The sequence below is a fragment of the Gossypium arboreum genome, chromosome 13 (assembly GCF_025698485.1).
Source record: "Gossypium arboreum isolate Shixiya-1 chromosome 13, ASM2569848v2, whole genome shotgun sequence".
Lineage (NCBI taxonomy): Eukaryota > Viridiplantae > Streptophyta > Magnoliopsida > Malvales > Malvaceae > Gossypium > Gossypium arboreum.
In genome coordinates, this window is record NC_069082.1 from 111,357,333 (window position 1) to 111,463,923 (window position 106,591).

The 106,591-nt window shown below is 35.6% G+C and overlaps 1 long non-coding RNA gene and 2 other non-coding genes across 3 annotated transcripts; 1 reads left to right on the forward strand and 2 right to left on the reverse strand.

Annotated features, from left to right (window-relative positions):
• Nucleotides 1-38,699: 38,699 nt before the first annotated feature.
• Nucleotides 38,700-85,431, reverse strand: LOC128286645 (uncharacterized). Its single transcript, XR_008277263.1, has 3 exons — nucleotides 85,313-85,431; nucleotides 46,885-46,926; nucleotides 38,700-38,899 (listed from the first exon to the last, which is right to left on the reverse strand). It is a non-coding gene; the product is annotated as an uncharacterized LOC128286645 (long non-coding RNA).
• LOC128287048 (small nucleolar RNA R71) lies at nucleotides 57,048-57,153 on the forward strand. The gene has a single exon (XR_008277748.1). It is a non-coding gene; the product is annotated as a small nucleolar RNA R71 (small nucleolar RNA).
• Nucleotides 85,432-92,244: 6,813 nt separating the features above from the next.
• Nucleotides 92,245-92,351, reverse strand: LOC128287225 (small nucleolar RNA R71). Its single transcript, XR_008277920.1, has one exon. It is a non-coding gene; the product is annotated as a small nucleolar RNA R71 (small nucleolar RNA).
• Nucleotides 92,352-106,591: the final 14,240 nt, after the last annotated feature.

Consider the following 106,591-nt stretch of genomic DNA (forward strand, 5'->3'; position numbering starts at 1 on the left):
AGGAATTCAACCTGATTAAGCAACGGACAAGAAAATAGCGAAAAAAATTGAGAAATTGAACACACAAATTTAACGTGGAAAAACCCCTCCAAAGAGGATAAAAAATTACGGGCAAAGATAATTTTACTATAATGGCAAAAGAACGAAGAGTACAAAAGATGAAGATAAAAACTAAACCCCGAAAACTCGAAAACAAAGAACTCACAAAACATAAACACAAAATTCTCTAAATGTATTATGAGTTCTAATCTCTAATGGGTATATTTTTCTAAGGTTGTAAAAGAGTCTACTTATAGGCTAAATTCAGAGGTCAAATAATAATAAAATAATCTAAACTAATTAGTGTTTGATTGAAACAAGTAAACAGAGTTTAATTGAAAGATTATTTTTCAAATTTGACCGAAAATGGGAGTTATATTTAACAGCCTGGATATGATGCAGCAAACAAAAGGGAACTTTCTCCCTTCTGTGCCAATTTACCGGACCAATATTATCCTAAAAAAACCAACATATGTATATAGCTGCAATGAAACTAATTCCAAAGTGCTGTAGTATACATTAATTCATACCTCAGAATCAAAAGCAAAGGGTTTCAATGTATGGAAAAATAGCAAGTATGTTTTCCCATCCAACATAACAGTAGCCTATATTTAAATAAGTCAGGTTACGAAATTTCAGAATCAACCCGGGAATAAATACGATAGCCTGCACATAGGAATTTATGTATAGAGTTAGTTGCTTAGTAACTTCTTTTACAAGAAAATGAAATCCATAGGAAGGATTTTTGTACCCCTCTGTAACAACTGGTTAAATGTAGTGACTTAACATGAATGATTCCTCTCATCAAATCAATTGCAGGAGTAGTGTCTTTACAGTAGTTGGAAGAAACGTCGACTCCAATATGAATACGGGCTTCTGAAAGAGAGTTTAAGTTTTATCAAAATGGGCTTTGTTGCCGCAAAATACAAGTATTCAAAATAGACCAGATTAGGGGTGTTAATCTCCAGCTGCTAAGCATAACCACGGTTCATAATATCACTTATGGAACAAGCAATTCTTCTAGTGAATTGTAGCTTGAAAGTAGCCTTCGAATGGATTCTTTATCTGTGAATTTCAGTAAACTAAGATGGGGAACTTTGAGATTCGGCAGACACAGTTTGTGGGAACAGTGAGGTCGAAACTTACGAAAAAGGATAATCTCAATGCGATCAATGTTTTACAAGTAATAACCCTAAACTGTTAAAGCCATAAAACATTTCGTTTTTAATTTTTTTTTAATTCTCAAAAAATAAACACCGTTTTCGAGCGGAGCCAAAAGGTAGCTCAGTTTCCATTCCCAAAACTGTTAAGAAAGTCTTTTCTTTCAGTTCATGTCCGAGATGAATGCATGTTACTGATATTCCCTTATTGTAATATCATTTATATTATTATATCTTATTATTTATATATTATAATATCATAGTATTATTATATACTTTTTTTAAAGCCTCAACTTTAAACTTAGTAAAAGTGATTTCACTGAAATATAATTTAAAAAAATTACTTTTATTAAAAGCATTTTTAATAATTTGATATACATATGGAAAGAGATGATGGTTTTCCTTTTGTTTATGTTACTTTTAACTATTTAAAATTAGTAAAGTTGTAATTTTATTATTTTATTTAAATTAATAAATACTATATTTAGTATAAACTTATTATTAAACATAAAAGTTAATAACGTAATTTCCAATTAAGTTTACATAGTATTTTAAAATTCTTATTAAAGTAAATTATTGATAAAAATGTTATACAAGATAGCATTAAATCACAACCACCTAATATAATTTGTCTTCTTTACAATAGTCACCCACATAACAACATTTTGTTATAATAATTAAGTTTCTAGAAAATAAATTTTTATGTTTATTTTAACCCTTTATAACAAATTTTCACTTGTAACATCAATATTCCTAGTTATGAAGTACGCTATAAATTTATTCTCTATAACAACATATGGTCTAAAATTTTAAGTAAAATTATAACTATTTCATATAAGCAAGTTATTAATTATTATTTATTAAATGAAAATTATCTTAATTAAAATTAATCTTAAATGAGTGAATTTAAAGATATTAATTCAATAAACTATTAAATTCCTAATTAAATATTTTACTATGAATTTGAAACATCATAAACTTATAAATTGATTACTTGAATTAAGTAACTTATGATAAATTAATTAATTAAATTTAATAACTCAAATTGATTAATTAAACTTGTTAGACTTATGAACTTTATAATTAATCATGTGAAAATGTAAAATCAAATATGCATAAAAATGGTAATGTATGCACTTGTTATACGCTTTTAATTTTATTCTTTTTTGTACAATAATTTTGTTGATTTGATTCTCACTTTCTTTTCTTTTAAAACATAATTCTTACTTTCTTTATTTTATGAAAATTCACAATATGAATTTTATGGTAGATTTATAACAATTATCTCTTTAAAACAACATTTTGTTATAGTGCATAACAACTCTCTATAACAGCCAAAATTTGAACACACAAATAGGGTTGTTATATTGAGAGTTGACTATAGTTAATTTCACAATTATAATTATAATAGTTGTGTAAGCTATTAATAAAAATAAATAAATTTTGTAATAAATATCAAGTTTATTGTATAATTTTAGTTATACTTCTATGTTTTGAAATTATTTTCGTAATTTACAATTTAAATTTTGTGATAAATCTATAGTAATAATTATTATATTATTTTAATATAAAAGTACGAGTTTAGAAAAACTTTTGAATTGAAATATTTTTTCATCGTGTTACTAAATTGACATTTAAAAATATTTATAATATAATAAAAAGATGATAATTACACATTTAAAAATAATTATAATATAATAAAAGTTGTGATAATTATAATTATCATTTAATTTACCATTATTAGTTAAAAATAATTATAATTTAAAATTGAAATTATTACAAAAGTTGACTTTTATTTCTTTTAAAAGAGTTGTGCTAGTTTTATTTATGTAAAATAGAGCTAATAATTGAATAGAACTATAAACATCTTAATATCACTTAATTAGTATTAGAGTTATATACCAATTAAATTTAACTTTAGTTTTATAAATAGAATTCAATAGTTAGATAATAAGAATTAAAGTAATAGTTCTTCGATATTGTTAGCAATAATAAATTTGATTTATATAAAAAATGAAGCATTAAAGTAATAGTTCGTCGAAGAAGCGATCTTAATTCATATTCAGACAACAATGGCACTCGAGAGAGATAAATATTAATTTTTTTTGTGAAAAAACTTAACTAAAAAAATCTCTATGCCTACAAATTAGCTACCCTACCATTCCAATAATTTCCTAAAAAAGTCCTATGATCTGAGTTATTCCTCCTAAATGAATCTCAGCTATGTGCTATGCAATATTGTTCAGCCCAACTTATTGATATCTTAATGATTTCCAAAAAATTCCAAGCTAAGCCTTGGAAAACAGAAAGATTCCTGCTTTTCCATATACGCTAGACTAGAAACCTAAAAAGGTAGGCCGGAGGGCCCCATTACCCCTCATCCAACCCGTATCACTTAAGTTTGTTTTAATACAATCTAAGAGATTTTCGAAGAAAAACTGAGGTTAGCAATTTCATGGTACAAAAAACTTCCACATTCTCAATACCCGAAAAGTCCCTGATAACATGCAAAATATCTTCAACTCCATGGGAATAGACCAGGCACGATGGGTTTTGCGCGATTCCCCTTCTAACACATTTTTGATTGGTAAGCAATCTCTATTTGCAAACAAGCCATAAGAAAAAAACGAATTTGTTGTGGTCCTTGATTCTTCCAAACAATTGTCCACCGATCATCTCATTCATTTCATGTGTCTTTTCTAATCATATGATAAGTGCTTTTTACCGAAAATCCGTCGTTAGCTATATGAGTCCAAAAAATTTTGTCTGGACCTGGTGAAGGGTGTGGGGGAGGAATGCTCACAATTATTTTAACAACTTCTTTAGGTAGTCGCTCTCTAAAGGCCTATAAATTCCAAGCTCCATCATCTCTAACCATATCTGTTAGAAGACAATTCATGGTTGGACGGTCAATAAGAGAAGCCAACGTTTTTAATGGTCCTACTTTTGGAATCTAGAAATCTTCCCAACAACGGATTGAGGAACCTTCACCAACAGACCATCATCAATTCCCTCTTAGCATGGGCCAAACTTTTGCAATCCCTCTCCAGATAGCTGAGCTACTTCCTTTTTCAATGCTTTTAGGAATCCTTTCACTCATACTATATTTTGTGTGCATCACCCTAACCCATTAAGCTTTCTCCTTATTGACAAGATTAAATCCTAATTTTAGCAAAAAAAGAGGCATTCTTATATTCTAAATGGCGAATGCCTAGGCCACCAAACTTACAAGGCTGACACACATAATCCCAATTATCTAGTATCATATTTCGTTTACTTGCAGTACCTCCCTAGATGAATTGTCCAGCCAAGCGCTCAATCTCCTCGCATACCCCTTTTTGGTACCCGTATGGACTGCATAAAGTAATTTGGAATAGCGAGGAGGACTGATTGTGCTAAAGTGAATCTCCTTGCCATAGAGAGTTGTTTTGCATCCCAATTACACAACTTAACTTAGACCTTCTCAACTACAAAACCCAAGGTTGCGTTAGTGACTTTTTTATGAAAAAGAAGAATTCCTAAATACGTTATCAACTTTTGGACCTTTTGAAAGCCTAGTAATCCGCTTAATTGGTTGCTTAGATTTTCAACAAATCCTCGAGAGTAGAAAATATTGGTTTTTTGTGCATTGACTCGGTGGCCCGAGATGATACAAAAATGATCTAGAATGTTTTTTATTAGGGAGCCATGCTTTATATCTGCTCTGGAGAAAATTACTAAGTCATCAGCAAAGAAAAGGTGTGACAAAGTTGGTCCTATCCGTGCAAGCTTGATAGGAATCCATTCACCAGAACTCTCGGCTATTTTGATGCTATGGCTTAACCATTCCGTACATAAGAAAAAAAAGTAAGGTGACAGTGGGAATCCTTGATGTACTCCTTTTGCAGGTCAAAATTTTGATGTAGGCACTCCATTCCAAAAAACCTGCATAGTGGAAGTTGAAATGGTCGACATAATCGCTTTATGTAAAAAGTTTGATATCCTGGCTGCTTGCATAGATTTATTAATGAAATCCTACTGAATTCTATCATAAGCTTTCTCCAAATCATTTTTAATGGCCATCCATTTTTTACTTTTTCCTCACATAGAGTGAATAACTTCTTGAGCAATTAGAATATTATCAGAGATACTTTGGCCAGCGATGAACCCATCTTGTTCCTGTGCAATAATTTTAGAGAAAAGAGCTTTAAATCTGTTAGCTATTACTTTTATGACCTACTTATAAAGCACAAAGCACAAGCTAATAGGTCGAAATTGTGACATTTCTTCTGGTTAAGTAATCTTTGGAATAAGAACAATAAGTGTATTGTTTAATTCATGGTCAATGGGTTTTCCTTTAAACACTTTTTTCGCCCATTCGCAAATTGTCCCCCTGATGTTATCCCATTGATTTTGAAAAAAATAGTGCATAAAACCTATCACTTCCGGGGGCTTTAAGCGGGGCCATATCAAAGATAGCTTTTTTAATTTCTTCATTTGAGACATCCTTTCCTAGAAAGTCAATGTCACTTTGCTCCATTCGAAGGAAAGAACTAGGTGGTTATTCTTTCATTTCACACAACTGCTCTCCATATATTGTTGAAAATAAGATACTGCTTCCGATTGAATCTTGTCTAGTTCGTATAGCCAGTCGCCATTTCTATTACGTATGTCGTTAATACGATTGATTCTCCTTCTATGTAGTGTCCGGTTATGAAAAAATTTTGTGTTTCTGTCTCCGAACTTGAACCAATCACATCTTGACTTTTGTTTCTAAAGTAACTCTTCATGATAAGCACTTCTTCTAGCACTTTTCTAATACCCATTTCCCTTGTAGTTATTCTAGCTGAGTTTGACCTTCCATTTCACTTTGAACTCGATTTAGGGGTTGTAAAGTTTTTGCTTACGCTCCTCAATGTGACCATACACCTTTTTGTTCCACTCTTTAAGGCCTATGGTAAGTTTCCCCAAGGTGTCAGACATGCTTCCGCCATAATTCCACAGATCTTTTACGATAGTTGAAAAATTTGGATGTTGGGACCATGTGGTCAGAAAGCAAAAGGGGCGTCCTTTTTGTTACTAGCATTTCGAAAAAGCTTGGAGCCAAACAGTGTTCCCTATTACACGGTCCAATCTCTCAAAAGTCCCTCATATTTGCCAAGTAAATGGTGGCCCTCTGGATAAGAAAGAAATTAGGATGATTTTGAAGCGCTTATTCGAAAACTATGATGCAAGACTTGAAATTTTTACTCCAAGATTGAGTGGATTTTCATTCTTTTTTTTTTTGGTAGTGGTATCCATCTTTATTCTTTCCAAAAGAATAATTGGATGGTTGTGTGATGTTGTTTAACCTTGCTTGAGGTGGGGTTGTGTTAAAGTGGTGACGTGCCATCCAAGGAGTATAGACGGTGCTTACGTGGGTGGTCGTAAAATTTCTAGCCTGAATTAGGCCCTGCCAGATGGGAAAGGTCATCGATTCTTAAAAAAGGTTGTGTCACTTTTTTTTTTCATTTTTTTAATCTTTTCGCTTAATTTTTTTTATCGTCGAATGCATGTTTTTGTACGTCTTTCATGTAAAATCTTGTATGGCCATACATGATACAGCATTTATGGTAAATTTTTTCTTTGACTTTTTTACGTTAATAATAACTTATTTTTGACAAGTCTAGTTAGTTTTACATTAAGTGTTGAGTTTCGCACTTTGGTGTCTCTTGATTTTGGTCTTTTTAGGTTTTAGTTTTTTCTGTTGTTTATAGAAGTTAGGTTCCTTGAAAGTTAGTTGATATCTTATTTTCTATATCATTTTTTCGTTGTGGCGCCTGTGCTTCTTTCTCCTTGTTAGTGACTCGATCTTCCTTTGGAGTTTTCTTGGTGAGTTTTCAGGTTCATTAGATTTTCTTGGCTTCTGTGGTACTAGTTTCTTATTTTCTTCCTACTTTCCTATCGATTGGTTACTTTTATTTGGATCTCTGTGTGTTTTTCTGTGATTCTCTATAGTGCAGGTGTTGGAACGGTTGGCAGCCTCTCTTGGGGTTTGCTCAGGTTTCACCTGGTGGTCTTGTGAGAGTGTCTTGTGGTTTTATCGGTGTTTTTGATTCTTTCCAGTCAAAGTAATAGCGGAAGAATTGAAAGATCTTCTTAAAAAGCTGTCTGTCTCTAAAGAAGAATCAAAGTGTGTGTTTAGCTCTAGTAGATTCTCATCTACTTCAAAGGGTTACGAGGCTTAGGCGATTGGCAATGTTATGTCGAATGAAAAAATCAATAAAGAATTAATGTATAGGGTTTTACGGTCAGTGTGGTATACAAAAGAAGAGGTGAATTTTTTGGAACTAAAGGAAAAAGTCATTTTGGTAAAATTCGGGGAGGTGGATGATAGGCCAAGAATATTAAACCTTTCTCCATGGCTTTTCGATCAAAATCTATTTTCACTAACTCTGTATGTGAAGGACAAAGAGATAGAAGTGTATACTTTCAACCTTTCACCCTTCTGGGTGAGAATATACAACATTCTATTTGATCAAATGGATAGACAAACAACGCTAGAAGTAGGAGAAGCAATTGGTGAGGTGATGGAAGGTAAGAATAGATATACTAAAGCCCCTAAGAAAAGTGGTCTATTTTGTGGGAAAAGAAGATGATGAAATTGTTTGTGCCATAAAATATGAATGACTCCCGGCTTTTTACTGCAAATGTGGTATCATATGGCACAAAACACAAAAGTGTATGACAGAAGGAGGCCAAAAGGAGCTTGAAAAAGCTGAACTCCAGTATGGAAACTAGTTAAGGGTGCAAATGGGAAATACAACCCAAGGAAAATGAAATTGGAGGAATGGTGTAGAGTTCTTAGAAGGGGGGGAATGAAGTAATAGTGCGACGCAAGTAAATAAAAAAGAAAAAATAGAAGAAGCAAATGAAGTGATGAGAGGATTCGAAAAAGAAAAAAACTAAAGTGGGAGATGATGAATCTGAGTCGAGCTCTCATACTAAAAAAAGGCAAGTTCGGGAGATACGTGATGGGGGAGGAAAGAACCGAACGAAAAGAAAAAAAGCAAGAGGTGGAAATGGGAGCATCGTTGAAGATAGCCCAATTCGACTAGTGCGCAGAAAACTAATGGATGGTACCTGACCTCACCAGCCACCGCCAAGAGCAATGAAGCTCCTATTTTGAAATTATTATGGGATTGGAAACCCTGTGACAGTTCGAGAGTTGAAGCAACTTCTTGTTGCAAATGATCCCGATGTTATTTTTTTATGTGAAACAAAAGTGCAAAATAACAAGTTTTCTTGTATTTGAAATAAATGCAGGATGGATGGATGTATGGTTGTCAGTGCTAGAGGAAAAAGTGGCGGTCTTGCGATAATGTGGAAGGAGGGCACACATGTTGAACTAAAAAATTACTTTAAAAATCATATTGATTCTTTGATTCATATGGATAATGGCCATCCCGTTAGATTCACAGGGTTCTATGGGAATGTCGACTCTAACAATAGAAGAAGCTCATTAGACATGTTGAAAAGGGTGGGAAGCACAGTCAAGGAAACTTGGATTATCGAAAGAGACTTTAGTGTAATTCTTAACGACTCGAAAAAAGAGGGCGGTCCTAGGAAACCTAGAGCTTTGTTGGATGAGTTCCGTGATTTTGTTGATGAGCTCTCCTTATTTGACTTAAAGACGGATAAGGGTTGGCATACTTGGGTCAACAACCGTGAAATAAATGCCATGGTTAAAGAAAGACTCGATCGTTTTATGATATCGGTTACTGAGGTGGCAAATTTTCCTTTCATCGAAATAAAAGAAATCCGTCCGTCAAGCTCGGATCATGATGCAATTTGTCTTAACACCATTGGTCGTAAGCCGAAAGAGGGAGCTAGGGATCAAAGACATAGTTTTAGATATGATATTTGTTGTTCAAAGGAGAAAGATGCCAATGAGATTGTTAAGAAGGCGTGGAATGACAACACAATGAACATTTTGGACAAAATGGAGTTGGTCGGCTATAACCTTGGTCCTTGGCAGTACGATCAATTCTATAAGATGAAAACCAAATGGTGGTCCTAAAGTAAAAATTTAATAACAATATTGATGGTTCGAGTAGTAAGTACGATGGGAACAAATTAAAAGACATGAATGAGATCGAAGCTCGGGCATCTTTTGGACAAAGAGGAGAAGTATTGGGCGCAAAGATCAATGATCTAGTGGCTAAAAGAAGGTGATAGAAACACAAGGTTTTTTCATGTTAAGAAGGTGATAGAAACACAAGGTTTTTTCATGTTAGAGCAACTGGTAGAAAAAAAAAACAGTATTGATAGGCTCAAAGATATTCATGGATGCTGGAAGGAAAACACGAAGGACATTTGTGCAGCGGCCAGGGAGTATTTTCAAAATTTATTTGTTTCATCATTATCTTCTAATACCCAGCTGAATGTTGAATATATTGATAATTGTATATCAGGGGAAATGAACCAGAATTTGACCAAGGAGTTCACAGACAAGGAAATAGTGGAAGCTTTCAACCAAATGGACCCTAGAAAAGCTCTTGGAATTGATGGTCTTTCAAGAAGTCTTTTTAAAGATAACTGGGACGTGGTAGGAGCGGATGTTTTAAAATTATACCATGATGTCCTCCGTGGGAATAGAACTGTGAATTGTATAAATGAGACTATTATTTTCTTAATCCCTAAAATTAATAAACCTGCTGACATGACTCATTTTAGGCCTATTAGCCTTTGCAGGGTTTTGTATAAAATTATTGCCAAAGTTTTAGCTAATAGGTTAAAGGTTACCCTTTCGAAGTGCATTAGCAAAATCAAAGTGTGTTTGTACCCGGGAAAATGATTCACGAAAAATTCTGATTGTGCACGAGCTGGTTTACTACTTACAAAGTGCAAAGAATGATCCTAATAAGGGCTTCGTTATCAAGCTCGATATGAGCAAGGCGTACGACCCCGTCGAGTGGAACTTTATTGTGGAAGTTGTGTGAAGAATGGGTTATGCGGACATTTGGGTGAACAAAATCATGAATTGTGTTCGTTCTGTTCGTGATGTTGTACAGTACAATTCCACCCTTTTAGAGACTATTATTCCGGAAAAGGGCCTTAGGCAATGGATCCTCTCTCTCCTTATCTTTTTTTACTTGCATGGAAGCCTTATCAAAATTGTTAATTCAAGCTCAAAATAATAATGTGATTATAGGAATTCGGGATAGCATAAACGATCCTAGAATAAATCACCTCTTTTTGGCTGATGACGCTCTACTGTTTATTTGTAATAAGGAAAAAGATGTTGAGGAAATTGTGAAAATGTTGACAAATTTTTCAAAAGAGTCAGGCTAGAATATTAACAAAGATAAGCCTATGATTATGTTTAGTCCGAAAACCCCTTGGCAGAATAGGCACCTTTTTTGTAATACGCTTGGTATGCGTATGGTTGATAAGTTTGATAGTTATCTAGGGCTTTCTTTACCTATCAGAAAGAAAAAGTTAGATGTCTTTACTAATATTATATATCGTTGTTCTTGCAGGATAAATAGTTGGTCGAAATGGCTCCTCTCATATGGTGGAAAAGAGATTTTCATTAAAGCTATAATTCAATTTATCCCAACGTATGTGTTCTCGGTGTTCCTCACACATAAAGGTATCATCGATGATCTCCACTCGAAAATAAGTCATACTTGGTGGACTAGTAATGAGAAGATGCGGGGTTAGGCCATGATGAATTGGGAGAGAATGTGTTGCCCCAAGAGAATGAGGGGGGATGGGTTTTAGGGACATAAAGTTGTTTAACTTGGCTCTACTTGGTAGGCAAGTCTGGAGGTTGATGCTATTCAAGGATATGTTATGTTTTAGAGTCTTAAATGCTAAGTACTTTCTGGAGGGGGATATTTTGTGTTCTAAATCCTGTGATAAGCCTTTGTACACGTGGACTAGTATAGCCAAGGCAATTGAGTTTTTCAAAGAGGGGTTTGTATGGCTCGTGGAGGATAGCAATACAATTGATATTTGTAGGGATTAGTGGGGTTTTGAAGGCCTCATTGGAGATACTGTTTAGAGGGATAAATTGCATGTTAATGAGAGGAAAGTGAGGGACTTATGAGACCCTAATCGTAAGACTTAGAAAGAGGATAGGATTATCGAGTTATATGAAAGCATGTTGGGGATCAAATGTGTAATATTCCTATTCATCATACTAGCATTAAAGATGGTAGAATTTGGTTTTAAAATATGCATGGGGTTTACACGTCGAAGTCAGCTTACTCTTGGTCCTTACTTAAGAGGATTGGTTTTGGCCTTCATAGGATTTTCTGGAAAATAATTTGGAAATTAAACATGCTTCCAAAGATTAAAGTTTTTAGTTGGAGACTGGGCCACGACCACCTACTTGCTTATGACAACATTGCTCGTATCAGGCAAAATTTTTCCAATATCTGTCCCAAATGTAAAAACAGTGTAGAGACGATCATCCATGTAATGAAAGATTACCCTGTGTCTCGTGAGATCCTTACTCTTGGTGGCTTAAATAACAGATTGATGGAAGGGATTTATGATCGCTATATCGATTGGTTAGAAGATTTCCTTCGCGTGTTGGATGCCAAAGTCGCTGCTGACTTCTTCACCCTCCTTTGGAATATTTGGAACCATAGAAATAATTTGGTCTTCAATTGAAAGGGGGATGTTGCTAGAAAGGTTTGGGAAAAGGAAAAAACCTTCAGTGAAGACTTCAGATTTTACAACATTGCGGAGCCCCTGTTATCCCTCAAACTTTGGAAAATAAAAATTGGATGAAACCACCGATTGGCTACATAAAAATTAATTTTGATGCGGCTATCTCAAACGTTGGTATGGGGTATGGTGTTTTTGTCAGAGACTTGGATGGTTTTGTTATTGGGGGTTGTTATAGTTTTAAAGACAAATAGCTGGAAGCTAAGTGGGCTAAAATGGAAGCTTTTGTAGAGAGCATGTAGCTGGCAACAAACTTGAATATGCCAAACATCATCTTCGAATCGGATAATGCAAATTTGGTTAATAAAGTAAACAAGAGAAATAAAGATTTGACTATCCTCAGCCGGTACGCTAAAGAGGTGTGTATGGACTTAATAGATTTGAGTTTGTCCAAATGAAATGGGCTAATCGTAATTTGGCTATTGAAAAGATATGTAATTTGCTTTTTAAGATGGATTATCCTTTGGAAATCCATAACATTGTAATTCATGATGCTTTTAATTGAGTTTTTTTGGCCCTTTAGGTTGTTTTTATAAAAAAAAAAATTGGTGGCCCTCTAAACCCTAGATCATGTAAGTCATTTGTTTTAACAAATTTACCAAAATGAGGGCATCGTCTTCCTACAGAACTTCCTCTTTTTGTATCTTCTTCAAAAAGGATAGCATTGAAGTTCCCAATAGCCATCTAAGGTATCGAGGATATAAGGATAGTTTCTTTAAAAGCGTCTCACAGTAATTTTCGTATGGTTCTATTTGGGTTGCCATAGAAAAAAGTAATAAAAATAACCTGAGTAGGAAGCCTAATAGTGACCTGTGTTAGAATGAATTGAGGGTGATTTTGAACAATCTTGAGTTGAACTGAATATTTCCAACCTATCCAAATTCCACTAGAAAATCCCCTTGCCTTAACTTGATGTGAATATTGAATTCCCAATTTTGCAATTATCCTGTCTGTTTTCTCACCACTAACTTTTGTCTAAAAAAGACTAATGACATCGGGCTTATGACTTATATTGTGCTATCTGAAAACTCGAGGAAACTTTGTGTAAGCACACCCCTAACAGTTCCAAGAAAACACTGAAAATTTGAAATTTATTAGTAATATATATATTATTTTAAAAAACTACGAAACACCTCTGGGTTTACCATCGCGTATCTCGTTCTTCTGTAATTTCACTCCCTTATTCGGGGGTTTTAGTTAATAGTCATTGTTGAAATTGGGACTATAATAAATCTACAATGTTATTCATCGAGTCTGTCAAAGGGATTTTCTGGGAAGAGTTTTTGAAAGGGCTACCTTTTCCCTTAAAAGTTTTGTTCAATTTTTTATTCTTCCTAACCCCATGCTGCTTAATCCCTTTGATGTGAATTCCCCCTTGATCGGCGCAAAATTCGATGGTTTTGAGGTTGTCTCCAGCCATATTCCGCACGGTACCAGAGAGAAGTTTTTTTAAACATTGCTACGGTGTGTTTTCCTGGGTCTAGTATTCCCTCTGTTGGGATCCCTGACACAACTTGTAGACCTTTCGGTCCTGGACGCAAATCGGGCTAGGAAGTGCTGCTTGGTAGTGTTCCTTTGAAACCTTCTATGTTCTTTTCCTCGTCTTCTTATTTTTTAGTGATCTCTGATCTTCATGGAAGCTCCATCATGGTAGTGCCTTCTAATTCCTCTACCCTCGACTCTACCGGATCGGGAAAGGGTTGCACGTGCCTCGGGCTCTCGTTGTCATGCATTAGGTTTGAGACCCCCCTTTCCTTAACCCTAGTTGCTAACTCATTTGGGCTCTCGTACCCCAAGTTGGTTCTTCTCAACCTAGATCCACTTGCCACTTCCAGGCCAATTGCATCTTTGTCTATTTTAAATTTGGATGGGCTGTCCTTCCAAGGCCTTTATCTGTTCACAGCTTATTCCTTTATTCAAGCTTATAGGTTTCCGTTCCTTTATGAACTGTCATTCTTTACCTGGCCCAATTCCTTACTTGGGTGGCTCATCCCTTTCGTTTCAATGTATATTACTAGGCCTATTTTACCCGTATTGAGCCCTGGCTTGCTCTTTTATTTTTGGTCACCCTTAACCTCTACTAGGGTTTCTAATGCTTGGAAGCACGAGACCCCTGTTGTTCCTGGAACTTCGCCACCATTTCTTTACAATGGTCACATCGAACGTCTGCCCTTTCTTTCAACTAACATCCATGGGCCATAATTGCTAGCATTATTTACCGTTTCATCTAAATGTGCCGTTATGTTATTTGTTCGCTCATCTTTACCATTCGCAACCCTGGCCTCTATCGCTTTTTGTTCATCTATCTTATTAGGGCACAACTCTTTTATATGACCATAATGTCCACACAAAAAACACATCGTAGGTAGGTACTCGTACTCAACTCTCTGAATAACCTCATTGATCGAGACCTGAGAGATCAACACCTTCTCTAGATTCACATACACTGCCATTTGTGCAAATCTGCTCCTAGCCTAGTATCTGTATTAAGATCTAACTTTGCCACCTTCCCTACCATTCCCCCTATTTCCCATAGGATTTTCCTCTTATACATGTGCCCTGGAAAACTTGGGAGTCTAATCCAAGCAATGACCAAGCTCGGGTATGGCTGGGACGTGTTGAAATCAATGAAAAAGGTTGCACCGTAAGGTATTGCCTATACAAAATCCAGGGTCCTCGGTACAAAACCTTCTCAAATTCCTCTAAGATTTGAAATTTGGCTAAAAAGTATTCGTTTTCAATATCCATTAATCGGAACGATAGGGACAGTTTCCATAATGAGCAATCTTTTTTATATATCACAGGGTATCCAATGTTCTTCCCCAATAATTTGATTACCACTGTGTGAGCCATATCTTTAATAAGGATTTGGTTCACTCGTTCAGAGAAATTGATTGATGGAATACCATTAACCGTTAATTTTACGATATCGGCTTCCGATAACTCAAGGTCCTTTTCACCATAGAAATTATCTACACCTTACGCCAGAACACCCACCCTAAGATCAGTACTCATTAGACAGTCTTTCCATGATCGAGGCCTTGTTGTAGTCGGTGTAGAAGTCATCTCCACTTAGAGTCTTCATTGATCTCCCTAAATCAGACTTTCTTTGATGATCGATTAACGACTTCTCCCTCGTCATAGTTCTCACGTTCTCCTGTTTCCCTCATCATGATTTTTTCAATCTAATCTATTTAAAATTTGAGAATTATTTTAAGGGTAAATTACACCAACAGTAACCCAAATTTGAGGTAGCTAACAAAATAGTCACCTAGGTTTCATTTTAGTCACTCAACTTTTGAAAAGTTACAAAACAATCCATTTTGTCGTTTTTCGTCACAGACGTCGGCAGGTGACGACATCCTTGGTGTCAAAAAACTGTCCAGATAGGAAGTTACTCTCACTTTAACAGCCCTACCAACACCATTTTAGGGTTAGAGGAAAAGAAAAATAAGAAGAAGAAGAGGAAGAGGAGGCGAAGAAGAAGAAAGAGGAGAGGAATAATAGAGATGCCTGAAGTGATTCTGGTGTGCTATTGTGGAAACCCAACCAAATTAAACACGTCTTGGCCTAATGGAAACCCAGGTAGGAGGTTTTTTGGGTGTAAGAAATTTGGCAGTGGATTTCGAAAACCATGTCGGTTTTTCAGCTAGTTTGATCCACTATTGATGCTCCGTTCACGAATTGTGCTGTTGGGACTGCTGAAAAAAGTGAGGACATTGGAGGTTGCAAGGAGGAGGGAGAGAAGAACTTGGTTTTTGGTGCTTGTATTTGTAACTGTTTTCTTGTTTTTCAAACCTTAAAAATCAGCTTATGTTGTTATTGTTAGCATTGAAAACCAACTTATGTTTTGTAATATTGTTGCTGGTATGTTGTTGCTTATGTTGGTATACATGGTTGTTGGTATATTATTTCTTAACATATGTTATACATGGCTGCTGGTATACATGGCTAACTAACTCATGTTGTTGTTTACAAACACTTGAAACAATTGAAATATGATACTTTTGTTGATTACAAATTGTTTTTGTAATATTTTTGTTGCTTACAATAGTTAGAAAGAATGTTTAATCTTCATTTCATTTGTATTTCTAAATACTTATATATCGTAAAAAGATAACAGATAGAAAAAAAAACATATGTATTTCTCAATTCTCACACATTTGTTTTTTCAATACTCATATGTTAGAAGAGAAGAAATAACACAAATAGCATGGATCAATGCTCATATATTAAGGCCAAAACGCCAAACTATTTACAAAAGGAATGGGGGGCAAAATATTGCCAAATTTTCCTACAATTCAACACAACTGAACAGATATGAATTGTCGGGAAATTTATAAAAAAATTCAGTGATTATATGCCTAAGTTTATCAACAGTAGCAATCATAGGCAAATTTACAAAAAAATTATCGGCCTAAGTTAATAAATAAGTAGCAGGCAAATTTGCACATTTTCAAAAAGTTAACAAAAGAAGGTATGTTCACATCATCATCAATGGTCTATCATGGATGACTCTTGAGTAGGAGGCATCCGTCTAACAGTGGTTGGTTTTTTCTTGAATGGGACCTTTTCTCTTAGGGCAGCTTGTTGATGAGTTGGGGCAGTATGTAACTGAGTTGGGGTAGCCTGTTGAGTTGGGGTACCCTCTTGCTGATTTAGAGTAGCCTGTTGCTGAGTTGAGACACCAACTTTATGTCTTTTAACCTACAAGAACAAGAGACATCTGAAAAAAAAATTCATAAACAGAAGTATACTATAACTTAGCTTAAGGCAAATGACTTACTGGAATGTTTCGACCAACTTCTCCTTTTCAACTCCTCTTATTGTGGCCTATTCTTTTGCATTTATTGCACCTCATGTCTACCCCTCTCTTGCTCAATATTTCTGTTGTTTGTGGTTCATCAGGTTCTTTCCTTCTCACCTTAGTAGGTCTGCCAGGTAGCCATCTTAGTGTAGGAGGCAGAATTGGCAACATGTTTGACAAAGTGACCTATTATTTAGGACCCCTTACTAGACTTATAAAGTTGGAGTAAATTTGAAGCTGGGTTTGCTCGGAGTACTAGATTTGTACATAGGTCTCTGGGAACTCATCTTTTAGATGAATGACAACCAATGCATGCATACAAGGGATGCTAGTAAGATCCCAATTCTTGCAGGAGCAGGAATTCTCAACTAAGTCCACCACATGCTAGCTACCTAAACCACATTCAACCTGATACTTGTCCCTACTAGCATGTGATGGAACACACCTCAAAAATAGTCAGCATGCTTGGTTAAAACATAATCACTAAAACAACATTGTGAACAACCCCACTAACAATGATACATACAGATCCCTAAAAAAACAGTCACTACATGCATATTATAAAAAAATACTCACTGCATGCATATTAAAAGATAGGCAACACACCAATAATCAGTGCATGCATATTAAAAAACATTCACTAAAATAGCATGTGACCAGCAACATGAAGTCAAAATAAAGGCATCAGAAAGATTAAAAATGGTAACTTTACCTCAATGAATCTTTTATATTTACATCCATCTTTTTCTTGATCTTTGGACACAACATTCATTTCCATTTGTCAGCTTCTTCTTTCTTCTTGACAATAAGGAACATATTCTTGGTCCTTATGGTATCTATCATGGTTAGAATAGGTTTCCCTCTTGCTTCTAGTATCATCTGTCAATAAACAACATAAATGATTAGTAAATTGCTAATGATTAGTAAGAAACATAAAACATAGGGGTTTACCTTATTAAATGATTCAAAAATATTATTCACCAACATGTCAGAATGGCTCCTAATTGAGAAGTAAGACCTTGACTAGTGAGTAGGGTACTTTTCCTTCAACCAATCATAAGGATGCTGATTGTTTTTCTTTAGTTCATCCATGACATCCTCAAAATCCCTTGTAGTGCTTGCTCTGGTAGCTATCCAAAGCAAATCTTTCAATTCCTTTGATCGAAAACCAGCATTCTTGAAATTGGCATGTAGGTATCTAACACAGTGTCTTGTTTCTGCATTGGGAAAAAACATACTTATTGCTTTTAAAAGTTCTTGCAATTAGAAAAAAATAGTTTAATTCTTTGACAAACCCTAAATAGAAACAACATAAAAAAATAAATAAATGAAGTTTTATCTTTTGTTTGTCAGACATGAAACATATCTGGTATGAGCTCACAATTTCCAAGTCTATTGCAAGCAACTCCAAGAACTAAAGCTATGATGCTTGGTTTTCACTTTTGACAGCAGCATATGCAAGAGGATAGATGCCATTATTTGCATCTATCCCAACAGCTGTAAGCAAGTAGCCACTATAGTAGCCCTTCAACACACATCCATCTAAACCTACTATCTTTCTACAACCAGCCCTATAGCCATCTTTGCATGCTTGTGGACAGACATACATCCTTTGAAACAACCTGTTATCCTAACAACATATTTTTGTTGTTCCCTCATTTTGGGTCCTAACCTTCAACAAATACTCATAAATCTTCTCATATTGAGCCTTATGAGCTCCTTCAATTAATTCCAATGCCCTAAGTTTAGCCCTCATACATTTGGTTAGAGAGACTATGCAACACAAATATCTTTTAACATCTTATTGTAATGATTTAAGGAATAATCAGGATTAGCAATGAATTTTTCTTTATATTGTTCACCTATCCAAGCTGAGGTTACATTCTTATTTTTATATACTTTAGAACAATTATGTTAGGGTTTAGTCTAGAAGCCCATATAAACCAAGAACATTTTTCACTACAGTCTGTCTTTAACCTTTTTAAATCATTTTTGGGAAACTTAATAAAATAACTATTCAACCTACCATACTGCTTGGCAACTTCTTTTAGACTATCTTTAGACTTAAATAACATTCCAACCTTAAGTCTAGGGTTAATCATATCATTCTCTAGGTTGAACTCAAGCCAATTTTGGCCATCTAAGTTAGATTCGTGTGCACTATCTAACCTCCCAGAATCATCACTATTACACAGTTTATCTACTTCTATACCATCCATGTTTAAACCATTTAAATTAACTCCTATCCTATTAGACACATCACTTTCAGATGCATCACTACCAGACACATCAGTATTAGACATGTCTTCTTCATTCTCATTAAAATTGTTATCAATTAAACCTGCCAAACAAAGTACTCATCAATAAAAGTAGACAACATAGGCAAACACTTTAACCATTTCTATCAGGCAATAACCAATACAAAATACCCAATAATTTAATACAAAGACAACCATTTCGGTCATGCACATGGTAGATGTAACACCCCAATTTTCGCGAATTCTGTGAATGTTAGCGTAGGTTTAATTATGTTAGTGGGCCTCTAGAAGGCCCAAGCTTAAGATAGAACCCGGTAATTTTAGTTAATTTTTGTTCCATAAGAAAAAGGGAGTGAAATTATGAAATAGGACCTATGTGAAAATGTTTGAAAATGCTATCGGCTAATTTGTAGTGGCCAAATAAATAGTAGTGCAAAATAGGAGGATTTGCATGTCAAATTCCCCACTTTTAATGTAGTGGCCGACCAAGGTGATAGATAGTTGATAATGTATGCATTTTAGCATTTTAATAGTTAATGGATGATGGGCATTAGCATTTTAATAGTTAATGGATGATGGGCATGGTAAGCATTATGGGCATATTTTTATTGGAATTATGGCATGAGTATGGCACAAATATTAGTATATCATTTATGTGTCATAAAATGTTGAGTGATAAGAATAACAAAAGGAAGTAAAGGAAGGTTTTTGTTCATTCTTTGTTCTTCATAGCCGAATTTGAGAGAGAGCAAATAGGGGAGGAAACCCTTGAATATTCGGTCACTAGGAAGGGGAAAAATTGAAGGTAAGTTCTTGGTACTTTGCTTCTATCTTGATGTTCATGAGTTCTTCTTGATTCTATCCTAACTCATGAAGCATATTTTGGTTTTTGGTTGTTGTTTCATGTTCTTTTGATGAAAAATGGAAGATAGGTGAAGTTGAGCCAAACAAATGAGCATGCATGTGCCTTAGATGCTAAGGGGAAAAATTGGCTAACATGTTGTGCTTTAAAATGATGAAATGGAGATTATACTTAAGTAAAATCATAGATATGTGATGATTTATTGGTGATATACATGTTTAAATAACAAGCATGCAAGTTAGGTGTGAAAGAGTGATTTGGTAATAAATCTGCTTGGGACAACAGCAGTAATGTGACTTTCGAAAATCACCATAAATTGTGGGATATGAATTAGAAGCTGAATAAATTATGTAATTAAAGCTTAATGAGTCTAGTTTCAAATGAAATAAACGAGAACATATTTTGAATTCTGTACAACAAGAAATTTGATTCGTAATGAAGAGTGGTCAGATTAGTCAAGCAGTGAAATATGGGAAACTTTGAGAAAAATATGGTATTGATTGGCTAAACCAAAAATTCTGAAAATTTTATGGATAGAAGATATATAAGTCTATTTTCAGGGAAAATTAACGGCACTTGATTTGGAGTTTCTTAGCTCCAGTTATAAATGATTTAGTGACTATTGCTCAGGAAGACAGCTTGCAGTGAAATTATGATTATGTGGTAAACATTGACAAAAATTTGTTAATGAGTTGCTTATTGATTTCTTATAAGCTTACTATGACCTGTAGGTGTGGTAGGCCGAATATTGTAAGGGGTTAATACGTAGTTTGTATTTGAATAGTTAGATTAACGTATTAGTAATCCAATTGTAGGCGGTTTCGTGTGTGGATCTCGTCAGCATATCATCACAAACAGGTGTGTAACTAACGCCCTCTTTCTTAGTCTAGATCGGCAAAAGTCGAAAAGCCGAAATGCTGAAAACCGGTATTTTGTAGATTTGCGAGTGTGCGAATGCTCGTGAGGTAAATCAATTAATTTTTTGGTAAGCTGCAATGTTTGGACTGCAAAGTGCATGATTTACGTGCCCTCGATATTTTTGGACTTAATGGGCCAAAATTGGAATGATGGGCTAATCTGCCCAATTCGGTAAGAACCCTCAGTAGTGATTCGTTAGTACGTGAAAGGTAGGAATATGCATGAAAAACCCTAAAATAGATAAATTACTGAAATACCTTTAAAAGTGGAAAATTTATAGTTTTACCCCTAGGAGATAAATTACCAAATACCCCAGGGTTAAATTGACCTAAATGCATGTTTGACTATTGTTATTTATCGCATGCCATGTTGTTATTATCGATGCATGGACTGGGATATTGACGGAGGAAGTCTTGAAAGTGGCCTATCCACGTCTTGGAGGTTTTGCCTCAATTTATCGTTAATGAGCGCAAAGCAAGGTGCAAGAATGTGGAGTGTTGAATTTGGGTGGGTTGAGCTATTCCCACATGGAGTGTATGGTGGTACGGGTGGAGTGTAGTGGTTAGTGGGTTGAGTAGTCTCCCCAAATGGGCTTGCATATGTTTACTGATGTTGCATGTATTTTGAAATGGGCCTATGGGCCATCATTATCTGAATAAGGGCTAAGGCCCAATTTATTATAATCTGAAAAGGGCTCGCCCAAGACCACTGCATTACTGAATGGGCTTAGGCCCAATGGGCTTGAGCTGACTTGGGCTTTGAATGGGTTTTCCTTACACACTGAGTTTCCCCAAGCTTACCCCTTCTTTAACCTTGTAGGTGAGCCTTGATGTGGGTGACTTGGAGCCGGAGGGGATTCAGAGTGGCCATGGTGAATACTTTTGGGTTTGAAAAAAAAAGACTGGTTTTCTTAAGTTATTTTTAATTACTATTTAATTTTTGGGTTGTAATAAGGCCATTTTAACTTTATTTTCTTATTTGATTTTTCTGAGATTATATTATTAAAAACAACTTTATATTGATGGATACTAATTCAAATGGGCTAGACTTAGGGCGTGATTTCAAAACGATACTTGTTTTGTTTAAATAACACGACGTCACGAATATTCGATTTACCAAAGAAATTTCAACTTGTTATAACCAAGTGTGGCAATGGATGTGGACATGTTTAGGATTGGATCCAATCGGAGAGCTTGGTACTTAAGCAGCCTTCATGGCTCACCTCCTCTGTTATGGATACCTACCTGGTGCCCAGCTTCCATTCACTTTAATCTATAATGAAATTATCTTTTAAAACACTAAGTAAGTTTTTTCTGGATCAACAATATAAAATGTTTTGAACGCTTCGATGTGGCATGTCGGATCCGGTCATAACGTCTGGGCCGGGTTTGGGGTGCTACAGTAGACAACAACCAATACAAAAATAATTTAATACAAACACAACCATTTTTGTCATGCACATGGCCAGGGGCGTAGCCAGGGGGGCTGGCATGGGCCCCGGCCCCCCCTAAAATAGAAAATTACATTTTAGACCCTTAAAATTTTTAAAAAATTTTAAATTAGTAAAGGTAAAATTGTATTTTAGCCCCCCTAAAATTATAAAAATTCAATTTAATCCTTTAAAAATTATAAAAATATAAACTATAAAAAATTAAAATTTCATCCGGCCCCCCCCAAAAATTTTCTGGCGCTCCTGCACATGGCAGACAATAACAGATAATAACTAGTACAATAAAGAAGGTAAATAACAAATTTTCATTTTGCCACATACAATATAGCTGCTTGGATAAAAACAATGGCAGATATACACAATAAATATCAGTTTGATAATGCATCCATACAATGGCAGATACAAACAATAAACATCATGCACATGGCATACAATACACATTGTATGTCAAACAAATCGAAATAACCCTAAATCAAAATCCAAATTGAAATCAAAATCAAAATCAAAATTAAAATCTAAACTGAGATCGAAATTGAAATCAAAATCAAAATCAAAATCAATGAGTGTTTCAAAATTGAAATCAAAATCGAAATCAAAATTAAAATCAAAATCAAAATCAAAATCAAAATCAAAATTGAAATCGAAATAACCCTAAATAACCCTAAATCAAAATAACAACATTGAAATCTAAAAAATTTAAAACTAAATGCAACAACTTACCTGTTAAAGTGGATGTAACAATACTGGTAGCTTCTCTTCTATTGCCCATTGTTGTTAAGAATCAAAAACACTAAATGATTTCTGCTTTCGTCTTCTTTTCTCCCCAAAAAAATAGACCAATTGTACCCTAAACCCTTATACCCTGTTAATCGATTATTGAATCGATTTCTAACCCTAAACCCTTTTTAATCAATTTTTAAATCAGTTTCAACCCTAAAAAAACCCCAAATCACAATCAAAATTTCCCCAAATCGATTTTCCTTCCCCCCCCCCCCAAATCCCCTTAATCCTAATTTGTTTCTAACCCTAAAACGTTTAGTTCTTAACCCTTCAATTTTTCCCTAAACCCGCCCCAACCCAAAACCCATCAGCCGCTTCACCAACGTGGCAAGTTAACTTGCCACATCAGCAGGTTAACTTGCCATGTCAGTGGTCCCGTTAACACCCTAACTGTAACTATTAATTAGTTACTACTTTATCACTTTTTTATAATGTTAGTGACTGTTTTGTAACTTTTAAAAAGTTGAGTGACTGAAATGAAACATAGGTGACTTTTTTGTCAGCTACGCTAAAGTTGGGTGACTGTTGGTGTAATTTACCCTTATTTTAATTGATGATGGGGTAATATAATATAATGATGTTAATTTTTATTTTTTTGTAAGTTGCATATATTATGCAAAGCAAACAATCTCTTTTTTTGAAAAAAATATAGGATTGGGATTTAAAATATGAAAAAACATACACCAGAAACCAACAAGGGCCCAAAACAGTCATCAGCCCAAATAAAAAACATTTTGAAAAATTGTAAAACACAGATAAAGAAATAAAACCAATACTAAAGCCAACCCATTTCCTGGGGAATCCTACCCATCCCATCTTTTTTCATCATTGCAGGTATCGACGGTTTCATTTCCCATTCAACACTTTCTCTTCGCATCTCTTTCACATTAACATTTCCATAGAAAAACAATCTTAATTTTTTTTTGTTTATCCATTATTTATTTGGTAGAGGTGAAAAACGTTTTCTGGATTTAGTTTGAAAAGAAATTAAAATTAAAATAAATATTTTTAATCATTATAATTAGATGTGATCATTAATATAGTGTAATTTTTTTGTATTCACTTTTTAGTTTTATGTAATAGTTTAATTTTTAATTTCATAATTTTAAAACGTTATTTTATTCTCTTAATTATTTTTTCAAAACTAATTGATCTTTTAGTATAAATTAGAAAATATATTACATAATAAATTAAAATCATGACATTAGAAGTTAGTGTATATAAAAGCATGAGTTTAAAAAACTTTTGAACTAATGAGAATACCCTTGATTGTTAATTATATTACAAAATTGACATTACAATAGTAATTTATTAGTATTATTATGTGGTAAAAATAGAAATAATATTAATTAATATGATAGTATTTTAATGTAAAATTAATTAATTTGGTCATATTTTTCAAATTTCTACTTAAAAAATTAATATATTATTAATTAATAAAATAATAAATCTAAAAAATCATTTAATATAATTGGATAAATTAAATGTGGTGCCCCAAACCCCGTCGAGATGGTCCGACCCGAATTTCGAACGTCACATTAGCTACCAAAGTGACTCTTCATTAAAACCACCACAAAGCACTCAAAACACGCCTCACACAATTATTCATGGAATATTTCGTAACCTAACGTCATGCTTCTGTTGTGCTACTCTGATTATCAAGTCATCGGCATAATTCGTAAATTGAATTTTTAACAAGCAAATATTCTAAAAGCTTCAATTAAACATTTATACAGGTGATAGGTTATTTAAAAGGTTATATTTGAAAGGATTTTAGAAACCATTTTATTTTAAAAATGATTAAATCTAAATCGGAATATAGTAAAATTTTGGAAAACACCTTTTCATAAGGTTGAAAATAGTATACTAAAGTAGTATGTATAAATCTTGTTTAGGAATATTCATTAAAATATCATGCATCTCTTCATAAAATCATCATCATTTAATTAGTTCACAACCCACCTACTATTTACGTAATTTGTCCAATTTTTATATTTCATGCATACTAAACTCATGATTAATTTCCAAATTAGACATAAAACATATAAGACTTACCTTAATAACTAATGACTCTTCAACTCACACTTACAAGTTAGTCAAGCAATTACTCATACCATTCATCAAGCATTCATAATCTACCATTCAATCATCTATCTGAAGTAGAAATAAAAGTTCCAAATCAAACCAATTAAAGAGTCCACAATGTCCAATTACAAACCATTAACAGTTCAAAGTCTAAAACCCTCTAGATTAGTCCCATATTTCCTTCCTTATTAAGTTGGAAACACATCAAACATACTCAAGGTAAATTGCCTTACTTTGGATCACTTGGTAGATAACTTCTCCTCCTCGTTTCAACTATATCCTTGCATTGTTAAACATAAAAAAGTGTGGACTTTTTCAAGCTCAGTGAGTACTTAAAGATTGCCACAAGTAGCCATAATATCCAAAGTTAAAAGAAATCATATTATCACAATTAATCATGGTAAGCAATCAAGTATAACTCATAGAGTTCTCATTGATATGTTGGCACAATGTGATCGTGAAGCATATATACAAAATATATTATATTGGATAACTGAATTTCCAAATACGACCAATATAATGTGTAGCATAAAACTATCACCCACCAAACAAAACCAATCATAGCCTCCAGACACAACCAATTTACCCTCAAAAGTCAACCAAACATACCCTCAAAACATAACCAAATATACCCTCCAACACAACCAAATATACAACCAAATATACCCTCAAAGCACAACCAAATATAGCCTCCTAACAGAACGAAATATACCCTCTAAACACATCCACTTAAAAATGTATACTTACTATTTTATGCATATTTTCACATATCACACAACTCATGTTCATATCACATATTTTAATCTCATATAATGAACTTACAAGTGCTGTAACACCCCAAACCCGACCCAGACGTTATGGCCGAATCTGATGTGCCACATTGAAGTTAAAAATCCATGTTTCGTTTTAGTGCTTTAACAACCGACTTTTGTTAAGCTAATAAAGTGAATGGGAGTTGGGCACCAGGTAGGAATCCGTAACAGAGGAGGTGAGCCATGAAGGCTGTTTAAGTACCAAGCTCTTCTAATGGATCCAATCCTAGACATGCCCACAACCATTGCCACACTTGGTTAAATCGAGTTGTAATTTATTTAAGTTGAAATCTTTGATAAATTGGATAATCATGGCGTGGTGTTATTTTGAAAACAATTATCATTTTGAAAACACGTCCTAAGTCTAGCCCATTTATTAACAAACAGATTAAAGTTATTAAAAATTAAATAATCCCAGAAAGGAAAGAAAATCAAGTCAAAATGGCCTTATTACAACCCAAGAATAAATAATAAATAAAGCAAACTTTATGAAAACCAAACACTTATTCAAAAGCCCAAAGGCGATCACCGTGGCCACTCTGAATCCCCTCCGGCTCCAAGTCCCCAAATCAAGGCTCACCTGCAAGGTTAAGGAAAGGGGGTGAGTTTGGAAACTCAATGTGTAACAAGTCCCTTTCAGAGCCGAAAGCAATATCAGCCTGCTGGGCCTAAGCCAACTTCAATCTCAGCGTATATTGGGCCGAAGCCTTTTCATAATTCATATTACTGGGCCGAAGCCTTTACTGTAAGCGGTATGGCCCATAGGCCCATTTCGATATCACATGTAATATTAATGAATGTATGCAAGCCCATTTGGGGAGACTACTCAACCCACCATCCGCTACTCTCCACCCGTACCAACCAACACACCATGTGGGGAATAACTCAACCCACCCAACCAACACACCACTGGCAGCATAGCTGCTTTAACATATATATGGAGGCCTAGCCTCTTTAATAACTAGGGCAAAGCCCTTTTTGGTAAACTGGGGCAAAGACCTTTTCAATAAACTAGGGCATAAGCCCTTTTCGATAAATTGGGGCATAAGCCCTTTCCAATAAACTGGGGCATAAGCCCTTTTTCACTTCCTCCATCCATATAAAAACCCAACCCAATGCATTTATGAATTCATCATGTGCATTTCATACATATCATGTGCATATCATACATATCATGTGCATATCATAACAATCATGTATATCATATCCCACGTATCAAGTTTATAATTAAACCCTAGGGGTATAATGGTCATTTTTACCTAGGGGCAAAACAGTCATTTTCATATTATAAAGGTAATTTCATAATTTTACCAAATATTAGGGTTTTTCGTGTTCATTATTAGTTACTAACCATTCATATGTTTTAAACAGTGATTCTGGCTCATTTTTCGCGATACCGAGTTATTGGGCCAAAAACCCCTAATGGGCCCTACATAGCTGATTTAGTCATCTAGGCCCATTTAGTCCATTTTCCATAATGGTGTTACCAGTCTTAATGCGCAATTTAACAGGTGTTTATTTTCTACCAATTTTACCTAAATGGGCCTAGAAGCCCATTGGGCCCGATTTTTGGGCCCCTCGTGGCCCAACTTACCGTGAATGCCAAAAATCATGCCCTTACCTTTTCCAACGTTCCTGATCATCAACCTAGTGAATCTAACTAACCAATGAGCGTTCGCTTGCTCACAAGTCCTCGAAATGCCAAAATTTCGACATTTCGGCTTTTCGGCATTTATCGTTTCAAGATATGAAAAAGGGTTCGTTACACACCTGTTTTCCGATATTCCTTGACGAGATCTCCTACACGATTTCTTCTATAATCAACCGTTAATAGATCAGCTCACAATAATTGAACCAAATCAAGAACCATCTAATATCAACACTTACACATTCGGCTACCCTCCATAATGGCCTTAAAAACCTTACCTTTGCCGAAATTGATGACTAACTCTAGCCACTCCGATGATCCAAACTAATCCAAGTCGACCCTACGCCTTGCTTCTCCTCCGCTAAACAAACCATAAAAAGATTAAAAGAAAAACCCAATAGAGCCTATACCCACATTCGGCCATCTTCTAAACTATAGGGGTTTCGGCTTTTGTCAACAGTTATTATAGGAATCGTTTAGAGTTCAAGCACTTACCACAGTCTCTCTTCTTGAATCCGTTTATGCTTAAAAGATAAAGGGATTGGCCACCAAAAAGTGAAAAGAAAAAGAGGTTTGCTGGTCACAAGAAATCGGCACCACCTAGCTTCACAGATTTTGACTTTTGCGGTATTTCAGCAGTAGTGGTGGTAAGAAAAATAATAGGTGAACGAAGGGGAGTAGTGGGCTGGTTTTGGAAAAGAAAAAAAAGAAAAGATGAAAGGGAGGAAGGTAGATTCGGCTAGAAAAGAAAAGAGAGAAAAAGACTACACCGAAAGGAGAAAACGGCACACCCTAATTCCTATTGCCGAAAATCCCTAACTAAAACCCCTCTGCTGAAATCCCCTCTCTAATCCCCTCAATTCGGCTAAGCTCTATCCTCCTCTCAAATCCTTAAAATCTCTCCCCTTATCCCTCCTTAATTCATGCATTTGACTGATTCAAACTCTCCCACAGAGTTCCATCTAGCTTTAAACTCTAGCCTGCACAAGCATAAAAATAACATTACCTTTACCATCATAGGGAATCGAACCCAGGTCTTCCCTCAACACTTACACGCCACCTTTTTAGCACCCTAGTGGCGTCACTTAGCCACTCTACCAAAGGCTCTTTTATGTTACATTTTACCCACAAATTTTAATAAGACCACCTATCCAAGGCCCCTAACTTCTGAAGTCCCAAAATTCAAAAATTCCACCGGGTTTTGGCCAGCACATGGGCCTTCCATAAGCCCATTTACCTACTCAAATTATGAATTCCACAACCAAATAACAAATTTTAAAAACTTTACCAAAATATCAAGAATCGCGAAAAACCCAAAAATCAGGATGTTACAAGTGCTCACATTATGCTCAAATAGCCACAACATATAGATCTCAAATAGTGTACATTAAATCAACAATACTCCACAACATATAGATCTCAAATAGTGTACATAAAATCAACAATACTCATATCATATTCAGTCATAAACACATAACATTTTCATTGTCCTCTCAACATACATCACATAACATGTTATATTTAAGCATCACTTGCAAATCATCATTAGTTTAACTAGAAACACTTAATCATGGAACTTAGGATAGATGATTAGGCTACCTAAGTTTTCCTTTAACACTTTGATTTGTGCATAATTGTGACACACTAAACCACTCACCTTGCAACCTTGACTTTAATGGAAAAAGCTCAAACAAGCTTTTGTCCTTGCTTGTAGAACCTCCCAACGAGTTCGAAACTTTGGATTCACATTAAATACATTAAAAAAAATTATAAACAATCTCAAATACTTTTAAATCATATAAAAAATGCAGATCAAAACTCATCTATCTTATTAAAAACTAGCTAGTTTTGCCGAAAATGCGATTTCACCATTCAAATATAGTTTCTAAACCTTAATTTTGATTCCAAACATTCTAAATATCATCCAATTACATATATAAACAATTAAATTTACCCAATTACACCGATCTAATTTTTCTGAAAAAATCAAGCTTATGTCATCTTTAAAAAGGGGAAAACATTCAATTTGCTTAAGTTCATTAAGGATTTATTAAATTAAGATCAAATACCTTTTGATTAGATTAAAATGAGTTAGAAATGACTTTAAAACCAAATCTTAGCCAAGAAATATGAGATCTACCATTTTCAAGCCAAAAATAAACTTAAAATCAAAAGATTTATTGAGATCTTGATTAAAACATTTAATTCTCGAATTGGAATAACAAATCACTTAGTTTTATCATAAAAAGTCAGAATCTCACCTCAAATTTGCAAATTTGACAAGTTGTGGAGCTAATTCGAGCTAAAACGTGTGAAGATCTCTTTAGGATTTTAAGGATGAAAACATGAGTGTTCTTCAAAATTGAAAAAAGATTTTGTGTTTAAAGAGCTTAGGAATAAAAAATGATGAACTAATTTCGGAAGAAAAACTTTGATTTGGTGTTCGACAAATTTTTGAAGAAGATGAAGAATGGGAGGGAAGCAGAATACGTGGGGGTTGTTAAATAGACACCAAATTTTTAAAAATTTAGCCATTGCCCATTTAACCACCTTCAGTTTTCTCCCTTTTCCAAATTGGTCCTTGTTTTTCAATTAAAGCCAATTTGAAAATTATTTTCAAATCCAGTCTTATTTTTAAAAACCGTTTTAACCAAATTAATTCTCGGACACCTAATTTTAATTTCTTAACACTAAATTTTTTAGTTCTAATTATTTTAATTATCTAACCTAATTACGGTTTCTGATTCACTAACCCCTGATTTACTATCCCGATTTTTAGGAAGTGACATTAAAAGTAATAAAAATTTAGATTTTAATTAAATTAATACAATATAATATATTTGATTTTAAATATAATAATAATTAAGAATGTTAAAATCAATTTTATTTTCAAATCTAATCTCGTTTTAAAAATCATTTTAACCAAATCAATATATTGGTAATATAATCTATAATGTATAAATTTATTTATTAATAATATTTTCATTATCAATGTAACAACTTTGCTTTTCAAGTGGTGTCAGAAACAATGATGTCAAGACCAAAATTCTGATGTGTGAATCAATATTTACGAGGTCCTTATAGTGCATATTGAAATTCGGTTAGGAAATTTTCATGTTTAGTTAGTTAACTAAGAAAAACATTAAATCGTAAAAGACATAATTTTCATGTTTAGTTAGTTAACTAAGAAAAACATTAAATCGTAAAAGACGTAAAACTTAATCTCTATTGATTTCTATTAGCTTAATCTCTATTGATTTCTATCAGCTAAAATGCATGATTGATGTTTGTTTAGGGATCTAAATGGTAATTATACCCTTTTTAAGGTTGTTGGACGGTTAGTGGGGGAAATTGAATTAAAACCATGTGTTTTATAATGTTAATTTTAAATTAAAAAAAAGTTAATGTGGACTTATGCATAGTATTTTTCAGCTTTTCTTCTCTCAGTTAAATTTTGTTTTTAGTTTACCACTTAAATTCTAATTAGTGTAGGTTATTTTAATAATATTTGAATTACAAATTTAGCCTATAAATAGGCCCTTTTTCCACCTTAGAAAAATAACTCATTACGCATTTTGATATTAGCTTTTACAATCTTTCAGAAAATTTTGTATTTACATTTTGAGGGTTTTTATTTCGAATTTCGAGGTTAATTTTATCCTATCTTTTGTACTATTCATTATTTCCGTTTTAGTGAAATTATCTTTGGCCGTAGTTTTTTATCCTCTAGCTAACCAATTAGTGCTAAGACAACGGTTGTACACGTTCCGCATGAACGAAGGTGGGTACCTTAGAGATCACATTAGTTAATTTATTACTCTTTTGAATGATTTAAAGAATGTTAAGGTTCAGATTAATGATGAAGATCAGGCTATGCTATTATTGTGCTCTTTACCCTTTTCATCACTAATTAGAATATGAGTACCAAACTTGGTAAAAATATTCTTATGGAGAAATTTCAATACCGATTTAGCATCATTTGTTTGTAAAGCAACAACCTCAACCCACTTGGGGACATAATCAATAGCTAAAAGTATGTATGCATTGCCCCAAGAAGGTGGGTCCCTAAACGTTAAATAGTTCCATTTTAAAATAGTGTGTAAGGGCATCTCATACCTCCTCGATAGATTTGTAGTTCTTTGACAGTGATCAAAAGCTTGGAAAATTCATGAGCATCTTTAAACATGGTTGGCGAATAAAAACCAGATTGGAGAACTTTTTCCATAGTTCTCATGCCCTAAAATGCCCTCCAGATGGTGTTGAACGATGATGAAATAAAATACTTTGAATATCGTCATTTGGAACACACCTCAGGATTATCTAGTCTGCACAGTGTTTGAATAAAAATGGCTCATCCCAATAATACTACTTGGCATCGTGGATAAATTTTTTCCGTCTTTGATTTGTAAGGTTAGGTGGCAGCAGTCTATTAACCAAAAAATTTACAATATTAGTATACCATGGTAATTCCATGAAAACTAACAGTTTCTCATCTGGAAAATCATCTTAAATGCGTTGAATGTCACCATATTCATTTCTTGCTTCAATTTTAGACAAGTGATCAACCACTTAATTTTTTGTGCCTTTCCTATCTTTAATTTCTAGATCAAATTCCTACAATAACAATATCCATCAAATCAATCTGGGCTTGACATCTTTCTCTGTTACCAAGTATTTAATAGCGGAGTGGTCCATATAGAATGTCACTTTGGTGCCTACTAAATAAGCTTTTAATTTGTCGAAATCAAATACCATAAAAAATAGCTCATTCTCAGTAATGCTACAATTTAGCTGGGAATCAGTCAACGTATGACTTGCGTACTAGATAGCATGAAATACCTTGTTCTTTATTTGCCCAAGCACCGCCCCTACAGCAAAATCGCTTGCGTCACACACAAGTTCGAAAGGTAGATTCCAATCTGGTGCTATGGCTAGTGGTGTTGTGACTAACTATTTTTTCAACTCCTCAAATGCCTGTAAAAACTGATAATCAAAATTGAAAGGTTTGTTGTGTTCTAACAGTGTACACAGGGGTTTTGATATTTTCAAGAAATCCTTGATGAATCATCTGTAGAATCCTACATGGCCAAGAAAACTGCTAATACCTTTAATTGTGGAGGGTGGTGGCAATTTCTTAATAACTTCGATTTTTGCTTTGTCGATGGCAATTCCTTGCTATGAAATTTTATATCCCAGAACAATGCCTTCACAAACTATGAAGTGACATTTCTTCCAATTGAGTACAAGGTTGGTTTCTTTACACCAACAAAGAACTAATTCCATATTTTTTAAACAATCCTCAAAAGTATCGCCAAACACCAAGAAGTCATCCATAAAAGCTTCTAATAATTTCTCCACCATGTCCGAAAATATTGCAATCATTCAATGCTGAAATGTTGCAGGGGCATTGCATAATCCAAATGGCATTCGTCGAAGCTCAAAATTTGCATAAAGACATGTGAATTGGTCTTCTCTTGATCAGTAGGAGCTATGACAATCTGGTTATACCCCGAATAACCATCTAGAAAATAATAGAAAGCTTTCCTCGCTAATCAATCTAGCATTTGATCGATAAATAGCAGAGGAAAATTTTCATTCCTTGTTACTTTGTTGAGCTTCAGATAGTCTATACAAACCCTCCATCTCGTGACAGTATGAGTAGGAATGAGTTCGTTGTTATCATTGTTTACCACGGTGACACCCCTTTTTTTAGGTACACATTGAACATGGCACACCTAAGAACTATCTGAAATTTGTTATATGATTCCAACATCTAGCCATTTGATAATCTCTTTTTTAACAACTTCCCTCAAAATGGGATTCAGTTTTCTTTGATACTCAATAGATTTGCTCTGGCAATCCTCTAGTAATATTTTGTGCATGCAGATTGTTAGACTGATTCATTTGATATCCCCAATCACCAATCCCAATACTTTCTTAGATTTCTTTAAAACTCTTAATAATTGAGCTTCTTGATCTAATGTCAATGCCAGAAAAATAATTATTAGCAATATGTTGTTGTCTCCCTTATAAGCATACTTCAGATGTGCTGGAAAAGGCTTTAATTCCAACATAGGAGGATCTTCTATGGATCGCTGAGGAGTTTTAAAAGAACAGTTCGATAAATTTAATGACTCAAAACTTCTCCTCGCTCCATTCTCAAGTTGCTTAAAATCCATCAATTCGTCGAGCTCTTCAATCATTTCTGCTTTAATCAACTCAATTAGATCTGCATTATCATTACAATTATTGTGACAAAAGTTTGCAATTTCTTCCTGAACTATTGTGTCAACTATTTCTACAGCATGACATTCTTCATCTGTATATGCACACTTCATAGCATCAAAAACATTAAAATTTATCTGTTGATCATTAACTCTCATAGTTGATTCACCTTTTTGAATATTAATTAATGTTCAGTCAGTTTCTAGAATAGGTCTTCCAAGTATGATTTGTAACAACCCTTTTTCAGTGAAATCAGAACAGTGGTTTTGGGACCACAAATATGAGATAAAAAAATTATTTTATGATTATTTTATTGTCTACAGTATGATAATAATACTATATAAAAATTTCATTAAGAAATTTTACCGTTTATATGCTCAATTTGATAAAAAGGACTAAATCGCGTAAAGTGCGAAAGTTGAGATCTAATACCTAAATGTATTTAATAACTATAGAACATTAAATTGGAAGTCCTTATATGGTAATTAGACCATAAATAGTGATAGGGGATGTACATGGCTTGGCAATTGTGTAATTAATAAAGTTTTAAAGGTTATAATTATAATTATAATTAAAGATAAATTAAAGAAAATAAACCAAGTTATCATATTTTTTGTTTCATTCCCAACCAAAAATAAGCAGAGGCTTCAGCATTCAGCTAGACCGTTTATAAGTACATGGTATGTATTTCAGTCTTACTTTTTATGATTTCTATGTTTCCGGGATCGTTGTAGCTTAATCTAGCTAGCCCGGGGACTAATTTGTGAAATTGTTAAACTATTAGGGTTTCACCATTGATGAATATGCTTGATTTTTGAAGTTTGATGATAGGAAATGAGTGGTTTTTGTTAGATAAACAACTTTTGTAAAGAGATTTTTGGTGAAATTGTCAATTAGGGGTTAAATTGAAAAATGTAATAAATTCATGGTGAAATTTGTGAATTTGTGAAATATATGGGCTATTATAAGGATAAAAAAATTGGCTAGGCTTGGGTAGGGGTAAAATTACAAGAATTTCATTTTCCAAGCCTAGGGACTAAATTGCAAATAAATTAAAAGTATAGGGGCAAAATGATAATTTTTTCAAAATATGCGTTGGACTAAATTGAATGAATTATGTGTTAAATTGAGTTAAATTTATTTGTACAGAGTTAGATTGGGGCAAAGAGAAAGTCTCGAATGAAATCGCCTCCGTATCTATGAATACTCGTCGAGGTAAGTTCATGTAATTAATTTGAGTATTTATATGTTTTAATTGAATTATATGTATGTGATTTGTATAATTGCCATGTATAAATATTGATTGCATATCTGATGACGCACAATGATTATTGAGCCTCGTTTGAGCCTTAGGAATTCGCAGGATACAAATGACATGTCTTTAGGGTTACCAATTTGGTTAAGGTCCTGCATGTGTTGCGGACACACTACAGCTCGTATGAGCTTACCGATTTGTAGCTCATGAGAGCTTACCAATTCTCAGCTCGTATGAGCTTACCGATTTATAGCTCGTTAGAGCATACTGATTCATAGCTCGTATGAGCATACATGTACAGGAATTGACGAATTACAATTTAGCACACCATGTGTGAGCAATCCCGAGTATCCAACAATATTCTAAATGGTTCAATGGACAATGTTCTATTATGAGATGATAAGAGTTTGATACGAACTATTACTAGTATATACATGAAATACATAGAAATGATATTACATGATATTTTGAAACATGAAATGGATGATACATGTATATGAAACTTGCTTAGTGGTTATGTTCATCCATGTTTATTGGCTATTATATGTGTCTTATATGGCTAACATGTTGGTGAATATGTGCTTAGGCATTTGGTCAAATTGAGTTAGGATATGCTATGTTTACTTACCTAAATTGTGACTAAATTGTAAGTTAAATTCTATGTTATGAACTTACTAAGCTTAAATGCTTACTTGGTGTATTTTTCAGCATTTTTAGTGAATCGGAAGCTCATTCGGATTGAAAACTTGTCGGAGCTATATCACACTATCCATCGGCTCTTTTGATACTTTCGGTTGGTTTAATTTTAGTTATAATGGCATGTCTAGGTTATTTTGGCTAATGTTGGCCTATATGCTTTGTTGATAATTTGGCCATCTGTTTGGCTAGTGTTTTGGCACTTTGATGATTGTATAAGTCTAGTATATGGTATGTAAATATTTGCTCTCTAATGGTTGATGAATAACTTTGTATGGTTGAATTATGGAAGATGAAAACTGTGGTATGAATATACATATTGAATATGTGTTTTGTGATAGGATGTAATTTTTGTAAATTGGTGTTTTGGTGAAAATGATTTATATGGTCATTTGATGCTAGGTTTAGAATGGAGTTTTGGTACCAAATGGTATGTTTTGTTAAATGATCTACATCGTAAGTTTTGGTGTAAATATGCATATATGTTAGTTGAACAATTAGTTATATTGAACACATGACTAGCCATGTTTATAAGTTGTCATTTGAGGTGTCTAAGGGCATATTGGTTGTAAGTGATCATACCATTTGTATAACTCTTGATTATGCTTGTTTTGGATGCCTTATTATAGCTTGTGTATATGTGCATTTTTGGATGTAGGTTTTTACCAAATTAGGTGAGAAATATGGCTTGTAAAATGGCCTATTTTCATCTACACAGGCAAAGACACAGGCGTGTGTCTCAGTCGTGTATGACATACGACCAGGTGACACGACCGTGTGTCCCCTGTAGCTTTTAAAGGGTTGCAAGTTAAGCTATTACCCGGCCTAGCACATGGCCTGACACATGGACGTGTGATGTTACTTCATAGGGTACACGGCCTAGCACACAGGCTTGTCGCTTAGCCGTGTGACCAAGTCAGAGAGTTACACTGGCGCGGACATAGGCTGAGACATGGCCTTGTGTCCCTATTTCTAATGCTTACACAACCTAAGACACGTGTAAAAGCTAGATTTTAGCTAAATGGGAATAGTGGTTTCAAAACTACAAATCTGAGGTCGTAATATTATTTTAATATTATTTTTGGTGTCTATAGCCTGTGAATATATATGTGTAAAAATTTCGTGAGCTAATTTTATCGTTTAATAGCTCAATTTGATAAAAAAAGACTTAATCGCGTAACATGCAAAAGTTGCATTCTATATGATAAAGGTGTCTATTTGCTATGACTTGTTAAAAGTGAAGTCCTTATGTTGTAAATAGACCATTGATAGTGGGAATGTACATAAATGGTCTTATATTTGATGTTTTAAAATGGTTTTAATTAAGGTTAAATTGGTAATTTGGTTATTAATGTTATTGTTAATAAAAGAAAACCAAAATTTGGCTTCATTATCACCATATTCCATTGAAAATCAAAATAAAATAAAAGATTGAAGCTCATTTAGGGTTTGGCACTTGTGTGGCTTAATTGAATTATGTTTTGAGCTCGGTTTTTTATGATTTCTATGTTTTTGTGATCGTTGCTTCGTGTTCTAGCTAGCCTATGCCCTAATTTTTGAATTGGTTGATGAATTTGGAAGTTTCCATTGATGAATTCATGTGATTTATGATGTTTGATGATGAATTATGAAAGCTTGGTGCTTGATATACATGTTTTGTAAAGTGATTTTGAAAATTTTGAGTAAAAATGCATATTAGGAATTAAACTGAGAAAAGTGAAAATTGAGGGGTTAAATTGTGAAATAAATGAAAGTTTTGGGCTGCTAGGGGTCCCAAGGAAATTAGGCTAACATGTAATTGAATTTAATTGTGTGAATTTTGTGTATTTTTAAAATAGGGACTAAATAGTAAGAAATATGAAAGTTTAGGGCCAAAGTGAAAATTAGCTTAAATATATGTTTATGGATGAAATTGAAAGATTATGTGATTAAATGAGTTGAATTGTTATAATATAGATCAAGAAAAGAGGAACCCGAACTTAGATCGAGGCAAGAACAAAGTACTCGACTAATCGACTAGTTTCATCGTTTTTACGTCTGAGGTAAGGTCGTACGTGATAAACATTATTACAATTATGTTTTTAATGCTTTAATATTGTATAAATTGTATATATACGACTACGATTGCGTACGACGACAAATCGACTATGTTTGGCACTTAGTGTGCATTTCGAGATAGCTTCGGCTATATATAGCACTTAGTGTGCGAATTAGAATAGCTTTGGCTATACATGTAACGCCCCGAACCCGAGGTCGTCGCCAGAGTCGAGCACGAGGTGTTAACGGACTTAATTCATTAATTAAACAGCTCAAACAATTTATTTTAGAACTTCCAGACAAGCTGGTTAACTGCATCACAGTCGCTTAAAAATTCATATTTCAAGTTACGAGACTCGAAATCCAATTCCGTAAATTTTTTTTGAAACTAGACTCATATATCTATCAACTAAATTTTTTCTAATATTTTTGGTCGGGCCAACTAGTACAGTTTATTAGTTAAAGTCTCCCCTGTTTCAGGGTTCGACTACTCTAACCCCTGTGTATTACGAATTAAAACTAGACTCAATAAGGAATTTGTACATGTAAAGCATGACTTGTAACACCCCTTACCCGGCCCAGACGTTATGGCCGAATCCGACATGCCACATCGAAGCATTCAAAACATTTCCGATCCAGAAAGAAAACTTACTGAGTGTTTTAAAAGATGATTTCATTATAGGTTAAAGTGAATGGAAGTCATGCACCGGTAGGAAACCTAAAAGAGGAGGTGAGTCCATCGACCGCTATACCAAACTCCTTCGGATCGAATCCTAGACATGCAAACCGCCATTGCCATACCTTAACGTCATGTATATTTCTAGAAAACCGATTTGATTAAGTCCTTTTTAGGAAAAGTGATTAATTTTGGAAAATATCTTCATTGCGGAAGCTTTGCTTGTTTTCGTGTTATTTTGAAATCAATTACTGTTTTTGAAAATGCGCCCTAAAGCTATCCAATTTCAACAGTTAAATATAAATATTACCTATCTTAATAAAACATATAAAAACCATCAAAAATAAATAAGCGGCCTTATTACATTTAAAAGCCCAAAACCTCAAACGTAATTAAAAGGATGTCCAGTTCACCAGAAGAAAATCAAACTTTCAGAACGGGTGGCCACTCCGAATTCCCTCACAGCTCCAAGCCCACTATGGTTGGGGATTACCTGCGTGGATGAAAATAAAAGGGGTGAGTTTGGGGAAACTCAGTGTGTAAATTAACCCAACCATAGCCTATATCAGCTCAAACCACAGAAATAGAATAAGTTGGCCTTAGCCCAGAACAGAATTCAGAATAAAGCCCATAGACCCATAATAGAACAAACAAATATTACATGTTTATGCAGAAACCCAACCATATCCAACCGTTTACACCCCCGTACCAACCTTACACTGTGTGGCGAGACAACTCGACCCACCCAACCGCTCCACACCACAAAAATCGCAATGAGGCTGCCGGATATTGTGATGGAGTCACCAGATCTGAATATTGTGGCGAGCCACCGTATCAGATATATGTGGCGAGCCACCAGATCGAATAATTGTGGCATAGCCACCAGGATATATATGTGGCGAGCCACCAGATCGAATAATCGTGGCATAGCCACCGGACGCTTCCTCCATAATATAACCCATGTCCCCATGCAATGATATATAATCATGGCATACATCATACGAATCGATTGTCATGCTTTTGGTCAAAATTAACCCTAGGGTATAAAGAATTTTGCACCTAGGGTATAACAATAATTTTCCATACATAGGGGTATTATAGTAATTTAGCTGCTTTTAGGGTTTTCATGCATATCCTAACTATTTACGTACTATCGAACACTTATCGCAAGATACTTACGAATTGGGCCCGTTGGCCCATGAACCCGATCTTTGGCCCATTAAGCCCAAATTATAAAATGTACGAAATCGCGCATTGTAGTTTATTACTTTAGATTACCAAATATACAAAGCCAACTATCTTACGAGCATTCACTTTTCGTAAATTCCCAAAATACCGACTTTTCGGCATTTCGCTTTTCGCTTTTGCCAATCTAGTCTATGAGAGGTGTCGTTACACACATTTGCGTCGATATCGATTTGAGATCCACACACGAACCGCCTACAATTAGATTACTAACACGTTAATCTAACTATTCAAATACAAACTACGTATTAACCCCTTACAATATTCGGCCAACCACACCTACAGATCATAGTAAGCTTATAAGAAAACAATAAGCAACTCATTAACAAATTTTTGTCAATGTTTACCGCATAATCATAATTTCACTACAAGCTGTCTTCCTGAACAACAATCACTAAATTATTTATAACTGGAGCTACGAAACTTCGAATCAAGTGCCGTTAATTTTCCCTGAAAATAGACTCATATATCTTCTATCCATAAAATTTTCAGAATTTTTGGTATGGCCAATCAATACCAGATTTTTCTTAAAGTTTCCCATGTTTCACTGTTTGACTAATCTAACCACTCTTCATTACGAATCAAATTTCTCATTGTACAGAATTTAAAATATGTTATCATTTATTACATCTGAAACTAGACTCATTAAGCTTTAATTACATAATTTATGCAGCTTCTAACTCATCTCCCACAATTTATGGTGATTTTCCAAAGTCACATTACTGCTGCTATCCCAAGCAGATTTATTACCAAATCACTCTTTCACACCTAACTTGCATGCTTGTTATTTAAACATGTATATCATCAATCAATCATCACATATCTATGATTTTACTTAAGGATAATCTCCATTTCATCATTTTAAAGCACAACATGTTAGCCGATTTTTCCCCTTAGCATCTAAGGCACATGCATGCTCATTTGTTTGGCTCAACTTCACCTATCTTCCATTTTTCATCGAAAGAACATGAAACAACAACCATTTCCTTCATTTTAATTCATGACTAAATGCTCACAACACAACTAAAAACCAAAATATGCTTTAAGAGTTAAGGTAGAATCAAGAAGAACTCATGAACATCAAGATAGAAGCAAACTACCATGAACTTACCTTCAATTTTCTTCCCCAAGTGACCGAACATTCAAGAGCTTTCTCCTCTCCTTTCTCTTCTCTAACTTTCGGCTATGATGAACAAAGATGGACAAAACTTTGTTCTTTTCACCCCTTTTTCTTTTAATAAAATTTCATATTTCATCCATTTAATTCTTTAATACAAAAGACATGAAATGCCCATCATGGAACATTTACCTAAACCATTATCATGGAACATTTACCTAACCCATTATCATGGAATATTTACCTAATCCATTATCATGGAACATTTACCTAACCCATTATCAATTTGTACCATGAATTATGGATATCAAGTGCTTATATTGTCTACAACAACATGATGGCTGGCCACTTCATGTAAAATGGGAGTTTTGTCATGCAAATCCTCCTATTTTGCACTCCTATTTATTTGGCCACTTCAATTTAGCCTATAGCATTTTCAAACATTTTCATATAGGTTCTATTTCATAATTTCACCCCTTTTCTTATGGAACAAAAATTAACTAAAATTGCGGGTTCTATCTTAAGCTTGGGCCTTCTAGAGGCCCACTAACATAATTAAACCTATGCCAACATTCACGAATTCACGAAAATTGGGCGTTATAACTCTACCCTCCTTAAAGAAATTTCGTCCTCGAAATTTACACGATCCAACTAGTTGAGGGTATTGTTGACGATAGTCTCTTCGATTCCCAAGTAGCTTCTTCCCTTCCATGATTATGCTAAAGTACTTTCACTAACGGATGATTTCCTTCGAGAACCTTAACATCTCGAGCCAATATTTGCATGGCTCCTCCTCAAAGGTCAAATCACCGAAATTTAATTTCAGAATGGCGGGACATGGTGGTCAAGACGATAACGCCTTAACATGGTGACGTGAAAAACATCGTGAATCTTGCCTAACTCTGGAGGTAATTCCAACTGATAAGCCACTGGGCCTACTCGCTTCAAAACCCGATAAGGCCCAATGAACCGCGGACTGAACTTGCCATTCTTACCGAACCTTAATATCTTCTTCCAAGGAGAAACCTTTAAGAAGACCATATCACCTACTGAGTACTCAATCTCCTTATGCTTCAAATCTGTATACGACTTTTTCCTATCAGATGCTTCTTTTAATCGGTCCCTAATTATTCTGACCTTATCCTCAGTATCAGCTACCAACTCTGGTCCAAGAACTTGTCGCTCTCCTAGTTCGGTCCAACAACTAGGTGTACGAAACCTTCGTCCATACAGTGCTTCATACGGTGCCGTTCGAATACTCGCCTGGTAATTGTTATTGTACGCAAATTCTGCCAATGGCAAGTAATCCTTCCAACTACCTCGAAAGTCAATCACGCATCCCCTCAACATGTCTTCCAGAATCTGAATAACCCTTTCCGATTGACCACCAGTCTGAGGATGGAAAGCCGTACTAAAATTCAATCGCGTCCCCAACGCCTCATGCAACCTTTGCCAAAATCGAGATGTAAATCTGGGATCCCGATCAGAAATAATTGAAACTGGGACTCCATGAAGTCGCACAATCTCCGCCACATACAACTTGGCTAACTTTTGAAGTGAAAAGTCAGTACGAATAGGTATGAAATGGGCCGATTTGGTCAACCTATCCACAATCACCCACACCGAGTCTTTCTTTGATGGTGTCAAGGGCAGCCCACTCACAAAGTCCATGGTTACCCTCTCCCACTTCCAAAGTGGTATCTTCACTGACTGTAACAGTCCAGAGGGTAATTGATGCTCAGCTTTCACTTGCTAGCATGTCAGACATTTCCCTACAAACTCCGTTGCTTCTCGTTTAAGTTCAGGCCACCAGTACAATTCTTATAAGTCGTGATACAACTTGTTCCCTCTAGGGTGCATGGCACAAAGTCCTCCATGAGCTTCCTTCAATATTGTCTGCCTCAAATCAGAGTCCTTCGAAACACAAATTCTTCATCGGAAACACAGAACTCCTTCGCCATTTAACCCAAACTCAGAAGTTTCCCCTTCCTTAACTTGTTGAAAACGAGCGACCAAAGACTCATCGTTCAACTGCTTTTCCTTAATCTGATCCACCTAGGTTGGCCTCACTTGCAACTCAGCCAACAGACTTCTATCATCATACAGACTCAGACGAGCAAGCATTGCTCTCAGATCAGATACGGTTCTATGACTTAGAGCATCGGCTACCACATTAGCCTTGCCTGGTGATACTCGATCGAATAGTCATAATCCTTAAGCAACTCAATCCATCTCCTTTGCCTAAGGTTCAGCTCCTTCTGAGTCAACAAATACTTAAGACCCTTGTGGTCTGTGTATATAATACACCTCTCCCCGTACAAGTAATGTCTCCAAATCTTAAGTGCAAATATCACTGCTGCCAACTCCAAATCATGAGTAAGATAGTTCTCTTCGTGAGGTTTAAGCTGTCGTGATGCATATGCAACCACCTTACCCTCCTGCATTAACATGCAGCCCAAGCCTACATGTGATGCGCCATCGCATACAAGAAAATCCTTCCTGGACTGGTGAATTAACACAGTGCTTCAATGAACTTTCTTCAACTTCTTAAAAGCCTCCTGCTGGGTCTCAGTCCATACAACGGTACCCCTTTCCTTATGAGTTTTGTCAGAGGTGCTGCCATCACAGAAAAACCTTCCACAAACCTTCTGTAGTATCTTGCCAACCCTAGGAAACTTCGAATTTTCGACACCGTCCTAGGTGGCTTCCACTCCAAAATTGTTTCAATCTTTCGAGGGTCCACCTTAATCCCTTCGGCAGAGGCCACATGTCCTAAGAAGGTTACCTCCCTCAATCAAAATTCACACTTGCTGAACTTCACAAAGAGTTCCTTCTCCCTTAACACTCGCAGCACTATACGGAGATGCTCATCATGTTTCGCTTTAGTTTTAGAATATACCAGGATGTCATCAATAAAGACGACTACGAACTGATCTAAAAATGGTTGGAACACACGATTCATCAGATCTATAAACGTTGCAGGAGCATTCATCAGTCCAAATGGCATAACCAAAAACTCGTAATGACCATACCGAGTCCTGAATGCTGTCTTATGGATATCTACCTCCTTGACCCTTAACTGATGATATCCAGATCGAAGGTCAATTTTGGAAAATACAGAAGCTCCTCTAAGCTGGTCGAACAGATCATCAATCCTTGGCAGTGGATACTTATTCTTGATCGTTAGTTTGTTCAACTGGCGATAATCAATGCACATCCGCATCGTACCATCCTTCTTTTTCACGAATAGCACTGGTGCTCCCCATGGAGACACGCTTGGCCTAATGAAGCCCCTATCCAACAACTCTTGAATTTGTGCCTTTAGCTCCACCAACTTCTTCGGTGCCATTCTATACGGTGTGATAGACACTGGTGCCACTACAGGCAATAAGTCAATTCCAAACTCTACTTCTCGATTCGGAGGCAATCCTGGAAGCTCCTCTGGAAAAACATCTTGGAACTCCTTTACAGTCCTAACCTTATCCACTGTCAGTCCCTCCTCTTCCGATTGACTTACAAATGCCAAATAGGCCTCACAACATTTCCGAATCCACTTCTCGGCTCTTAATGCCGACACCACATTGGACAAATAATCCCTTCGCTCACCTATCACCATAACCTCCTCATCCTTTGTGGTCCTTAACACTATTTGTTTAGCAGCACAATCCAGGGTTGCCTTAGGCTTAACAAGTCAGTCCATTCCCAAAATGAGATCAAACTCTCTGAACGGTAACTCCATCAAATCTCCAGGGAAAATCCTACCTTGAGTTTCTAAGGGTACATCCCTATACAGTTTGTCTACCCTAACCGAGTGACCCAAAGGACTTAGTACAGATACCCCACTCACAATCTCCTCAGAGTAGTCCAAGTTGTCCATAATCCGTTCTGTGGCCTCCAATCAATGTTCTGCCACATTCGAGGCGATACCAGACACACCCTTAAAGATCTCCGCTCCGTTGGCCCGGAGTCATTCAGAAATCGATCCTCGAATTCCGTTGCCCGAACTTGTCCCTACAACCCTTTCCAAAACACGAAGCATTGCCTGCGACAGAGCGTCATCCCCGGTACCATGATTATGAGACTCCACTTCTATTACCGATGGTACCGGTGCATCCACCGCCGACATATGTCTCGAAGACGAAGATCTCACTCGAGCACTTCCTCAGCTCCATCCACGGGCTCTTGTACTCATATCGTATTATCTTGATTACGAATTTTTATGCATCAATTAATATTCCAGTGTTTATTACAGATGTTTTATGAATCAGACACTAGTTCAGAGTTTGTTTTCGCAGAATCGAAGTCTAGCTACAATTTCAGTCTCTTATCAGATTTTCCTATGGTTTCAGTATCATCTTATCTAGAGTATCCTAATAGGGTTTCAGTATAGACAGATAATTCAGGAAAATATTCAGAAAAATTCAAAATACTTACAGACTTGAGCCGGAGATTCGGAATGCCACCTTCTAAATATCTAAATTTTGAAAATCGAGTTTTTCGCATTCTTTATAAAATTTTCGCTTCGAAAATCTTTGTTTTGTAAACCCATTCCACGTAGAGTTGTTGCAACCTAGGCTCGATACCACTAAATGTAACACCCTTACCCTACCAGACGTTATGGCCGGATCCGACATGCCACATCGAAGCATTCAAAATATTTTCGATCCGTAAAGAAAACTTCTTGAGTGTTTTAAAAGATGATTTCATTATAGGTTAAATTGAATGGAAGTCATGCACCGGTAGGAAACCGGAAAAGAGGAGGTGAGTCCATCTGACCGCTATACCAAACTCCTTCGGATCGAATCCTACACATGCAAACCGCCATTGCCATACCTTAACGTCATGTATATTTCTAGGAAACCGATTTGATTAAGTCCTTTTAGGAAAAGTGATTAATTTTGAAAATATCTTCATTTGTAAAGTTTTGCTTGTTTTCGTGTTATTTTGAAATCAATTCTTGTTTTTGAAAATGCGCCCTAAAGCTATCCAATTTCAACAGTTAAATATAAATATTACCTATCTTAATAAAACATATAAAAACCATCAAAAATAAATAAGCGGCTTTATTACATTTAAAAGCCCAAAACCTCAAACGTAATTAAAAGGATGTCCAGTTCACCAAAAGAAAATCAAACTTTCAGAACGGGTGGCCACTCCGAATTCCCTCACAGCTCCAAGCCCACTATGGTTGGGGATTACCTGCGTGGATGAAAATAAAGGGGTGAGTTTGGGGAAACTCAGTGTGTAAATTAACCCAACCATAGCCTATATCAGCTCAAACCACAGAAATAGAATAAGTTAGCCTTAGCCTAGAACAGAATTCAGAATAAAGCCCATAGACCCATAATAGAACAAACAGATATTACATGTTTATGCAGAAACCCAACCATATCCAACCGTTTACACCCCCGTACCAACCTTACACCGTGTGGTGAGACAACTCGACCCACCCAACCGCTCCACACCACAGAAATCGCAGCGAGGCTGCCAGATATTGTGATGGAGTCACCAGATACAGATATTGTGGCAGAGCCACCAGAACAGATATATGTGGCAGAGCCACCAGATCAGATAATTGTGGCATAGCCACCAGATATATATATGTGGCGAGCCACCGGATCGAATAATTATGGCATAGCCACCGGACGCTTCCTCCATAATATAACCCATGTCCCCATGCAATGATATATAATCATGGCATACATCATACGTAATCGATTGTCATGCTTTTGGTCAAAATTAACCCTAGGGGTATAACGGTAATTTTGCACCTAGGGGTATAACAAGAATTTTCCATACATAGGGTATTATAGTAATTTAGCTGCTTTTAGGGTTTTCATGCATATCCTAACTATTTACGTACTATCGAACACTTACCAAGATACTTACGAATTGGGCCCGTTGGCCCATGAACCCGATCTTTGGCCCATTAAGCCCAAATTATAAAAATGTACGAAATCGCGCGTACTGTAGTTTATTACTTTAGATTGCCAAATATACAAAGCCAACTATCTTACGAGCATTCGCACACGTAAATTCCCAAAATACCGACTTTTCGGCATTTCGGCATTTCGGCTTTTGCCAATCTAGTCTATGAGAGGGTGTCAGTTACACACCTGTTTGTGACGATATGCTGACGAGATCCACACACGAACCGCCTACAATTGGATTACTAACACGTTAATCTAACTATTCAAATACAAACTACGTATTAACCCCTTACAATATTCGGCCAACCACACCTACAGATCATAGTAAGCTTATAAGAAAACAATAAGCAACTCATTAACAAATTTTTGTCAATGTTTACCGCATAATCATAATTTCACTACAAGCTGTCTTCCTAAACAACAATCACTAAATTATTTATAACTGGAGATACGAAACTCCAAATCAAGTGCCGTTAATTTTCCCTGAAAATAGACTCATATATCTTCTATCCATAAAATTTTCAGAATTTTTGGTGTAGCCAATCAATACCAGATTTTTCTTAAAGTTTCCCATGTTTCACTGTTTGACTAATCTAACCATTCTTCATTACGAATCAAATTTCTCATTGTACAGAATTTAAAATATGTTATCGTTTATTACATTTGAAACTAGACTCATTAAGCTTTAATTACATAATTTATGCAGCTTCTAACTCATCTCCCACAATTTATGGTGATTTTCCAAAGTCACGTTACTGCTGCTGTCCCAAGCAGATTTATTACCAAATCACTCTTTCACACCTAACTTGCATGCTTGTTATTTAAACATGTATATCACCAATCAATCATCACATATCTATGATTTTACTTAAGTATAATCTCCATTTCATCATTTTAAAGCACAACATGTTAGCTGATTTTTCCCCTTAGCATCTAAGGCACATGCATGCTCATTTGTTTGGCTCAACTTCACCTATCTTCCATTTTTCATCCAAAAAATATGAAACAACAACCATTTCCTTCATTTTAATTCATGACTAAATGCTCACAACACAACTAAAAACCAAAATATGCTTCAAGAGTTAAGGTAGAATCAAGAAGAACTCATGAACATCAAGATAGAAGCAAACTACCATGAACTTACCTTCAATTTTCTTCCCCATGTGACCGAACATTCAAGAGCTTTCTCCTCTCCTTTCTCTTCTTTAACTTTCGGCTATGATGAACAAAGATGGACAAAACTTTGTTCTTTTCACCCCTTTTTCTTTTAATAAAATTTCATATTTCATCCATTTAATTCTTTAATACAAAAGACATGAAATGCCCATCATGGAACATTTACGTAAACCATTATCATGGAACATTTATTAACTCATTATCATGGAATATATACCTAATCCATTATCATGGAACATTTACCTAACCCATTATCAATTTGTAGCATGAATTATGGATATCAAGTGCTTATATTGTCTACAACAACATGATGGCTGGCCACTTCATGTAAAATGGGAGGTTTGTCATGCAAATCCTCCTATTTTGCACTCTTATTTATTTGGCCACTTCAATTTAGCCTATAGCATTTTCAAACATTTTCATATAGGTTCTATTTCATAATTTCACCCATTTTTCTTATGGAACAAAAATTAACTAAAATTGCCGGGTTCTATCTTAAGCTTGGGCCTTCTAGAGGCCCACTAACATAATTAAACCTATGCCAACATTCACAGAATTCCCGAAACTCGGGGCGTTACATGACTTCTAATTATCTTTGTACAATTTTTGGTGAATTTCCAAAGTCAGAACAGGGGATCCAGAAATAGCTCTGGCCCTGTTTCACAAAAATTTAAATATCTCATAAAATATAACTTATATACCTGTTTTGTTCCATCCATATGAAAATAGACTCATCAAGCTTTATTATATATCTCATTCACTATCTAAATCCATTTCGACTATTTTTAGTGATTTTCCAAATTCACGTCATTATTGCTGTCCGATACTGTTTTAAAGCTAATTTCACCTTTTTCACGATTTCCATGGAATAACTAGCATTTAGGCATACATAACACCAAACATGTCCTTGATTAGCCATTCCAACAGCTAATCATTATCAAGCATTTACATACCATTCATCATTCATATCATAAGATTATACACACAAAATGGCTAAGATGCTATACGTGCCATACTCAAAATGAAACGTCTAGCTATACCAAAATAATCCTCGTGATAGTGTGCCCAGACTTCCGACGTACTTTGCGATCCCTGAGTTAGCTTGACAAAACTATAAAAAGAAGGAAAATAAAGGGGGTAAGCATTAAGCTTAGTAAGTTTGCATGCAAATAAATAACAACATTCATAAGAATTATCTTTACTACTTGGCATGATACTACTTAATGCAACTTCATTAATTGTCATAGACATATTTTAAACTTCTTCACTTACTCACTTACTTAAATACTTACTTACTTTATCAAATTTCTTAATACATTTTACTTACCTTTTTCCTTATCAAGCATACATGAACATTATATACTTACCTTTGCTTTTCTAGCATGAACTTGTCTTACCTTTTTAGCATAACTCATTTTACCTTACCTTACCTTGATATTCTCTTTAAATTTTCCCGTTGAACCACTTGGAATACTAAGGATACACGGGTACCTTACCATTGCCATGACTTGTCATGGTCTTACGTGGTATCCTTTTGAAACTTACCATTGCCATGTCTTGACATGGTCTTACATCGTATCCTTGCCTTATGAACTCATCAATGCCATGCCTTGGCATGGTCTTACATGGGACCTTTGCCTTATAGTAACTTATCAATGCCATGTCTTGACATGGTCTTACATGATATCCTTGCCTTAAAAACCTTACCAATTGCCATGCATTGGCATGGTCTTACATGGTATCCTTGAACCCTAATGTCATGACATTTGTATCCCACACATTCCTAAGGTTCAACCGGGACTCTCTGAAATTACTTCTCCGTCAATTCATGCTTGAGTCTTCTTTGAATAATTTCATAATAAATATACACATGCTGGAAATTAAGAAAATTTTCATAAAATAATAGAATATTGCATTTATTTACCGCAAACTTACCTCGAAACAAAATACGATCAACTATATCGATTTAGTCCACTATCTGTTTCTCTCCCCGGTCTAACTTCGGATTTAGTACACTTTTTCCCCAATGCTCAAAAATTAAACTTCATCCTATTTTATTATGTTTTATGACATGCTGTTCATTTTTCCCTTCTATAACAACATCAAATTCTCACTCTAACATGTACTTATGACTATTAGGTATTTTTACCGATTAAGCCTTTTTACTCGTTTTCACTTAAAACCGAGTAGCACAAGTTGTCTAACATAATTTAAAACCTCATATTCTATCATAAAACACCAAAATACACAAATTTCAACTATGGGTATTTTTCCAAATATGAACCCTAGGTTGAATTTGTAACACCCCAAACCCGGCCTAGACATTATGGTCGGATCCGACATGCCATATCGAAGTATTCAAAACATTTTATATTATTGGTCCAGAAAAACTTATTTAGTGTTTTAAAATATAATTTCATTATAGGTTAAAGTGAATGGAAGCTGTGCACCAAGTAGGAAACCGGAAAAGAGGTGGTGAGTCCATCGGACTGCTTAAGTACCAAGCTCCCTTCGGATCCAATCCTAGACATGCATACCGCCATTGCCACACCTTAACGTCATGGATATTTCTAGGAAACCGATTTGATTAAGTTATTTTTAGGAAAAGTGATTAATTTTGGAAAATACTTTCATTGCGGAAGCTTTATTTATTGTCGTGTTATTTTGAAATCAATTGTTGTTTTTGAAAACGCGCCCTAAAGCTATCCAATTTCAACAGTTAAAATAAGTAATACCTATCTTAGTAATACATATTAAAACCATCAAAAATAATTAAGCGGTCTTATTACATTTAAAACCCAAAACTTCAAACGTAAATAAAAGGATGTCCAGTTCACGGAAGAAAATCAAACTTTGAGCGGTGGCCACTTCAATTCCCTCACGACTCCAAGCCCACTATGGTTGGGGATTTCTGCGTGGATGAAAATAAAAGGGTGAGTTTGGGAAACTCGGTGTGTAAGGAGAACCCATTCAAAGCCCAAGTCAGCTCAAGCCCATTGGGCCTAAGCCCATTCAGTAATAGTGATCTTGGGCGAGCCCTTTTCAGATTACAATAACCGGGCCTTAGCCCCTTATTCAGATAATAAATATGGCTCAGAGGCCCATTTCAAAATACATGCAACATCAAGTAAACATATGCAAGCCCATTTGGGGAGACTGCTCAACCCACCAACCACTACACTCCACCGTACCAGCCATACACTCCATGTGGGGAATAGATCAACCCACCCAATTTAACACTCCACGATTCTGACCTTCTTTGCTCAGTTATCGATAGAATTGAGGCAAAGCCTCCAAGACGTGGACAAGCCACTTTCAGTACTTCCTCCGTCAATATCCCGGTCCATGCATCGATAATAACAACATGGCATGCGATAAATAACAAAAGTCAAACATGTATTTAGGTCAATTTAACCCTAGGGGTATTTTGGTAATTTATCTCCTAGGGGTAAAACTGTAAATTTTCCACTTTTAAAGGTGTTTCAGTAATTTATCTATTTTAGGGTTTTTCATGTATATTCCTACCTTTCACGTACTAACAGAATCACGTACCGAGGGTTCTTACCGAATTGGGCCCATTGGCCTATCATTCCAATTTTGGCCCATTAAGCCCAAAAATATCGAGGGCACAGAAATCATGCACTTTGCAGTCCAAACATTGCAACTTACCTAAAACATTAATCGATTTACCTCACGAGCATTCGCACACTTGCAAATCTACAAAATACCGGTTTTGACATTTCGCTTTTCGACTTTTGCCGATCTAGACTAAGAAAGAGGTGTTAGTTACACACTGCTTTGCGACGATATCTTGTGAGATCCACACACGAACCGCCTACAATTGGATTACTAATACGTTAATCTAACTATTCAAATACAAACTACGTATTAGCCCCTTACAATATTCGGCCAACCACACCTACAGGTCATAGTACGCTTATAAGAAATCAATAAGCAACTCATTAACAAATTTTTGTCAATGTTTACCACATAATCATAATTTCACTGCAAGCTGTCTTCCTGAGCAATAGTCACTAAATAATTTATAACTGGAGCTAAGAAACTCCAAATCAAGTGCCGTTAATTTTCCCTGAAAATAGACTTATATATCTTCTATCCATAAAATTTTCAGAATTTTTGGTTTAGCCAATCAATACCAGATTTTTCTTAAAGTTTCCCATGTTTCACTGCTTGACTAATCTGACCACTCTTCATTACGTATCAAATTTCTCACTGTACAGAATTCAAAATATGTTCTCGTTTATTTCATTTGAAACTAGACTCATTAAGCTTTAATTACATAATTTATTCAGCTTCTAATTCATCTCCCACAATTTATGGTGATTTTCCAAAGTCACGTTACTGCTGCTGTCCCAAGCAAATTTATTACCAAATTCACTTTTCACACCTAACTTGCATGCTTGTTATTTAAACATGTATATCACCAATCAATCATCACATATCTATTATTTTACTGAAGTATAATCTCCATTTCATCATTTTAAAGCACAACATGTTAGCCAATTTTTCCCCTTAGCATCTAAGGCACATGCATGCTCATTTGTTTGGCTCAACTTCACCTGTCTTCCATTTTTCATCAAAAGAACATGAAACAACAACCATTTCCTTCATTTTATTTCATGACTAAATGCTCACAACACAACTAAAAATCAAAATATGCTTCAAGAGTTAAGGTAGAATCAAGAAGAACTCATGAACCTTAAAATAAAAGCAAACTACCATGAACTTACCTTCAATTTTTCTTCCCCAAGTGACTGAACATTCAAGAGCTTTCTACTCTCCTTTCTCTTCTCTAACTTTAGGCTATGATGAATAAAGATGAACAAAACTTTGTTCTTTTCACCCCTTTTTCTTTTAATAAAATTTCATATTTCATCCATTTAATTCTTTAATACAAAAGACATGAAATTCCAATCATGGAACATTTACCTAACCTATTATCATGGAACATTTACCTAACTCATTATCATGAAACATTTACCTAACCCATTATCATGGAACATTTACCTAACCTATTATCAATTTGTATCAATTTGTACCATAAATTATGGATATCAAGTGCACATTTTGTCTACAACAACATGATGGCTGGCCACTTCATGTAAAATGGGAGGTTTGTCATGCAAATCCTCCTATTTTGCACTCCTATTTATTTGGCCACTTCAATTTAGCCTATAGCATTTTCAAACATTTTCACATAGGTCCTATTTCATAATTTCACTCACAAATGACAAAATTAAAGCATGAAATTTTGCCAACATTCACAGAATTCCCGAAAATTGGGGTGTTACAGAATTATTTCTAGAATATGCTTAATCAATTACCGGGACTCAAAAAACGTAAAGAACATTAAAAACGGGGCTTGGAATCACTTACTATGGAGCTTGGAAGCTTGGAACAAACCCTAGCTATGGAGAAACCTTGAAATTTCGGCCTAATGAAGAAGATGGACAAAAATTGGCTTTTAATTTTGTTTTTAATTCATTTTAATAACTAAATGACCAAAATGCCCTTAATTAAAAACTATGGTGTTTTATTTTCCTTTAGGTATTTTTGTCCAAACTAGTATAATGGTCTAATTACTATCCAAGGACCTCCATTTTAAAAACCCATTACTCACAAGTACTTAATACCTTTGTGAACTAGAACACACATTTTACAACTTTTGCAATATAGTCCTAAATATCAAATTGGACCCTCTATCGATAAAATTTCTAATCGAAATTTTCACACAATCATGCAATCATGCCATAGACCTTAAAATGACAATAAAATAAATATTTCTACCTCGGATTTGTGGTTTCACAACCACTATTCCGTTTAGGCCCTATTTTGGGATGTTACAATATATGTGGCACTAAGTGTGCGATACTGAGATAGCTTCAGTTTAATGTGATGGCACTAAGTGTGTGATATCTTTATAGCTTTGGGTAATCATTTTTGCACTAAGTGTGCAAGTTCTTTGGGTATTGAAAGATTTCCAAGTGGTTTAATATATGAAACAAAGAGGTGAAAATGCAATAAATAAATACGGGAAAGAACAGGGACGTATGATATCTATGTGGTAGTTGATACTATGTGTATAAAGCTTGATGGATTTGTATATATATGATAAATAGTCATGGATTAGAATTGAATGATGAGATGAGACTTACTAAATGTTTATTAATTGATGATTTGTATATTATGAACTGTTGAGTAAATATTTAGTACGAACTTACTAAGCTATGAAACTTATTGTGTGTTATTTTTCTTTTTCTTATAGAGTATCAAAGCTAGCTCGGACATCAGGGATCATCGGGAACCATCATCACAATATCGACTACTTGTTGGTATTTTTGGATGCTTGTAAATATGGTATATAGCATGTATAGGCTGTTTGAGATTTGATATATCCATGAGAATTGGCTAACCTTTGTTGAAAATGTTGGTATGTATTTGGTCATTTAAGTTGGTCTAAGTGATGTATTTGAAAGGTGATTTATGTGATGTGTATAATGCCTTAGATATTGGCTTGTTTTGCATTTGTTTGATTAGTTGTAGTTATAGCTAAATGGTATGTTTTTAATTAGGGAATTGAGTAATTGAAATGGTTGAGAATAAATGGCATGATATGTGTGTGAATTGGCATGTTTTGGCTGCCTATATATGCTATGAAATGATACCATTTTGATGGCTAGGTGAGCATGAGAAAAGGGTGGCAAATTGGCTTTGCAAATGACCTATTTTTTTCCACACGGGCAGAGACACGGGCGTGTGTCTCAGCAGTGTGTGACACACGGTCATGATACACGGTCGTGTGTCCCCTGAGGTACCCTTTCAAATTAAGGTAGTATACCCTACAGTTTTAACACGGCCTAGACACACGGGCGTGTCTACTGGCCGTGTGAGACACACGGGCTAGTACATGGACGTGTGGCCGGCCGTGTGACCCAAGTCAGTAACCTCCTTAATTTCCCCACGGCCATGGCAGACGGACATGTCTTCGGCCTTGTGGTAAAAGTCAGTATGTATGCCCTGTTTTCACACAGTCTATGACACGAGCGTGTCTAGTAACTGTGTGAGGCACACGGCCTTTTCACACGGGCATATGACCTTTAAAAGTTTGAAAATTTTCTAAGTTTCTTAAAGTCTGCAAATGTTATCGGTTTAGTTCCGAACCACTTCTAAGCATGTTTTAAGGTCTCGTAGGACCTTATAAGGGACAAAGTGATTGAGATGAATGTTTTTTTTAATGATGATTGCACAAATATATGATTATGTTGTGATTGATCGGTAATACCTCGTAACCCTATTCCGACAATGGATACGGGTTAGGGGTGTTACAACACCGGCGTGTCTCTTGTTCGTGTGACCCCTGCAGCTATGAAAATTTTCAATGTTGTCTAAAAAATTCTCTGAGTTTTCGATTTAGTCCTGGCTTATTTCTAATGTTTTTTTAAGGCCGCGATGTCTCGTATAAGGGACAATATATATGATTTTGATTGGTTTTGATGTGATTACTATTATGTTATGAAATGTTTGAAATTTCTGTCCATTTTATTTGTAATCTTTGATAATGTTCCGTAACCCTGTTCCAGTGAAGGATTCAAGTTAGGGGTGTTACATGATTGGTACCTCTTTATCAGCCTCACACTCCAGAATAATAAAATCTGCTGGAAAAATAATTTTTTCAACTCTTACCAACACATCTTCTATTTTATCTTCTGGATATGCATATAAACGATGAACTAGTTGCAAAGTGATAGTTGTAGGTCTTGCCTTCCTTATTCCCATCTTCCTGAAAATATACATAGGCATTAGATATATACTTGCACCTAAATCATATTGTGCTTTACCTACATAATGGTTTCCAATAGAGCAAGGTACAGTAAAACTCCCTGGATCCTTCAGTTTTGGTGGTAATTTGTTCCTCAGCATTACGTGCATCCTTCAATGAGAGTAATAGTTTTGAATTCTCCTAACATTATCTTCTTTGATAAGATATATTTCATGAACTTCACATAGTTGGGAATTTGTTCCAATGCTTACACCAACAGTATATTGATATGTAATTGCTTCAAGACATCCAAGAATTTCTTGAATTGGAAACGTTGAGGAAAATGTGGTGATGGCTTTCCTTCCATTTGTTGAGGTTGTTTTGCCGTAGCATTTTTATTGGCAATGCAAGGTGAATCTACTTCAACATTTTTCTGGTTACTCTTTTCCTTTGTAGCCTATTCCACTACTGGTTTTAAATTCTTCTCATTTATGGAATCTGAACTACTTTCTTCAATAGTGGTATCATTAACAACTCCTTATAGTTGCATACCACTTCTGGATGTAATAACTTTACACTGTTCATTTCCTTGAGATCGTCAATTTTTGGTATCACTCGATAGTACTCCTTGTGGTCTTGAGCTTAATGTATTCCCCATTTAATTCTCTAAAGCTCTTAAATAAGCAACTTGACTTTGGATGATAGCATCATTCTCGGCCATGTATTCCTTCAACAGATCTTCCATTGATGAGGAGCTCGAAGTTGAATTTTGTTGAACATTTTATCGTGGCATGAGTTGATTGTATCTAGGTGGTACACCCATAACATTTGTCAAATAGCATTGCTAGAATTTCCCCCTGGATTACTCCAACTGATGTTAGGATGTTGCTTCCACCCGGGATTTTATGTGTTAGAAAATGGGTTATTGTTGTTGTGATTGAAATTTCCTATATAATAAACTGAGGCTGGATTTGATGGGCATTCATCAAAAACATGATCTTCTCTGCAGTAAACACATGCTAACTAGGATACTTTCATTTCCTGCACTAGGCATTCATCAAAAACATGATCTTCTTCGCAGTAAACACATGCTAACTAGGATACTTTTATTTCCTGCACTGCAGTTGGTAGTGTTTTAATCATATTCGTTAAAGATGATACCTGAGCTATTAGGGAAGTGATCTCATCAAGTTTCATTACTCTAGAAACTCTTCTGGCAGTCCCTACTCTGGTAGTAGGGTATTGATAATCATTTTTTGCTATTCTCTCCAGAATTTTATGTGCTTCGTTATATGATTTATCGAGCAAAATCTCATTGGTAGATGCATCGACCACCATCCTTTTATTCGCATTCAATCCATTGTAAAACATTTCCATTTATATCCAATGTTGAAAACCATGCATCAGCCATTTTTTGATTAACTTGTTGAATCGCTCCCATACTTTATATAATGTTTCGTCCTCAGATTGCTAAAAGACGTAATATCATTCCTCAGTTTGGCATTCATGTTCAGAGGATTATATCTCAGAAGGAAACTCTGAAAAAGTTCATTCCAAGATGCCACAGTACTTGATGACAATTCATTTAACCATGCTCTGGCACGATCTCGATATGAATAAGGGTATAACTTCAGTTTCAAGTCATCTTTAGGAGCACCCTACTGCCTAAATGAATCACGAACTTTCAAAAAGAGATCTTAAGTGCAACCTTGGATCCTCAGTAGGCAATCCACTAAACTGCCCCACTATTTGTAACATTTGAAATATGACCAGCTTTAACTTGAAATACTGAGCCTGAATATGCTGCCTGACAATTCCTAGATTCAGTTCATCTAAAATCAGCACTACTTTTTCTCTGATGGGTTTGTCTCTGTCATCTATTATTCGAGGAATATCAACATCGCTTTCTTCCTAATGTAATTTCTCTTCTCTAACCTAATATATTTTTAATTCTTTCTATTTCTTTCAATTTTTTTCTCCTTCTTCTCAAGGTTTTCTTAGTTTCTTGATCAAAAGCATACTTTTCAATTGCTAGAATGTCACTACTCATGCACCAACCAAAAATCATAAAAAAAATAAAAAATCAAAACACTAATTGAGCTAAACTAATAAATTTTAAAAGATAATAGCACAACAAATATTTTATCAAAATTGTTGATCCCTGGCAACTGTGCCAAAAACTTGTTGTGTGTGAATGTGTAATGCAAATATGCATGTATACACGTTGAATCAAGTAATAAAGTAATGAGTGAGTATCGTCTCCACAGGGGTCAGGATTGACTGAAATAATTGGTTATGCTATTACTATGAAACTAAATAATAAAACTAAGCAAAAGGAATAAGTGATTAATTGATAAAGAAATGTCATGAATGATTAAGAAAATTAATTATGACTAAAAATATGCTAGGACAATTAAAATGCTGTGGTAATTTTCAAAGAATAAGTGGGAAAGAGTTTGTATTGTTGAATGATAAAGGTTGGAATTACTTAGGTTTATTTCTATAACATAATAATGCCATGGCAAAATCTTAACCATTCTACTGCTCAGGGAATCACTACTGCAGTCTTCTTCTTTCGAAAGCTAGACTTTGAGCTATCATTCCGAGTTTTTGTATGTCTATAGAACTCAAAAATGATATACGGATTTTTCTCCCTTTCCTTGTACAGATTGTAACTTCTATGTCTAGAGTGCTACAAATATCCTTTCGAATACTTGCCTGTATCAACTGATTAGAGTCCAATCCAATTAATCTTTTTAGAGTTAAATCAGATCTAATAACATGCCACATATTCATCCATGTCTAGAGCTTGCATGCATGCATTAAAAATAATCACAAATCAAATAAAACAGTATCCTACTCAAAATCAAACCATGGTAATTACAAATAGCAAAAATTCACCAAAAATAATTCTAACCCAAAGAAAATTAGTTCATGGGTTGAACATTTGAATCCATAATAAAACCATTCAACATCATTGTTTAAAGTCAAGAATCACAAGTTCAAAACAGAAAATAAAGGTAAAACTGTAGGAAGCTTTCGCTACTCCAGTTTTCACTCTGATAATGAGATCTAATGCAAAACCCATGGCAGTTTTCTCTTTCCCTTCCTTGCGTCTATAATTCTTCTGCTATGTAAGTCATTACCCTATCCATTCTTCCTTTAAGAAATTATGAGAGTTTGATGCAGAGGGATAGAAATCGTTTTGTTTTCTCCCTCCCTGATCCCTCTTTCTTTCTCTTTTTTATTCTCTTCTTTATAGGGTAGGTCCCTCCCTCTCAGTACACACTTTTTACTTCCTCTTTTTCAAGGTGGTTTATTTGGTGCAAGTACAATGGCTAAGAGTGACATAGACTGAGTGCTGCGTCAACCTTCTGGAATTGCCATGGCATTCGTGTTGGCAATCTAACCAATATTTTATCATGGCAATATTTCACTTCCTTCATTTTCATATCCTTTTTCTCTTCTTCATCCTGCACTCGCTGCTAACCACAAACAACACCTTTCTTCCCCAATAATAGAAGTAATAAATAATCACATGTATAGCACAATCCAAGCTTTGTTATGTAATGTTCTAAAAATATTTACAAATGCAAACATATGTACTTAATTACAAACAATTTATTCAATCTAGAAGCTTGAACTATACATCTTTTCAAGAGTTATCAATAGCCCATTTTGCCACCCTAGAAAAATGACCCATTACACATTTAGGTATTAGCTTTTACAAGCTTTTAGAGAATTTTGTGTTTATGTTTTGAAGATTTTTATTTTGGGTTTCGGGGTTTAGTTTTATGTCCATCTTTTGTACTCTTCATTTTTTTCGTTTTAGTGAAATTATCTTTGCCTATGGTTTTTTATCCTCTTCGATGGAGTTTTTTCACGCAAAATATTTGTGTTTGACCTTTTCAATTTTTTATTATTTTACTTGTTTGTTGCTTTATCGAGTTTATCCCCAATAACTAAAATAGTAAAACAATGTCTTCATCTTCTTTATTGGTTCTTCCGCCAAAAAACCAAACATAAAAACACCATCGATAAAGCTTAAGGTTTGACCAAGTTAAGATGCATGCATGTAAGTGAATTTCTAACTCATTTTTCGTAAATTTTATGTTCTTGAGATCGTTGTAGCTTAATCTAGCTATCCCAGGGATTATTTTGAAATATTGTTGAAGTTTTGAAAAGCTACCATTGATGTTCTTGAAGCTTTTTAGATGTTAATGCTTGAGTTTGAAGCTTGATGATGAAATTGGGTTATTTTGTAAAGTGATTTTGAATAGTTTTGAGTTTAAGGACTAAAATCATAAAATGTTGAAATTGGCTTGAAATTCTTGTGAATTTTAAAGGGATGAAATTGATTTCGAAACTATGGCGAATTCGAAACTACGGCTTAGGGCTTAATTGTGAAAAATAAGCTTGTTTTGGTTTTATGGACGGAACTGAATGAAATGCAAAACTTTGAGAAATTATGAAAAATATTAATAGAAAGTTATATGCATCAAATTGATTGTTAAAAAGAAATTGGAGTTGATAAATTAAAATAAATTAATCTATAGATTAAGAACCGATAGATAATTGAGGAAAAGAAAATTGTAGATTAGACCTCGATATTGATATCTTTGCTCTGTGGCCCTGTAAGTTCATACAATATTGTCTTGTATATTTAGGTAATGTATTTATTGAATTATGTATTTTTTGGATACTCAATGTAAACTTAAATGTTACGATTGGTACGGTGAGAAAATGGATTGGAATAGAAATTATAATATTGTTATATGTATCAAGCCCGGATGAACAAGGATAGGATACAGTTAGGATGCCATTATGTCATTTTGCGTGTTGTGCGGAATTGATATGTGATGAGATGATGATATATGACATGTTATTATACAATGAATATACTGTTGGAAAATATGGACATCACATATATAATAAGGGTAATTACATGTTATTATTTACTATCATGATAGGTTAGCCCAAATTAAAAGTGATCTAATTTGGTTAAAATTTTATTGGGCTTTAATTATTAAATAAAGTATGAATCAACTTAAAGATCACACTATCCATCCACATTTTGGTAGACTTTGAAATTATTATATTTCGGTTTTGTGGCATGTAATAAAAGTATATATATTTTGTGTTTGTACGAATTATATATGTTTGATAGCCAAATTGTAAGGTTGTTCATGCCTTATTATGGAAATCTTGAATGTGGATTGTGTATGGTATATTATAGAATGAGAAGAAATGTTGATAAGTTGTGATTTGTTATGGAAAGAATGATTGGGTGATAGCTTGGATGGATGTTGTGGTAATATGGTTATATACTAGATTTGGATGCCATGAAATTATATGTGTGTTGGTTTTTTTGATGGTAAATGCATTAGTGAATGTGATTTGGTAAATGTTTGTTAGTTAGTGAAGAAATTATAGTATTTTGACACTTTACATGACATTTTTTAGTTAAACTTGGATTTTATATACAATTAAGTTGAATTTTAGGTTTGAATGTTGTTTGGGGTGGTGCTGACCGCCTCCCGATGTACTAATGTTAAGAGTATGAATACTGCTACTAAAAATATGAAATTGACACGGTGTTCGCAAGTATACGAGTCAAGTTGTAATGTAGTTTTACAACGAAGTAGGTGAGTACTAAATTAATATTAACCTAAACGTAAATAGGTCTAATTATTAATTTAAATAAATTATAGTATGATGATCATAAAGTGAAAAATATTTGATTTTGTAAGAACAAATATAAACTTACATAAAATAATAAAACTTGAGAAGTAATATGTGACTCAATCAAATCTAAGCATGGGAGACTAACTCGCTTCGATGGTCAAAACTAATTCCTATTTTGGGTTACTGAATCAACTAGTCGCTAACCTAGTAGGTTCTCTCGATCTTCCACTAAACCATTGAGTCGAAAAGAACTACTTTTCTCTCGACCTCACAATCCAGACCGAATTGGGGTAAGGGGTTCACAGATAGGCAATACCAATTTTGCATTAATTCCCACCTAGTGACTTCCTAGGATCGTCAAGCCTAGGGTTTAAGTTCTTTGTAACATCCTGATTTTCGGGTTTTTCGTGATTCCTGATATTTTAAGTAATTTTCAAAAATTTGGTATGTGATTATGGAATTCATAATTTGGGTGTGTAAATGGGCTTATGGAAGGCTTATGAGTTAGCCAAAACCCGGTTGAATTTTTAAATTTTGGACTTAGGAGTTAGGGGTTCTGGCTAGGTGCCCTTATATTAAGTTGTGGGTAAAGTGTATCACAAAAAGAGCTTTGGTAGAGTGGCAAGGGTGACACCACTAAGCTCCTAAAAAGGTGGCTGTGGAGCATAAGGAAGACACGTGATCGATTCCTGTGTTGGCAAATAAGAGTATTTATTTTATGTGCGGGAAGGGTAAGTGTTGGAACCTAAGTGGATTCGTAAAAGGAGAGTTGGATCAAGTCAAACGCATGGATTAAGGAGGGATAAGGGAGAGATTTTAGGATTTGAGAGAAGGATAGAGCTTAGCCGTTTGGAAGGGGTTAGAGGGAATTCAAGAAGGGTATTAGGTTAGTAATTTCGGCATTAGGGTCTTAGCTGTGACGTTTTCTCCTTTGTTTTTAGTTTTTCTCTTCTTTTTCTTCCCTAGCCGAATCTACCATCCTTCCTCTCATCTTTTCTCCCTTTTCTTTTTCAAAATCTAGCCTATTACTTTCCTCTACTCATTTATTATTTCTTTCTTTAATCTCTACTTCTGCCGAAATACCGCAAAAAGCCGAAATCAGTGAAGATAGGTGGGTGCCAATTCTTTGTGACCAGAAACCTTTTCTTTCCTTTTCAATAGTTGGTATTCAATTCCTTTACCTTTTAGGCATCCGGATTCAAAAGGAGGAAGACTGTGGTAAGTGTTCAAACTCTAAACAATTCCTAGTGTAACTATGGCCAAAAGTCAAACCCTCTAGTTTAGGGAGGTGGCGAATGTGGGTGTAGGCCTTATGGGGTCTTCTTTTAATATTTTTAGTTTATTTATTGAAGGAGTAGCAAGGTGTAGTGTCGACTTGGAGTAGCTTGGATCACCGGAGTGGCTAGACCTAGTCATCAATCGCGACAAAGGTAAGATTCCTAAGGCCATTATGGATGGTGGCCGAATGTGTAAGTATTAGTATTAGATGATTTGAGGTTTGGTTCAATTATGGGAAGCTGATTATTAACGATGGATTATAGGAGAAATCGTGTAGGAGATCTCGTCGAGGAATATCGCCAAACAGGTGTGTAACAAACCCTTTTCATAGCTTAAAGCGATAAATGCCGAAATGCCGAAATTCTGGCATTTCGAGGACTTATGAGCAAGCGAACACTCACTAGTTAGTTAGAATCGATGAGATGATGATTGGGAATAATGGAAAGCAGTAAGGACGTGTTTTTGGCGTTCACGGTAAGTTGGGCCTCGAGGGTCAATTAGGGCCCAATAGGCTTTCGGGCCCATTTGGGTAAATTTGGTAGGAAATGGAAATCTATTAAATTGCATGTTAGAACTGTTAATACCATTATGGATATAGGCTAAATGGGCCTAGATGACAGAATCGGCTAAGTAGGGCCCATTAGGGTTTTTGGCCCAATAACTCGTTTTGCTAAAATGGGCCGTAATCACTGCTTGCACCCATGAATTGTTTGTAACAGTTAATGAACATGGAAACCCTAATTTTGGTAAAATTACAAGATTACCCTTATAATATGAAAATGACCGTTTTGCCCCTAGGTAAAAATGACCATTATACCCCTAGGGTTTATATATGAACTTAATGCATGGGATTTTGATAAACATGATATGTATGATATGCACATGACATGTATGATATGCACATGATATGTATGATATGCACACGAGATGTTCATAAATGCATTGGGTTGGGTTTTTATATGGATGGAGGAAGTGCAAAAGAGCTATGCCCCAGTTATTAAAAGGGCTTATGCCCCAGTTATTAAAAGGGCTTATGCCCCAATTATTAAAGGGCTTATGCCCCAGTTATTAAAAAAGGGCTTTGCCCCAGTTATTAAAAGAGGCTAGGCCTCCAGTTATATGATAAAGCAGCTATGCTGCCAGTGGAGAGTTATAGGGGGGTGGGTCGAGTTAATCCCCACATGGTGTGTTGGTTGGTACGGGTGGAAAGTAGCGGATGGTGGGTTGAGTAGCCTCCCCAAATGGGTTGCATTCTTTTATTGACATTACATGTAACATAAAAATGGGCCTTTGGGCCGTACCGTTTACAGTAAAGGCTTCGGCCCAATAATATGAAATATGAAAAGGCTTCGGCCCAGTGTTATGAATTATGAAATATGAAAAGGGCTATGGCCCAGTACATGTTTGAGATTGGTTTTGGGCTTAGACCCAACAGGCTGTTATTGTTTTGGGCTCTGAAAGGGGCTTGTTGCACACTGAGTTTCCAAACTCACCCCCTTTCCTTAACCTTGCAGGTGAGCCTTAACGTGGGGACTTGGGCCGGAGGGGATTCAGAGTAGCCACGGTGATTGTCTTTGGACTTTTAAATAAGCGTTGGTTTTCATTAGTTTCCCTTTAATTACTATTTATTTTTGGGTTGTAATAAGGCCATTTTAACTTTCCTTTTATTTCTTTTCGGGATTATTTTAATTTTAATAACTTCAAACCTGGTTGATAATTATTCCAATGGGCTAGACTTAGGACGTGTTTTCAAAACGATACTTGTTTTCAAAAGAGTTCAACACCACGATTAATCGATTTATCAAAGTCGTTCACTTAAACAAATTTAAACTCGATATAACAAAGTGTGGCTATGGTTGTGGGCATGTCTAGGATTGGATCCAATCAAAGAGCTTGGTACTTAAGCGACCTTCATGGCTCACCTCCTCTATCTCGGATACCTACCGGTGCCCGACTTCCATACACCTTGTTAACTCAACAAAATATATGGTTTTAAAACACTAAAACGGAACGTGGGTTTTCAACTCCAATGTGGCACGTCAGATTCGGCCATAACGTCTGGGCTGGGTTTGGGGTGTTACATTTAGTGGTATCAGAGCTAAGTTGCAACAACTCGGCTGTGGATCGGGTCCAAAAATGTTCTCTGAAACTTAGGCCTAAAAAGGGTATTTTTGAAAATGGTTTTTTTTGAGATGTTTTGTGGGGAATATATGTTAAAAAGGTACAAGTTTTTTCTGTTTTAAATCAAGAGTTCAAAATAAAGGGAGTTTTCAAATCAAATTTTTTTAAATTTCTATTTTTGGTGATTAAAAACATGGTTTTTCAAGTTCTGGATTGAAGAAAGAAGTGGCGCACTGAATCCCCGGCACCATGTCTGTAAGTATATTATCTTTATGATATATGATATGATATTATGAATAGTATTGAGAACCTACTATGATACTTTAGCTAGGGTAGAGCTGTAAACGGTAGGATTGAGACTGTAGCTAGGCTATGATGATACGAAAACAATCCTTGAACTGCTATATCTCCATAAGACATTTTCTTAATAAACAATGGAACGTTATACTAATTTCATAAAACTAGTAAACAGAAAATTCGATATGAGTACAAGAGGAGCTCGTGGACGAGGCCGCGGACGTGGTTGCAGAAACGGTGCAAGCTGAATATTCATCCTCAGGGCATAGGCTAGCTGAGAAGCCATCTGTGCCACAAGCAACGGAGACTGGGTCTTATGATCGGGTTGCAGGGGATGACGCTTTATCCCAAGCCATGTTAAGGGTTTTAGAAAGAGTGGCTGGCGCTAGTCTTGGGACGGTGAATAGGGGTCTATATCGAGCGACTCCGCCAACGAGCGTAAGTATTTAGGGTGTATCCGAGTAGCCCCAAATGTGGCGAATATTGGCTAGAGGCAATGAACGGATCATGGACGATCTAGATCGCTCGGTGGAGCAAAAGCTGAAAGGAGCGTGTCGCCGCTACGTGACAAGGCATATCGATGGTGGATCACCGTAAGGGAGAGTACCCCAATTGAGCAAGTAACCTGGGAATTGTTCAAAACGGCTTTTAAAGGGAGGTATGTTGGAGCAAGCTATGTGGATGCTCGTCGGAAGGAATTCTTGAATCGACTCAAGGTGATAAGATCAGTAGCAGAGTATAGGCGAATTTTGAGGTCGAGTCGATATGCTAGTGGCTTAGTGGCAGCGAATATATGAGCAAAGGTCCGATTTGAGGATGGTCTCCGCGACGAGCTTAGGATATTAATAGCTCCACAGAGGGAGCGTGGTTTTGCTGCATTGGTAGAAAAGGCAAAAATAGCCAAGGAGGTGAAGTTGACTGAGCGACAAAATCGTGAGAAGGATCGACCCAGATTCAAGAGGGATTTTAGACCATCAAGTGCCGCGAATCGAAATGTTAAAAGAGCAAGGATGGAGGAACCAGTTCGAGCAGTTCCAGTAAATACTTATAGACAGTAGGCTTGTAGGGACTGTGGTAAGGTGCATATGGGGGAGTGCTGGAAACGAACTGGAGCATGTTTTTGATGTGGGTCTAAGGAGCATAAGTTCAGAGAGTGTCCTCGGAGGACAGCTCAGGAGCTAGCGGCAGAGCAAAGGGATGTCCAACCACGGCGAGGAGGACCACCACCATGGAGGGGTCGTGGGCAAGGTAGAGGTGGAAATGGTAATGGACAAGGACGTGGGGCACCTGGAAAAGGTGCTGGACACGCTGAAGCTCGACAACTGGCGTTGGTTTATGCTGCACGACGTCATGAGGAGGGAGACGCTCCTGATGTTATAACGGGTACGTTCTTCATCCATAGTATGCCTTACACTGCTTTGATTGATGTGGGTTCCACTCACTCGTATATTGCTTGTGATGTATCTGGGGCTTTGGATGTGCTTCCTGAGGAGACTGTGAGTGGGGTATCGGTGATAAGTCCATTGGGACATTCGGTTAAGGTAGATAAAATTTTTAGGCGAGACTAGTTAGTGACACAAGATAAAATCTTTGAAGGAGATTTGATGGAGCTGCCATTTTGGGATTTTGATCTTATCTTGGGAATGGACTGGTTAACTAAGCACAAGGTGACGTTGGATTGTGCTGCAAAAAGGATGGTACTAAGAACTGCCGAAGATGAGGAGATAATGGTCATAGGGGAACGAAGGGACTATTTGTCCAATGTTGTTTCGGCTTTAAGAGCCGAGAAGTTGATTCGAAAAGGTTGTGAGGCGTACTTGGCCCTTATAAGTCAAATGGGACTTGAGGAGATAACGGTAGAGTCGGTTAGGACTATTAAGGAATTTCAGGATGTATTCCCAGATGAACTTCATGGATTACCCCCGAGCAGAGAAGTCGAGTTTGGAATCGACTTACTACCTGGAACAGCTCCTGTGTCCATTGCACCTTATAGGATGGCACCAAAGGAGTTGGTAGAATTGAAAGCTCAGATTCAAGAGCTGTTGGATAGAGGGTTTATAAGACCAAGTGTTTCCCCTTGGGGAGCACCGGTACTGTTCGTAAAGAAGAAAGATGGGACTATGCGAATGTGTATTGACTATCGGCAGTTGAATAAACTGACTATCAAGAACAAGTATCCATTACCAAGAATCAATAATTTGTTCGACCAATTAAAAGGAGCCTCGGTGTTTTCTAAGATTGACCTTCGGCCGGGATATCATCAATTAAGAGTTAAAGAGGGGATATTTATAAGACGGCGTTCAGGACTCGATATGGTCATTACGAGTTTCGGTAATGCCTTTTGGGTTGACTAATGTACCGCAAAGATTCATGGATTTGATGAATCGGGTATTCCACCATACTTGGATCGGTTCGTAGTCGTTTTATTGATGATATCTTGGTGTATTCGGAAGCGGAAGAGAAGCATGATGAGCATCTTCGTAGTCTTGCAAGTGTTAAGGGAGAAGCAACTTTATGCAAAGTTTAGTAAGTGCGAGTTTTGGTGAAGGAAGTTACCTTCTTGGGGCATGTTGTGTGCCGAGGGATCAAGGTGGACCTCGAAAGATTGAAGCAATTTTGGAATGGAAGCCACCAAGTCAGAAGAATGAGATTCAAGTTTTCGGGGTTGGCGGTTATTATCGGAGATTCGTGGAAGGATTTTCGTGTTGGCAGACCGCTAATCTAAACTTATAAGGAAGGAGCACCTTTTGTTTGGACAAATAAGCAAGAAGAGGCTTTTGAGAAGTTGAAGAAGGTTTTGACTAAGCGCCGCTTTTGATTCACCGGACTCGGTAAGGATTTTTGTGTACAATGATGCGTCACATGTAGGTTTGGGCGTGTGTTGATGCAAGAGGGTAAAGTGGTCGCTATGCTTCACGACGGCTTAAGCCGCATGAGGTGAACTACCCCACGCATGACTTGGAATTGGCGTGTAATCTTTGCACTTAAGATATGGAGGCATTACCGTATAGAGAGAAATGCATCATCTATACGGATCACAAGAGTCTTAAGTACTTGCTGACTCAAAAGGAGCTGAATCTTAGGCAGCGAAGGTGGATAGAGTTGTTAAAGGACTATGACTGTTCGATCGAGTATCATCCGGGTAAGGCGATATCGTTCTGACCCAACTCATATTGTGCCAGTTGCAGAAGTTGAGGTACGGTCGGATTTGACCTTTGAAGAGGAACCTGTACAAATACTTGATCGTGATGTCAAGGTGTTGAGAAGGAGGACAGTCCCGTTGGTGAAGGTACTTTGGAGGAACCATGGCAAGGAAGAAGCTACTTGGGAGACCGAAGAGGCAATGCGTCAGCAGTACCCTCAACTGTTTGGATTAGGTAAATTTCGAGGCTGAAATTTCTTTAAGGAGGGTAGAGTTGTAACATCTTGATTTTCGGGTTTTTCGTGATTCTTGATATTTTAAGTAATTTTCAAAAATTTGGTATGTGATTATGGAATTCATAATTTGGGTGTGTAAATGGGCTTATGGAAGGCTTATGAGTTAGCCAAAACCCGGTTGAATTTTTAAATTTTGGACTTAGGAGTTAGGGGTTCTGGCTAGGTGCCCTTATATTAAGTTGTGGGTAAAGTGTATCACAAAAAGAGCTTTGGTAGAGTGGCAAGGGTGACGCCACTAAGCTCCTAAAAAGGTGGCGTGTGGAGCATAAGGGAAGACCTGGGATCGATTCCCTTTGTTGGCAAATAAGAGTATTTATTTTTATGTGCAGGAAGGGTAAGTGTTGGAACCTAAGTGGATTCTGTAAAAGGAGAGTTGGATCAAGTCAAACGCATGGATTAATGAGGGATAAGGGGAGAGATTTTAGGGATTTAAGAGAAGGATAGAGCTTAGCTGTTTGGAAGGGGTTAGAGAGAGGAATTCGGCAGAAGGGTATTAGGTTAGTAATTTTGGCATTAGGGTCTTAGTTGTGCCGTTTTCTCCTTTGTTTTTAGTTTTTCTCTTCTTTTTCTTCCCTAGCCGAATCTACCATCCTTCCTCTCATCTTTTCTCCCTTTTCTTTTTCAAAATCTAGCCTATTACTTTCCTCTACTCATTTATTATTTCTTTCTTTAATCTCTACTTCTGCCGAAATACCGCAAAAAGCCGAAATCAATGAAGATAGGTGGGTGCCGATTCTTTGTGACCAGCAACCTTTTCTTTCCTTTTCAATAGTTGGCGTTCAATTCCTTTACCTTTTAGGCATCCGGATTCAAGAGGAGGAAGACTGTGGTAAGTATTCAAACTCTAAACAATTCCTAGTGTAACTATGGCCAAAAGTCGAAACCCCTCTAGTTTAGGGAGGTGGCCGAATGTGGGTGTAGGCCTTATAGGGTCTTCTTTTAATATTTTTGGTTTATTTATTGAAGGAGCAGCAAGGTGTAGTGTCGACTTGGAGTAGCTTGGATCACCGGAGTGGCTAGACCTAGTCATCAATCGCGACAAAGGTAAGATTCCTAAGGCCATTATGGATGGTGGCCGAATGTGTAAGTATTAGTATTAGATGATTTGAGGTTTGGTTCAATTATGGGAAGCTGATTATTAATGATGGGTTATAGGAGAAATTGTGTAGGAGATCTCGTCGAGGAATATCGCCAAACAGGTGTGTAATGAACCCTTTTCATACCTTAAAGCGATAAATGCCGAAATGCCGAAATTCTGGTATTTCGAGGACTTGTGAGCAAGCGAACGCTCACTAGTTAGTTAGAATCGATGAGATGATGATCGGGAATAATGGAAACGGTAAGGACGTGTTTTTGGCGTTCACGGTAAGTTGGGCCTCGAGGGGCTGAATTAGGGCCCAATAGGCTTTCGGACCTATTTGGGTAAATTTGGTAGGAAATGGAAATCTGTTAAATTGCATGTTAAAACTGTTAATACCGTTATGGATATAGGCTAAATGGGCCTAGATAACAGAATCGGCTAAGTAGGGCCCATTAGGGGTTTTTGGCCCAATAACTCGTTTTCGCTAAAAATGGGCCAGAATCACTGTTTGCACCCATGAATTGTTTGTAACCGTTAATGAACATGGAAACCCTAATTTTTGGTAAAATTACAAGATTACCCTTATAATATGAAAATGACCGTTTTGCCCCTAGGTAAAAATGACCATTATACCCCTAGGGTTTATATATGAACTTAATGCATGGGATTTTGATAAACATGATATGTATGATATGCACATGACATGTATGATATGCACATGATATGTATGATATGCACACGAGATGTTCATAAATGCATTGGGTTGGGTTTTTATATGGATGGAGGAAGTGCAAAAGGGCTATGCCCCAGTTATTAAAAGGGCTTATGCCCCAGTTATTAAAAGGGCTTATGCCCCAATTATTAAAGGGCTTATGCCCTAGTTATTAAAAAAGGGCTTTGCCCCAGTTATTAAAAGAGGCTAGGCCTCCAGTTATATGATAAAGCAGCTATGCTGCCAGTGGAGAGTTATGGGGGGGTGGGTCGACTTAATCCCCACATGGTGTGTTGGTTGGTACGGGTGGAGAGTAGCGGATGGTGGGTTGAGTAGCCTCCCCAAATGGGTTGCATTCTTTCATTGACATTACATGTAACATAAAATGGGCCTTTAGGCCGCACTGCTTCTGAGAAAGGCTTCGCCCAAGAATATGAAATATGAAAAGGCTTCGCCCAAGTGTTATGAATTATGAAATATGAAAAGGGCTATGGTCCAAGACATGTTTGAGATTGGTTTTGGGCTTAGACCCAACAGTGTTATTGTTTTGGGCTCGAAAGGGCTTGTTGCACATGAGTTTCCAAACTCACCCCTTTCCTTAACCTTGCGGTGAGCCTTAACGTGGGGACTTGGGCGGAGGGATTCAGAGTAGCCACGGTGATTGTTTTGGACTTTTAAATAAGCGTTGGTTTTCATTAGTTTCCTTTAATTACTATTTATTTTGGGTTGTAATAAGGCCATTTTAACTTTCCTTTTATTTCTTTTCGGATTATTTTAATTTTAATAACTTCAAACCTGGTTGATAATTATTCAAATGGGCTAGACTTAGGACGTGTTTTCAAAACGATACTTGTTTTCAAAAGAGTTCAACACCACGATTAATCAGTTTATCAAAGTCATTCACTTAAACAAATTTAAACTCGATATAACAAAGTTTGGCTATGGTTGTGGGCATGTCTAGGATTGGATCCAATCAAAGAGCTTGGTACTTAAGCAGCCTTCATGGCTCACCTCTTCTATCTCGGATACCTACCTGGTGCCCAGCTTCCATACACCTTGTTAACTCAACAAAATATATGGTTTTTAAAACACTAAAATGGAACGTGGGTTTTCAACTCCAATGTGGCACGTCAGATTCGGCAATAACGTCTGGGCTGGGTTTGGGGTGTTACATTCTTCCTATCCCAAACAACTGATCTGCTAAAAAATCTTGCATAGAAATTAATTATTCCCATGTCCACTTGCTAATCCCATAAACAATATAAACTTGATGAGTAAAGTAAACATGAGAAATAGATCAAGACTAAAAGTAAAAAGAAATGATTGAAGTGCAAAAGTCCTCAAATAGTTTGCTAAATCCACAAGTCAAATTCTCCAAAGAACAATAACGAAAATAACCGAAAAGAAATCATATGTATTAAAGAAACTAAAAACCAAACTAAAGGAAAATTATAAGATACAGAAAAGATGATCTCTCCAGTGTTTAATAAGCCTATTTATAGTCTTAGGGTTGATCATCATCCTTAGGCCTAATTCAGATGACGTTTCTATGTTAATTTTCGTTGTGCAAACCAAAATTCCTTTAGCTTGTAAATGTTTCACATACAGGGCCAGTGTTACGACATCTATTTCCTATGTCGCTACACTTAAGATAATTTGCTTGGCTTAGGCTTAGCTTCAAGGGTGTGTCACAGGCTCTTCTATCTATGTCGCGACACCAAAGACAGACTTGGTATTTTGGGTTCCTACTCATGATGTTGCGACGTAAAACCTCTGTGTTACAATATAGTGACCAATTTTGAGTTCTCATGCCTCTGAATAGTGTCCTACACACTTACTAAAAACGTTAGCCTTCCCTTAGGCCTACTTCGACCCCTAAGGCCATATAGACGACTCAAATCACACTTTTATTAATTGAAAAATTAAATTAAAAAACTAAATAAAACATAATAAAATTGCTTATATTCAAGCTCCTTAAGGACGAAAACTAGTTTAATTTGCTAAAAACAATTGCGGAAGATCAGGTGCCATATGGCATATTGGTTTGAACTAGGAAAATTGTAAAAACCCAATTTAGTGGTACCAGAAACGATAGTTTCGGAACTCCATTTTCTGATGATCAAGTCAGTAAACAATATTTATTAATTTTATAAGGTCATTACGATATTATATTGAATTTTGGTTTAATAAATTTGGTTATTTGGAAAGTTAGTCAATGTACAAGTGTATCGATTCAAAAGTCAGTGGTTTTAGAAAGTGAGGTATCGGGACCTAATTTTTATAAATCGAGCTCATAAATATTATTATTAAATATTTACGGAGCTATTACATGGGTAAATTGAAATTTGGTCTAGTAATTTCGATGTTTGGATAGTTAATTAAAGAAAAATGACTAAATTGTAAAAGTTACAAAATTTAATTGCTATTAGTATATAAGTGTTAAAATTATAAAATTATAATTAGAAGGCTTTATGAGGGAATTATCCCATCTTAAGGATAGTGGACGGATTAAGAAATGAAATAAAGAAATTATATGTTAGTTTTATATTAAAAATGTTAAAAACATAATATTAATAAAAGAAAACAAGACATTTTGGGTCATCTTCTTCTTTCTTCAAGTTTTCTACTCGGAGCCACTATTAACAAAGAAACAAAGCTTTGACCAAGATAAATACTATTGCATAGTAAGCATATTTAATCCTTTTTAGTAGTTTCGGTATTTTTGAGATCGTTGTAATTTAATCTGGCTAACCCAAGGACTAATTCGTAAAGCCTGTAACTATTTTGAAACTTGACACTGATGGTTTTCAGGTTTTTATGACGTTGAATGAAAGATTTATAAGTTTGGTTGTTAAATAACACTATTTTGTAAAGGAATTTTGGTTAGTTTTAAGTTTAGGGACTAAAATGATAAAATAATAAATCTAGCATGAAATTATTGTAATATTTTAGTAATAATGGGCTTTATATGTATAAGGGTAAATTTTACAAAAGTGCTTTTGGCTTGATTGTGATAAATGTGAAAGTTTCAGTTTTAGGGACTAAGTTGAAAAAAGGTAAAAGTTTAGGGTAATAATGTAAAATGTTATTAAAGGGTCAAATTCATGAATTTAGGCATTTTAAGGTATTTAAATCATTTAATTGAATTAAATTATTATATAGATCAAATAACGAATCAACCGATCGATAACCGTGGAAAAGGGAAAATCGTCGAGTAGTCCTAGGTACTAGCCTATTGCTACTTTGTTAGGAAAGTTCGTATTAGGTTTCCTTTGTTTATTAGTTGTTTGAATTGAATTACGAATGTGTATAAATGTATAAATGTTGATATGGTTCATTGAGATAAATATTTATGTGGAAGTGAAGGTTTGAAATGTAAAGTATAAAATTATATGTATTTGAAATGAATGATGCTATTATAAGGTATCCAATGATAATGTGGAATGTGTTATTGTGTATAAAGATGGAAAGATTGTAGAAAACCAGTCAAGGCCCATGTGAACTTAGTGAATGATTAGGATACAAATGACATGTCAATAAGGTGTTCCAAGCACTAGGTGCCAATGATTATAGTTTCCAGGCACTTTATGCCGGTGATATATTTTCAGGTACTATGTACTGGTGTTACAATTTTCAAGCACTTTGTGCCGATGATATATTTTTGGGTACCATGTACCGATGATGGATACCATATTTATGCTTGGAATTTAGCATTTGTTCTAGATTCTTGTCAACTTGTGTGAGTAGTATCGTGTAATGGTTAATATCTCGATCGTTAACTTGTGTGAACATTATTTCCCTACGTATCTAAAGTTAATTTACTATATTTCTCTGGGAAAAATAATTAATGGAATTATTAGAAATGGAATCTATGACATGAATAATTATGTTTTTATTGGTTATAAATTGGCATGTGAATTGTGTTATCTTGAGATCTTGGTAATGTTATATATACTTTGTTTAACCCTTTGGTATGATAGGAAATGTGAAACAAGGCAAGGAATTCTAGTTATAGGTTAAATTCAAATTGTGTGCTTTAAATGGCAAGTATGTGGTGTTTAATTTTACGAACTTACTAAGCTTTAAATAAGCTTACCATGTTTTGTTTTCTTCCTTATAGATTGTCAGATTCGAGCAGTCAATTGAATCATTTTTGGAGATCACTCGAACGACAGAAATGTGCAAGTGTACACAATCGCAACAAGTAATAAAGTGACAAGTAAATGTCGAGTTATCGTACCCACAGGGACTGTAAAAAGAATTATTTATGAAATTAATTGTAAAACACTTTGATGAGGTAAAAATAATTTGGTTTTAAAAGATGGTCAAAAACTGTTTAAAAAAACCTAAGTAAATAATTAAAAATAAAACAAAGGAGTTCTAATTCACGATTTCAAATAAGATTTAATCAAGGTAACATACTTGTGTTGGATTAATTATATTTCTTGAACTCAGAAATATTAAAATCATGTTTACACTGTTATGAATAAATTCACAGTAACCCGGTAATTTGCTAACTTATGAACAAACTTACATACAAAAATCCATTCATCTCTTAACATATCCCTATGTCAATTCAACCGACTAAACATATTCTAGTAAGCGAACATGTTATTGCACATACATACTCATTAAACTGAACTAATCTCTTGCATATCCCTATGTCAATTCAAATGATTAATTAAATCTAATAAGCATATAAAAGACTATGTGAAGTAACAAGGCATCCCTACCTTGAAACAGTTTAATCACAATAATCTTGCAAGTTATGCAAGGCAATAATATCGCTAGATACATTGCTAATTTAACCTTCAGCTACCTTAGAGGAATAAACATGCACTGATTAAGTACTGTGTCAATTAATTACAATTACAATCCATTTAAATAATTAATTCATTAGCTACCTCACAGTCGTAACGCAAGAATAACTTAGGCATGATTTTATTTAATCAAGCATCTTACTGAGGCCTATAACAACATAAACACGATTTTAACAATTCAAGCAGGCAGAATATAATCAACCCAACACAAACTTAAGTTTAAGCCAAATTGATTAGAATAACCATTTCAATAGCATAAATATTCATAAACATGTTCGTCAAAACAACAACAAAAATTAAAGAGATAGGGAACAAGAAGCAAATCTGGTGTTTCTCCTTGGCTTGACTAGTTGCTCTGTTCTTCGTTCTTCGTTTCCCTCGGCTATCAAGGTGGCTTATGAACACCTAATTGAAGCACCAAAATGGCTGATGAGAGCCTCTTTCCCAAGAGAAGAAATTTGTACTTGAACAAGAGGGAAATGGGATGGAAAAATGAGAGAAAAGTGAGAGAGGGAATGGAATAACAAAATGTTGTGGAATGAGGGATGAATCAGGGATGGCTTGAATGATCAGCAAGGGGTGGCTCTTATAGCTGAGTATGGAAGCTAAAAATAGCAAAAAGAATCAGCCTAAGAGACCTCCCTTGGCCGGCCACACACATGGCAAAGGTGAGAGTTTCAACTTTGCTATTTTAAGCTTGGGGCAATTTCATAAAGCCACAATTAAAGGAGGGGTTTGAATGCATTTTGATAGTTCTTCAAGGGCCTTTTTGCAAGCATATTTAATCAGATAAAATGCTGATTTGGGTCAGCATATGAACGATTCTGGGCTGCCCAATTAGTGGCTGGTTCGGTTCACTCAATATGGTTCACCAAGGCGGTTCAATCGACCTTTCTCCATAATTAATTAAAATAATTTATTTAACCCAAATTAAATGGGGAATAAATTAAAATTAATTAAGTTATGAATTAATACACATTTCTGGACCGTCTTAGGCTGGAAATTAATGTGCCTCGAAACTTCAAATTGCTTCTCAGTTTTGTGCTTTCAGTAGTGTCAACCGAGCCAATTTTCGCCCTTTGCGCGAATCTGTTGAAAATAGTCAAAATTAATCAAAATTAAGTATAAAATTAACTAAATTCACCTTGTTTATATTTTTAACACATTTTACTTATTTTATAATATTAATTATTTTTCAACAAGAATTTACCCGGATTTGCATGAATTTAAGTAAAGTTAGGTATGAAAAAGTATATAAATTTTTGTGTTTCCACACCCCAAACTTAATTCATTGCTCGTCCCGAGTAATGCACAAATTTTGAAAAGAATTTCTCAGAAACACCTTTGAAAAATTCCTTCAGAACAACATTTTCCCCAAAATTATGAATTTAAAATACTTATGATCAAAGACAAGAAATCTAATAGTTATGCTACTTAAGTATACATATTGTTCAAATTAAATTCAACAACTTATTATAATAGCAAAATTTAGACTAAACACTTTTGTAACAAAGACATGTTAACCCTTACCAATTTGATTTTTATTCCTTTATTCAAGACTAAGCTGCAATCATTAAGCTTAACTTATGTCTTCATATGTTGATCGTAGCAATTTCTCTCCACTAATGTAGGTAGCATGATGACTTTGAATCAATAAGTCTTTATCAAGGTTGTTAACATGGCTAGGCTAGGGGTAAGTGAAAGATGGATAAATTTTGGTTTAAAAACCCCAGACTCAGCGTCAATCAAACCTTCGAAGTTTTTACATTCGATACACCAACTTGACTTTCATATGCTCTTTTGTACATCTCTTTCAAATACATGTGCTCTTTTTTTTTCCTTTTTAAGCTAACACGAGCACTTACTTTGTGTACTGCAATTCTTAAGCAATTTTTCAACTCCCCAAAACCTATTTTCGAAGTACATTTTGAATATTACTGAGTCTAGTGTTTGGGACAATTTTATGATCATTAAGCGAAAAGTAATGGATTAATTATTTCAAGGGTCGAAAAATTAGGCTATATAGTCTCAAAGTTGGGTTTCAAAGGATAAAATTTTACGATGGTGGGCTTGAAAGGCTTAAACGATCCAAACAATAGTTGCCTAAATCATTTCCCATGCTCCCTAGGATTTCGCCTCAAGAAACTACGAAGTCAATTCTAAAGACTTAAACTTTCATGCATACCTAACTTTCCTAAAGAACTAAAAACTTTATGGTACGAATTTGCATGCTTTATTAAAAATACATTCATGTCATTATTAAGCTAACATAATAATTTATTGAAATAATAGAACTTTATTCATACTCAAATTGAGCATACTTAACAAAATTCAAATTTTTGAGCAAAATATATCCTAATCATAATTAAAAGAAAAATTTTATTCTGAGTGGAAATAATCCAAATTTTTGGTCCCCCCAACTTAAAATGAACAATGTCCTTATTGTTTAAAGTGAACAGATACTATGCACTAGGTAGGATTTTAGAAAAGAGGAGGTGAGTAATTTGACTGCTTAAATACCAAGCTCTTTCTAAATCCAATCCTAGACATGTATATATCTATTGCCACACTTTATACTTTGTGTCTTGCTCACATTTCATTAGTGATTTTCCTCTCTTGTTTTATTATGCAAAAAATAAAAGATTCCTAATTAAACTTAATCCTAAAAATAGTCTAAGAACAAAAAAAAAGTAAAGTTAAGATCCCCTCTTTATTTATTTGCAGACCCTTCCGAATTTCACTCATCTTTTGCTCCATCATTATCGCATTTGCATGAATCGCTTCGCTCCTTTTTTTGATAATGGACTCCATGGTTCAAATACGAAATCTGGAAACTCAGGCACAAAAATAAACGGGTCATTGTATATTTTCTTAAAAGCACTTCTCATCGAGTCATTCCTTATTTTTGAGTATCTCCAGTAGGCTTGTTGCTGTCATTGCATATGTTGCATTAAGTCCATCAATTTTGATAGCTCATCTCGAAGGTCTGGGCTAGATGGTTGAGTTTTAAACATTGAAGTTTCAATATCAGGTTCAGCTTCTGGCTCCACTGATTCTACTTTATCAGGGACTTCAAATGATTGCATTGTGGGATCTTCTTCTTCATCAGGGTCCTCTGGTTCCTCACTTACTTCAACTCATTTCTGTAGAACTGAGTCTCCAGCCACTCGGTAAAGGTCCCAATCCGTGATTGTGCCTTGGCTATACCCCGTCTTCCTTACATTGGCAAGAATTTCAGCTTTCAAGCATAAAATTTTTATTGTAAAGGGGAAGTGAACAGGGCCAGAGTGCTTAACAGCACAATTTTGTATTTCCCTCAATATGATCTTCCCCACATTAATGGTCTTTCCAGTTAGGATCAAGTACAATAAGACCATTCACTCTAATGAGATTGTAGTCCCATGTGAGCTAGGGATAAGGCTGAATCGGATGAAGTAAAACCATACCTTCGCGAAGGGCGTCAAATATTCTCTTCGACAAGTATGGATTCCTTGTTTTAACACAGTCCATCTAGAACCCTGAACTGTCAGTTCCTTGAGAATTTCTTGTAAATTTTCAGGCTTGATATTACTTATCAATGTGAAATATTCGTCATTTTCGATATCTGGTAATTCAAAGAACTCATTAATAGCATTTGAATTTATCGGTACCTTGATTCCGCGAACTGGGATTTTTGTCATCTCGCTTGAAGTTAAATTTGCATAGAACTCATGAACTAGCTCCTCATCCACACTAGGTCTCTTTTCACAAAACAACTCCCAATTGAGGGTTTCAGCAACTTGACGAATAGTTGCCATAAAGTCTCTATAGTTGCTTTCCTTTAATGTAAAGCCTTTTTCTGGATACATCTGTTGATTTTTGAAGATACTTTCGTATCTCACTCTGGCTTCTTCATAGTAGAATTTGTTTTGTGTTTAATCAATTTGAGCGGAAGCACGAGTTCTCTTGCGAGGCATGTTTAACCACTTTTTTTTTGTAAAAATATAAGAACTCTAGAAAATAATAATAAAAATGAAAGAAAAGGTGGGAATTTATAAAGAAGGTTGGAGGGTTTTTGGCTTAAGATGGATGAAAAGGAGGTGTTGTTCGGGTGTTCAAGGCAGCAGCGCACAGTAGGGAATGGGAGCAGGCAACAAAGTGCGCAGGCTAGGTTGGAGCAGTACGAATGGCTCGCGGCTCCTCGTAGAGCAGATCTATCTTGGGTGCGCGCAGGAGCTGGCCTTAGGTGCAGGATGAAAGTCTAGGCAGTTGGACAGAAGCAACATGAGGCAATGAACAGGGCCAGGCACGCAAGGCAGCACGCGATGGGCAAGTGTGCGCCTAAGAGCAGTTGCTAGAGCATGGACGTGCGGCGTGCAATGAGGCTGGGTATGCTGGCCGACTGCTGGGTGTTGTTGTGGCTAGGGGCTTTGACACTTGGGTGTTTTAGTTCTTTAGGTTTTGCATGATAGATGAATGGGAAGATAGGTGGAATTTATAGAGGGAGAAATAGGAATTAGAGTAGAATTCTTAAAACAATTTAATTAATAAAAATTCTAAGTTCTAATCCTATACAAAGATAACAACAATTAATAATTAGATATATGCATATTAAATTATTAATTGCTATTTAATTTATTTAAACAAAGATAAGATATGAAAAAATTAATCCTAATTCTATGCTAATTGATAAAGATTAATATATAAATTATAATAGATATAATTATATATTAAAGATTATCTTTTATTATCATTAAAACTTATCAAAATCCTAAAATTGATATTAATTAATATAGATTATAATGGATATAATTATATATTAATAATTATCATTTTTTAACTAAAACATTTATTCTAGAAGCCTTTTGAAAATATTTACAAAAGAGGCATCTAGTTTTATTATTTACAAAAAGAGCAACCAAATTTTAAAAATGGTTCAATTAAGTCCTAGACTTAATGAAAATTTGAAATTGAGTTGCAATTTAAGACTTGGATCAAAATTGACCCTTTTATTTGAAAAATTAAAGATTAAAATTTCTATTTAGAGAATAATTTTTCGAAAAATTATGTTAAAATCAATTCCTAGGAAAGATTGGAGGGGTCACAAGCGGTCTCGCTTAATTTCCAATCTCCTAGTCAAAATTTATTTAAACATGCTAATCCCAAAAATATACCCTAAATCATTTATTAAAAAGGAAAATAAGAAAAGTTTAAACATCCGATAAAATGAACGAAATTTCATTCCGCTCAATCTTATCTCCCTAATAGTGTTTCAAGCGCTGAGCGTTAACCTGAAAATTACCTCCCTTACCTTGGAGCTCGACAACTCTGTATGGATAGACGTGATGAATCGTAAATGGAACGGACCAATGTGATTTTAGCTTACCTAGAAAGATCTTTAGTTTGGAATTAAATAACAAAACTCGCTGACCTGCTTCAAATTCTCGAACTCGAATGTGCTTGTCATGCCATTTCTTAAGTCTCTCCTTGAGTAATTTCGCATTTTCGTAGGAGAATAGCTGGAGTTCCTCTAGCTCCAGTAAGAGTCCGGCTTGCATAGTAGATGGGATGGAAAACTTTGTTCCTTCGCTGGCCCATGACAGCTCCTATCGCAAAGTCGCTTGCGTCACACATTAATTCAAATAGCAAATCCCAGTCTACTGTGACGATTATGGGTGCTGTAACTAATCGACTCTTCAAATACTTGAAAGCTTTTAAGCATTCATCATCAAACTTGAACATTGTGTCCTTTTCCAATAGTTTGCATAAGGGTTTAGCAATTTTGGAGAAGTCCTTGATAAATCTTCGATAGAAACCGGCGTGGCCCAAAAAGCTCCTAACACCCTTTACAGATCTTGGAGGTGGGAGCTTCTCAATAACATTTACCTTTGCTTTGTCTACCTCGATTCCAGTTCTTGTTATCCAATGCCCTAGAACAATTCCTTCTCGTACCATGAAATGGCATTTCTCCCAGTTAAGTACGAGGTTCGTTTCTTCGTATCGCCTTAGTACCTCAGCTAGATTGGCTAAGTAATCATCATAAGTATCTTCGAATACTGAAAAGTCATCCATAAAAACTTCCAATTACTTCTCAACCATGTCAGTAAAAATAGATATCATACATCTTCGAAATGTAGCAGGTGCATTACATAAACCAAATGGCATGTGTCTAAATGCAAATGTACTGTACGGGCAGGTGAACGTTGTCTTGTGTTGATCGTCCGGTGCTATTGTAATCTGATTATACCCTGAGTATACATCGAGAAAACAGTATTAGTCTCGCCCCGCGAGTCTATCTAGCATATGGTCCAAGAACGGCAAAGGAACGTGATCTTTCCTAGTCGCATTGTTCAGCTTCCGGTAATTGATGCAAATCCTCCATCCCGTAACTGTTCTAGTTGGTATCAACTCGTTATTCTTGTTCTCTACGACTATAATACCTCTTTTCTTTGGCATGCATTGGACCAGACTTACCCACGAACTGTCTGAGATAGGATAAATGATACTCGCATTTAACCACTTGATAATCTCCTTTTTCACCATGTCCTTCATGATGGGGTTCAGTCTTCGTTGTCCATCAATCGTCCATTTTTCGACATCTTCCAGGATAATCTTGTACATGCATACAGATGGACTAATACTACGGATATCGACTATGGTCCATCCGATAGCCTTCTTGAATTGTTTCAACACTGAGATGAGTTTCTCTTCTTGCTAAGTAGTTAATTCTACTGAAACAATCACAGGCAGAGTAGAAGCGTTACCTAAATAAACGTATTTTAAATGTGAAGGTAATACCTTGAGTTCTAATTGAAGTGGTTCCTCGATTGACACTTTTGGTTGGCCATACTCCCTCTTCTCTAACTCCAAAGATTCAAAACAGGATTGCGGATTAAATCCCCTTTGATTAGCTTCTAACAAAGCTATGTATTCATCCTCCTCTTCATAATTTGGAGAATCTGATGTCAAAATTTGTTCTAATGGATCCTCAACATAGTTGAGCTCCTTTTCCGCTATTAAATCCTCTAAATTAGATACTGCAGAACAATCGTCAATTGTGTCAGGAAATCGCATAGACTTAAAAACATTAAATGTTACCTGATCATCCTAAACACGCATCGTAAGCTCACCCTTCTGCACATCAATAAGGGTCCTTCCAGTTGCTAAGAACGGTCTTTCTAGGATAATCGGCACTTCTTTGTCTGCTTCAAAGTCTAGGATGAAAAAATCAGTAGGGAAGATAAATTTATCTACTCGTACTAATACATCCTTGATTTTTCCTTCTGGATGTGCTACTGATCGATCTACTAGTTGAAGTGTAATCGTAGTAGGTCTAACTTCACATATCCTCAACTTTCTAAATATTGACATAAGCATCAAGTTTATACTTGCACCCAAGTCACATAATGCCTTACCACAATATGTTGCTCCAATGTTGCAAGGTATGGTAAAACATCCAAGATCCTTCAACTTTGGAGGTAGTTTGTCTTGAAGATATGTGCTGCATTCCTTCGTCAGAGCTACCATCTCAAATTCTCCAAGTCTTCGTTTTTTGGACAGGATATCCTTCATGAACTTGACGTAGTTCAGTATTTGTTCAAGTGTTTCAACCAACGAGATGTTGATGTAAAGTTCCCCGAGTACGTATAGGAATTTCATGAGTTGAATTTCCTGTTTCTACTTCTGAAGTCTTTGAGGGTAGGGTGGTGGTGGTTTCTTTACTAGAACTAGTTGATTCATTTTCTGCGGTAATTCTGCATCTAACAGAGTTGTTAGTTGATCAGAATTAGCTGGTTCTAGAATTACCTTGTCGGGTTTTACAGATTTTGGTTCTTGTGAAACTGGAATTTCAACACTCGCTTCAACACATCGAAGCATTCAAAACATTTTATATTATTGGTCCAGAAAAAACTTATTTAGTGTTTTAAAAGATAATTTCATTATAGGTTAAAGTGAATGGAAGTCATGCACCGTGTAGGAAATTGAAAAGAGGTGGTGAGTCCATCTGACCGCTATACCAAGCTCCTTCGGATCCAATCCTAGACATGCATACCGCCATTGCCACACCTTAACGTCATGGATATTTCTAGGAAACCGATTTGATTAAGTCATTTTAGGAAAAGTGATTAATTTTGGAAAATACTTTCATTATGGAAGCTTTGTTTGTTGTCGTGTTATTTTGAAATCAATTGTTGTTTTTGAAAACGCTACCTAAAGCTATCCAATTTCAACAGCTTAAAATAAGTAATACCTATCTTAGTAATACATATTAAAACCATTAAAAATAATTAAGCTGCCTTATTACATTTAAAACCCAAAACTTCAAACGTAAATAAAAAGATGTCCAGTTCACCGTAAGAAAATCAAACTTTCAAAATGGGTGGCCACTCGAATTCCCTCACGCTCCAAGCCCACTATGGTTGGGGATTTCTGCGTGGATGAAAATAAAAGGGTGAGTTTGGGAAACTCAGTGTGTAAGGAAAACCCATTCAAAGCCCAAGTCACCAAGCCCATTGGGCCTAAGCCCATTCAGTAATAATGGTCTCGGGCCGAGCCCTTTTCAGACATAATAAACGGGCCTTAGCCCTTATTCAGTAACAAGATGGCCCATAGGCCCATTTCAAAATACATGCAACATCAAGAACATATGCAAGCCCATTTGGGGAAACTACTCAACCCACCAACCACTACACTCCACCCGCACCAGCCATACACTCCATGTGGGGAATAGCTCAACCCACCCAAATTAACACTCCACAGATTGCTTGCCTTCTTTGCTCGTCAGCTATCAAGAATTGAGGCAAAGCCTCCAAGACATGGACAAGCCACTTTCAGTACTTCCTCCTTCAATATCCCAATCCCATGCATCGATAATAACAACATGGCATGCATAAATAACAACAATCAAACATGCATTTAGGTCAATTTTACCCTGGGGTATTTCAAGAATTTATCTACTAGGGTAAAACGTAAATTTTCCACTTTTAAATGTATTTCAATAATTTATCTATTTTAGGGTTTTTCATGCATATTCCTACCTTTCACGTACTAATGTAATCACGCATCGAGGGTTCTTACCGAATTGGACCCATTGGCCCATCATTCCAATTTTGGCCCATTAAGCCCAAAAATATCGAGGCACGTAAATCATGCACTTTGCACTCCAAACATTGCAGCTACTAAAAACATTAATCGATTTACCTCATGAGCATTCGCACACTCGCAAATCTACAAAATACCAATTTTTGGCATTTCGACTTTTGCCGATCTAGACTAAGAAAGAGGGTGTTAGTTACACACTGCTTATGCGATTTATATGTTGACGAGATCCACACACACGAACGCCTACAATTGGATTACTAACACGTTAATCTAACTATTCAAACACGAACTACATATTAACCCCATACCATATTCGGCCAACCACACCTACAGATCATAGTAAGCTTATAAGAAATCAATAAGCAACTCATTAACAAATTTTTGTCAATGTTTACCACATAATCATAATTTCACTGCAAGTTGTCTTCCTGAGCAACAGTCACTAAATCATTTATAACTAGAGCTAAGAAACTCCAAATCAAGTGCCGTTAATTTTTCATGAAAATAGACTCATATATCTTCTATCCATAAAATTTTCAGAATTTTTGGTTTAGCCAATCAATACCAGATTTTTCTTAAATTTTCCTATGTTTCACTGTTTGACTAATTTGACCACTCTTCATTACAAATCAAATTTCTCATTGTACAGAATTCAAAATATGTTCTTGTTTATTTCATTTGAAACTAGACTTAATAAGCTTTAATTACATAATTTATTCAGCTTCTAATTCATCTCCCACAATTTATGGTGATTTTCCAAAGTCACGTTACTGCTGCTGTCCCAAGCAGATTTATTACCAAATCACTCTTTCACACATACCTTGCATGCATGTTATTTAAACATGTATATCACCAATCAATCATCACATATCTATGATTTTACTCCATTTCATCATTTTAAAGCACAACATGTTAGCTGATTTTTCCCTTTAACATCTAAGGCACATGCATGCTCATTTGTTTGGCTCAACTTCACCTATCTTCCATTTTTCATCAAAAGAACATGAAACAACAACCATTTCCTTCATTTTAATTCATGACTAAATGCTCACAACAACTAAAAATCAAAATATACTTCAAGAGTTAAGGTAGAATCAAGAAGAACTCATGAACCTCAAAATAGAAGCAAGGTACCAAGAACTTACCTTCAATTTTCCTCCTCCTAATGACCGAATACTCAAGAGCTTTCTCCTCTCCTTTCTCTTCTCTAACTTTCAGCTATGATGAACAAAGATGGACAAAACTTTGTTCTTTTCACCCTTTTCTTTTAATAAAACTTCATATTTCATCCATTTAATTCTTTAATACAAAAGACATGAAATTCTTATCATGAAACATTTACCTAACCCATTATCATGAAACATTTACCTAACCCATTATCATGGAACATTTACCTAACCTATTATCATGGAACATTTACCTAACCTATTATCAATTTGTATCAATTTGTACCATAAATTATGGATATCAAGTTCACATTTTGTCTACAACAACATGATGGCTGGCCACTTCATGTAAAATGGGAGGTTTGTCATGCAAATCCTCCTATTTTGCACTCCTATTTATTTGGCCACTTCAATTTAGCCTATAGCATTTTCAAACATTTTCACATAGGTTCTATTTCATAATTTCACCCCCTTTTTCTTATGGAACAAAAATTAATTAAAATTGTCGGATTCTATCTTAAGTTTAGGCTTTCTAGAGGCCCACTAACATAATTAAACCTATGCCAACATTCACAGGATTCCTGAAAATTGGGGCGTTACAATATAAGTTATAATACAATAATTTACGATGTGATGAATGACTTACAGATACAAGTACACAAGTAATCCAACCAAAACACGCCAAACGCTTATAAAAGCTAATCCATCTGATAACATGCCAAATGCTCATAAAAGCTAATCCAGATGATAACATGCTAAGTGCTCATAAGAGCTATTCCAACTGATAACACGCTAAATGCTCAAAAAGATAATCCAATCGATAACATGCCAAATGCTTATAAAAGTTATACATCCTCCCCCATAACATGCTAGGATAAGATAGTGTAACATGAGAGTTCACAAAAAATGCTGAACCTCGGCATACTTAGGATGAAATATATAAATATAACCACATCAATCACATAACATGCCATTATTCAATTGTACTCTGTCTCGCGTTCATCCAATCCAAATATCGAAATTCAATAACATTTTTCAAACAACTTTACTTCATTAATAAAACAAGTGACATCCATTATATCATATTATATCATCAAACAGTACATATAGATATTAAATTATAAAACGTACGGACTTACCTAGACTAAGTTGTAATAGTTGTAGAAGTTTAGGGACTATTATGTAATTTTCCCTTTTTCACGTAAATCAACAGGGTCTTGATCTAAAATATAAAATTTCAAATTAATTAGCTTGCATTTTATATTCCTATTTACTTTACATTTTATACCCTTTTACTTTTTAAAATTATATAATTGCCTCTAACTTTTACAACTTTTGCAATTTAATCCCTTAAATAAAAAATCATCGAATTTACCGTTTTCACTAGTTAAAATTTACAGCTGAATATTGAAGGCTTCTAAACAGTTCGCAAAACACCTCTTATTCACCATTTAAACCTTGAAAATTTGACATTTTAACAATTTAATCCTTAAATCAAAATCTATCAAAAATCACTTCACAAAATAACCAAATACCACAATCAAAGCTTCAAACACATAGTTATCATCAAAAACATTCAAGACTCATCAATAGAAACTTCCAAAAAATTTAACATATTCAAAAACGGAATACGGGCTAGCTGGACCTAGTTGCAATGATCTCAAAAACATAAAAATTACAAGAAACGAGTAGAAAAATCACTCACATGCAAGGAACTGAACTTGGTCAATTCTCTAAGCATAAAAAACCATGGACATTCAATTTTTGCATGAAGAATTTAGGAAGAAGATGATAATTTCATGTTTTATTTTTTGTTTAATTAATATTTATTTACCTTTTGAACCTTTAAAAACAATACAAATTACTTTAAATGCCACACTAGACTATCCAATAAATTAAATAAGGTCTAATTGCATTATTGGCCATCTCACATTTAATAATTAAGCCATTTGATCATCTATTTGCAATAATTAACAAATTTTGTACCTTTTTCAATTTAGTCATTTTTCATTAATTAACCATTTAAATGTTAAAATTTCTTAACCAAATTTTAATACAACTCTAAGACTTTGTAAATATTTTCTAAATAATATTTACGAGTCGACACAACGAAAATTTGTGGTCTCGAAACCACTTTTCTATTACCACTAAAAAATAGGCTGTTACAAATGAAATTTTGATGATGATCAGGGAGGACAAATGTTCGAAATCCTTGCAGTAAATTTAAGGGTAGATCAAGATATTCAAATAGAGGTAAAATATGTAACTTTTGTAAGAAGAAATGACACATGAAATTTGAGTGCTATAAGTTGCAGAACAAGATCAAAAGGGAGGATGCGAATCAAAAGGGAAAACAACTAGAAAAATTTGGAGAAGCTGATGCTGTAGAAGACTACAGCGATGGTGAACTCCTAGTTGCTTCTAATAACAATTCTAAAGTGAGTAAAGGGTGGATCCTTGATTATGGCTACACCTTCCATATGAGTCCCAATCAGGATTGGTTTACAATTTATGAAACAATGTGTAAAGGTATTGTTTTGATGGGAAATACTTCTTTATGTAAAAGCGCACGTATTGGCACAATCAAAATCAAGATGTTCAATGGAGTTGTTAGAACACTTAGTGGCGTACGAAATTTACCAGAATTGAAGAGGAATTTGATTTTTTTGAGTAATCTTGATTCAAAAGGACATAATACACAATTGAAAGTAGGGTTCTAAAGATTTTCAAAGGTTCCCTCATTGTGATGAAAAGGGCAGAGGAAAACTGCCAAGTTATATGTTCTGTAGGGTTCTACTGTTATTGGTGATGCAACCATTGCTTCATTTTTTTTTTGTCAGAAGATGATATTACTAGACTTTGGCATATGCATCTAGGGGATATGAGTGAGAATGGCATGGCAGAATTGAAAAAAAGGGGACTTCTTGATAGGTAAGGGATTTGCAAATTGAAGTTCTGTGAGAACTGTGTTTTTGGGAAGTAAAAGAGAGTTTGACTCTGTAACAGCCCGTTTTTCAATTGTAACGGAACGATGGTTTAGGGACCACAAATTTTTATCGTTTCGGCCTATAAATGTTATTTATAGAATATTTATGGAGTCATTAGAGTTGTATTAAAATTTGGTTAAGAAATTTTGTAACGCTCCGAATTTTGGGCCCAGAAGTATTGGGTCTTGAGCATAGGAACAGTTAGGAGGCTGCACATAAATATTTAGTTGAGCAAGAAAGTGACATACAACTGTCTGTCTGCTTTAGTGGTTAAGTGTTCTGGGAAGTGTCTAAGAAGTCTTAGGTTCAAGCCTTGGCTTATGCAAAAGTTTTATTTTTAAAAGAATAAACCCTATCTCTAGTTAGTAGGCTTATAAATAAATATGGGTATTTCATGATATAAAATACCTACTGGTCTAGGGGTAAATGGCGTGTGGAGTGTTCCAGGAGGTCTGAAGTTCTAATCCTACAATGTACAAGGGAGTGTTTTATTTTACTGTGAGTACATAGGAGTGCCCTAGGTTGACCGAAACTCTAAGGAGTTTGAAGGGAGTTCAAACTAGTAGGTTGGAGAGATTTGAGGAGGGGGTCAAGGGATTGGTGGATGGTTTGAGTAATTTGAGGAGGAAAATTTAGGATTTGGAGAGGAGTGGGAGAGTTGTGCTGATTTTGGACTCCCAACACTCAAAGAATTCGGCGCTAGTTTGTATTATTCTCTCCATTTCAATTTCTGTCTTTTGTTTTGGGATCTTTTCACTTCTTTGTTGAGACCGAACATATCCTTGACCATTCGGGTTTTCTGCATGTTGCGATCGTGTTTTTCCTTTCGATCATTCTTTTGTTAAGCCGACTCCCTTTCTTACTCTACTTTTCCATATTGCGTGTTCTCCCTTACCATCTTTGGCCGAATACCCTACTTTAGTGTTGCCTGAATATTTCTTTTCTTCTTCTTTTCTCTTCTCTCTCTCAATCCTTTTCTCGTATCACCCTTTATTCTGGATATTTAAGCCGATTATTTCATATCTCTTCCTCTCCATTTTGTTTTCGGTTTTGACAATTGATAATCGATCAATCGGTGAGTGCACTCGGTTCTTCTCTATTTTCTCTCCCTCTCCCTACCGTAATAATTTGTCCTTCTAATAATTTCCATGTTGTCGTTTATTGCTAGGGGTGTGATGTTACTAGCCTTGCTTCTGGAGTATCGTGTGACTGGTTGGGGGTACACTGATTACTTCCTTTCCCTTACGCTTGGGGTGCATTTCGGTAAGTGATTACTCGTTTGGTTCAATTTGATCATGGGAATATATGTTATCGGTGTCGGTTGGAATACAGGTTATCATTATGGAGCAAGTCATTGGTCTCTTGCAATGGGTTAGGTGTGCAAACCCCAATCGATTGAGTTTAGGCAAGTGATAAGATATCGTTTTTTTAAGTGATATAGATTGGGATTGCTAATCTTGTTGTTAAAGAGATTAATGATGTTTTGTGTTTGAATATAGGTTGGTGTACTCGGGAACTATTCACACTTTTTTTAAAACACTTGTGTAAAGCACTGCCCAAACTATAATCAGCAAAAAGCCAGAAAATGTAATCTTTGATACCACATTGGCGTGCGCTTGCTCGTGTGATAATCCGAACACATAAAACGTGGTCATTTGATCGTAAAGGCCACCATGAGCAATTTCATGGGCTTAGGCTATTCTGGGCAACGTTGGGCAGGAACGGACCTCGTGGGCCCCACACGGATGGATGTGTGGAGATTATTGAGCCAGGCTGTGTAGCTCAAACGGCCAAGGCCATTTTTGGGCTTTGTGGGCCACATGGGCGTTGATAAACCGTAATTTATACATATTTTTATCCTATGCTTAGCACATTTATGGATGGTTTCTCCTTAGATTTGGTGAATTCGATGCTCCTAATTCTTTAATTTCATGTTTTATACTTAAGTGAGCACATGAGAGTAAAAAGAGCGAGAAATGGGCTGAAAACGGAGAAAATGGACACACATGGAAAATCAACACGGCCTGGACTTCCTCATACGGGTAAGCCACACGGCCGTGTCTATTTAGCAGGATCGAAGCACGACTTACAGGAGTAGACTACACGCCCGTGCCTATTTAACAGCCTTGACCATAGGCTGAAGCAATCGCACATGAGCATGTCACATGGACGTGTTCCTTTCTAGCCCAAGTATAGTCCTATTCGAAAAAGGCCACTTTTTAGGGCTCTTAGGCATTCCAAAATCTTATTTAAACACCTGATGAGGCATTTAGAAGAGAGACATGGGAGGAGGAGGCAAGGAGTTACTCAAGGGAAGCCGATTGATCCATCTCAGAAGCCGGATTCATCGTCAAGACTAAAGATCTCCCTTCAATTTCCATGTAGGGGTTTTGGGTTTTCTTTATGTTTTGTATTCATTATTCTTTTAGGATGTTTTCTTTTATAATTATGAACTAAACCCCCTAAATACCTAAGGGAAATGAAACCTAAGACGGGTCTTGTTATTATTATCTGAATTGTATGATAAATATTTGACTTGTTCTTAATTATGTGTTCTTAATTCTTGTCTTAATATTCCAGGATATTGATTCAAGTTAATGCACTTATTCATAGGAGAAAAAGTCCCTGTCTAAGAGTAAATTTGCCATAATTAAGCAGAGTTGATTGCACGCCTAGAGATAGGGTGATAAGATTTTGTCGGATTAGGGTGAAACCTAATAAGGTGATCCATAGATCGAGTTAATGCAATACTAGGGCGTTAATTAGAAAGAGATTTCAATTAATCAACATAGGGTTAGACGTTATTAGTCTCGAGAGAGATAATAATATAACTTAGGGATTTTTACGGATCAAGTCAAATAAATAAATCATCTGATTCAGAGTCAAATAACAAGTGAATTCTAAGTGGATTTTTCCTTAGGTATTGTCTCAATCAATCGAGTTTTCCCAAAAGCTTTTTCCCAATTTTCTCTCTGTGCACTCTTAGTTTAGTTAATTAGTTTAGATAAACAAATCCCTTAATTTTTAGGCTAGATAATAGAAAGAAAGTAATTACTAGTACTCTTGGTTCCTTTGGGTTCGACAATCCGGTCTTGCTAAAGCTATACTACTGTACGATAGTTACACTTGCCTTCATCGTGATAATAGTTAGTTTCAAGAACGATTAATTATAAATTTTTAAAACCTGTCGCAAATATCACGTATCAAGTTTTTGGCGCCGTTGCTGGGGAACTAAGATATTAGGAACACTCGATTTTTATTACTTTAGCCATTTTACTTTATTTTCAATTTAAATTTTTATTTTCTTTTCTAGTTTTTATTTTATTCGCTCATGGCAGGTTTTTATAGTGTATGACTAGAAGAAACCCGTCAGGACCATTACTGTTTGATAGTGAAATCGATCGTACAGTTCACAGAAACTGAAAAGAAATAAAGGAAAGCTTAAGATGCACAGAGGAAGAGCAAGAGGATGATATTCACACCACAACCGAGGAGATGGCTGAAAACCAGAAAAATCCGCTACCTCCTGTGATTGCTGCTAATCAGAATCCTGCTCCGCATACTATGTATGATTATGCTAAAACTTCTTTAACAGGAACTGAATCGAGCATAGTTAGGCCTACTGCTGCTGCAAATAATTTTGAACTGAAACCTAACACCATTCAAATGATCCAACAGTTTGTTTAGTTTGATGGTTTGCAGGATGAGGACCCAAATGCTCATTTGGCGAATTTCTTAGAGTTTTGCGACACTTTTAAAATCAATGGCATTTCTGAAGATGCCATTCGCCTTCGATTATTCCCTTTTTCATTGAGGAACAAAGCTAAACAGTGTTTGAACTCGTTACCATGAGGGTCAATCACTACTTGGGAACAAATGACCGAAAAATTTTTATTAAAATATTTTCTGCCGACTAAAACAACCAAATTATGTAATGATATCTTCTCTTTTGTGCAGATGGATTTAGAAACACTCTATGATGCATGGGAGAGAGACAAAGAAATTTTGCGAAGGTGCCCTCACCATGGGTTGCCACTCTGGCTACAGGTTCAAACGTTTCACAATGGCCTGAATCCTTCGACTAGACAGATGATTGATGCAGCTGCTGGAGGAAATATCAATAATAAGACACCTGAGGATGCTTATGAATTTATAGAAGAGATGTCACTGAATAATTATTAGTGGCAAGTTATGAGAACAAAACCAACGAAAATAGCTGGCATTTTTAACGTCGATTCGGTTACCATGCTCTCTAATCAGGTAGAACTTTTGAATAGAAAAATTGACGATTTTCTTGGTCTTCACAGGTTCACCCAATAATGCAGTGCGAAGCAAGTGGAGGTGGATCAAACAATTCAGAATACCCACCCTATGGCCACAACATAGAGAACGAGCAGTTAAATTACATGGGTAATAATCCTCGATCTCAAAATAATCCTTATAGTAACACTTACAATGCAGGTTGGAGGAACCACCCAAATTTTTCATGGGGAGGCCAAGGAAATTAGAGACCACCACCACCTTCAGGCTTCCAACAACCACTCTACCAACAAGAGAAAAAACCGAACCTTAAAGAGATGCTAACAAAATTCATCTCGGTGTCAGAAACTCATTTTCAGAATACCGAGACAACACTTAAGAATCAACAAGTGTCAACCCAAGGGCTCGAAACTTAGATAGGCCAGCTCGCTAAATTGATTTTTAAAAGACCACCAGGAAGTCTACCTAGTAACACTGAACCCAACCCAAAAGAGCACGTGAAAGCAGTTGCACTAAGGAGTGGAAAAGTGTTAGCTGAATATGAAAAGAAGCCACCACAAGAAGCTGACAAAAAAAAGGTCGAACCCGAAAACATTGACAATCTAATGCCAAAAGAATATAAACCACCAATCCCATACCCAACAAAGTTGAAGAAAGGCCACATAGATCCATAATTTGGTAAATTTTTTGAACTTTTTAAACAACTGCATATTAACTTACCTTTTGTTGAAGCTATATCGCAGATGCCTACATATGTAAAATTTTTAAAGGAGCTTTTAAAAAACAAAAGGAAGTTTGAAAACTTATCTACACTAGAACTTAATGAGGAGTGCTCAGGCATACTCCAAAATAAACTGCCAACCAAAACTGAAAGATCCAGGAAGTTTTACTATTCACTGCTTAATTGGTAGTTTGAATGTTGATAAAGTACTAGTTGATTTAGGGGCCAGCATTAATTTGATGCCATATAAAATGTTTAAACAACTTGGTCTTGGGGAACCTAAACCCATTAGGATGGGTATTCAATTAGCTGATAGATCTGTTAAATATCCTAGGAGAATTATAGAGGATGTACTTGTAAAAGTAGATAAATTTATATTCCCTATTGATTTCGTTGTGCTTGACATGGATGAAGATGTTGAGGTGCCTTTAATCTTAGGTCGGCCATTTTTAGCAACTGTTAGAGCTGTAATTGATGTGGGTGATGGTAAATTGGTACTTAGAGTAGGTGACGAAGAGATTATTTTTAAAATTTATGATGCTATAAGATTTTCTAGGGTACAGGATGACTCATGTTATTTTATTGACTCTAGTGATCATGCTACTCAAGATTCTTTTCAGGAAATCATACACAAGGACACGATGGAACTGTGTCTTGCCCAAGGAGAGGGGGTGGATGATGATTCTAAGATAGGAACCAAACTAACCTCCAATGAAACCTCCCCAAAGCTAGCAGAATATGAGGGAATTAAGGTAAAAGATGAACTTAAGCAAAAACCCTCTATTGAAGAACCTCCTAAACTGGAACTTAAACAATTGCTGAATTACTTGGAATTTGCATTCTTTGGAAATAATTCTACATTACCTGTAATTATTGCATGCAACTCGCAACCCAAGGAGAAAGATGAATTACTCCAAGTATTAAGCGAGCATAAAAGGGCCATAGCTTGGAAAATTTCTGACATTAAAGGGATCAGCCCTTCTTTTTGTACCCACAAAATTTTAATGGAAGATGAATATAAACCATGCGTGCAAGCCCAAAGACGACTGAATCCTAACATGAAGGAAGTTTTTAAAGCTGAGGTAATTAAACTCCTAGATGCTAGAATTATTTATCCTATTTTTTACAGTTCTTGTGTGAGTCTAGTGCAGGTTGTTCCTAAGAAAGGAGGCATGACTGTTATAGCCAATGAGAAGACTGAATTAATCCCAACAAGGACAGTTACAGGTTAGAGAGTGTGCATTGATTGTAGGAAGCTAAATGATGCCACGAGAAAAGATCATTTCCCCCTTCCATTTATGGAACAAATGTTGGAAAGATTGTCAGGGCACATGTACTACTATTTTTTAGACGGACTCTCTGGCTATTTCCAAATCCCAATAGCTCCTAAAGATCAAGAAAAGACGACATTTACATGTCCATACGGTACGTTTCCTTATCGTAGAATGCCTTTAGGATTATGTAATGCTCCTGCTACTTTTCAACGCTGGATGATGGCCATTTTTTATGAACTCGTAGAAGACGTCATGGAGGTATTTATGGATGATCTCTCTATTTTCGATAACTCTTTCCATATTTGCTTCAAAAACTTAAAACGAGTGTTAATAAGATGTGAGGAAACAAACCTTGTGCTTAACTGGGAAAAATGTCACTTTATGGTTCAAGAAGGTATTGTGTTAGGACATAAAATTTCTAGTAGAGGGATTGAGGTTGATAAATCTAAAATTGAAACCATTGAAAAACTACCTCCCCCTAATTCGATTAAGATCTAAAATTGAAACCATTGAAAAACTACCTCCCCCTAATTCGATTAAGGCTATTAGAAGTTTTTTAGGATATGCTGGGTTTTATAGAAGATTTATTAAAGACTTTTCTAAAATAGCTAAGCTTTTGACTAAACTACTAGAAAAAGATATGCCTTTTAATTTTGATCAGGAGTGTTTAGAAGCATTTAATACTTTAAAGGATAAACTGATTAAAGCTCTATTTATAATTGCACCTGATTGGAATTCACCTTTTGAACTAATGTGTGATGCGAGTGATTTTGCAGTAGGTGCAGTTTTGAGATAGCGAAGAGATAAACATTTTCAACCTATCTATTATGCTAGTAGAACTTTGACAGCCGCACAAGAAAACTACACGACCACGGAGAAAGAGATGCTAGCTGTGGTTTTTGCATTCAATAAATTTAGGCCATATTTAATATTGTCGAAAGTTGTCATTTATACTCACAATTCCACTCTTCGCCACCTTTTGACTAAAACTGATGCAAAACCTCAACTTATTCGATGGATCTTATTATTGCAGGAATTTGACTTGGAGATTAAGGATAAGAAAGGAGCTGAAAATCTCGCGGCTGACCAACTTTCCAGGCTTGAAAACTCAAATACCAAAGAGCCAGATGACATTGAAATAAACGATTCATTCCCTGAAGAATAATTTTTTACTATATCTGATTCTGAGGTACCTTGGTTTGCAGATATTGCAAATTTTTTAGCCACTAACATTATTCCAAAAAGGTTGACACATCAGTATAAGAAGCGATTCTACACTGATGTGAAAAACTACTTCTAGGAAGACCATTTTCTTTTCTATAAATGTGCAGATCAAATCATTAGGAGATGCGTGACAAGGACAGAAGCATTGAAAAGCTTGGAACATTGCCACTCAGGACCGACTGGAGGACATTATGGTGGAAATAGGACTGCACATAAAGTCCTTGAATCAGGTTTTTATTGGCCCACTCTATTCAAAGACGTCAACAGGTATGTTACTGTTGTGACAAATGTCAAAGGACAGGTAATATATCCAAACGTAATGAAATGCCTCAGACATATATGATCTCATGTAAAATATTTGATGTTTGGGGTATCGACTTCATGGGTCCATTCCCTAGTTCATTCGGGAATAAATACATCTTAGTAGCTGTTGATTATATGTCCAAATGGGTTGAAGCCCAAGCTTTACCTACTAATGATGCTAGAGTAGTAGTACGATTCCTTAAGAAACTTTTCTCTCGATTTGGTACACCTAGAGCAATTATCAGTGATAGGGGTACTCTTTTTTGTAATGCCTAATTTTACAAGACCCTTAAGAAATACGGAGTTCATCACAGAACAGCTACCCCTTATCCCTCAAACTAGTGGCCAAGTCGAAGTAGCGAACCGAGAGCTTAAACGTATCCTAAAAATGACAGTAGAATTAAATAGGAAAGATTGGGCAATGAAAGTAGATGATGTTTTATGGGCTTATAGAACTACTTTTAAGACTCCCATAGGAACATCACCTTACAGACTTGTTTATGGGAAAAGTTTTCATCTACCGTTTGAGTTAGAACACAATGCATTCTAGGCTATAAAATTTCTAAACCTTGACCCCAAACTTGTAGGAGAAAATAGGATGATGCAGTTGAACGAGTTAGATGAGTGGCGAGCCAATGCATATGAAAATTTGCACCTATACAAGGAAGCGACGAAGCGCAGCCACGACGCCCGTTTGAAGCAACGAAGGCAATTTGAAGTTGGAGATCTTGTCCTGTTATATTACTCGAGGCTCAAATTGTTTCTTGGAAAGCTTAAATCACGATGGTCAGGTGCTTTCATAGTTCAAACTGTGTTTCCATATGGCATGGTAGAGGTAAGTCATCCATCACAAAGCACTTTGAAGGTAAATGGACACCGTCTCAAAATTTATAATAGTGAGAATTTAAAAGACGACAAAGAGGAGCTACAGCTCCACGAAGTTACCTAAATATACCTACAAGGTAGATTCGAGCTTAGACTATAAATAAGTGCTTCTCGAGAGGCAACTCGAGCACTAACGGTGTTCACTTCTTTAAATTTTAGTCTTTAACATTTAATTCACTAACTAAGCCACTGAACATATGATTTCTAGAACCACACGGCTAGGCACACGGGCATGCTGTAGGCCGTGCACATACCACGAGAGAAAACACGGCCGTGTGATACAGCCATGTGAAAACAAAGCAAAAAATTTCCCTAACACGGGAGCTGATAAATTCCCACGGCCGTGCGACATGACCGTGGGCAATACTGCCAAATTAACACGGGTGTGCGACATGACCGTGCCCACCGACCGTGGTTGAGCCTGTTAAAATAACATGGGTGTACGCCTGCATACACGGGTGTGGGAGAAGTGAACGAAGAATGACATGGCCGTGTAACATGGCCATGTGCACCAATGACCCAATTTTGAAAATCATGAAATGCACGGGCTGAAATGAGGGCACACGGACGTGCCCACGGCCGTGTACCCCAATTTCTTTATAAAAACCTATTATTTATTTTATTTTTATGTTTACATTTTGAAATTACTTTTTATTTCCTTTTAATACTATTTTATCTTGAGATTTTATAATTTTTATTCGGTATTTCTTTACGATTAATTAGGCTTCTTTATATTTCCTAAAAAGTTCCTGATTCTATCACAGTTATAAAGAGCTCCAATGCTCATCATCACTTAGGAACTAAAAACTCCACTGGAAAAGGTTCTCCACAACTGCCATGTCTTGCTCGACCATGACCATAGCTGCTACTAGATATAATATTCTTTTGGTGCAGGACTTATGGACTAATGAACCTCTACCACCACCAGAGTATCCTCCTCCACTCTCATCATTGTCTTGGCCGATTATTCTCCATAACTCTAATTCAAGGAGTTCATTTATCATTCAAGAAGTTTCACTTCTCTCCCTATCTTATGCTTATAGATTTATATTTTTCAATATATTTATCTTTGTACATTGAGGGCAATGTACATCTTAAGTGTGGGGGGTCTTTTATATCATTATCAGAAATTCCTGAATTTTATCTTGTTCTCATGTGATCTTCTCATACCACTATTAGAATGAATTTTGATTAAGTTATGATTTTTATTGATATGTCTTGAATTAAAACATAGACATTTATGCATTGATCGTTTAAACTTTAAGACATTAGGGAATCAAGCATGATAAGTTTATTTTTGAGAATTAAAATTTTTTTAGGTTTTTCCCCCAAGTTTAGATACTATCTTGAGTTAAAATTCACATGGTTAACATAAAAAAGCCATAATTTTTGTGAGATCTTGAGCCTTTAGAGCATATGTTATTTCTTTCATGCTCACTCTTACTACGAGTGCGTCAGTATTGACTTGTTATTCTAAAACTTGCTTGATTATGCATGTCAAGACCACACCATTTGATTTGATATGTCTAGATGATAAAAGCACTTAGGTTTAACCCACTCACTCCACAAAAGCCTACCTTTATAATTAACCCTTAGTGAACCCCTTTGAGCCTAACAAGCCATTAATTGATTTACCCTTAATATTAACCCATAACCCATTATTGTTGAAATCACCTAATTTGATCCGTACTTTTGTCGAGATTTTATTTGAATTAATTGCTTAGCTATGTTTTACTCTTCGTTGCAATAATTAAGTTCTATGTTATTTAATTGTTCTTAAAAAAAACAATACTTACATACATATTAGTAGTAATTCGTCGTTTTTGAGCTTGAGTGTTAATTCTATATTCTGAGAAGAAGCTCACTTGTATTCAACTAATAATTAGTTATTTTTCTAGTTAGGTATTTTTTTTTCAATTCAATCTCGATTCTAACCTTTTCTTTCAACTTGTGACCACACCCCCTAACCAAAGCCACGTTACATCCCTCTAAAGACCTTTTTGATTGATGTATCATCTCAATATATAATGGTGGAAATTTGATTTTCATGCAAGCCTATGGTAATAACTTTTCATATTGACTAATGAGTGCTTTATTTGATGTCCTTAAACACCTCGAGTGATTTGAGTGAACCTTTAGTGAGGATGTTAAACTCTGTGATATTTTGATCAAAGGTGATTACTTAGATGGGGGGGACACCTATGTTTTCATGATAAAATGCTCAACATGGAATGTTTGAAACTTTGATGTACTTTTGGTTGAATTTTCAATGTATGAATACTTATGGATTATTTTGAGATATTATTATATGGATTATAAATTGAGAAGAATTTATTTTGATTGTGAGTTGAGGATTTTGCTTGAGGACAAGCAAACACTTAAGTGTGGGGGTATTTGATAAACCATAATTTATATATATTTTTATCCCATGCTTAGCACATTTATGGATGGTTTCTCCTTAGATTTGGTGAATTCGATGCTCTTAATTCTTTAATTTCATGTTTTACACTTAGGTAAGAACAGGAGAGTAAAAAGAGCGAGAAACGGGCTGAAAACGGAGAAAATAGACCCACATGGGAAATCAACATGGCCTGGGCTTCCTCACATGGGTAAGCCACACAATCGTGTCCATTTGGCAGGATCAAAGCATGACTTACACGGGTAGACTACACACCCATGCCTATTTAACAGCCTTGACCACGGGCTGGAGCAATCGCACACGGGGTTGTCACACGGGCGTGTCCCTGTCTAGCCCAAGTATAGTCCTATTTGGAAAAGGCCACTTTTGAGGGTTCGTAGGCATTCTAAAGCCTATTTAAACACCTGATGAGGCACTTAGAAGAGAGGCACGGGAGGAGGAGGCAAGGAATTACTCAAGGGAAGCCGATTGATCCATTTCAGAAGCTGGATTCATCGTCAAGACTGAAGATCTCCCTTCAATTTCCATGTAGGGGTTTTGGGTTTTCTTTATGTTTTGTATTCATTATTCTTTTAAGATGTTTTCTTTTATAATTATGAACTAAACCCCCTAAATGCCTAAGGGAAATGAAACCTAAGACGGATCTTGTTATTATTATCTGAAGTGTATGATAAATATTTGACTTGTTCTTAATTATGTGTTCTTAATTCTTGTCTTAATATTCCAGGATATTGATTCAAGTTAGTGCGCTTATTCATAGGAGCAAAAGTCCCTGTCTAAGAGTAAATTTACCATAATTAAGCAGAGTTGATTGCACGCCTAGAGATAGGGTGACAAGATTTTGTTGGATTAGGGTGAAACCTAATAAGGGGATCCATTGATCGAGTTAATGCAACACTAGGGCATTAATTAGAAAGAGATTTCAATTAATCAACCTAGGGTTAGACGTTATTAGTCTCGAGAGAGAGAATAATATAACTTAGGGATTTCTACAGATCAAGTCAAATGAATAAATCATTTAATTCAGAGTCAAATAACAAGTGAAGTCTAGGTGGATTTTTCCTTGGGTATTGTCTTAATCAATCGAGTTTTCCCAAAAGCTTTTCCCCAATTTTTTCTCTGTGCACTCTTAGTTTAGTTAATTAGTTTAGATAAACAAATCCCTTAATTTTTAGGCTAGATAATAAAAAAAAAGTAATTACTAGTACTTTTGGTTCTTTTGGGTTCAACAATCCGGTCTTGCTAAAGCTATACTACTGTTCGATAGGTACACTTGTCTTCATCGTGATAATAGTTAGTTTCAAGAACGATTAATTATAAATTTTTAAAACTTGTCACGAATATCACGTATCAGGCGTGTGGGCCTCCATGGGTTCGCATTATAGGCTTTGGGCCGATTTTCACTGTTAGAATGTTAAGGTTGCACAGGTCGTCCGAGACGACTATGGACCTACTTTTAGGTTGGTAAGTATACCTAGACCCCAGTTTGATGTAATGACTATTTTGCCCTTATGTGGTAAAATGACTGAAATGTCTCTACATGGTCAATTGACTGTTTTGCCCCTATGTGAGGTATTTATATATATGTACAAGTATGACTTATTTTAGCTTGCTATTTAAACTACAATGGATACATGTATGATTCTATGATATGACATGACATGGCTGTACGATGCATTGCATGGGGATGAGTTTATTATGATTGGAGGAAGTTTATTGTACTGGCAGCTCTGCTGCAAATCACTGATGGCTTTAAGCCTATTATACTGGCAGCTCTACTGCAAATACTGTTTAGTGCCGCAACCGATGCTATTTTAGAGTGTAGGGATGAGTGGGTTGATTTTATCCCCACATGGAGTGTAGGGCTGGACGGAGTAGAGTGTAGAGGCTGGTTGGGTAGGACTTTCATCTTGATTCATTATTCTTGCTGACCGACATCGTTACTACTGCTTATCGTTATCGCAATGGGCCAAGGCCCAAACACATGACAGTTTCTATTTTGAGATGGGCTAAAGCCCAAACTGATATTGTCACTATTACTGATATAGGCTTAGGCCCAGACTGTATTTGCTCACTATATGTTTGACTATTTGTTTATTAAGGGATTATACATTGAGTTTTCGTAAACTGACCCTTCTGCTTATCTGCATAGGTAATCCTTAGGCAGATCGGTGCTGCGAGGGACTCGAAGGTGGCCACAAAACCGCACATGCTTCCATATTTTTCTTTTATTTATAAGTAGTTTAAATTGGGTATTTTTATGTAATAAAGCCTCTCTGGATTTTATTTTTAATTTGGGGATTTATATTTCTTTTACTTTAATACTGCTAGTAGTAGGGAAAATACGCGAGTTTTCAAAAAGATAAATGTTTTTCAAAAATGCCACAGATATAAATTGATTTAAGAGCTTCCACAAGAAAGAACGTTTTAAACAAACGACTTACATTTTGAAAATAAGCGACAAGTCTTGCAATCATCTTCAAGGTCATTCAAAAAGGTTTAATAAAGAATGGATTTTTAACAATGTCGTACTTTACGAAAAACACTTCAATGTGATATTGCCAGATTCGGCCATAACGTCTAGGTTGAGTTTGGGGTGTTACAAATTTTAACGTTTAGATAACTAATTAAAGAAAAAGAACTAAATTGTAAAAGGTACAAAACTTTGTAATTATTGCATTTAGATGATTTAATAGCATAACTAATAAATTGGAAGGGCCAATGAAGCAATTAAACCATTGTTAATAAATAATTGACGATAATTGAAGTTAAAATTGAGTGAAATGTGTTGAAATGATAATTTTGTAATTAAATCAAAATTAAACAAAGCATAATTAAAATAAAATATCATTATGTTCTTCATTTTTCCATGGTTTTTTCCGAAAACACCACGAAAGGATAAGTTTGGAGGTTTGGCTAGCTCACTCCTTTGCATGAGTAAGTTTTTAAGTCTTGTTTTTAATGAATTTTATGTTTTTGAGATTGTTACAACTAGGTCCAACTAACCCGTACCTTCATTTTTGAATCTGTTAAAAATTTTAGAAGTTTCCATTGATGAATATTAGTTTTTTTGTTATGATAATTATGTGTTTGAAGCTTTGATTGTGGTATTTGGTTGTTTTGTGAATTAATTTTTAATAATTTTTTAAAATGTAAAAATTTCAAGGTTAATTGGGACTGTTTAAGGGCCTAGTTTATTTTGCTGTAAATTTTGAACTTGAGAAAATGGTTAATATGAGGAATTTTGGTTAAAGGACTAAATTGCATAAATTGTGAAAGTTAAGGGCATTTTTTTTAAATTTCAAAAAGAAAAGGGTAAAAATTGTAGAATAAATTGGAATATGAAATGGAAGCTAATAATTGGAAATGTTACATTTTAGGTCAAGACCCTATTGATTTACGTGGAAAAGGGAAATTTATGGAATAGTCCCTGAACTTTTACAATTATTACACTTCAGTCCAAGTAAGTTCGTTCGATTTGTAATTTCATATCTATTCGAATTGTATGATGATTTGATATGAAATAGTGGATATTAATTGTTCTATTTATGATGTAAAGTTGTTTGCAAAATGTTATTAAATTTCGGTACTTGGGCCGAATGAACACGAGATAGAGTACAACTAAATAATGGTGTGTTTTGCAGGGTTAGGGTGGAGATTTATGTGGCGTGCTTTATATATTTTTCCTGAATATACTGAGGTTCAACGTTTTTTGTGAACCCTTATGTTATACTATCATGTTCTGGCATGTTTTGAGGGCAGATGTATAGCGTACGGGCTAAGCACTTAGTGCCGAGGCGTGTTATTGGTTGTATTAGCTCTCATAAGCATTTGGTGTGTTATTGGTTGGATTAGCTCTTATGAGCATTTGGCGTGTTTCGATTGGACTACTTGTGTGCTCATATCTGTAAGTTGTTCATCAGGTCATAATTATTGTAGTAATAACTCGTTTAATGACTTTGAATGGGATGATTTGTACTTGACATCTTGAATTGACTCTGTTGTAGACATGTATGTTTTTCAAAAATTATTATATTGAACTATGTAATTCACTACTTTACAATTGAAGATGACAAGAAATAATAGTTGTTGAATTATATTTGATTAAATTGTTATTTTTACTTCGGTAAGATTTATTGTTTTAGTCCGTTGAATTTACTGAGCTTCAAAAAGCTTACTTGTGTTACTTCCATTTTCTTGCAGACATCTTTTCGTGGGATGAACTATCGGATTAGCACTCAAGTCACACTATCTATCTGTTTTTAGTAGTTTTTGAACTTTTATTTTGGAATATATGGCATGTGATAGGTCGTTATATCATTGACCTCGATTGATATGAATATATATAAAGCATGTAATTAATTCGTCTTTTGATTGATGTTGTCTTGTAATGTGATGATAGTTATGTGGTTGCTAGGTTGGTGGTGAATACAGTTCATTTTGTGAAGTTATGGTTAAGTTTTTGGTAAGCTTAGCTAAGAATAACAATTGGTATAAGTTTGATTTTAACTTGGTAAATTAGGAGGTTGGATAATTGGTTCAAATAGGATAAGTATGTATGTTTGAATGGTTGATGATTTATATCATTATACATGTATGTATAATTGTGGTACCAATTAGGGTACATTGGTTAGGTACTTAAAATGATAGGTTTGACATGATTTGAGTAAGATTAATAATAATTTGAATAGGTCTAACGGCTGGTAATTGGATTGCTTGGAGTCCAAGAAAGCTTAAAATGGTAAACTTGATGTTTAAGGTTAATTTAGGTGCACATGGTCTAGGACACAGGCTGCCACACGGCCATGTGCCATGCACGGTTTGGCGTACAGTTTGCGACAACGACTGTGTGTACTAAGTCAGTGAGTCACACGGCCTATGTCACAGCCGTGTGATCAAAGTCAGTGAGTTACACAGTTTAAAACATGAGTTGGGACACGATAGTGTGTTCCAACTTCAAATAATCACATGGCCTAGGCTATGTCACACGGCCATGTGTCCCCTGTTTTTGAAATTTTTATTATTATCCTGAAATTTACTGACTTGTATCAAATTCGTCCTTAAGGGTTTTAAGATTATTTCTTTAGTCCCTTAAGCTTTATTTAAGCCTCGTAAATGTAAGTTATTATTGTAATGATAATGATTTTACCTGTTTATTTATTTAACTTGCTGTAGCATTCTTGTAACCCTATTCTGGTGACAAATACGAGTTATGAGAGTTACAGATTCAGCAGACGAATCCATAACACTAAGGGAACGTTGGATTATATTCATTTTGATCTTTGGGGGACCATCTAGAGTGCCTTCAGGAGGTGGAGCTAATTATATGCTAACACTTTTTGATGATTTTTCCAGAAAAGTTTGGGCATTCTTCTTGAAGCAGAACAGTGATGTGTTTTCTGCATTCAAGTCTTGGAAAACTATGGTTGAGAAACAAACAGGAAAATAGATAAAACACCACTGCATAGATAATGGTTTGGAATTTTGTTTTGATAAGTTTAACGAATTGTGCAAATTAGAAAGGATTGTGAGACACTTGACAGTTCGTCATATTCCACAACAAAATGGCATTGCAGAACGAATGAACAGAACGATTATGGAGAAGGTTCGATGTATATTGTTGAATGCTAATTTACCAAAGTCATTTTGGGCTGAAGAAGCCTCTACTACATGTTTTTTGATCAATCATTATTCACCCGTTGCCATTGAGAGAAAGACTCTACAAGAGGTACGGTCTGCTAATCTTGCTGATTATTATGATTTAAAGATTTTTGGGTGTCCTGCGTATGCTCATGTTGATGATGTAAAATTGAAAATGAGATCCATTAAATGTGTTTTTCTTGGTTATAATGCTGGTGTAAAAGGATATAAGTTATGGTGACCTAAAAATAGAAAAGTTCTAAATAGCAGAGATGTTATTTTTTATGAAACTACTATGCTGCTGATAAACCGTAATTTATACATAATTCTATTCTATCCCATGCTTAGCACATTTTATGGATGATTTTTCCTTAAAATTGGTGAATTTGATGATCCTAATGCCTTAATTTCATGTTTTATACTTAGGTGAGCATAGGAGAGTGGAAGGAACGAGAAACGGGCCAAAAACGGAGAAAATGGGCCAACGTACGAAATCAACACGGCCTGGACTTCCTCACACGGGCAGACCATACGGTCGTGTCCCTTTGGCAAGGTCAAAGCATGATTTACACGGGTAAATCACACGCCCATTCCCATTTAACAGCCTTGACCACGGCCTTAAGCAATCGCACACGGGCATGTCCCTACCGAGCCTAATTTTAGTCCAATTCAGAAAAGGCCAATTTTGAGGGCTTTTAGGCATTCCAAAGCCTATAAATACACCCTAGAAGAGGAGAATAGGGTGACGCACAGGAGGGAGCAAGGAATTGCTCAAGAAAAGCTAATCAATCCATCTCAGAAGCCGGATTCACCATCAAGACTGAAGATCTCTCTTCAAATTCCCTCAGGAGTTTTGGGTTTTCTTATGTTTTGTTATTTTTATTCTCTTGAGATGTTTTCTTTTATTAGTATGAACTAAAACCCTTAAATACCTAAAGGAAATGAAATCTAAGACGGATCTTGTTATTATTATTTGAATTGTATGATAAATATTTGACTTGTTCTTAATTATGTGTTCTTAATTCTTGTTTTGATATTCCAGGATATTGATTCAAGTTAAGCTCTTATTCAGAGGAGGAATAGACCCTGTCTAAAAGTAAATTTTTCATAATTAAGCTGAGTTGATTGCGCGCCTAGAGATAGGGTGACAAGATTTTACCGGATTAGGGTGAAACCTAATAAGGGGATCCATAGATAGAGTTAATGTAACCCTAGGGCGTTAATTAGAAAGATATTTCAATTATTCAATCTAGGGTTAGACGTTGTTAGTCTCGAGAGAGATAATAATATAACTTAGGGATCTCTACGGAACAAGTTGAATGAATAAATCGTCCGATTCAGAGTCAAATAACAAGTGAAGTCTAGGTGGATTTTTCCTTAGGTATTGTCTTAATCAATCGAGTTTTCCAAAAAGTATTTTCCCCAAATTTCTTTGCTATGATTTCTTAGTTTAATTAATTAGTTAGATAAACAAAACCCTTTTATTTTTTTTAGGCTAGATAATAAAAAGAAAGTTGATACCAGTACTTTTAGTTCCTTTGGGTT